This window comes from Gossypium hirsutum, chromosome A01 (assembly GCF_007990345.1).
Source record: "Gossypium hirsutum isolate 1008001.06 chromosome A01, Gossypium_hirsutum_v2.1, whole genome shotgun sequence".
Lineage (NCBI taxonomy): Eukaryota > Viridiplantae > Streptophyta > Magnoliopsida > Malvales > Malvaceae > Gossypium > Gossypium hirsutum.
Genome location: NC_053424.1, coordinates 1,478,979 through 1,622,735, shown reverse-complemented (window position 1 = coordinate 1,622,735; position 143,757 = coordinate 1,478,979). Strand labels below are relative to the sequence as shown.

Genomic DNA, 143,757 nt, shown 5'->3' with positions numbered 1-143,757 from the left:
TGAGAAAATAAACCCAACATTTTCTGCTATAATCATCAATAAAAGTTAGGTAGTACCTGTTTCCACCGAGTGATTCAATGTCGTACGGACCAGATATGTCGGTGTGTACAATTTCCAATGGTCTTCTAGCTCTTCGAGATTTTCCTACTTCAAATTTCTGCCTATGCTGCTTTCCTTTGACACAGGCTTCACACAGTTGATCTGGATGATTAATACTTGGTAATCCATTCACCATATTTGTCTTCGACAACAGCTTCAAGCCAGAAAATCTGAGATGTCCGTACCTTAAGTGCCACAACCATGATTCATTCTTCAGATCCGTCTTCATGCATTTTACTTCTCCAGACTCGATGTCGAGGGTGAAAAGACGATTTCGCGTCATATCAACTCGAACAACTAATTCTCCACTTTTGTTCCTGATGGCGAGTGAGCGGTCTTTCATATGAACTTCATATCCTTTTTCTAGGAGTTGACCAAGACTGATCAGGTTGCTCTTCAAAGCTGGTACGTAGTAAACGTCTGAGATGTACTTCTTCTCTCCATTCCTTTGTGTTATAACAACCTTGCCCTTTCCTTTGATTTCTGCATGTGAGTTGTCTCCAAAAGTTATTTGTCCATGAACTGTTTCATCTAATTCTGTGAACAGCTCCTTTCTTCCACACATGTGGTTGCTTGCACCGTTGTCGAGATACCACACACTTCTCTTGCGATCTTCATTTTCTCCGTAAGTGAGAAAGACACTTGATTCCACTTTTTCGTTGCCTTCTGCTGCGACTGCTACATGGTTTCTTTCATCCACTTTGTGTGTTGATCTGCACTCGTAACTGAAATGTCCATACTTGTTACAGTTGTAGCATTGTACCTGAGATTTATTTTCTTGAAATCTGCCTCGGCCACGACCTCTAGATCCACGTCCACGGTTGGATGTTTGATAATCTTTATTTTCTTGATATCTCCCATATGATTGATTTCCACGTCCTCGTGATCCTCTTCCTCCTCTGTTTCCACCACGGTAGCCTCCACGGTATCCTCTGCGGTTTCCTCTTCCTTGGTTAAAGTTATTACTTGTTTCTCCGTCGTCGACGGACAACTTGCTATGCAAGGCTTGATCAAGATTTTCACTATCTTCATTTAGCTTCATCTTTTGCTCATGGGCTTGCAGAGAACCCACAAGTTCTTCGAGCGACATCTTTGACAAATCTTTTGATTCTTAGATGGCAACGACTACGTACTCGAATTTGCGTGTGAGTGACCGTAGAATTTTCTCCATCACTCTTACCTCGTCAAGAGTTTCTCCATTTCGTTTCATTTCATTTACCACCGATTTTACACGATTGGCATAGTCATCGATATTCTCGGAGCTCTTCATTTTTAACATTTCAAATTCAGCTCTAAGTGACTGAAGGCGTACTTTTTTAGCTTTTTCTACACCTTGAAATGATTTTTGCAAAATCTCCCATGCATTCTTCGCGTTCTTCACATCTGATATTTTCTCGAAGGTTGATTCATCCATACCTTGAAAGATACTATTCAAGGCCTTTTGATCCTTCTTTCGTGCTTCTCATAACGCCTTCTTAGCGTCATTTGATAAAGCTGCTTCTGTAGCGGCATCTCCGGGCTCGATGTATCCTTTTTCAACGATCTCCCAACAATCTTGCGAACCGAGCAAAGCCTTCATTCGAATGCTCCAATTTCCATAATTTGTCTTCGTCAATTGTGGAACTTGTAGCTGAATTACGTCGCCCATATCGACTTGTTAGATGAACACCAAAGGTACTCCGAACTGGACACGAACCGGACTCCGAACCAAGCTCCGAACCGTAGCTCTGATGCCACTTGTTGGAAACGTGATGGGCCGAAAATTTACTTTTTATTACACACTCAATATATTACAATACGAAGATTACAAATATTTTCTCAATGACTAGATAGTCTAGCTGCTGCTAGATTTTAACTCACTCAAGGTTTGCTAACCTTCTCACTCTCACTCACGTTGCTTCTCTTATTTCTTTTTTCTTCTCATTTTTCTTCATTACAACACAAGTTCAAGCCTCTATTTATAGGCTGATAAAGTGACAACAAATGTGGCTATTAATCCACTTAATTTCCAGCCACAAAACATCTCAATAATGGAGCACTTTGTATGGCTAAAATTTCAGCACTTTGCATGGCACAAAATTGCTCCACGTCTCATGCTTCTAGATTATGCTTGGAGTGGGTTTGATTTCTAACAGCTACATCCCTTGAAAAGCTGCACTGAGAACAGCATTAACTACATCTTGAACAAGGTTGTAATGAGATATCTCTTCACAAAATGAGAGAAACAATCAAACAAACAAAGTAGGGGTGTACCTTATAAAAACCCAATATTATTGCTTTGATTGTGATGTAGCTCCTTGCTTAGCTTAATAACATTTGCAGCAATGCACAATAGCACTTAAAATTAAGGCCCAATGGTGCCCCTTATACAAAGAACTGAAAATGAAACAGATAATCCATCGAATACATGGGAATCATTAAAGGTGCAACATATAAGAAAATCTAAGCAAGACATGGAATATCAAGTCTCGACGCTCATACAGATGCTGGTGGCATAATGTTACTCTTTCAAGCCGCCAACCAAGGTGGGCATGGATTGATGTTACCCCATTTCGTCATTCAATTGTAAGTAACCTCGGGGATCAGCTAGAAGCACGCAACTCAATTTTTTCAACATGAATTAAGTAGATGTGGTTTTTTTTGGGGGGGGCGGGGGGACTAAATTACGAGTTGGACCGGTCCAATTCGTCTCTATCACTCGAAAAATTGGTAAGGTAACACTTAGTCCCTAAATTTGATTTTTTTTTAATTTAGTGCTTATTTTTTTTGTAGCATTAGTCATTGACAAATTTACCCAATTTTGATCTTGACAATCTGAAATTGTGTTACATCATCACAAAATACTAAATCATCACATGGACCAAAACATATTATTAAATTCAAGTACTAACGTGGACCAAAAATATTCAAAAACTAAATTGAGAAAAGTCATCAAGTTCAGGAATTAAATAGTGTATTACCCCTATTGATTAATATAAATAAAAGGGTTCAACTAATCCGGTTGGTTTTGTTGAGTCCATTTTGATTTTAAACTTTCCGAATCATTTTGGATTCAAAAGATTTCAAATTTGAATTGTTGTTCGGATCGTTTTACATTCGTCTCAAATTTAGAATTCTCAACACCGTTAAAATTCTTAGTTAAATTTAAGTCTATTACACTGCTCTTCTTTTTTCTTTTTCCTTTTTTTGTCATGTGGTTACAAAATGAGAATTTTAAAAAAATTAGAATGTCAAACCAATAAATTTAACATGAAATTTTTAACAATATTATAGTTTCACTTAAATCTTTAAATTCAAAAAATAAAAAGATTAAATTTTTAAAATTAAAAATATAAAGACCTATTTCCAAATATAAAAGAGTCGTTTTGGGTTGGATCAAGAACCATACTTATTTTTATCCATGCAATTGACTTTAAAGATGTGAAAATTTTTATTCTTTAAATTTTGTTATTAATCCTTATAATTTGTGAAAGTTATAGATTTAATTTCTATACATTAATTTGTTCATCTTTAATTATAGTACTTTTCAAATTTTAAAATTTTAATTCTTTCCAGACGAAATTTGTCAAATTCATTAAATTCTACTGTTTTCAAAATCTGATGCACCGAACATATTATCCTATGTATAATGTCATGTCAATTTGTTATCCAAAAATATTACTCACTAAAAATATAATTAATGGATTAATTTTTATCATTTGCGTACCCTAAAATTTCAAAAAAATATATAGGACTTAGAATTGATCCAATCGGAGAATATTTACCAATTCTACAATCGTAAGTACAGTACAAAATTAACAATTAAATTTAATTAAATGAATTTAACTACTTCAGTTTGAATACAGGAATTGATCAATTCAAAAAGTAGAGAAACTAAAAATGATCAAGTATACGATATTTGCAAAAAGTACAAGATTAATAGCAAATTTTAACCATTTTTAATCTTTGAAAATATTAGAAGGAAGTTGCACCAGCTAGGAATCGAACCCAGCGAGTCTGTATCCTACCACCACACCACCGGTGCTTATTGTCTAATCGGCCGTTAAAATACTTTTAGCTATGTACAAAGATAAACACTATTGCTAACAAAACAAGGTCCGACCGAATTTTAGCCCTTTCTAATCTCTATAATTTTATAGAATTTAGTTATTGTATTTTATTAAATTTGAAATTTTAATCCGTTTATTAATATATATATATTGTTTAAATTACCATTTTAATTGCTTCAATCAGTTTTGTAGTCTAATTTAATCGGTTTTAAACAGTAAGTAAATCAAGTAATCTAGTCCTTTTCTCCATACTAATATCACGACTGATTCTTAGTCCAAACAATCCATTTCAATTTAAACAATATAATTTTAATCAAAACTTGATTTCTTTAACATAATTTTTTTTATAAATACAACTTTTACATACTATTTTTCATCAAAAGTATACCAGAGATTACTAAACTTTCTTAAAAGAAAGCTGGAGCAAACAAAAAAGCCCAGAGAATATTATAGAAGCCTTGGCATCGACAACAATTATCCTATGAACTAAACCAATTATGCCCCAGTTGTAAGCCATACAATTAAACAAAAACAACACCAACAACCTATGCCATTAAAGTCATGAATCCTAGTTAGCTTTCAGATTGGTGTTTCTAAATACATTTTGCGTCAAGATTTGTAGAACAAGACTTACATATATGCAAGTTAAAATTGCTGTAATGCTTTCAACTTTAATCCCTATGGGGCATCAGTTCATGGCCAACCTCAATATAATCTTTCATCAGCTGTGGAAATGCACAAAAGAAACACAACCAAACAAAAATGAATAAGTAAAAAAATAAAATATATAAATCCAAAAGTAAGTAAAAGTAATCGAGGCCCATACATTAGGAGTCATATTATATTTTACCTTTTTACTAAAAATAAAAAGGAACAACTTAATTTTTATATGTTAAATCAAAGAACAAATCAGTCATTTTTTAGCAAGGCTACAAATGCACATAGACCAATTTTTAACGATAGAAATAGATGAAAGTTTTAACAGAAAATCAATTTACTTTTTTATCTAAAGTAGAGGAGCTAATTTGTCATTTTCCAAGTAAAATGAGCAAAATGCAACTCGACTCTTACTAATACTCATCCATAGTAATTTTATTCTCAAAAGTACCTTCCAATCCTTAAAGTCAAATCTGAAAACAAAGTGATTGTAAACAACTTCTTTTGACGCTATTGCTGTAGCAGTAGGAGCATTCTTTGGTGCTAATAGAATAGAAAAAGTTAGATTCTTAAAATAGAATAATAAACAAAAAGCTTTGGAAATGGGACTATAAGTTGAAATTTTAGAAGTATCTTACAGACTAAATGAATGCCTTTTTCGTCCAGTTTAATATCAGCACGACCATCTTTGACTAGAAATGATAATGCAAATATGTTTTCCACTGTTTGTGCAAAAGAGTTCCTGTTTAGTACCAACTGTTCGAGCCTCACGATTCTGTGTTTCCTTAGAATGTCAAACATGGCTGCCATATTGATATCTGTATTTGTCTTCTTCTTTATATCCGTATCATCAACCTGCAATAATTTTGACCAAAAGAAATGAACTATATGAGATGAATGTAAAAACTAAAAAGGTTGTGTTTTTATGTGTTACACTTTGTTGTATGTCGCCATTATGCTTGGAAGCCCTAACTAGGTCAATCACCGTGCACGGAGATCTCACCTTACCAAATGATTCAAGATTATGGACACATGTGCTTAACATGATATACACGTGACCCTTATGTACACACTTGTCCCAAAAGACTTAATGGTTACATATAAACTTTCCCTATGACCTAGTAAAAGAACTAACATTCTCAACACAAGGAAAACCCAAGAGAAAGGGGGAGTTCCTCTTGGAATCCATCAAGAGCTCCATAGTCAGGAACACCTCCAACCCCCATTCATCTATAAGGCTCTTGGTCTCCGGGTGAACCATCGTCAACCATCAAACCATGTTTTTTCAGCTCTTGTTTATTTCTAAAGCATCTATGTATGACACTTATGTATGACTCTGAAAGACTCTTCCAAGTAAATGGAAAAGCTTACAGAAACATAAGATGCCTGTGTTAGACGATGTTCGTAACATTCACAACCGAGCACAACACTCACATCCAAATTCTTTTTAACATAGTTACACAAGAATGTCAGTGCTAAAGTGATTAGCATTAAAGACCAAACTCCACCAATATTTTACATTAAATGCCAACAAAGAATGAAAAACTACATGAACATCTTCCTTCAAATAATGCAAGCTTCTTTAGCAATTATTGTGATGAACAAAGATTATACACCTCAAACAACAATTCATACCTCTGCAGGCTGCTCGTTTTCTACCAGTCTGGCGCGTTTTCGTCTGGCTTTCCTTTGCTTCATTTGTGTATCCATAGGCCCAATCCTGAAATAATGAAAACAATAAATACATACAACTATGAAAAAACTATAAAGTGCAAAATCATAATATCACATTTGCTATACATGGTACGACATCCACGACTGCTCCTCGAAGCATCTGAGTATTCGATCCCAATCTTCTTCCAATCTATCAAGGTTCTGCCGTCCGGTCTACTGCTTTGTTTCGCAAAGTCTCTAACAAGAGAGTCGACAAAATCCGATATCGTAATCCCATCGCCGTTTGTTGCTTTGACAGAGGTAAGCAATGTGTTTGTGATGTCCAAAAGGGCCTCAGCGTCAGCAATTTGTTCTCTAGGTTTCAGAACTGGAAATTTTACAAATCAATGAAAAAACAGAGGAAAACTAAAAAATAAGATTCGGCGAACTAGATATCGTAAAGATAATAGAAAATGCAGAGGACAGTACCGAATTGATGTAAGCTCTCTAAGTCATTAACAATCGACTTGAATTTAGCAGAATCGATACTAGAAAGATCATCTCTTTCATCTGCGAACAAAATTACAACACATTAGAAATATATATTCAGCAAATAAAGAAACTAAGGATCAGAATCAAATTACTTTTTTCCTTTTTTTTCATTTGAACTAAACGCGTAACCGTTTATATATATATATACAAATTTAAAATATATTCAAAAAATTTAACCGCGCTTTTTCTATTTCAAGAGAAAAAAAAGCCTACATCCAAAAAAGAATATGTTCACAAATAAAGTAAAAAAAAAAAACTCCATTGATTTCCCCGTCATTTTCTTGCGATCCAAACAGAAACAAGAGAACTCCTAAACAAAGACAAACAGTAAATGAATATTACCGAAAATAAGATTCTTAACGGCGAGATAACGAGTACGAAGAGTTCTACGATCAGTGACAAGCTGATAGTTGGGATCATTAGCTTCAGAATCACTATCTATTTCATGTTTTACGGTGAGAAGCGTAGTTTTTTCACTTTCTGTCATTGTGGAGAATAATAACAACAACAACGAGTGGCAATCAAAAGAAAAAGAAAGAACAGTTTAGATTGTAAAGAAAGAACCCTAGATTAGAATGATTATGAAATAGGTGAGAGATTGCGTGCGTGAGAAGTTTTAGAGATTTGAAATACAAAGAGCCGCATTTTGAGTTGATTACGTTTTATCAGAGTTTTTTGGCAGGTAATTAATACCTGAATTTTTAAAATGAATAAAAGTGATTTAATTTTGAGTTTTTGGAGGTAATTACTACCTGAATTTTTTTTTTAAATGTGATTTAGTGATGGACGGTTGGGATTTTTTTCTAAAAGTTTAATGTAATAATTATAAATTAAAATACAACTTGAGAATATTGACAAAATCTCAATCTCGTTTATGAAGCTAACTTGTATATCTATTGGATACCTACAATCTTTGACTTTTCAAAAATGAATAGTGGCAGAAAGTTGGCACCGAAAGTAGAAAGTAAGATTAGTTGGCATGGGATAATTGCAATTTTGGTCCCTAATTGTATAGGGACATTGCAAGTTGATCCTTAAACCTCAACTATAAATAGGCCTAACCATTTCTTACTTTTTTCATCCCACACTTGCCATTCTCTACTTAAGGCAATTGTTTTCTCTCCCTATTTGTAAACTTTCACTTGTATTTTTGGAGTGAAATATATTTGGTAGTGCCCGAGGATGTAGGCAAAATTTGCTGAACCTCGTTAAAATTCTAGTGTTCTTTATTTTTGTTCTGCATATTTTGCAAGTGTCATTGTAGTGATTTATTGTGCTATTAAATTACGATAGAGGGATATTCTGGCTAGGAAAGATCTGGTATGTAAGCGATCCTCGTGATCCACCTCTCTTTCCTGGGAATTGAACTTAGTGTGATTTTTCAGTACAATAATTTTACTCTTTCACACGCTTCCGCGCAACAATATCGAATAATTACTAAACTTTACCACAAATTGTTTTTGAAGAAATAAATTTGAATTATATTGTAGTTTTATTTAATGTGTTTGAACTTTACGGGACTTAAATTTGATTCTTACAGTATGTAATTGTGATGCTGGGTCTTCAGTTCCATCATATGTGTATGTAATGTGTGGATTTTATCGGTTCTTCATTTGTTGTATTTTTTATTGATTTGATTCTTAATTTTAATCGAAATAATAAATATTTTACTTATATTGTGCTTGTAAATGTACTATAGAAACTTTTAAAAATACCATTTCATTTATTTTAGGCATAATGATAAATTTAGATACTAATGTTTATATTTTTTTTGTCAATTTGATCCTTACTCCTTTTTTTAAGTTAAAATTGAGTATTAGTTCTTCAAAAAAAATTAATTGTTTTTCTTTAATAGAGATGATGACTAAAATATTATTTTTTTAAGATGTTGGAGAGATAACCCTTGTACCAGTCCACTGTTTTTCATACTAACATTACACTATTTGTCTTATATGGTACGTCAATATATAATTTAAAATTTATAAAAATATTTTTTTTAAAAACAAACAAATTCACACAAATAAAAGGTTCATAATTTTTTTTTTAAAAAATAGTATAAAGTACATGTAGATTATTATGTGGGCTATCATGTTTAAAATTTTAATATTTTACTCTATTTCGTTAATAAAAAATCAATTTAACTTTTTTTTCAAAATACTAATGGTTAATTTTAACTCTTTTTAAAATATTTGAGGGTTAAATTTAGAAAAAAAAATAAAAGTTAAAATGACAAAAGAAATAAACATTAAGGACTGAATTTGATATTATGCCTTTATTTTATTTATTTTTATTTTAATTTTAATGTCGTTTCATGTAATTAATTTATTTATTTATTTATTTTTGTCTTTCTTTCACTTCAAGCTGAATCGAGCTTAAGCCCAATATGAGAAATTACGCCCATGTTTGCTTTGGGAATGCAAATTATTAGGTCCATTTGACCCCAAAACGGGAAGAATAAAAATATAAAAACTTACCAGATTTGGTCAAACCTAGTTTTGGAGCTTGATTCGACGGTCCAAAACAATAGGTTTAAATTTGAAGCTAAAGTTTTATCTCGATTAGTATGGATATTATTATCAATATAGAATGACGCGGATTCAAGTATGCTGAAGCGTATTATCTTCTTATTTATAGATTAGATAGGGACTATGGTTAATTGTAAGCATTATACCAAAGAGAACATATATAAATGAAAAAGTGGAGCATGATGACGATAACTAAAGACCGCGAAAGAGAGACAAAGAGGTAAGGACCAAGTTGTCTTCTTACGCGATATAATTTTCAAAATTAAGTAAATTTATGTCGAGGTATATATAATTTTTATTTACTTAAATTCAAATATGATATCGAATTATTAATCTAATTATCTAAATTTAATTCAATTTGATTAAAAAATAATTTTTAAAAATATGATGCCATCCGATTGGATCACATTTGACTTGGTCATGAAGAATATTTCAACAAGTGGAAAAGTTGTTTAGACTGCTGAGCTTCTAGGAAGCTAAGAAGATTCTACAAGTTGTAAAGGGCTTAAAGTTTCCGACAAAGAAACCAGTTATTACAAGCTTTTAAAGTTGTTATAAATTAAAGCTACAAAAAGGGGTTAATATAAATTTTACTTCCTGAATTTGTTAATTAGATTCATTTTAGTACTTATATTTTTTTCACTTTGATATCTAAACTTAGTAATTAAGTCTATTTCGGGTATTAAACTTGACAAATATAGAAATTTGATGATTTGGCATGATATAAAGTGTTATGTTGTCAAATCTTGATGGATTGAGATCAATGACCAAATTGAATCTAATTACTAAATTTAGATACCAAAATGAATCTAATTATCAGATTTAGGGGTTAAAAGTACTATTAACCCAATCAAAATTTATGCTAATAAAATATTTCTGGGACTGGTCGGAATTCAAATCGTTATGTTCCAAAAGTGGGTCTCTTACAAATAATAGACTTTGAAAAAGAACACAACTGTCATTCTCGTCCAAGGACATACGTTTACTCGAAGCATACCAAATGATTGGACCGTTTTCCAAGCACGTGCATTACACGGTCCAATAATGTGCTGCCAAGTCCCTTAAATTGCCCTATCTTTGACGGATAGCGCTTGGTATTCCCCGTTAACTCGTCTACTCAATCTTATTAAGGTCAAATTCTAGTTTTGGTCCCTCCATTATACTCAACTATGATATTTAATCTTTATTTTTAAATTTATTATAATTTAATCACCCTTCTTTTATAATGTTATAAATTAGTTCAAATAAGTAACACCATTAACTATTTATATTAAAATATCGATGTAGATTTTTTTAAAAGAACATCGATTTTTTGTCATCATTTTAATTAAAACTCTCTTTCTAGTGGTTGAAGGTTAAGAGCTTTAGCATTTTAGCCTCTAAGTTTAAGGTTTGAGCGCTTCAATCAAAATAGTTAAAAGTATTAACTATTTAGATTAACTAAAAATATTCATAAAATTAGTGATCAAATTATGTCAAATTAAAATACAAATACTAGCCAACCAAGTCATCATTGTAATAATAAAACGAACTTGCAAAGATTTCAAGTTTTGATTGACACAAAATTCAAGGATCAGATTCTCTAACAACCCTAAAATTATTTCGATAAAAGAAAAAAAATTGTTAATTAAAATAATTAAATATATTAATTATTTATATTAATTACTAACATTATAAAAATAAATTGATCAAATTATGTCAATTTAAAATAGAGAAGCCATTATTATAATAGTGAAAAGAATTTGCATCGATTTTAATCTTGGTTGACACCAAATCCAGGGATCAAATCCTCATACAACTCTTATCCCTACTCTAATAAAAGAAAAAGGATAGAGACTAAATCTTAAATTCAAACATAATAAAGGACTAAAACCAAAATTTGACCATCTAATATGGTAAAACTGCTATGAAATCCCGTATTTGGTTGGAGTAAAATTGTCTTTTGCACATTTTTATCGAAATGAGTAAATTATTGTATGTATCTCATTTATCTATTTCTATTATTAAAAAAAATAATAGAATAATTAAATAATTATATTTGATAAATTTTAATTTTTAATAATAAAAATGAATAAAAATTTTACGAGATGGTTATGTAATAATTTTTTTTATTAAAAGGTGACGGATACTTTTATTAACAAAATCTCTGCTTTTTTTTTCCATCTCTACAAGGAACAAAAACCGATCCAAAACAACCTCAAAATCAAAGCTCAAGCCACCGTAAAACACCAAAAAAACCCCAAACATGGATCAACAACAACACGAAGAACAACCATCCACATCTCCGACATCATCATCATCATCGTACACCTTGTTCTTGAAAATAATGAGCAAAAGAAGAACATGGGTATTCCTCTTCGTATTAGTTTACGCTATCCTTTTAGATTCTTCATGGAATTTCCTCAAATCCATACTTTCTTGGTACCACCAAAACCAAGCCCGGTATCAATCACCCGGTTGGCCTGCCCTGTATGCTTCCGTCCTTCTCGGTGGGGTTTTTGGGTTGATTTCTATGGCTGCGGCGGTGGCTGTGGCGGTGCCGGCTACTATGGTGACGTGGATAACGGTGGTCGTTTTGCTTGCTTTCTTTGGGAAACCAAAACGGACGTTGGTGGCTGAAGGGAAGAAGATTACTAAAGAGATCGCGGGCTCCGTTTTTAAGACTTTGTTGACGGAAGGGAACGTCGTGGCTGTTGTTTGTGCCGTTTTGGGTTACTATGTACTTGTGAGGAACGACAATGGTGAATGATTTAATTCTTTTTGGGTTAATATATTGTTTGTTATCTAAGTTTGGTTTAGTATTCAATTTAGTACTTGAGCTCTTGCTATCCCAATTTATTACCTGATTTTGACTTCAATATTCACTTTAGTACATAAGTTTTTTGTCCCACTTAAATACCTAAATTTAATTTCAATGTTTCACTTTGGTACTTGAGTTTTCTTTTTATTCCAATTAAGTACTTATGTTTTTTAGAAAAAAGTGTCATGGAGGCCCTTGTACTAGGAGTCAATTTGCATTTTATCCTCTTTACTCAAAAAATAGTCAAAGTAGTCATTATATGTCAGACCAAAGAGTAAAATAATAATTTTTGTTTAAAATTTCATCGATTTCTACTATTAAAATTTGACGTAGTTAGCGAAATAACCATACAGTTAACATGGCATGACACGTGTACCTTATGCTGGTGTATAGAGATCAATTTTTAACCTTAAATGGATAGATTTTTTAATAGAAGGGCCAATTCGCTCTTTAATCTAAAGTACGGAGACTAATATGTCTATTTTTTAAGTAGAGAGCGCAAAATGCAATACGACTCTTAGTACAAGGGCGTCCATGATATTTTTACTACATTCTTTTATTACAATACATGTGTCAAACATTCATTTGGCATGACATGGTTTGGTCTAGGTATCAAATTGAACATTGAAGCCTAACTCATGTGCTAAATTGGGACAAAAATGTTTAAGTACCTAACTGAATGTTAAAGCTAAACTCAAGTACCAAATGATATATTAATCATTTTTATATAAAGAAAAGTAGGATATCTTCATTTATGGAACATGAAATTTGTGTAAAGTAGAAATTTAAATGAAATATGAAATTAAGTTATTTGTCACATCAAGTGTGGCTAAATGGAGCTAAATGATTAAATTGTTAATTGTTTAAAGGAATTGAAAACCTTATTTTGGGAAAGTTACCACTTTGGTCCTTCCTAAGATAATTGTTTGGTTTTCTCCATTTGTAAAATCTTATTTTGGTTTCTCACTTCATTGGTTATTGAATTGAAAGGTCATTTACATTCTTTAGTGTATGAATGCATTAGTGAAATGAAATTAATAAATTTGATATTTAATTTATATATTTTTTAATTTAATATAATTTGATTTTATTATTTCGATTCGTATATTCATGACGTTCAAAATTGTTTCATGAAAAAAAATGAACTATAGAAAAGAAGAGGAAATAGAGCTTTCAATTGTTGTAGGCAGTGCGAATAGAGAAAGCCATATAACATTGATTTTAAAAGTCCAATGACTTAAATAAAAACTTTTGAATAATTTAATGATCAAATTGTAACTTTTTTTAATTAAGCGAATAAAATGAAAATTTACCCATAGTTTAATAACTAATGATATAGTTTACTCGTAATAATATTGTATTAATTAAGAATTCCATCTCTTGGCTCAGCAACATCGGGTGTTCACTCTAATAACTCACATTGTGGGTTCAAATCACAATAGTGGCCTTTGTTTGTGGTATGTGAGTTAGTAGTGATTTGTTGCTACTAAAGCTATGTGAGTCAATTTATAAATATATCAAAAACAATTTCGTATAGACTAGATTACTTTGCTAGCCTAACCACCAACTTAGGCATTAAGTGTCGGATTAGATCTGATGCTTAGTATATTTAAAACACATTGATCAAGTTGTATAACATATGTACCTATTTCAAGAGCAGCTTGAATATAATGTGTTAAAAGAAAAATAGTAAAAGGATAACGAACAACTCGAACTCACATTCTTTTGCATTGATAATAATAATCATGCCAATTGAGTTAAAACTTAATCAACTTAAATTGATCAGTTAACAAACTTTAATTATTGAGCTTAAATAATATATATTTATTTTATAAATTATAAATAATTAAAAATATATTAAATTAAATTATTTTTTATTGTCGGGACAATTTGAAAATTTAAAAATCGATAATCAACCAAAATAACCCTCTAGGCCTAACCCATAACAGAAAAAGGCCAAAAATGAAATTCACTAGGCCCAACCCATAACAGAAAAAGGCCAAAAATGAAATTCACTAAATTGATTGAGTTGATCTAATCGATTTTCTCGATTTTACTTTCTCGCAATAGATACAACGAACCCGTTTAAAATGGTAACGGCCGCATGGTAGCTTTGCCTCCAGCTTCCCTTCGTTAAAATAAATTTCCAAATACACTTATTATTTGGTTAATTAAATCATACCGATTTAAATTGTGATTTTAAATAAATTTTAATTTAATTTTAAATATAAAATTATAATTCGTTCATATTTCCAGTATCAAAGTTAAATTAAAATATATATGAAATTATCTCATTACAAATTTAAATAAGATTCACAAGTATTAAGACTTGAAATTAGAAAAACTCGTATTAAATATGAAAGTCAAATTGCAAGCACTTGTGTTTAATATTGTTTTTTTTAAACACGTAACATTTAAGCTATTCATTAGGGATGATAAATAACCCCGAATCAAATAGGTACCGGCACAACCCAATTTGTTGGGGTTGATTTTTTTTTTTTGAAAATTGAGTTTAACGTGGGTTGAGTCAAGTCAAGTGAAAATAAAAAAAATAGTTAAGTTAGGGTAGGGTCGAGTTTGTGGTAAATCCATCTTGCCTAATCCAATATATTTACAAAAATGCCTCTGTTCCAATATATATTTGTTTATATATATATTAAGTTTTTAAGTCCAAATAAAAAAATCTTATTTCCAAATAAAAAAATTTTATTTACTTCAAAATAAAAAAATAGAAGAATTAAATTAAATTTAGGTCGGAGTCGAATTCCTATTAAATTTCAAGTTTGATTTCAGGATAGATTGTTTTTAAGAATCAATGTTGGGTTGGGTTGAGGTTGGAGTTGGCAAAATTCTGCTATACTATTCATACAATAAATTTATAATTTGATCAATGTGTTTTAGGTCATATCCAAATTACATTTAACACTTAAGCTAACGATTATGCTAATAAAAGACTCGATTAATACAGTACTGATACTCTTAGGACTTGATCACAACATCTTGAAATTCAAGGACCAATTTGGAATCTCAGTGTTAGTTTAAGGACTTTCAGTGAAATTAACCCTTATAATTTAAAAAAAAATTTATTCTGGTAATCCTTGAAATAAAATCACGTACGGATTTCTCGCTCTAAATATTTTATTTCATTCTTTTTTATGGGACGATACTGCGATCTCTCTAAAGCGACTCAAGCAAGCGCAGGTTATATTCCTTTTCCCTCATTTTGAAAAAAACAAACAAAATCTTGATTTTTTTTTGGACTTTGCGTGCTTTTTTTTTATTTTAAGTGTATTTTTTAGTAGATCGAAGCTTGTTTCGCTGTTTTTGATCAATGTGTTGTTTTTTATTTTTCTTTTGATTTTCGGTTTTTGATCGGAATTCTGTGTTTTTCTGTTTGTTTGTCACTATCTCGTTTACTAACTTAGCTTCTCATGCAATTCTTAAAGAGTATTATATCATAATGGATTCTTTTTAAGTCTCTGTTTGGTTGATAGGAAAATTGTAGAATTATATGAAAAAGGAAATGCAAATAAGTATATTACCCGTTGTGAAAATGATTTCTACTTCGATTTTGTTTTATTATTCTGTTTTGCGCGTTCTATTTCGTGCAATGCTTCATCGTATCCATGTTATGTTACTCGTACTCAGATTTGTATATATGTATATGCATCTGATAATAATATGTTCAAAGAATTACAACATTTGATGTTAAAGAACAAGAAATTAGCTTCTTCGTTGTCTTTCTGCTTTTGGTTTAAGTGATTCTATTTTATGCATTAGCGATTTAGCTTATCATAGCTTAGTTTCCTTTTTTTTTTCTTTTTTGGAATGTTTAGTATTTTTTTTCTCCATTTTAGTACCCAAAAAGACTAAAGTAGAAACTTCTTGTTATGCTTTAAGTCTAGCATTATATAAGCAGGGTTTGTGGTTCAAGTTTTTAAGTATCTGTTTTACCTTTGTTCTCCAGAGCAGTTGAATATTTGTTGCACAGCTACATATATAGGAATTAATTAGAGCATCTCCCATACTTAAATGTATACATGAATAGAGTAAGCTTATGGTGCTGTTATGTTTCCCGACGCGACTGTTATTTTTGTAGTTCGATTTGTTTGCTGAGGAAACATATTGTTGTTAGGTACTTCTTTGTGATGATATGGATATCAAAGAAATTGAAAATCCGACGATGGTTTCGGTTGGTTCTGAGAAAACCAGCATGGACAGCAAGGGAAAGAATATAATATGCTATGATAAGAAGTGGGAAGACCAATTGGAGGTGTTTGGTTGCAACTTTTGAAAGCAACATGCTACCTTGCAGTTAGCATTGCTTTTTATTTATATATCATCAAGTTCCCTTTAATTGAATTTACTTCCCCATTTTTTCAGGATGCTTCAGGCAGTGATCATGGAAATACTGTTAGTTTAGCAGGGTCCGAAGATAATTATGAGTTTAACTTGTCATATAATTATGATGATGGGGATTATGATGGCTACACTGATGATGTTTCTGATGATTGCGATAATCATGAATACTTATATGAAGATGATTACTGGATTATGCAATCCCATTTTGATAATGTGGATCTTTCTCCGGGGGTAGAGGCTTCTCTTAACTTGTTGAAAGACTCTTCTTTAATTGAAGATATGCAACAACAACTCAAGGCTGTCGCGGCTTCCTTTAATCTACTTGGAATCAAGAAGGAAGCAATATTAGATGTTAATGATGGACTGAAGTCAGCTTCTACCAGTACTGTAATGGTCCCAAGGGGGTCAGGGTTTGAACAGAAAGAAAGAAATGAAGAACATATAATGCAAAATTTTCGAAGTTTCAAACATTTTGATGTTGTGGATGTTTTCTCAAGCCATCGTTACCGCAACTTGACCTCATCTGGACAGACGGTGAGGTTGCATCTTGTTTCTCTGTCATGCTAAATTGTCACTACTTATATAATTTGATCTTTGCACTTATTGAATAGTATCCAAAGGAGTATGCAAAGCGAATTCAAGAGGAGTGGAAAATTCTGGAGAGTGGCTTACCAGGTGAGTTCTTATGAATGTGTTTGTGATATATGGTGTCTTGTGATACTAACTGATATAGAATCAAGTCTTAACTATCAAAAGTCCAAAACTGTGCAAGTTCCTAAGCTGAACGACATTTTAAACGTTATGCATCTAAAACTTTGTAGGATGGCTTCTTGTTATTCCCTTCCCTTTTGAAAATGCATTCTATGATTATAAAAGTTAGAAAATTACTACTTTTTGCTTCTATCTCCTGGTAATATTTTGTTTAAAATGACTCGTCCGCTTTCTCCGTGCTTCCACAGAAACAATATATGTGAGAGTTTGTGAAGCAAATATGGGTCTTTTAAGAGCTGTCATTATGGGACCTTCTGGTACTCCATACCATGATGGCCTTTTCTTCTTTGATTGTTTCTTCCCTCCAAAATATCCTAATGAGCCACCGGTATGTTCATTTTGCATACATTGTGTTTTTCCCAACAATGCACATATTAGGGTATTACAATGTAAATGCGCATTTTAGCATGTCTAATGTATATCCGGAATTTCTGATCAGATGGTTTATTACTATTCCGGCGGTCTCCGGTTAAATCCAAATTTGTATAGCTGTGGTAAAGTATGCCTAAGCCTTTTGGGCACTTGGCATGGTGAAGAGACTGAGATGTGGGTTCCAGGCCAATGAACCATGCTACAAGTTTTGGTTTCCATACAAGCCCTGATTCTGAATGCTAAACCCTTCTTTAACGAGCCTGGTTTCGAGATTTCGTATGTTGGGGCCGAAGGTGAAAAGAGGTCCAGGAAGTACAATGAGGATGCATTTGCTCTATCCTTGAAGACAATGATTTACACTCTAAGAAGGCCGCCGCTGGTATCATTTCATTTCAGTTCAGTTCAGTTCACTTCATGAAGTTTGTTTATCTGGGATTCTATTGTCATCCCTTTCACGGAGTTTGTATGATGGCGATCAATCTATTTGTTTCGAACAAGCATTTACACTGTTTGTTTATCTGGGATTGCTCTGTTTTTCCATTTTCCAATTAGCACAAGTGACGCAAAATCAGGTTTTCTTTGTATGCACGGTATTAAGTAAATTTTACATACATTCTGCTCTAATTAGAACCATGTTTCCCGAAACAGCATTTCGAGGACTTTGTCGCCGGTCATTTTCGCTCCCATGCACGTGACATTATCATGGCTTGTGAAGCATATAAAGAGGGTGCTGCTATCGGCTCCGTTCTGGTTAAAGATTGCGTAACAGACCCTAATAAAACCGAAAACAGTAGCTCCGAGAGATTTAAAAGAACAATGACGAAGATGATCGATGCAATGGTGAAGGTGTTTGTGGAAAACGGGTCAACCTACGAGCAGTTTCTGAATTCAAGTACCTGATATCATTCGGAGAAGATTAAAGTCATCGTGAAAGGTTAGTGTTAGAACAGATTAGCTTTTCTTCCAATTGCTTTGATGAATACATTTTTTATAATGAACCTTTGGTGCATTTTTTTGCTAGTTCGTGCAGTAATAATGAATCCTTTGTGATTCCTGTAGGTTTATAACTCAGTTGAATTATGAAAAGGTTCTTGTTTTTGGTAAATAGAATTTCATTAATAATGTAGTATTAAGTTGAAATGACATGCATACTTTCGACAAGTTCATGGAGGTTACGGATTTGAGAATAGGGGTGTAATCTGAGTTGAATCTAAATAGCGGTTAGGTCGAGTTTGACTCGAAATTTGAGGCTTGATATTTGACTTGAGCTCAATTGAACATCAATTTCTAAGCTTGAGTTGACTTTAGACTTAATCGGGCTACTTGAGTTTGATTAAGCTCTTTTTTTTTCCCAAGCTCAAGCTCATTTGTACTTTAGTTCTTTTTATATATTAAGGGTAAAAATGTAATTTAATAATATACAAATATTAAAAAGAAAAGTTCGATTAAGCTCGTGAGTTGTTCGAATTGAGTGTTGTAATGCTTGAATTCGACTTGATTGATAGCTCGAGTTACACAAGTTTGACTCGATAATTATTAAATTGAATTTAAAATTTTAAGGTTAAACCGTTTAGATGAGTAAATTAGTTAAAAATGTATTTTTCATTTTGGAATTCTTGCTTTTGTTTGTAATATTTGCTAATAATTGAATCTCTAACTGAGAGATGGTATCGTCATTGGTGTCGGTATCGTTCAGTATTGATTTTATGTATCAGCGTAGCAGCTCCCCCGATAGGGAGAGGAGCATCCTATTAACTGTGCATGTCTATATGTATGGTTTTAAGTTTAAATATGTATCAAGCAGTTTAAATTTTTTTTTGTTTTTGTAAAAAATTTCGTTGTGTTTCGATGTGATTTGGTTTGTTTCATTCAATACCGTCCTATATAGGTATGCACAAACCAACCACTACTTGATTTTGATATTTTAATTCAGTTTTTAAAATGTCTTATACTTTTAAAAAATAAAATATAATTTTTACATTAAGTTATTGGATTAATTAATAATTTTAATATTTAAAATTTATATTAATTAATAATTTATTTCATGTCTATATGAAAAATTATTTAAAAGATCTAATTATGCTCTCAATCCTTGTATTCTTTGAAATTTTAAAGATTAGTCTCTTTAATTTTAATTTTTAAATTTAATCTTTATAGATTTAAAAATCAAAGTTCAATTAATAAAATTATTAACTTAAATTTTATTAAATTTAAATGTGTTATCAAGAACTTTTATTAAATTTGAGTATATGTTATTGTAAAATTCCATTAACGGTGTTATTAAATGGATTTCGATTTTCAAATTAAATAAATAGAGAGACTAGAATTGGAATCAAATTCGAGGAAATAAAAATTGAAGGACTGAAGTTTAGGGAATTTAGTTATATTTAAAGCTTAAAAATATCAATAAAGTTAAAATGATACATTAAATTCCATCAATATCAATATATAAAAGTAATTTAAAAAAAACTTCTCCTTTCCAAACGTGTTATTAGCTTTCATTGGTTTTTCTTTTAGGACATGGCTTTCCCCCATTTTTAATGGGTATGTTTCCTCTTCTTATATTACTAATAAAACATTAATTTCAAATTTGATCCATTTATTTTTAGATTATATAAAAATAGTTTTATGTTTAAATTTATATATATAAATATATATTGCATAGTTTGAGACATTATTCATTATATCCATTTATTCATAATGTGTTCATTTCATTTTGTGTTACTTTTTAATTATTTATCTGTTGCGTTTATGTCATGTATTAATTTATTTAATGTTATGCATAACTAGTTACCATAATTCAATTTAGAGAAAATTCCGTGTGTTTATGACCCATAATAGTTTGATTCTGAATTATTTATATATTTTATCATAGTAATTATATGCAAATAAATTTATTTTATTTCTTATTTCTTATTTATTTTAAAATTATATTATGAAAGAATTGATCCACATATTAAAATTATATCACATCATATTGTTTAATCTCAATTTATCTCATGTTTTACTAACTTACTTTATTTTAATTTCAAAATTATTTTCATAAAATATTAAAAGTACAAAATAATATTTTAATTGACAATGATACAGTATAAGTAAAATAAATTTTTTAATTATTTATTTAAATCCTCTAATGTACTAACAAGTTGCAACCCAAGTCAAGTGAAGGAATTTGCTATTTAATTTTGGAATCAACAAAATTGCTTTCACCACTATCTTTTATATTATCTACTTATAAAAGACAACATTATTTAATTAATTAAGGTTAATTAAAAATTAATGCTAGGTGAAATGACTTTCAACTGACTATATGTCATTTGATGTGGTTAAATTTATACTAAATTTTAATTAAATTAAATTAATCATTTAATTATAATTGGTGAAAAGAAAAAAGTGATCGAAATTGTAAAAAAAAATGGATCCACCCCTTCCATCATTTCAAAGAACCAAAATCCATAAGCGATTGAAATTAACAGTTAATATTTAATTAATCAAATTTCAATTAACTGCGATTATAAAATTTAAAGAGTTAATTCCACTATAAAAATCTTTAAATTGTGATTTTCATTTTAAATTAGTTCTTAAATTTTATAAAATTCTAATTATATCTTCAAACTATCGATTTATATCAATAATATCATTTTAAATGAGACATCAAATTTTATGTGGTAATATTTTGCTTTATTTTTAGTTTTTAATTTTAAAAGTTATGTGATAAAATTTTACTTTTCTTTAAAAATTTTATTTTTAATTATATCACATAAGATTTTACGTATAATTTAATGATCAAATTAACAGCTTAAAAATAGGACCACCTAATTAATATAATGCTAGTTATTTAGAGATATAATTAAAACGCTTTAAAATTTAGAGATTAATGTATGATAAAAATTATAAATTAGCGGTGATTGGTGCAATTAACTCAAATTAAAACACATTACTGTTGTATTAAATACTGTAGAAAATTGGGTTATTAGCTTTGAAATGTTATGTAAAGTTAATTAAAAAATGATTAGCTGTATCAAATCTTATCTACAACAAATTAAATCGGATAGGCTAAGGTTTACTGTTATTTTGTGTAGGAAATGGACCGACTTATTGATTAAATTAAATAATGAGATAATATATGATATGGTTAACGTTATCTTAAGTTACGGTTCAACTTTATTGCATTAAACATGGACAGGACCAGCTTGTGGACTAATATAAAAAAGATAATTTAGATTAAAATATCATATCTATAGTGGACTAAGTACTGCAGTAGAAATTAAGGGTGTAATTGAGTTGAGCCGAACTCGAATGTTGACAAGTTTGAACTTAAATTCGATTTGAAATTTGAAATTTGATACTTGATTTGAGCTTAATCAAACATCTATTTTTGAGATCGAACTTGACTCAATATATAATCGAGTTACTTGAGCTTGATTAAGTGTGTCTGTGGGTGGACGGTACGTTTACCTCCGGTAATGTTAAAAACAGCAGTTGCAGTGCAATTAATTATTGTAGCTATGAAATAAAATATTTCATCGCACCACAACCACAGCCCATCCAAAGGCACACTAAACTTGTTTATCAATATTCGTATTTATGCTCGAGCTTGATCTCAACTTGATAATTAAGCTTAAGGTCAATAATATATTTAGGGTAATAATGTAATTCAACAATATAAAAAATATTTAATATATATATTAAAAATGAAAAGTTCAATCCGACTTGATAATCGTTTGAGCTGAGTATTACTAAGCTTGAATTAAGCTGATAATTACTAAATTGAGTTCGAGTTTTTTGGCTTAATGATAAGAGTATTATGTTATACGCATTAGATCTTGAGTTCGATCCCAAACAACTTCATTTTTCTCTCTAATTATATATAGAATATCATCTTCAAAGTGAATTAATTAGAAAAAGGGTAGAGGTTAGGGTAGATTAATCACTTCAAAATTAATTAAGATTTTAATTTTTTTTGTTAGACTTGGTAATGATTTATAGTGTTGTTTATATTATACAGGGCTGAGTAAGTAATTTGAAGTTATTAATTTTTTTATACAATTAAAGTTGTAAATTTTGATATGTTAATCATTTATTGTTTTAATAAATTCTCTTATTCATATCATTTATCAATATTATTGTGTAAAAAAGGAAGAAAATATGTTATTTAAAGATTTATTCAAGTATTAGGCTACCAATTTTTGACTTGATATATTTCGGTTCAACCTTAGATAAAAATTTGAACTTAATTTGAAAAAAAGTTACTTGAATTCACTCGATTACGTTTTTACTCACTCAAAATGAGTTCAATGACACAGCTTGTCATTGATCATCGTTCGTTGTTTTAGTTTAAGGTCGTGTAAGTTCTAAGCACGTGACATCTAGATTCATTTATTTTTACTCTAATTATAATAAAAATAGGTAAACTACACCTAAAGGTCACTAAACTATTTATAAGTTTATGTTTTGCTCACTCAACTTCAAAAAGTTACAAAATGGACATTGATCGAATAGTTCAATGACTTAAATAAAAACTTTTAAATAGTTCAATGACCATTTTGTAACTTTTTAAAATTGAATAACCAAAACTTAAATTAATCAATAGTTTAGTGACATTGAATGTAGTTTACCTTAAAAAATTAGTATTGATTAAAAGTAAAAAAAAATCATAAATAAATTTACAAGTTACTCGAGTCAAGCATTATACTTAAATTCAATTAGCTCAATCAATTTAATAATGGTTGAACAAAACTCGAGGGTTTTAAAAGGCTAAATAATTTAGACACTCTAAACCATTAAAACCCCTAAAGTTTTTTTTTTCGATTTAAAAATACTTTTCAATTTAAACCATAATTTTAAACAAAATAGAATGATAAGCAATCATATTTAATTTAAATTTAGATTTTAATTTTAAGAAAAAAAATTAATTTTTGTAAAAGTATTTTTAATGAAAAAAGCCCTTTTATCTTTCATTTATTTTTTTTAAATTTTAAAACATCATGTTTAAAGTAAATATTTTTTCTTTTTAAAAATATCTTTGACAACACTGATAAATATTATTAAAATTTTCATAATAATTTTTAACTTCAATAGTAAACTCTTCCTAATTTAAAGAAATATTATGTTATTTAACTTCGGAACTTATAATAAAACGATACTAACGATATCAATTGACTAAAGTTTTCAAAATTGAATTGATGGTTGAATTGACATGTTATCGGTTCATCAATCCAACCGGTTCAATTAAATAATAAAAAATAAAAAATGTTCGATTCAATTAATTTAATTGTACGATTCAATCAATTTTTTTTTGTACATTTTAATCTATTCATACCAATTTATCAATCTAATAATCTTTTTCCAAATTAAAATTTCGATTAATTCATAATTCAATTAGTCTTATTCACCGATCCAATCGAATTGAAACATATTGCAATTGAAATTTTATTCAATTGTGGATAAATGCATGTAATTAATTATTCAGAAAATAGGAAAATAATTGTCACTATCCAACAAAACTATTCAAACGCATCGCGAAGGTTGAGTAATCTAATTTGTTCACGAAAGTTCTAGAAGCAATTTTGGGTTAAACGCCATGTGGCAACCCAGATGATGCGTTGGGCTGTCAAACACTCGGGAGGGCATACTTGTCTTTTTAAATGCTCCAGAAGTTCGTACCCAAACGCGGAAATGTCTTCTAGAAACAAAACCATTAGTTGAATTTTAAGTTTGCTTCTTTGTTTCTAGAAAAATAGTAAATTATTATTTTGCCCACTAAGTCTATTTCTGCTGATTCTAAAAGCTGTGCGGACATAGGGCCATTTGTGTCACGGTACGTTTATTCGTGGTTGTTTAATATAAAAATAATAGTGATAGTAAGATTAACTATTATAATATAAGATAAAAAAATTAAATGTACCATATTGAAAATAAATGTTCTTCCAAAAGGACCTTAAAAGATTCAACGCATACTTTATTGTTGTGTCCTAACACCATACATTTCTGTCATACTTGGGGTTAACCTAGTGAGTGTTAGACCTGATCATGAATCGAGTTGGGTCAGATCGGGTTAGGTAGATATAAAATTTTATGTTTGTTTTCTAAGCTTGGGTTTGGCTAGAAAAAATTGACCTATATTAAAAATGTTAAACTCGAGTCTAATCTGACTTGCATGTATTAATTTTTTTATAAAAATTTTAAAAAATATATAATACATAAAATACACTAAAATATTAAGATAAATATTTTTTAATAAATGGAAAAAAATTAAATATATATTAATATAAACAATATTTTAATCAATATGATAAAAATACTAAATTAATTAAAAAATTTATAAAATTTAACTATTAAAATACTACTACTCCAACTTTGATTTTTTCTTATGGGATTCTTATCTTGAAGAGCTTTCGAGCACCTTGAATTTTGACCTTGATAAATTGGAGGAGCTCTAGTAAATTGCAATTTATGTATGAACATATTGGACTTACATTTTAAGTAATATAAACAATTTTTAATAAAATTTTATTATTAATTGGTTTAACATTCATTTATTAAAATCAATTAATCTAATTAAGATACTATGTATAGCACATTAAATTTGACTCATTCACACGTTGGGTATAATTACCATATGGTTAGTTAAGAAAAATATCGTGGATTACATCAAAATGTGGGTGACTTCAAATATTTTTTAAAACATTATTGTAAGATTGGACCGAAAATTATACATTTAATAATATAATTTGATACATAGTGGCACCATATGTTTTGATATGATGGCAACATCCACATAATCTAACCAAAAATCCTATATTGATTGCATCATGTTTGTTTTGTTTTATTTGTCATTTTGTCACACTTTTTGAATATGAGAAATATTATAAACATCATTATCTTATAAAGTTTTTCTACACATTAGTAATAAAGAATAAGGATAACACGATTTGAACTCATGTCAGATAGATATATGATAAAAGCTTTAACCATCGCTCTATTCAAATCAAACATTAAACTAGTGGAAATCATACGATATTATTAAGGTTAATTCATTCATTTAGAAACCATAATTTATGCCAATTAAGTTATGGAAATTATTGGTGTGATAAGGGTAATTAAATTCGATTGGCATGGACATTTTTATCAATGCAGGATGATGTAGGTTTGAGTGCTTTGAAGCGCATTATCCTTCTATTTATGGGTTAGTAAAGGGTTATGCATAGTTCTAGACATTGTATAAAAAAGAGCAGACATGATCAGAACCTATAATGAGATTGTTTAAAAAAAATATTGGTTTAAATAAGAAAAGCTAACGGATAAAGAGAAAATATATTATTGAGTGGTTTATATATTAAAAAGGTCAAAAAAACTAGAATAATTTATTTATATAAGTCCTTATAGTTCGTAGAAAGAATCTTTATAGTTAGATGTCAATTTTTTATGACATGAAATTGAAATTGACAAAAATTATATGTAAATTATTTGTTTATTTAGATAATCATATATGTAAAAAAAAATTACCCTTTTATTTTATCATAAATCTATGGATGAGATTCAATATGAAATTTATCACTATATGTATCATATTAAAATTATTTTAATTTTTTTTGAAAAATGCAAAATTTAAAATTATTTCAGATTTCATTATATTGAAATAGTTTTAATATTGAGATATTCATATTGAATGTGTTAATTTTTTTGTCAATAATTATAGTCATATTCAATATAATTATGTTTAATAAAAATGATGACATATTAACAATTTTTATGTAAATTTTAAAAAAAAATTATTCATATATATTATTTTTCGTGTCATTTAATATTAAACATTTTGATTATTTTACTATGTTCTTTTATCGTGTAAGTTCATTACAATTCAAATATAGCATGCTCGTAGCCATGAGAGAGAGCCTAGAGTGTGTGTAGATCCTCCCACACTATAAAGTTTAGAGAGGTATATGAGGTTAAATACTACGGGCCACGTGTCCTCTACTAATTGGTAGACTTGTCATTTAGTGGTTCCGTTGTTAGATCAATTATATGACTTGACGTGATTCGGTTGCAGAAAATGTAGATGACAAGTGGCATCCATCTTGCAGGAGTGATTGAGTGACGTGTCCTTAAGTCCAAGCAAAGTGATATCACTAGCGAGGTGATCTTGGGTCCGATGAGATAACTTTTCTAATGAGATAATCCATGATGAAATCTAACGATAGTATCTTTTAACAAAGGTAAGGAAACATACGTCTGAACATATTGGACTTAATTTTTTTAGTAATATAAACAATTTTTTAATACAGATTCAACATTTAATACTTATTTTTTAGAATTTATTAAATTTAATTAACCTAGTTGAGATTGTTTAGTAATATATGACTCACTGAATTTGACTCATTCCCACTTGGAACATAACTAGCAAATGGCTAGTTAAGAAAAGTAGTATAGATATGGTATGATGTGCCAAATATCAAATCAGTGACTTCACATGATTATCAAAGCAATATTGTAAGAATGGACCAAAAACTATACACTTGACAATGTAATTTGGTACATAGTGGCAGCATATGTTTGTTTTAATTGTCATTTTGGTACACTTTTAACCATTAGATATACAATATGTGTATATATTATCTTACAAGTTTGGATTTTATGTAATAATAATAATATATTTTAATTTTATAAACAAAATTGAGAAATTGACATGATTTCTCACAATAGGCCACTTGCTATTGAACTACTGGAAATTATCCAAAAAAGAGTGAATCATGTATGCCACTTGTCTATGAAATGTTCCATGAAATCATGGGATTTGGGAAAAGTCTCCAAGACCTTAGCCATATTATTGCATCAGTTTAATAGACTTAAAAAAAATAAAAGGCGACAATGTGAGTATACATATGAAAGGTTAAATCCTTTATTAATCCTTATACTATGCATAAGTTGCAAATTTAGTCCCTATGCTCTAATCTGGTCGATTTTAGTCTGTGTACTTTTTTAGATTTTGAAATTTCAGTCATGACCTAAAACAATAGCAATTAGATCCATTAGGTCAAATTCTATTATTAGTTCCATACTTTATATAAGTTGTGAATTTAGTTTTTATTCTCCAATTTGATCAATTTTAGTCTTCTATTTTTCTAATTTTGAAATTCGATCTTAATTCAAACTATAACCGTTAAATACATTAACTAAAATGTTTATGCAAATATTATATGAAAATATCATGCTGATATTGTGATAATATGTTTATCACATAAGATTTTGAAAACATCACAATTTAACTTAATGAATTTTACCGCTATAGTTTAGTAAGAACTGAAATTTCAAAATTCGAAAATTACAAAAATTAAAAAAAAGACCAAATTAGAATATAACGATTAAATCCACAACTTCTGCATAGCACAGAGACTAATGGAAAAATTGAACTATATATATATATATTACAAGGTCTAAGACCTAATGTTGATGTGAAGGTCTAATTTTGTTTTTATCCTTAAGAAGTTAACATTAATCCCACATTGGCTAGAAAATGCTCCTATGCTCACACTTACCCTATAAATAAGTATAAATTTCTTCACATTTTTTATTAAAAAGTTATTTAAGTCTACGTTGGCTAGAGAGCACTCCCACATTTAACACTTACCTTATATAAGTGACAATTTCTTCACTATTTTCATTAAAAAGTTCATTTTAATTCCAAATTGGCTATATAATACTTCCATAGCACACTTCTTTCTTAAAAAGTTAATTTTAATCCCATATTGACTAGAGAATACTCCCATAACTCACTTTTTCACTATTTTCATTAGAAATTAATTTTAATCCCTTAAAAAGTTAAACTTAATCCTACATTGGCTAGAGAAAACTCAATGCTCACACTTATCCTATAAATAAGTTTTAATTTCTTCATTATTTTTATTAAAAAAGTTAATTTTATTCTTAAGTTGACTAAAGAACACTCTGATATCTATAAACAAGTGTCAATTACTTACTATAATGCCAATTTCTTTACTATTTTCATAAGCTTTTTAGAGTTTTCTTTTGAAGAAATTCATGAGAGATAGCTTATAGTTAAAAGTTATTTATATATTATTTATATAAATGGTGATGATTCTAATACAATACTAATACTAAGATTTTGCAAATAAATGGTAGTGATTCTGATACAATGCTCTAATATGAATTAATTAAATATTTATATGTGTAAATATTTTATATTTTAAAAAAAATATGAATTAATTAAATATATCTTTTAATTTAAATTCAATAAACCCGTACATCTATATATAAATATTAATTTACACTCTTATTAATTAGAGGTGCATTAATTGTTTTATAATTATAATCAAAATCAAAATCATCTACACTGTTAAATAATTTAAATTTACTTATTAAATAACTTATTAATAGATTCAAATTTTGACAGATTTCCGTAATTCTTAAAGAGTATGATTACCTTATATCCTAGGTAAGTCCGTGCATTGCATGATAAAAAATCTAATAATATTATAAACAACACTTAATTAATATTGCAAACATAATATATGAAAATGACAAATAAAATTTAAAAAAAAAAGTTATATACATTATATCAATTATATCATATTTGAAATATCCAAAGATCTTAAAATTTTCTATTCAATTAAAAAAATTAAGTAGGTATAAGGTCTAATTTGTATATGATGCAATACTAAGAATTAATTAAGTACATTTTGTAATTTTATAATCTTAAAAAGTATCATTTATAGGATGTTAATTAAAAAAAGGTGGTGGCCAAATTCAAATACAACTAACATTTAGAAATTTGATAAAAATAAATTCTCTAAAAAAATTATTAACATAAGTATTTATATTTTTATATTACTAAGAGGGGTTGGATTTTTCTCAATACCAATGGTGCCGTTCAATTGGAATTAGGATGTGCATTTGCTAGGGGAGTTATGCTAGATGAGAATGGTGATTGGATCCCTGGTTATAACTGATTTCTAGGGACATGCTCGGTCTTTGATGTAGAACTTTGGGGCATTTTAGATGATCTAAAACTCGCCCAATGAAGAGGCCATGATAATGTGGTTATTCAATCAGATAGTCTGGAAGTTGTTAAAGCTACACATGAAAGTGCTTCGAAGACTTTAAATTCTACTCTGATTAGAAGAATACACAGCATATTGTCTCAAGAAGGTCAATGGATATTAAGACATATTTCTAGGGAGCATAATCAAAGCGCAGATTACATAATTAAATTGGCTTTCACAAATACGGCGGATCTTCATCTGTTTGAGATCCCTCCAAAAGAATCGTTAGACTTTTTCGTTGCAGACAAGGAAAGAGGATTTTGTATCCCTCAATATTTTTCCATGTAGATTCATTTTAATTCACCAAAAAAATATATAAATAAATTTTCATTGAATTTAATATCACCAATCAAGTTATATCAACTCACTTAATTAATTAACTAAAAAATTAAATATTTTTATAAATAAAATAATGATATTAAATAAATGCAAAAATATATATTTTTCATATTTCAATAATCATTAATTAATACATGTTTAAATCATCAGTCAAATACAACGAATATGCTAACAGTATATTAAATTTATTGCAAGTTGTAAAAAGTATTTTAATTTTTTTCTAACATATATTTTAATGTTAAATACATTAAATAATTAATTATTATAAAAATTAAATTTGCTTTAAAGACCTTGTTAAAATGAATAGTCAACCTTGATACGACACATTATTGTATTAATTTTTATAAAATAATAAAATTTAATGTATTAAATTTATATAAATACATAATTTTTTTCATTTTTGTCTCATTTGATTTAATATAGCTTTTGAAATATTATAATTATTCTTATTTTCATAAATGTTGATGTTTCACCTGCTTTACTTTTTTTATTATCGTTTTTTTAAATTTATTTTTGTAAAATAATATTATAAGTAACATAATTTTAATATAGATACACTAACACATATGTAATATAAGATAATATTAATAATTTCTAGATATTTTATATATGTAGAAGTGTTTACATATTAATTTATTATAATATATATTTTTTAAATTTATGTTTCTTTGGGTAAAAGTGATATAATAGTTTTCTAGATTAGATTTTGACCCGTATACTAAAAAAAAAAAAAAGGACAAACTGGTCATATCCGTTAAGTGAATGAACAAAATAGTGCTTTTGTTAAATTATGTTGTTTAAATCAATTTATCCTTTGTTTTTTTTTAAAATAGACCAATATATAATCTGTAGTTTAGTGATACTTCGATCATATATTTTTATAATAAATATCAAATATATACATGAACTTTGGTTCAATGTGTAATTTGAACATGAACTGGTGTAATTATACACATGAAATTTAAATTTTGGTTCATATGCATACATGAAACTTTGATTTTGATTCAACTGTACACAATTAAAAAAATGAATACAAATATTTATTTTCATTTTGGATAGTTGTTTGTATATGTAACATATCGACGTAAAATAGTACTGATTTGATAAATTTATTAGCGATTTGTGATAATTAAATGAAATAAAAAATTCATATATAAAACCACACGAAACCAAAGTTTATATATAACGTTATATATTAAATCAAAATTTATGAATAATTTAAATATTTATTCCTTTTTTGGGGGGGTACATTCACATTTATGAGCCATTATAGTCACATCGCCCTTATTGCATGGGTCACCCAACCCATATTTGCTCTTTATATGTTCTGATCATATTTGCTCTTTTTGACACAATACTTAAAATTACTTATAGCCTCTTCCCAACTCATAAATAGGAGAATAATGTGTACTCAAACGCACGTCCTCCTGCATTGGTAACAACAACCATACCAATTAAATTAAGATTCAATCGACATTATTTGCTTAAAACTTGTATTCTCTTGATTCTATCAAAAAAATATTTTAATCTAAATTATATCTTATGTTTGTTTTATATTTTATAAATCACATGATATATAATTTTTTATAATTATCAATCATACATAAATATTTTCTAAAAAAATTCAACATAATATTTTATCGAATATTTATACAATTCAAAGTGGTGACTAATTAATTTCTACTGCAATCATTGAGTGATTTTGCACCTCAAGTTTTGAGCTAAGTCTAAATGCACGGTTGCAAATGATAAGATTATTATCCACTTTAAAAGCCTTGAATTCTAATTTCGTCATTTTTTATTGTATATGTTTATAATTTTAGACTTAATACGTACAACAAATCTCGATTTCTGAAAATGATACATTTATTAGATTAAAAGGTCGACACAAATCTTACGATTCATGAAAATTTTAGAATATTAATCAAAATTTTTAATAATGTTATCTATTTGGACTAACTAATGATATCATATATAGATAAATTAAATTATGTTAAATTAAAATACAAGAATTAAATCATAAAATTTGAGTATAGCAAAGGACCACAACTAGAATTATTTCGCTCAAACTCTTGTTTAATGAGGCTACGACACTTAGATCTTAAATATATTTAGGTTCAAGCCTCACCCTACGTAAATCATACCAAATATAGCTCATATCCAAGTTTAATTTAGTTTAAATCCAATCACGTGTTTAAGGACAGATTCACCTTACACATGTGGAATGCATTAATTTTGTAATTATATTTATACCCTCAAAATTTTAAACAAAAAATTCAATTACATAAACTTACATAAACTTTCATGAGTCAATACAATTACGCCAAAAGATTGTGTTCCACCCATTGTGACACACACACACATATATATATATAAATAAATAACACGTAATATAGTTGAATTCCAAATGTGATTAAAGAAATCAAACATTGTTGATGTTATCAAAATTTATTCTAACATGCATTAATTCTGAAATGCCATAATCATGAAAATTTCTTAGTCCAATTTTGACTGATTTATTGGATTTTTACTAAAAGTTGTAACTCTAGAAACGTAAAGAAAGGAAAACGACGACGTTGAAAAGTAATTATATCATCCTTTTCAAACCAATTGGGAGGGGAATCGTAATCAGCCATTTACGAAGTGGGGTAATTGATTTGTAGATTTTCTATAAATAAATTATTATATGATTAAAGGTTTGTTTTTTTATTATGTACTAAAGATCATGAGCTTAGGTAGGGTCGGACTTGTTTAAGGGTGGGATTATTGATAAGATTTTGTAAATTTAGTTTGATTTAAAGGTTTAATTAAGTTGAGTTGAACTCGATGATGGATAAAAATTCGAGACATAATTAAGTTATTTAAATTCGAGTTTATAGTAAAATTGTAATTTACACTCCAATGTTTCATTTACACTCCAGTTTAGTTCATATCGACTATTTTTTTTTAAAGTTACAAGTATAATTACAATTGTGACTACTATAAAATACATAAGAACATCTATAATCAAAATTAACCATGGTTGTTTGATCCAGATTGACCTGTCAAATCAAGAATTAGTTAAGTTATCAATTTTTATTTTTTATGAATTTTTTAATGATTCTTTTAATCAAACCGTAAGAAATTGGTTGAACTAGTCAAAATCGTGGCATGACCAGTTCAACGACCAATCTAATTCTAAAAACCTTAGAATTAACCATTACGAAGCACCATTAAGTTGAGAACCAAAATAATATTCAAATCTGACCGTGCATGATAAATCTAAAAAACGGCTATAGATGATGGAACGTAAAACTTGAATGAGAATAAAATTTAGCAAAATATATAAAAATATTAATATAATAAAATAGGTTGATCCAAGTGGAATTTAAGTGAAAAAGATGGTAAAAATTGAATTGTTATCCAATTCATGAGGAATTCTAGAACTTGTGGAATCTAAGACCAAATTATCAAATATGTGTCAAAGCTAATATTTACAAATCGATGAAAATAAGTAAAATTATTACAACATAAAAAATTATCACATGTTCTTAAATTATATTTAAATAAAAATAAATAAATAAAGATATTTAAAAATTTTCATATGAAATTTAAAAAAATCCTTATATATTAAAATAGTATACGTGTCTTGCTCTATGCCTTGGAATCTTATTTGGGTTTTCTCAAATCTAGTCAAAGTTTAGTAATAAAAAATTGTTATTATTAAAATTAAAATTAAAACTAAAATTTAGATATATATATATATTACAATTTAAGTATCAATTAATTAAATATTTAAATTAATTGAGATTAAAATTAAAAAAATTAAACTCAAAATTTCAATTGTCACATTTTATTGGAACAAAGAAAGTATATTATCTTTTTAATGTATTAAATCATTATTTAATGTTTGGGGAGATTATCATCGACCAAATTAGACTATAATGACTAAATTCACAACTTATACATAGTATAGAGAGTAATAACATAATTTGATCGAAAAAATTAGAAAGAGTACTTAAAAAAAAACAATAATTAGATAAGGTTTGCTGATACGTTGGATCAACGGAAGTAGATGAGAAGGGGAGATAATTCTAGTCTAGAAGTAGAGAAGAAGAAGGTCCTTCCTTTGGGATGTCTGTTGTCTTTTATTATATAGGGTCAGACCTCGTGTTGGGTTGTTTTTATTATAAGAATATAATAAGGTTATAATATGATAAAAAATCATTGTACCCTTAGTATATTTGGAATTTAAACGCCTAATTTATTCAAGAATTTTAGTCACTCTGCTTTTCAAATTTAAAATGCAATTTAATTGTTAACGCCTTCAGACCAAGTAAATGTTTTTTTTTAATTTCAAAATGTTATATCAACAAATTTAATAAAAAGAATCTCTATATCGTGAATATTTGGATTTAAATTGTAAAATCTGAAAAAATAAATAGACTAAATTTTAAATATATGAAAAATAGAGAGCCTTGAAGCTTATTTTAACCATAAACTAAAAACAAAAACAATTTTTTAATTTATTATTTGACTTTAAGACTTTAATTTATATTGTAGTAATAAGTGACATCAACCTATTTAGAAATTTAATGCAGCATAAATTATTATTGTACTGTACTTTATTTTATTTTGGAAGTATTTTCTTGTTTCTCTCTATATAAAGCAGAGCCGGTTACCGCCCTCGTTCCCACACAGCTTAATTACAGTTCACCACATTTTCCTCTCAGATTTTTTTTTTTTAAAAAAGCAAAAAAGAAGAGCTCTCTTGTTAATCAAGCCCACGTAAAAAAGACTTGAGAACCAGCTGGTAAGTTTATAGTCGATCGTTTTTTGAATTTTTTTGGTGATGGATCGTTGTTTAATAGTCGGGTTATGCAAGTTCGTTTGATCAAATTTAGAAAGATTTGTAGTGATTACGAGCGTCGAAATTGTTCTATCTGCTCTGCTAATCTTTGCTTTTGAATTTCTTTCTTTCTTTCTTTTTTTTGTGATGGATCGTTGTTTTATAGTCGAATTATGAAAGTTCGTTTGATAGAACTTCGATAGCTTTGGAGTGATTACGAGCGTCGAAATCGTTCTCTCTTCTCTGCTAACCTTCGCTTTTGAATTTTTTTTTTTTGATGATGGATGGTTGTTTTATAGCTGAATTATGAAGTTCGTTTGATCGAATTTCGATAACTTTGAAGTGGTTACCAGCTTTCGAAGTTGTTCTCTCTTCTCTGCTAATCTTCGATTATTGTTTGTTCTGTTGTAATTTTCGAGTCCTTTTTTGATCTCCAAAACCGAATGAGATTTCTTCTTTGGTTTGTTTGTTTTCATGGCTGAACTGAGTCGTTTTTGAATTTCGTTCTCTGAAAGTAGCAAAAATAGGTAAGATGAAAATTAGAGATGATAACGAAGGTTCAAAATAATTGATAATGTTAAGAATATTTAATTTAATATTTTAAAATTTTATTCACTCAATATATATATAAAATTTCATGCTGAGTGCAGATCATAGAAACTAGAAAGCTGTTAGATCTGTGCGTAGTCCGGCTTTGGATTTTGAAATTCGAGTAAATTTCGGTTTGATTTAAAATTAAATAATTTAAATATATGGAATAAATATTAACATAAAGATATTTTTTAAAATATTTATTTTTTAACAACAAAATGAATTACATAAACAATTTTTTATGCTGCTTTATGTATAAATTTGGTTTATATAAAAACGAAATATTGAGTTTGTTAATTAAGTATTAACTCGTTGATGTTATTGGTAGTGCTAATTTAGAAATTAGAACTACTCTTAACTTACTTAAGCATCTAATATCTTTTGAATTAAGGGTTAGAGAGAGATTTTTTAAACCATTTAATAGATCATACAGGTCTATATGTAACCATGTTTTTTTGCATTGAGATATATATATATATGTATATATACCTCTTGATTGTATTTCACTTGGATATGGTTGGCTGTAGTGATGCTTTTAATGAAATAAATGTTTTTTGTTTTTTGTTTTTTGTTTTTAGATACAATTTCTTAAACCTACATGAAGTCAATATCAGTTGCTGGTCTTATTTGGCCTTCTTTTAATTATTATTATATTTATGTTTATTAGACTTTAATGGTAATTCACTAATTTGGGAATTGTTGAACTTTGAAGTTTCAACCACTGAACAGTGGGGTTTTTTTTTTTTTGCAAATTTCCGAAATATATAGGGATTCAAGTTAACTGAAACATTTCCACATTTAGTACTTTTGAGTTGTAATGAAGATGTTTATGATGTTAACTGCAGATCATGGCCAATGAGCGCTACATCGAAGAGGCCGAAGTTCGAAACTGTTTATTAGAAAGCAAAAATTCCATGGAGAAGTGGGTGAATTCGCCGGAAACAGTCACGGGTTCGGACGATAATCCCTCAGCCGGTTTTGACTGCAACATTTGCCTCGATACTGTGCAAGATCCGGTGGTGACGCTATGCGGTCACCTATATTGTTGGCCTTGTATTTACAAATGGCTTCATTGTCAATCCATCTCCACCGAAAGCCATGACCAAAAACAGCCGCAATGCCCCGTATGTAAGGCCGAAGTTTCGGCTTCGACAATCGTACCACTTTATGGTCGGGGCCGGACGAGTATAGCATCAAGAGGCAAGGCTCCCCAACTTGGAATAGTCATTCCAAAGAGACCTGTTGGTCCTGATTTTGGCACACCAAGATCACCTAATAGTGCCACTAGTCCACAATTTACACATCAAATACATCACCATCACCATGGCTATTCATATCAACCACAAGTGTACGATTATCCGTCTTCGCCGATGCTTAGTCCCGGCGGCACAACGATGAATGTGCCCGATCCAGTGACCCGAATATTCGGTGAAATGGTATACGCAAGGGTATTTGGGGAGTCAATTACGAACTTATATGCGTATCCGAATTCATACAATCTTACTGGGAGTACCCCTAGGATCAGAAGGCACCTAAAGCAAGCGGATAAGGCACTAAATAGAATAAGCTTTTTCCTCTTCTGTTGCTTAATCATATGTCTTCTTTTATTTTGATCTATTCGGTTAACCGACCGTTAATATACCCTTGCATGTATAGATACAAATTCTGCCAGATGTACTAATTAGCTTAGGAGATGTTGCATCTCCTATGCTACGATATAATATTATATATGAAATTATAAGTTTTGATCGATATGATATGAGTTTTCCTCCAAGATTTAAATTTAATAGTCTTAATTCACTGACAACATAAAAATATTTACGTATATAACATGTAACTTGATTCATAACTTGAACTTACCCATAGAATAGTTAATCAATGACCAAGTTTTGATGCGTCAATCTAACTGTATTTGCTTTCAATTTTAACTGCAATCATTACTTATGTTACTCAACTTTAGGTATGAGTGTCAGATATAGTAATGTATTTGATACGTGTATAATTAACTGGTATCTCTATATCTATCTATATGTTATACACAGTATCGAATAAGAATATTTCATAAAAAAAAATAAGAATTCTAGCAACCCGAATCCAATATATATTCGAGCGAAGGTGAAGCCAGAAAAACTATACCATTAAACTATCAAATTAGGAGAGTTGGTGGAAAATGGTGATGGGATTAGGTAGTGGCTGCTGAAGGTTGCATTTTGAATACTGTGAAGGGGTCAATATTAAAGAAGCTTGCAATAAGAGAGGTCATCCTTTTATGTATAAAATATGAGAAATTATAAAATAAAATATTACAATTTGAAATAAGCAAAAAAAAAAAGAAGAATATTCAAACATAGTATATTATATCACATCAGATAAAGAAAGGTATTACTTTCTGGAATGGATCTTATTGCAATCAATTATGATGAATATAAATAGTAACGAGGGTGAAAGTAACAAAATATCAATTATAACTTTGTGTTACAATTACTGTCGTCTTTCTATTTAGATTTGCTTTTAAGGGTTGAGATTTTTGTCTAATTTCGAAACTTCGTCTAAAATTTAAAAGGTTTTGGACAAAAATATTAGATATAAATATAATAACAACTTAAATTGCCTAGTTAAAATCTATTTTCTGAGATCACTCGGCTTTCAAAAATATAGTTAAATTGTCTTTTTTTAGACGGAAATGCTTGTTAGAGTGTTAAAATTTTAATGACAATGACCTTATACATTATATTTCACGCGACTGTCTTATGTACTTCAACCAAATTAAGATATATATATCAAAGTTATCAAAATTTTAAAAAAAAAATTATCTACATTAACAATGAAGTAGACGTGGATTACAGCACTAGTACAAAATCCACTCAATTTTTAATAAAATAAATAAATTTAACTAAATTTTAAAGGTTGATAGTTAACGAGATAAAACAAAGTCTAATATTTAAATATTCGAATAATAACTTACCCAATCAAATTTTAGCTGAAATCTTTTCCCTTTTTTAGGGTAACCCTAGGATGAAATCCAATATAGGAACTTGGGACCATCAGAAGAAGACATTTTGGGTCAATTTTCTTGCACATAAAGTTGGTGTATATTAAAGAGAACTCTTTCTCAATTGAGCTTGAAGTGATCAATTATGGAAACACCCATTTTGGTGATGCATTTGGTGGATGCAGCCACCCCATCATATTCTATCCATTTCACATAATTTGGATTTGTTCTAAAAACCTTATGTCCTAATCAACATGATTGAGTTCTCCATCACACCTAAATTTAAATTTAAATATCTTGGTTGGATTTTGACATGGGTGTTCCTCCATTGACTTAGAAAGCATTCTAATTATATCTAAACACCTTTGTTAACTTAACAATATTAGAGGAGTTGATATACTAGTTGGGACCAGCTTATGTATTATTGGATACCTACAATCTTTGACTTTTCAAAGATGAATAGTGGCAGAAAGTTGGCACCGAAAGGCACCGAAAGTAGAAAGTAAGATTGGTTGGCAAGTTGGGTTAAAAGTTGGCATGGGATAATTGCAATTTTAGTCCCTAATTGTATAGGGACATTGCAAGTTGATCCTTAAACCTCAACTATAAATAGGCCTAACCATCTCTTACTTTCTTCATCCCACACTTGCCATTCTCTACTTAAGGCAATTGTTCTCTCTCCCTATTTGTAAACTTTCACTTGTATTTTTGGAGTGAAATATATTTGGTAGTGCCCGAGGACGTAGGCAAAATTTGCTGAACCTCGTTAAAATTCTAGTGTTCTTTATTTTTGTTCTGCATATTTTGCAAGTGTCATTGTAGTGATTTATTGTGCTATTAAATTACGATAGAGGGATATTCTGGCTAGGAAAGATCTGGTATGTAAGCGATCCTCGTGATCCACCTCTCTTTCCTGGGAATTGAACTTAGTGTGATTTTTCAGTACAATAATTTTACTCTTTCACACGCTTCCGCGCAACAATTGGTACCAAAGCCAGGTTCGTACTTGGGGAATACGACCGTTTACGGTACTATTCACGTATATATCACTATTCACGTATATAGTACTATTTACGTATACGGCACTATTCATGTATACGGTACTGTTCACATATACAGTAGTTGGGATTGAGGAGAAAAATGGCAGCAGCATCGTCATCAGCAAGGACTACTGTGACAAATGCAAAATTTGAAGTAGAGAAATTTGACGGTACCAATAATTTTGGTATGTGGCAGTGTGAGATCCTGGATGTCTTATGTCAGCAAGAGCTGGATATAGCCCTTGAAGAAAAACCTGACAAGATGGATGACAAGGAGTGGGCCAAGATCAATAGACAGGCGTGTGGTACAATCCGCCTATGTTTGGCCAAAGAGCAGAAGTACTCCGTCATGAGGGAGACATCAGCGAAGAAGCTGTGGGATACATTGGAAGAAAAGTTTCTAACGAAAAGTCTTGAAAATAGGCTTTATATGAAAAAGAAACTTTTTCGGTTCACGTATGCACCCGGTATGTCGATGAATGACCATGTGAACTCATTCAATAAAATTTTAGCAGACTTGCTAAATTTGGATGAGAAATTTGAAGATGAAGACAAGGCATTATTGTTGTTGAATTCCCTTCCTGATGAATATGATCATCTTACCACCACATTGCTTCATGGGAAAGATTCAATCACATTTGATGCAGTCTGTAGTGCGTTGTATAGATCTGAGACTCGAAAGAAAGATAAAAGAGATCACAGAGATACAACTGCAGAAGTCTTAACAGTAAGAGGTCGTTCACACAGCAGCAAACCTGGTAGAAGGGGTAAGTCCAAAGGGAGACCCGCCAAAGATGAATGTGCCTTTTGTCGTGAGAAAGGACATTGGAAAAAGAATTGTCCTAAGTTACAAAAGGGCAAGTCTATTTCTAATGCATGTGTAGCGGAGTATGATGAGGAGTCAGACTTTAGCTTGGTTGGCATGGCAATGGCATGTCAAACGGATGAGTGGATATTGGATTCGGGATGTACTTACCATATGTGTCCTAATAAGGACTGGTTTTCTAGTCTTGAAGAACTAGAAGGTGGAGTTGTTTTTATGGGCAATGATAGTGCCTGTAAGACAATGGGTGTAGGTACAATCAAATTGAAGAACCATGACGGCTCAATCCAAGTTCTGACAGATGTTCGCTATGTACCCAGCTTGAAGAAAAATCTCATCTCATTAGGGGCCCTAGAATCTAAAGGGCTCACAATCACTTTGAGAGATGGATTACTAAAGGTAGTAGCTGGGGTATTGACGGTGATGAAAGGCACTAGAAGAAATAACTTGTACTATTTAAATGGAAGTACAGTTATTGGATCAACATCAACAGCTTCTGCGAAAGATGCAGATTCAGAGGCTACTAGGTTATGGCATAGGCGATTGGGACATGCTGGTGAAAAAGCTTTGCAGACTTTGGCGAAGCAAGGCTTGTTGAAAGGTGCAAATTCTTGCAAATTGGAATTCTGTGAACATTGTGTTCTGGCAAGCAGACGAGGGTAAAATTTGGTTCAGCAATTCACAATACGAAAGGAATTCTAGACTATGTTCACAGTGATGTGTGGGGACCTACCAAAGTGGCTTCTTTGGGAGGTATGCACTATTTTGTCACTTTTCTTGATGATTATTCAAGAAAAGTATGGGTGTATCTAATGAAAAGAAAAAATAAAGTTTTGGATGCATTTCTTAAGTGGAAGAAGATGGTGGAGACTCAGACAGGTCGAAAGGTCAAACGACTTTGATCAGATAATGGTACTGAGTACAAAAATGATCCATTTCTACAAGTATGTCAAGATGAGGGCATTGTGCGACACTTCACTGTTCGAGATACACCACAGCAGAATGGGGTGGCAGAACGCATGAATAGGACTATACTGGAGAAAGTTCGATGTATGTTGTCCAATGCTGGATTGGGCAAGGAATTTGGGCTGAGGTAGTTACATATGCGTGCCATCTAATTAACCGATTGCCATCAGCTGCAATAAATGGAAAAACTCCTATGGAGATGTGGACTGGTAAACCTGCTACTGATTATGATTCTTTACATGTTTTTGGTTCCACTGCATATTATCATGTAAAAGAATCTAAGTTAGACCCAAGAGCAAAGAAAGCATTATTCATGGGTATAACTGGTGGTGTAAAAGGATACCGTCTCTGGTGTCCTGATACAAGGAAGATTGTTTTCAGTAGAGATGTAACTTTTGATGAATCAACCATGATGAAAAACGAGGATTCACAAAAGGATGACAAAACCAGTAGTACTTTGCAGCAGGTGGAGTTTGAAAAGGTTAATGATGATCCAGCTAATATTGAAAGAACAAATGATGAAGAAGTTTCGACCCAAGAACTTCTACAGCAACAAGATTCAATTGCATATAGGAGGCCAAGAAGAGAGATTCGTAAGCCTGCTCGCTTTGACGATATGGTGGCCTATGCACTTCCAATTGCAGATGATGATGTTCCTTCCACTTACACAGAAGCAATAAGTAACTCTGATGGTGTAAAGTGGAAGCAAGCTATGAATGAAGAAATGCAGTCTCTTCATAAAAATAGGACTTGGGAGTTGGTGAGACTGCCCAAGGGAAAGAAGGCAATTGGATGCAAATGGGTATATGCAAAGAAGGAAGGATTTCCTGGTAAAAATGAAATTCGATACAAGGCTAGATTGGTAGCAAAGGGTTACGCTCAGAAAGAAGGAATAGACTACAATGAAGTGTTTTCTCCAGTTGTGAAGCATTCGTCTATTCGGATTTTGCTAGCCTTGGTTGCGCAATATGATCTTGAACTAGTTCGGCTTGATGTGAAGACCGCGTTTTTACACGGTGATTTGGAAGAGGAAATCTATATGACTCAGCCAGATGGATTCAAGGTTGCTGGAAAAGAAAATTGGGTTTGCAAACTGACAAAGTCGCTTTATGGATTGAAGCAATCTCCGAGGCAGTGGTACAAGCGATTTGATCAGTTCATGAAAGGGCAAAGGTACACAAGAAGTAAATTTGATCATTGCGTATATTTTCAGAAGCTACAAGAAGGAACTTTCATATACTTGCTCTTATATGTTGATGATATGCTGATAGCATCTAAGAGCAAAGTTGAGATTGAGAGATTGAATACTCAACTCAATCTCGAGTTTGAGATGAAAGATCTAGGTGAAGCTAAGAAGATTCTTGGCATGGAAATATGTAGAGATAGAGCTCATGGCAGAGTTAGCTTGTCTCAGAAGCAGTATTTGAAGAAAGTACTACAGCAGTTTGGCATGAACGAGCAGACCAAACCTGTAAGTACCCCGTTGGCTTCTCATTTCAAGCTTTCTGCACAACTATCTCCTTCGACGAATACGGAACGAGAATACATGTTGCAAGTTCCGTATTCTAATGCAGTGGGTAGCTTGATGTATGCAATGGTGTGTACAAGACCCGACATTTCACAGGCAGTTAGTATAGTGAGCAGGTATATGCATAATCCTGGAAAAGGACATTGGCAAGCTGTGAAATGGATTCTACGGTATATTCAGAAGACCGTGGATGTTGGATTACTATTCAAGCAGGATAATACACTTGGTAAAGGTGTTATTGGGTACGTTGATTCTGACTATGCCGGTGATTTGGACAAGCGAAGATCAACCACCGGTTATGTGTTTACACTTGCTGGAGGACCAATAAGTTGGAAGTCTACACTACAGTCTACAGTTGCATTGTCAACCACAGAAGCCGAGTACATGGCTGTAACAGAGGCTGTAAAGGAGGCTATTTGGTTACAAGGTATAGCTAAAACCTTGGGGTTGGTTCAGGAGCATATTAACGTGTATTGTGATAGTCAAAGTGCTATTCATTTAGCAAAGAATCAAGTCTATCATGCACGTACAAAACATATCGACGTACGATTCCATTTTGTGCGGGAAATTATTGAAGAAGGGAAAATTTGTCTTCAGAAGATCAAGACTGCAGATAATCCCGCAGATATGATGACCAAGGTGGTAACAACAACCAAGTTCGAACATTGTTTGAACTTGATCAATATCCTGCAAGTTTAACAGTTGAAGAAGGCACTATCAAGTATTGTTGTCAAAGGAAGAAAGAATTGCGTGAAGATAAGATTATCCTAATCAAATCTTCAAGGTGGAGATTATTGGATACCTACAATCTTTGACTTTTCAAAGATGAATAGTGGCAGAAAGTTGGCACCGAAAGGCACCGAAAGTAGAAAGTAAGATTGGTTGGCAAGTTGGGTTAAAAGTTGGCATGGGATAATTGCAATTTTAGTCCCTAATTGTATAGGGACATTGCAAGTTGATCCTTAAACCTCAACTATAAATAGGCCTAACCATCTCTTACTTTCTTCATCCCACACTTGCCATTCTCTACTTAAGGCAATTGTTCTCTCTCCCTATTTGTAAACTTTCACTTGTATTTTTGGAGTGAAATATATTTGGTAGTGCCCGAGGACGTAGGCAAAATTTGCTGAACCTCGTTAAAATTCTAGTGTTCTTTATTTTTGTTCTGCATATTTTGCAAGTGTCATTGTAGTGATTTATTGTGCTATTAAATTACGATAGAGGGATATTCTGGCTAGGAAAGATCTGGTATGTAAGCGATCCTCGTGATCCACCTCTCTTTCCTGGGAATTGAACTTAGTGTGATTTTTCAGTACAATAATTTTACTCTTTCACACGCTTCCGCGCAACATGTATAAATCATATGTTAACGCAGGCGCAAAGTTAGAAATTTTTTAAGAGAGGGTCGGAATTAAATTGTATATTTTTATAATAGTAAAAATATAATTTTACCATTTTAATAGTCTATATCTTTATAATTTTTAAAAGATTAAATCAATTTTTTATCATTTTTGGGAAGGTCAAATTACAATTTTACCATAATTAATTTAAAATTTTATAAATTATAAAGAAGTTTAAACGGAAAATTTTCCATTTTAGAGTGCCGAGGCCTTATCAGCCCCCTAGTTTCGCCACTGTGTTAACGTTGGTATGTGTTGATATTATATCATTTAAAAAAAGTCAAGATTTTATAGTTGAAAATTATAATTATTTGTAATTAATTGAGTTAATTTTTGTATGTAAAGTTATTTTATAAAGATATGATTTTTATATAAAGCTAGAGTGAATATTTAGTATATTGATACTGCATTTTTTTAATTCTACAAGATATAAATTTGTCACGTGTCCCATATTTTATATATTCATTTTATTTTATTTTATTTTATTTTACTATACCCTATATACACTTGCCATTAGCTGAAGCAGTGTTCCCATAAAATTATATTGTAAAACAACATAATCCTATAAAAAAGATATGGAATTGAAAGATATATCTATTTTTATCTATTTGAACGACTTTTTTATTAGTCATTTTTACTATTTTTGCTTGGAGAGGTCAATTATAGCAATTAAGGGTTAATTCTCCATTGTTATTGCGGTTAAAAAATGGTTTTCAAAAGTGTTTTTAAAAGAAAAAAGAAAGATGTTTTCGAAAAGTGCGTTGGAAAAGTTTTGTGATAAAATGTAATTTGTGAATTTTTAGTTCTCTGTTGTTGTAAAAATCAGAAGTTAAGGGTGAAAAAGCACTTTGCCTTTTTTTCACTGCAATTTTGACCCTACAATTTTGACCCTACAAGACAAGTATTCTTTATTACTTCTACGGTAAAAAAGTATTTTCAAAATCTCAAACGCAATGAAAAACAAGACCTAAGATTGATATATATGATAGAATTAGCTGGAGATCCATCCAAGTTGTGCTAGAGTTATGGACTTCAATGTGACCTGGATTGATCTTATAATGCAATGTATTTTCACTATCTCCTTCCAACTGTTTATTAATGGTAGTCTCACCAAACAAAATTTATTAAAATTGGGTGACTAAAATGAAAATGGTTGTTAATCAAAGTGCCCAATTTTCATTTTTATTTCAATGCCCAAAATGAAAATTTATGAAAGTTAGATGACTAACTGTGTAGTTTACCCTAAAGTTTATTCATATCATACATTACCAAAAACCCTTGTGAGGTTGAGTTTTGCTTTATATCAGCCAAAGGCCCACTACAAAACTAGGCCCAATGCCCTATTTCAGTCCACCACTAAGAAGATGTCAAATTAATTTAATTTTTTCACACGTTTGATAATTTGTAATAAAATTTGTTTGATAGAATTTTTTATATAAAAAGTGAAAAATAATGAATAAGCAGTAATTTAATTTTTTTAATATTATGTTATCTTTTAAAGATTTTTTACCTTTAAAATTTGAGTTTAATTAAAATTACATGAAACGTTTTACAAAAATAAAGGATAATTTTTTTTAAAAAAAATCATAAGTTAAAATTTAAATTTATTAAATAATTAATTATATTTCTTACTTAATTTTAAATAATGTACTAAACATATTTTATAATTTATTTTTGGTATCCACATTTACTTCATAAAAATATATAAAAATTAAACGAATAAATTGTTGGATGCAATGGTAAGGTATATTGCACTCTCGATGAAAGAATTTAGGTTTGAACATTGGAAAATACATTATTGGGAGGAGCAACTATGAACCTCGAATATGGACTATTAAATGCATATGAAGTATATCAAAAAATATATATTATTCACATTAATGATAAAGTATACATAAATTGTCACGTGGATTATCATTCAATTGTTATTAAAATTTTAACAGTTCAATAAAATTTTCATCCAAAAAAAGTGCTATATTACTAAATTTGTAAAGTTGAAGTCCAAAATGATAAAAAAAATTAGAATTAAAACCAAAGTGACCGAATAAGTAAATGCTAAGAGCTAATTTTTCTTTGTACCAATTAATAATTAAAAGCTTTTATTAAAAGATATTTAATTATAATTTGACTAATTTTTTTAACCTTAAAAAAAGGATAATTTTATTTTTAGTATATAATTCGGATCTAAGTTTTTTGTGCTGAGGTTTTCTTCAAGTCTAAGTGTTTTCGAGCTTGAATTTTTATGAGTTGGAACTTGTTTAGGTTTGAGTTTTTTAGAGTTTAGTTTTTTGACTTTTTGGTTAAATAGTGTATGAACAAGTTTAGGTTTGTGTTTTATTGGGTTGGGTTCTTTGTCTTTAGACTCATTTTGCCACCTTGGGATTAATTTTGGGTCAGGTTGATTTTATTTTTAACATGTTTGATATTTTAGTTCGAATTCAAGTAATTTTAAATATAAGTTATTTTGGGTTCAAGTTGAGTCAAAAGTTCGAGTCATTTCAATTTTGAATTCTTTTAAATTTGGGTTAGTAGAATGGATTAGAATTACAAATTTTTATGATAAAATTAAGTTAAGTTTAGTTTGATTGAATTGAGTCTAACTTCGACTTTAATTTGAGTTCGAGTCAAAATTCACAAGCATAGCCTATATCACTTTTAAAGTAGTTAATTGTATTTATATGGCACCGATTTAATATTTATATCAATTTGCACATATATATATTGAACAATTTTATTATAGGTTCTCCTTAACCCTTAAATAAGAAAATAGTACGCTTTAGCTCGTTCGAATCCACGTCCTCTTCCATTGACAACAATACACAAAGCAATCAAACTAAGACTCAATCAATATCAATTTGTATAATAAGTTAGTATTGATAGGCATCAATTTATATAGATTGATATATATATATATATATATATAAGTTTAGATTTTTTATTTATTTTAATCACCTATTTTGGTTTTTTTTTAAAAAACTAATTCCAAATGTTTTTTATCTAATTTTTTTTTTTTACTTTTTATATTTATAAATAAATTTTGTTCATTAGGTTACCCATTAAATTTACTAATAACACTTTTAAAAATTCATATGATTAAATATTTATATTTGATGCAAAAATCATCATTGATTTTTTTTAAAATTTCAATTATTTTCTATTTTTCTCTTAAAATTAACAAAAATTACTTTAAATAATATATATTTATCTATAGATGGACTGTAAATAATAAAATTAAACTTACCATAATTATTAAATTTAAAAAAAAATCAACATAAAGTTTTTTTACAATGCTGGAAATAAATAAAAATCACGAGGGACTAAAAATAAAATATATAAAAATATTAAAAAAAGGATATGAAGATAATACAATTAAATTGGAAGTGGTGCTAATAATAATAATCTAAAATATCTTTATAAATTAAATAATATAAAAAGTTGACCTAACGCAAAACGAGGAGTCAAATAATAATATTTATTTTAAAAGATAATTAAATTAAATTAAAGAAATCACAAAATCAATTAAAAATTAAACTTACTATTATTAATACCAATTAAATTTAATATAATATTGTACGAAGCCCCCACACATTTTAATTTTTAACATTTAATATTTAAAAAGATTCTTACCTTTTTATTTATTTATTTATTTTGTCCTAGTGCTCTGTAAAAATATCTCTTTTAAAAAAGACAAAAAATAAAGCTCATAAATTAGCTAAAAAATAATTATATGCTCTAACCAAATCCAAAATTTTTAATTCTTTGTTACCCCTTCCAGGCACTTACATTATTTTAAAAAATTATCATTCATTCTACATCTTTTATCTTATTAATTAAGATTAATATATGTTATACGTCAATAACCTGAGACTCGAACCTTAGAAAGGATCCAAACCTCTAACCCATGACCCTACTACGAGAGGACGACAAGGCGAGCCTGATCGCTAGGCAAGTCTATAGACTTAGCTCGCAGGAACCTTGTGCGAGCTCATAGGATAGGATTGTAGGTATAGCTCGCAGAACCAACCCGCGAGATAAGGTTATAGACCCAGCTCTTTGAGACTTAGGGAAGGTCACAGTCTCACTTCACATGTGCCCAAAGAATTTCCAGAAAGTGCCACGTGCTCCACAAGCCATCCAGACATGTGCCCAGTAGGTATAAAGCTCGCCCAGAACGTCAGTCCCAAGAGTAGAAAGGACCGCATGCTCTGTAAGCATGTGCCTAGCAAGCCTGGAGTTTGTAGAGAATGTCAGTACTGGAGACAACAGAGTCAATACAAAATAATGAGAACCTATCATGAGCTGTAACAATACCAATAACAACATGTATAAATACATTAATACTCATATCAATGAGACAAAAGTAAACTATTACTAAATAATATATTTTTCAATATATTTAACCTTTGAAATTTATTAAAATAAACCTAAACTTTCATGTGAATGATTGTACAAAAAAATACAATGATTAAATTAAAACAAATATTAAATTTCGAATTAATCTAATATTTCCAACGAAAAAAAAATTTTGATGCATAATATATATAAATAAGACAAAATATATGTTTGGTGAAGTAGGATATTAGTTAAAAGAAGGTCTAATTTTGATTTTAGTCCTTCTACTATGTTAATTTTGATATTTAATTATTTTACTTTAATTTATTCTAATTTAACTCTCTACTTTTTATAATTTATCATCAAATCTAATTTGATAACACGATTAGTTGTTGCGGTCAAAGTGATAACACAAATTTTCATGAATTTATTATTTAAAAAAACACTATCAATTATCGATTAATATTATTAACACTTCAATAATAATAGTTAGCAATATTATCATTTCAAAGCTACTAATTATATTAAATAAAAATAAATGAACCAAATTATATTAAATAAAAAAATTCCATATAATTAGACGTTAGAAAATATGTGCTTTTAAATTACTTCAGTTCGAATTGAAAAAAAATCAAACTTGATTTAATAATTATAGAGCCAAACTCTAACTATTAATCCAGCAGAAATTGGGCCTAGTAATACTCGACTCAAATAACTTGTGAGCCTTATCGACTTTTCATATTTTTATATTATTAAATTATGTTATTACCTTTAATACATGTTATTAACCATAAATTTAATTATCAAGTTGAACTCGAATAAAAAAATCGATAAATGAGCTTAATTTAATTCAAACTCGAGTAGCTTGATTATATATTGAGTTGAGCTCACGCTTAAAAATAACTATTCAATCGATCTCGAGATTAGAATTTCAAGCTAGGCTCAGCTCGGCTCGATTACACCCCATAATTCAACATTATCATGTCATAGATACTTGAATACCCAAGTTCGAGTTACGCCATATATAATTATCATATGCAGTATTCTGATATCATTACGCGAAGTTATCATGTGTAGATTTTTATCTGATTATTTATCCATACCGCTTGATATTAAATTAATTCTACTTTGTAATTGTTTCAGCATGTATCATATTGTAATTATATTATATTTATACACGTAAACTCTCCTGAAAAAGAAAAGAAAAACATTATCGTGCCGTCGCAAATAAGAAATAGTAAAGATGATTTCATGGGCCGGTGAATGGTCCCCATCTTTCTCCATCATTTCCCATCCCCCATACACTCATTCCCCCATCTCCAAAAAAAAGAAAAAAAAAACACCTTTGAATCTTTTAATTAATTAATTAATTAATTGACTGATTAATGTTAATCATTAAGATTAAGATATTATAAACGTGGTTTATGCTTATAAGCCTTTTTGTTTCTTTCTTAATCACTCTTTGAGCTTTCGGCTCATTAGTTAACTGTACTTCTCTGAGTTTTAATTATTATATAAATTTAGTCGATTAAGTTTTAACAATCTCGATTGGTACGAGAATTGTTAACAACACAGAAAGATACGGGATCGAGCGTGTTGAAGTACATTATTCTTCTATTTATGAGTTGGGGAGAACCTATAAATAGTTTTATATATTGTGTTAAAAAGGAGCCGATATCATCAGACCATATAATAAGATTATTCAAAAATATTATTATATAAATGGATGAAAATGGAAAGTCTTTTTTAATTATTTTACAAAACACAGGATTTTTAAAATAATAAATAAAATTTAAGTTTTGAATATTTTAATTAGGTCCAACAATCAAAATCCTCCTTTTTATTGGTTTAAAGTATTTGACATTTCATAGCTCAATAACAGATTCCTTGGTGAAGCACCTACCTATAAATAAAATATTAATATTAACGTAAAATATCTTCTAATATTTTATATTTATTAGTAAAGTAGGTAGGTTTTAAAAAAAACAATAATGAAGTTTAGGTCTTAAACACTAGTTTGAGTTTCATCATGCACAATTGTGTTCGTGTAGGTTTCTAGTCCCACTTAGTATGTTTGTCACGGGTGAATTTGTTTGGTTCTTGCTAGTTTTCATGCGTTGTGTTTTGTTCTAATTGATTCTACATTATAACTGGTCGAAGATATGTATTTTATATTTAATGAAACTTTTAAAGGGTTATTCAATCAATGAAGTTTTAAAATTGTTGGCAAAAATTGAAATTCTGAGTCTTTGAGTATCTAAATTCAAGTCTCGTTACACACAATTGTCATGAATAAATTTTATCCAATTCTCGACCATTTTTATTATATAATTCTTAAACTCCATGTTACTATTTTATATATTATTGTATTATTGTTATTATTTTATCATACATATAAAAAAAACTACTAAGAAAGGTAAATGGTGGAAAATGTGGTTACTATTACAAGAAAAATAAAAAAAAGACAAAGATGAATTTTAAGGAAACTCCATGTCTTTGAGCATTAAAATAAAGCTCACCATGGATTTTTGGACCAATTGAGAAAAGGAGATCACCAAACTGTCCCCTAATGCCCTAATTGGATTCAATAAACTACATAACCAACATTACATCAACAGACCAAAAAAAAAAGGAAAAAAAAAAGAGAACTAAATATGGTTGTTTATTTGATACTAACTGACACTAAAAACATGCTGTAATAACCAAACCATGAATGCATAATAGCAAATCACTGCCAAAAGAAAGTTTGGAAAATATGTCAATCTTTTCTTTTGCAGGTTTCATGAAAATGGAGAAGAAAATGGAGAATCACACACACACATATGTGTGTATTGAATCATTGGAAAGAAACAAAGTGGAGCAAATGGTTGGTTTTTGGTGAAGAATCTGCTAATATCAGTGGCTGATTTCATCAAAAAAATCTGCAGCCAGTGATTGGAAATGACAATAAAGATGGCATGAAAATTCGACATCGGGAGATTTTCAGACCGAAGCAGTTCAAAGTGGATGGTTTTACGAATCATGATCTTTCCAAAAGAAGGATTTCATGGGACAAGAAGAGGAGGAAGATGGAGAAGTGTCACCGAATTGGTGATGATTTTGATTAGGATAAGGGAGATTTGAAGGTAAAAGTAAGTTGTTTGAGGTGTCTAAATCATCCCAAACTGGACTCCCTGGACCCCAACCTTCTTGTATTACATTGAACCAAGCCTCGGACATGTCTCCCCACACTAGTTCTTGAGAACCTGAACCCGAACCAGACCCTTCAGCTGCCATCTGCACCTCGTCGCTCGCTGTTGCCTCGCTAGACCCTAACCCCGAATCGCTATCGGGGTTATTATCTCCTTGAGATGGTGGTGGCATCGCTTCCATTTCGGTTGACTGCGAATTAGGCTCTTTTGACTCGTCTTGTGGTGGAACTGTTGAGCTTGGGCCTGGGGATGTATCTTTATCTTTGTTGAGGAAAAGTTCAGGGAAGTTGAGCCTTGCATTCTCTCCTCTCAACTTGAACGCCTCGCGGTCATAGGCTAACGCGGCATCTTCGGCTGTGTCGAATGTGCCGAGCCAGAGACGAGTTCGGTTTCGAGGGAGACGAATCTCGGCTACCCATTTGCCCCAATGCCTTTGCCTTACACCTCGGTAAAGCTTGGTTGTATTTATAGGCTGCAATGGTGGCCTATATAATTGTCTACCGTCTTGTCCCAATCGGCTCATCATCATCATCCTCCTTCTCGGACTCAATGTATCACTCCAATATTGAAGAAGTTGCTGTTGTGACGGCTGCGGAAGTTGTGTAGGCGGTACCGGCGATGATTCTCCAGCGAAAAACGGCCGGTAAACAAAACCATGTTGCTGCTGCTGCTGCTGTTGGGGACTAAATGAAATCATTTGTTGCTGACTTTGCGGCAACGGCTGGAACATCGGATGAGGAAAGTAAACAGGATTCTGAGTCCCGTCGAAAGCGAAAGGGAAAACCATTCTTGAAGAAGGCAAAGAAGCATTCGATGAAGAAGAAGAAGAAGAAGGTAAAGAAAGAGTTAATGAAGGCGAACTAGAAGGTAACGAAGATGACTGGTCCGCCATTGAAGCAATTGATCGAAAAGGTTCTTGACGTTGAGTAATCTTCTTATTAGGCCTTTGCGACATGGAAGCTTCACCAAAAACTGGCTTCCATTGTCGCTTCTCGAACCCAAAATCAAGCTCGTTCCCTTGCTCAACCTCCCAATCTTGCACATCACCAACACCCTTGTTGAATTCACCACTGTTTTCAGCAGCAGCCATTGATAAAATAAATACTTTAAACAGCCACTGAAAATCGCTCGCTCGCTCTCTCTGTCGAAAAACACAAAAACTTTCAATAAACCCCAAAAGCTCAAAATCAAATGACCCAGATTCAAATAAGGTCAAGTTTCAAAAAAAGAGAAAGACCCAAAGTTAGAATCTGGAAACTGAATTCAACAGCTAATAATATGGATTTTATTGAAAATAATCGGATTCGAATTCATGATCTTTGACCCCATACCAAAAACAGAGAGAGCGAGCTTTTTTTACTTCGATTATGCAACGAGAAAATCCAAAACGGGTGTTGAAGGTGCTGGTTTTTTTGTTTTTGTTTGATGAAGCAAATCTAGAGGTTTTTGGAGTGGAGTTTTGAGGGAAAGCTATGAAATTAGAAGAAAATTTGTGAAAAAAAAAAACAGGGGAGGGAGCTCTGTTTTTTTTAGAGAAATATAGAAGAAAAGGCGGGGGAGATAGAGGGACCTTATAATAAGAGAGAGAAGTGGGAGAATTTCCTTTTGTTTGGTGGTTTAATTTTTGTTTGGACCCACACGGGGTTGGATCGGTCTTTTCCAGTTTCTTTGCTTCCACACTAATTTTATTCTAACTATTATAAATATTAAATTAATTTATTCGATCAATTATGATGTAAAATCAAAATTATATAAAGAAAAATATACGACTAATTGAAAAAAATGAGTAAAATCTATGTATAACATACATACACGTATTATAAGATTTAATCTTTAGTACTTAAAGACTCAAGATCTCCACATTAGCTAATAAGTTAAAGTCTTGTCGATGCTTTGAATCTAATTATTTTATTCTATATATATTTGATAAGAAATTCGATATTGTTTGAGTAAAATATTAAGTTGAAGTGTTACAAATGAAAAAAAAAATAGTGGAGAGAGTTTACTCTTATTTAATATTCTAGTCAAATGTAATTACGAGATAAATGAAACATTTATCCTCACAAACTACTCGAATTCGATTAAAAATAATTATAAATTTAACTTGAGCTTAATAATATTCCACTTGCATATTTTACAAAATTTATCAAGTTTTTTATTTTTATTAATAAGCTACATTATTGCTTTTAATAGATTATGAATCTTAAAATTAATTATTATGCTGAATTTTATTAAACTCAAGCTAAATTAAGTATTGAGGTCTGAATTTTATGTTATTTTATTTTTAAATTTTTAAACATCTAATTTTTATATAATATTTAATTATAATAATTTCCAAAAGAATATGGTGCGTGCGTGAGAATAACGAGGATACCAAATATAGTTACGCAAAGTGGGTGTTACCGTACACTGTCGTGGCAGGTTATGGTTTAAAAGTAGGTGGTGGACGGTGGGTTTCGATACGACTAATGGCGCGTCACGCCGTCGCATGCGCGCGGCTTATTGACTCACTTATTAATGCCTTGCCTTACCTTGCCTTTCCGTTTTAAACGCCGGGCCTGGGTGTCGAAAGTCAAAGCCAATTCGAACATGTGATAATTAAAATCCCATCAGCATCCAAAGGTGCCTTCCTTAATCCATAAAAATTGTATACTATTTATTATCAATGACTATCGGATCAAGAATAGGCGGTCTAACCAATTCAAACACTAATCCGATTTTAAAAACATTAGTTAAAATAAAGGTATCTATAGGTCAAATCATGTTTAAGTATAGTATTAACACATTTTATGTTTGTTTAAATTTGACTTAATTTTTATTTTAAATGAGGTTAATTTTTTTGCCAAAATTCATTTTCGAATTTAATATTTTTGTTTAAATTTTTTTTAATTTTGGATAAACCTTTAGACTTGAACGATTAACCCGACATTTAAATAAATCTAATTGCGACTTACAACCTTTCATGCGGACTTTAACAAACAAATACGACTTATTGAGGACAAGATTTTTTTTTTAAATTAAGTTTTTTCATTGGAATAAGGTAAGTTATTCATGGAATTAATAAAGCAAAGTTACAAAGAAGAATGAAGATATATATGAACAGTTCATCGGGGAACACCAAAAAGTTACTAAAGCAAAGGCCAAAGGGTGTTTGATGCTACTTGAATTTCTTGGGTGTTTCCAAGTTATTGAACAGACATGGCATTGTGACGGGAGAAGACTGTTGGAGACGACATCGATGTCGGCAGTGGTTGGTGTTGTGAAAGGGAGAAGAGAGAAAAAGGAAATGAGGAGAAAGAAGAGAAGGAAAAAAAAAGAATAAATTTGTTTAAAAGAAAAAAAAATCAGAATTAATTGTATAATTTAACCTAAAATTTTGTCTAAAGTGATGACATTAACGTGTCGCGCCATATTGCCATAATGTAACAAATTGAAAACATTAATGGTCATATAATAATTCTTAAAACTTTAGCAATGTAAATATAATTTTAAGCAATCATAAGTGATTAAACTTGTAATTTACCCCTATAAATATTGATATTTGAAGAAGAAAACAAAAATTAAGATTTTGGATGATTCTAGATCTTATGGAGCATGAGTTTGTCCTAAAGTTACAAGGTTCAAAGACATGCATGGTGATACATATGATTTTATTTTAAGACATAATTATTCGTATTTAATTCCTTATTTTATAATATTTTGTTTTTTTAAATATATCTACTTTAGCCAAAGTGTTTAATAAAAAAATAATGTTTAAGCTAAAGTAGGTAATTATAGTTAACAAGAAATTATATCTTAAAGTTTTAATTTTCTAATTTTAAATGTTATTCTAATTTATCAAAATTATTTTTTTCCAGTGAATTTATCGAAATATTAATAAAGTAACTCATGTTTTAGCTAATACAACTTTATTACACGCAAATCATGCTGTTTGAGATTTTTCTGTTTCATTTCTGATTATTTACGCTCTAATAAGCTACTTTCTATTATTTTTGGAGCCGAGAAAACTAGGTTCGGGTATTGGGGAGAGTGGCTTTAGGTTTTCCTTTTTGCTTTTATTTGGTTTTTGTTTAATTTTTAATAATTAATTTTAAAAATTTTATATTTATGATTTAGGGCTAATCCAATAGGTTGGTCCTACCATGAATTTAATTATTTAGGGTACGGCGGCATTTAGTCAACATGCTTTGACCAATCAAAACCGACCAAATTAGTTTTGGGGGCAAATTTCGTCTTCCATTTCTATTACAAAAGTTTTAGATATTTTCAATTTTTTATTTCATGCATGCACACCATTTTATCAAATCAATTATAATTTATTATAATAAATATTGATTTTTTTATCCGTATGATATATGAGTTAATTATACGTATTAATTAAATTATTTTTTAACTTTAAAAATATATAATGTTTATCAAATAATATTTATTAATAAATTAAAACAGGATAATGTATACTTGGTATTAGATTGATTTTCATTTTATGAGAATTTAATTTTTTTACAGAAAATAAAAAACAAAATAATACACTAAATATTAATTTTCATGTTTTATAGATTATGATTATAAACACTTAGTGCGTGTATTATTTGTACTTTAAAACAAGAAAATTAATATTAATATAATTTTTTATTTTTATTATTCTATTTTTTATTCCAATTAAATTATCGTAAATTATTTTTTAATCAATTTTTTAAAATATAATTTGATCTATCTAAATCATAAATAGTAAAAATTATATTTATATTTTAAAAAAAATGAATGAATGAATGATAATCGTGAGGGTCGTCCCGTTTTGTCGTCAATATAACGGTGTCTTTGAAAGTCGGTGCAAATCGGATAGTGTCGGTGGTCCAACCAATCACGGTTTTCCACGTCATCATTCTGCTTTTATTTTTTTTTCTACACAAAAATATCTTGTTCTATGTATTATTGTTATTATTATTATTATCATTATTTATTACTTGGAGGCCAAGCTTATTCCACAAAGGACATACTCATTTGCCTATTGCAAGCTTTCCTTTAATCACATTCATTATGCCCAAATCATTCATGATTTCCCTTAATCTCGCAATTTTTTTTATTTTTATATGTATAATGAATAAAATAAAGGGTAAACTACTGTCAAAGTAGTTGAATTATTAGTAAGTTTACATTTTGATCACTTAACTTAAAAAAGTTAAAAAATGGTCATTGAACAATTCGAAAGTTTTTATTTAAGTCAATTGGATATTAAGTTTTTTTTTCTTTTTAAAGTTCGACGATTCGATGATTGGTATAATGGATCAGTACCCATCGTTGAGCAGAAGAACATACCTTAGATATTAGTTGACCTGACTGATAATTATAAAGATCAAAGAAGAAAGTTTGCAAATTCGTGAAGTTTTAAAGTTGTTTCGTGAAAAAAACTAAACTATAGAAGAGAAAGAGAATGACAACTTTTGATTGGTGTAGGCGAACAAAGGTCATACAATAATGATTTTAACACTCCAATGATTTAAATGAAAACTTTCAAATAGTTCAATGACCATTTTATAACTTTTTGAAGTTAAGTGATTAAAGCGTAAACTTACTAATAATTTTGTGATTTTAGGTGTAATTTACCCTTTTATTTTTTGGTATTGAACCTATTTTTACTCTCTCTCCCTCTTTATTAAATTACAATTATATCAACAATTCTAATCAAAATCAATTTAAAACATCGAACTGAATAACTAATTCAACTATTAACTAAACTCTAACTAACTAACTATAATCGAAATAAATTTAGAGAAAAATTCACACAAAATTACGAAATTAAAATATAATATCTCAAATTTTACAAAACTTCAATATTGCCATTGAACCAATTCCATGTTTGAATAATTTTGGGTTCCAAACACTTCAAAGTTTGGGTCATTTCGAATTATTTACTAGTTTCATTTCAATTTTAGATCATTTTTTATTCAAGTCATTTGGAATTTGAATCAATTTATATTTGAATTAAATAGGGTCAAGCTGTCGATTAAGTCTAATTAAATCATATTTGAATATAGATTAATCAAATCAAATCTTTTAGGACAATATTTTCAACACTTTTTAAACCACTTTTCTTTGTTTATTGACAACTTGTTTGCAGTATTATTAGAACTGGACCAAATGAATCAGTTGGACTAGTTAGAATAAGAATCGGTCGATATACCTATCCAGACAAAAGAACCGAATCAACTTCTAAACAAATTATTCAGAATAGTTAAAAAAATTGAGTAAAAAATCAGTAAATGAACATGTTTATAAATTTCTTAAAATTTTTAATTTTATTATTTTTAATTAACTAATTAACTAGTATTAGATCAATAATCAAATAAATTAAACTAAAAATTAATAATCTAATCAATTTGACCACAAATATATATTTTAAAACATTTCTGCAACAAAATAAGAATTAAAGGCAAAATAAGAAAATTTCAAAATAGAAAACATAAAATACAAAAATAAGCAACAATTTGTCAAACCGTCCCTAAAGATTCCAAACAAATTCCTCGACACGTGGCGAATCCATTGAGGTTAAACTTTTTTATGAGTTTTTTTTTTCTGTATCTATCTCCAAAATAAGCAATTTTTTTTTTTCAATTGACTCCCCACATCTTTGTCTTTGCTCTTTCGACACAGATTTTTGTGGAAAACAACATAACATGCAGGGAATATAAGATTACAATTAAATGTCAGACAATTCCAAGTGCTGTTTGGACACCAAATTGAAAACATCATGCACAAATGTGTCCCAAAATTATATGGCTTTTTTCTTACATCTTTTCATTCACACCATTCCTTCTTATTTGCTTTGACAAAAGGAGGCAGCAATGCCTCTTTTCATTGATTAATTTTCCATTTTGTTTTGAGATATTGGAAAAATAAATAAATAAAGCAACATTTAGCTTCTGAATTCGGCATCTTTTTTCAATTTGGTCCATGTGATTATATGGTAGTATGAGATTGTGCCATTTAATCTCATAATGCCATATCATCACATGGATCAAAATTGAAAAAAGTTCTCAAACTGAAAAACTAATATGAACAAAAAAAAATTAAAGACTAAATTAAGAAATTAGAATTGTCAAATTCAAGAACTAAATATTATATTATCTAAAAAATGGGTTTAAGGGGAGCTTTTGTGATGATCAACTGATTATTAGCTTGATCAATACTATTGTTGTTCAATAATTTGAAGACTACGAGTTTGAGCACGCTTAAACGTATTATATTCTTTAATTTAATTAAAGTGCCATGCATGCCCACCAAATTGAACCATTACATATGAAATTACGACCGACAACCTTTGTACTTCATAACTGATGAGGTCTTTAAAAATAGAAATTGGTTTATAGTAATTTTTTAGTTGAAGTAAAATATGAAACTGGTCTTATAACAAAGTATTTACAAAATAAGCGATGTAAGATCGATCTATAGTCTATTCCATGTTGTATGAAGGAAACTATTATGGTAGACAAATTGGTTGAGTTTTAATTCGATTGGTATGAGTGTTGTTGTCAATGTAGGAGGACGTGGGTTCAAGTGCACTAAAGCGCATTATCCTTCTATTTATATGTTGGGGTGAAGCTATAAATAGCTTTAAACATTATGTCAAAAATAGCAGATATGTTCCAAACCTTTAACGAGATTATTCAAAGAAAAAAACTATTATCTTAGACAAGGGTGTAGCCAAAAGGTGGTAGGAAGGACTTTGCGCCTTGGCCAAATGGTCAAATTACTCTTTAGGCCCTCCTCAAATGGTCAAATGTAAGATTGATCTATAATCTTTATAACTTTTGATTAAATGAAAATATTATAATTTTAGTTTTTTTTAGCTAATAATTCAATTTAGGCTTTTTTAATATAAAACTGATCATTTTTGTAACCACTCTTGAAGTATCGAAAATCGTAAATTTGACTTCATATTTTTAACGCTTAAGATTAGACTGTTCCCAGTTAAGAGCATAGATATGCCTCGAATAATTCATATTCCTTTCAATCATTTTGAAATTTTATAATGGTCCCTAAAATTTATGATTCTTTTTTACCCAAATAATTTTCTGACTTCGCTTTTGTTTATGATTCACTTGATGCAGTTAGATGTGCATTCAAAAATCATTAAAATTTGTGAAACCTAGAGGCTCGAAGACGAAAATGGCATCACATGCTTTCACCAGTGGTGTCTAGCTAAAAACTTCCACTGAAAACCTACACGAAAGCGGTCAAATTCCCATATAATGAAAAATTCTTAAAGTAGGAAAGATCCAATGGAAGGAATAATATATTTGCTTTTTAAGTTTCACCATGAAATCAAATGTGAGCTTCCTATAGTGGACGAATAATATGGTTAAGGAAATGTGGGGTTGACGCGTAACGTTGACATTTTGACCCCTTAGCATATTGGTATTTTGACTCTTGATAGAAAATCAAAAGTACAAATTGTATACAAATTCTCATAAATCTCTGAAAATTGACATTTAAAAATGACCCGAATTTAAAATGATTTTGATCAAATAATTTAGAAAGATGTGAATTTGAAGTAACTTTAATCAAGTAATTCGAATCAGAAACTATCAAAACATACTGAAATCTGTAAAAATCTCAAACCCTAAATCACTTATACTCAAAACAATCTAAATCTAAAATAATTAAATATAAAAAAACAAAAAAAGTAAAGAGATTCGATGAAAGAAAAGTAGTGGAGCATGTGGTCACAAAGAATTAAATGACAGCTTAGTTCAATGATTTTTTAAAATTATTTTTGTAAATTTTCATGTATTTGACTCTTTGTATCACCTTTGTATCACCATCGTAAACATATGAGATAAGCTTAGAATAGGTCAATCTTTGATAGACCCTAATGGCATGTAAGCACTTTGATTAGTTGAATGGGCAAATTCTATAAGAGGTCCTTGTACTATACGATTTCTTATAGATTTAGTTTCTTTATTATAATTTGATGTTCTTAAGCTTTTATTTCTCAAAATGTGGTCTTGAGATTAAATTTTTTGGTCCATCAAGTAATTTCATGTGGCATTTGTGTGTGTGTGTGCAGTTAGACAAATATATACAATTTCCCCATTTTTGTCTTTTTTAAGTGAGTAAAAAAAATTGTCCTACAGTATAAAAATGCCAATATGCGTCGATTGAGTTTTAACTCGATTGGCATGGGCATGATTGTCAATGCAGGAGAACATGGATTCGAGTGCGTTGAAGCACATTATCCCTCCTATTTATAGGTTGGGAAGGGACTATAGATAGTTTTAGATATTGTGTCAAAAAGAGCAAATACCATCAAAATTTATAATGAGATTGTTCAAAAAAAATGCTAATATGCATATATCACAGATTTTGAAAAAGGTTAAAATATACCATAAATCCCTGTACTCTTCAAAATTTTGAAATTTAATCATTGTACTTCTATTTTTAGGATTTTAGTCTCTCTATTTTCAGATTTCAAAATTCAAGTCTAACTGTTAACACTATTAATTTTTTTATTAAATTTGTTGAGGCGACATTTTAAAAAAACAAAAAAACTCACCTAGTAGCCATGTAACTAAAAAAAATTAATAGTGTTAATAGTTGGATTTAAATTTTAAAATTTAAAAAATAAATGGACTAAATTCCTAAAAATAAAAGTATAGACGCTAAATTCTAAAATTTTAAAGAGTACAAAAAATTATGACATAATTTAACCTTTAAAAAGTAAGCTGCCTTAAATTATTTAATGGAACTAAATGAAAAAAAAAAAAAGAAGCATTGGGGCTGAAAATGTACATTTTGAAAAAAGAAAGAAAAAAATTAAAATTATAACATAGGGATTTAATCTGAAAAAATACAAAATATGAGGACTTTCTATGACATTTGACCCAGATGAATTTTAATTTTGATTTATAAGTTTCCAAGAGTTCTCTCTGAATAAGTAAGCTTTTTAAAGTAAAAAACAGATAATGTTGCACACATAAATATCTTCTTTGTTACATAATATATATATTTAATAATAAATATTTATCGTTTTAAGTGTGATTTGAATTGCTATTGAGATTTTATCTTTCTCTTATAATTTATCAAAAATATAAATATTTTTATTTTTTATAATCCAGCACGAATAAATTTTAAAAAATAAAAAAATAAAGTTGTAATTTTCAAATATTTGTTAACATAATTAGTGGTGAGCACGCGGAGAATTAAAAACATGACCATTGATGTGAAGGACACTCTATACCAATTTATTATTTATAATATATAAATTTATTTATCTATTATTTAAAAATTACATACTTTTGACCATCTTATTTAATCTTGGCTAAGTGTGGCTCTCAATTTCAAAAATATTTATAATATAATTTTGAGAGTTCGTACTTATCCCTTTAATAATATCGTCTTTAGTATTCAGGGGCGGATCGTAACAGTGGTGAAGAGAGGTCTTCCCCATTTTCTTGGAAAATTTAAAAAAATTTTTAATTTTTTATAATTTTAATTAGATTCCCGTAAATTTTTAAATATTTTCATTAATTTATTTAATTCCAAATCCGCTATTGTTAGGTCTTATTATTATACCCAACATTTACCAATGAACTTAAACTCATTTTTAATTAAGTAATTAAGCTTAATCAATAAGTTTCTCATAGCTTAAACTCAACTCCAATTAGGTGTTTGAATTGGTCAAATAAATATAAAAGTTGGAACTTATATTATAATATTGAAAAGAAAGTCAACCCCACAAGTAGGTTGAGAAAGTGTTTGTCTTAGATGGCAACATTATCAAGATCATAATCTTCCATTTTATAATTTTATTTATTTATGGAATAATGATAATTTTATTTGATTATTTATGTCTAATGCCTTTGATTATATATAGATAGAAGGATTATTTCACTGCCAAACACAAGTCAAAATGAATAACATTTATTCTTAAATAAATATTAAAAATTTTAAAAAGAATCATATCAATTTAATCTTAATTCTAACGCCGTAAGAATATTTAGAATTAAATTTATGGGTGTAAATATTGAATGGAGAAAATGTTATTAGGCCAATTAAAAAAGGGACGGTGAGTAAAGACATTTAATTTCGAAAACTTTGGTGATTAAATTAAAAAAATATATATAATTGAGTGACAATTTATGTAGCTTATAATGACTACATCATCTAGCTGTTCTAGACTTAACAGTACAATGGCTGAAAAAATAATTTAGTGATTAAATTAAAAATTTTTATAATTCGATGACCAAAATAAAAACACACGAAGAGTTCAGTACCTAATTAGGAAATTTACCCAATTAAATTTTAAATAATTGTTCTATCTAACATTACTAGGTCTAGGTTGCTGAAAAATATCTTAAGGATGTATATATTTTCTAATATAAAATCATATACTATACTAAGTTAGTGCATATCTGATTTGACTCAGCTTATTAAACAACCTTTTGTTAATAAGGACAAAATCAAAGTGTTTGACTCTCATTTTTTTTTAAATATAGTTTTAAGTGGAAAGTCTATTCGATTTTGTAGAAGATATCACATGTTAAAGTTTAATCTGAATTTCTGATTGAATCTTAGATCGGTTGGTATTAGTATTATTGTTAGTGTAAGAATATATGAGTTTGAGTATGCTGAAATGCGTTTATCTTCCTATTTAAGAATTAAGATTATAATTCAAAAACTTATAATTCAACTTCGATCCCTCTTAAAAGAATTTCTAGATTCACCCTTGGTTATCGAATTAGTTTATATCGTCAAATTTAATCATTTTTAGTTCATATATTTCTCGAATTTTGAAATTTTAGCCATTACTTAACGGTAGTTGTTAAATCTATTAACTAAAATGTCATGACATTTTCATGAGTATTATGCGAAAATAACAAACCGACCTGATAATACAGTTGTGATAATATGTTTGCCTTATAAGACTTTGGAAGCATTATAATTTAACTAACCGAATCTAACGACTACCATTTGGGTCTTGATTGAAATTATAGAATTCGAAGAAGTACACAAATTAAAAATGACCAAATCATATTACATAAAACAAAATTCACAATTTATGGATAGTTCAGGAACATCTGGTAGAATTAACCTATGTTTTTTACACGACTAAAATAGGCCATAGGTCTTTGTACTATTCAAAAATTTAGAATTTAATCCATGTACTTTTATTTTTATGAATTTAGTCTTTCCACTTTTAGATTTTAAAATTTAGGTCTAATTATTAATTTTTTTTGTTAAATTTTTGGTGTGATATGAAATAAAAAAAATACACTTGGTAGTAATGTAATAAAAAAAATGACGTCGTAATGAACTTAAATTTAACAATATTGAAAGTTGGACCTGAATTTTGAAATCTGAAAAGTAAAAGGACTAAACCTCTAGAATAAAGTATAGGGACCAAATTTTAAATTAATGAAGAGTATAAGGAATTATGACATCTTTTAACTTTTTCACATTAATATCTTGATTTGGATCAATGTACATTGGGTTGGTCTCAATCCCATGAAGCCCAAATCTAGTTCCCAATTGGGTTCTAGTTTTGTCCAATTGAGTCCATAAACAACAAAACATTGATGACAATCACATATTGGACCGACCCTCTCATGCCGAATTTATTAGGTGCAATATTTAATAAGCTTACACCAAAATAAATGAAGTCCCAAGATGCTCACAATCATCCATTTATTGTTATATGCATTTGGCTATGAAATTCAGTATTGGACTGACCCTCTTTCATGTGACCCTTTTCTTTACGTACTCTTTTGCCTGATTTGCTTCAATGGATGTCAATGGGGCGGGACGAAATTGTATTTTATTTACTTTAATTTGATTCAATTTTTATATTAATATATTCAAAATTGTCTTAACTTTTGTGCTAATATATTCAAATTCATTTCATCCTAAATAAAATTTAATAGTTTATCCCAAATTTCTATTTTAACCCTAAAAAAATGTTTATTTGATCTTATCTTAAAAAAAATTGTGATTAAAATATATATCTGGGCATTTTTATGTAAACTTGTCTTGACTTAACTAGGGTTGTAATTGAGCTTGATTTAAAATTCATTGTTCGAAACTCAGCTCAGCTCAACCTCAATAGAATATTGTTATCTAAGTTTGAGCTCAACTTGTTTACATGATTTATATATTCAAGTTAAAGCTCAAGCTCGTTCCATACTACAAAGTTTCTCGAGTAAAGTAGTAATTTAATATTAAAATATTAGAAATATATATAAATAAAAAACTCAATCAAACCCCAAAACTACTGAAATTAAGTATTAAGATAAACTTAGCTTATTCAATAACTCGAGTTCAAATGATTTTAAAAAAAAATCGATTCAAACTCAAATAACTTACAAGCGCAAATATCTCATTTACCCTCTAAAAATCCATCCAGATGCAAACCAAAACCCAACAAATTTGAGAATTTTTTTGCCACCCCTAATCAATGCTCTTCTCATCTCGCCCTTTAAATATGTTCATCCACTTTCACTATTTTCCATCACCACTTCATCTATAATACCACATGAAAGAAGCCATGAAAATACCTGCTGTTACCATCGCTGCCATCGCCGTTATTCTCTTCTGCTACATTCCAGTTATAGCGTCCGCAAGGCACGTAAAGGTGCCGCCACACGGAGATCATAACAAAGATTACGAGGAGCACGACTCTCGGCCAAGCACAAGACAAGGGTCAATGTTAGGGTCGAAAATGGTTAGTAATAAACTTGTTGATTCGAACTGGGAAACAAGGTCGATGCCGAAACGAAAACGAGCCGACACGTTGAAGATCTCCGGATCAAGCTTGCCGGATTGCTCGCATGCGTGCATGTCGTGCACGCCGTGCCGACTAGTTATAGTGAGCTTTGTGTGTTCTTCATTGGAAGAGGCAGAAACATGTCCCATGGCTTACAAGTGCATGTGCAACCATAAGTCTTATCCTGTTCCATGAAATTACTTAGATCATCTGTTTTTTTGGGTAAGTTACACCAAGATCAGTAAACTATTAGTAAATTCACGTTTTGATCACTTAATTTCAAAAAGTTACAAAATAGTTGATTAACTATTAGAAGGTCATACAGCATTGATTTTAACAATCCAGTGACTCAAATGAAAACTTTCGAGAGTTCAGCAGCCATTTTGTAACTTTCTGAAATTGAATGACTAAAACGTAAACTTACTAATAGTTAGTAACTTTAGATGTAGTTTACTTTTTTTTTGTATTATAAATTTACGTTTTTTTAGTTGCAATAATTACCTTGTAAAGTAAATTTAGTTGCAACCAATAACGTTTATTTTTATTTTTTTCCTTTTTGTGCGTTGTAAGTTAATTTTCATGATTTTTAATTAATATTAATTAATTAATTATTATTGGATATTAAATCCATTCAACTAAAAATTAGTGGTCTAAATGGTTGGACCACTGATTCTATTATTAAAGCATTAATGAATAATTTTATTAATTCTTGCATTTTTTTTATAGAGTATACTTCTAAAATGAGTATAATAGTCTTTAAATTTTAAAAAAATTAGAAAAATTTTCACTTTTATAACCATTCATTAAATTATGACATTAATTTAAAATACGACATAATATGTTCACTCGACCGTTGAAGCTTAAAACCTTGAACAATGCATTTAACTAACGAAATTAAATTTAATTAAATGTAACTGTTTGAAGTTTTTAAGCTGCAATGCATAAATTAGAAATGTCACGTTATATTTTAAGTTAATCATTTTCCAAAGGTTAAAAAATGATCATTTTACTATTTTTTTTAATATACTAAGATTTTTTTTGCTCATATTAAAAAACATCATAAAGCATTCTTGAACTAATAATCGGGATATATTCAATAATGACTTACACATGATTTATGCAGGGCGTGAGTCGTACCTGAAACATCAAAGTCCTCAAACCTCAGCTTTTGACAACATTACCAAAGCCTTATTACTATTTATATATTATACATTTATGTTGATATTAATTTTTGGGATAAAACATTTAATCTTTGAACTTGACAATTTTTCACAACTTAATCTCTAAAATTTTTTTGATCCATGTTAGTCTCAGAACTTGACAAGTTTTCTCAATTTTGTTTTGTGTGATGATATGACATTATGAAATTGTACCACTTCATCACCTAAAAAAATATAAGAAAAATCTAAATGATGGTGAGAAAAGTTGTCAAGTTCAAAAACCAAATTGAAAAAAATCTCAAAGGTCAGGGCTAAATGTTGCCATATCTCAGATTATATGATATAGTCGGGTCTCATACGATCCATGTAGGCTTGCCACAGGCTGTATATGGTACCTGACCCGAGTGCTATGATGAAGGCAGGTAATCAGGGAACAGAATGGCTTAAAATTGCCACATCAGGACATAGAAAAACAACAAATTCCCAAGCCCATCCCTCAACGACCCAAATTTTTGTTCTCTTTATGCAAAAAAATTCCGCCCAATGAAAATAAAAAACATGCTGTCATTGTTCACCTTCCCTATCTCTTCCTTTCCCTCCTTTTCTTCAACTAGGCCTTTCAAGGTACCAACTTTTATTCCCCAACACATGCAATAACAACAGGTATAGATACCTATTTTTTTTCAAAGTTTTCATCTTTATTGATTTTCCCTTAATGCAATTACATTTTCTTTTCGGGGTTGCAATTAAAAAGTTCCTTTTTTTTTGGTATCTTTGTATTTTGTGTTCTTATTGGATTGATTCATTTGTTACCCATTTCTTCGATCTTTCTTTTTTGTTTAAAAGAATGCGTTTAAGAATAATGTTAAATTTATTGAATTATTTAGAATTAGGATTGAATCGATATAATGAATAAGTATTAAGGATTAAATATATTATCATACCAGTTAGAAACAGATCATATCACGAAATGGCTAAAACAGAAATAATGTAAAAAGTAAGGAAATTAAAATTTTTTATAGTTCAGTAATCGAAATGGAAATACGCTAATAATTGAGTCATTAACGGAATAACGAATCCAAAAATTCCTTTCTTTCCTTTTCTTTTTTTTCCCTAGGTATCTTTGTATTTTGTGTTGTTGATGTGGACGAAGTTTTCCGACATCGTACGAGTTGAAATGGACAGACGGTTCGACTCATGACCATATCACGGTTGACTCACGATTTTTAGTAAGTCGAATTTCTTGATGATTTCTTGTTTTCTTTTTCGGCATTCCTCTTTAAAGTTCAGGAAATTATACGAGTATCTTGATTGCCTTTGTATGTTTGTTTTAAACATAAGTTTGTTCAAGATGTTTAAATATATACCATATGTAGCCAAGCAGAGGGAAAACAATGGTAAACCTTGATGTCTCGTGGAAACCGGTTGAATAGGCTTTTATACCGATAGATCATTGGCATTTCTGAATATTTCTTATCGATCTTTTTGTTGTTGTAGCTAATTATTCTATGGCTGGATCACGATCGTGGATAGGAGGGGTTCTTAATCGGTTAAGCAATAAGCGTAGCGACAAGTTTCTCGACTACCCTTTGACACCTATTCAGGTAATCTCGAATATTCACTCGAAATACTTGGACTGACTTCGATAATATACGTTTGCTACTTATATATAACCATGTACGTGTGTATACATTTAGTTTCTTTAATTTCTCAATAGGAACAAAGACTTCAAAAGCTTCAAAAACGAATACAAATACCTTTTGATGAGACTCGTCCTGATCATCAGGTACTTTATTCAAAAAGCTTACGCTTTAATATCGTATAAGTCGAATAGTTGATCGTATAAAATTTTCGGTGTAACAGGAAGCTCTCAGAGAATTGTGGCACATTGCATTTCCTAATGTTGCTCTAAAAGGATTGGTCTCGGAACAGTGGAAAGAAATGGGATGGCAAGGCCCTAATCCGTCCACTGATTTTCGGTACGATTCTTTCGATTCGATTCTATCCAATTCTTTTTGAATTTGTATATTTGATATCTAAATTTTATGTTATCTAAAAGTGAAAACTTCTCCCCTTAGGGCTTGTGGTTTCATCTCACTGGAAAACTTGCTGTTTTACGGCCGAACATATCCGGTAATCCTTCCGTTTCTCTTCTTTTTTATGTGTTTTAGATTTCCGCAAGAGAATCGGATTATAGACTAATAACAACACAAAATGAAGGCATCTTTTCGTAGGGTTTTACTTAAACAAGACGGAACTCGAGCAACTTGGGAATACCCTTTCGCCGTTGCCGGCATCAATATATCTTTTATGTTGATTCAGATGTTGGATTTATATTCAGGTTCGTCGGAAAATATTATCTATTTTTCGTCGACATGTTCCGTTACATTCCTTAGTCGTTCCGTAATCTATGCTCCTTTTTTGCAGAAAAACCAAGTAATCTCCCCGGATTCAATTTCGTGAAACTATTAGGAGGTAAGGGAACCGTTGATTCCAGTCATTTTCGATCGAGCATTATTGTTCTGTGTATTAATTCAATCTCGTGATTATATATGAAATTGCAGAAGACGAAGAAGCCTTCGATGTACTATATTGTACAGCTTTTGAAATGGTCGATGCGCAGTGGCTCGAGATGCGAGCTTCCTACATGGAATTCAATGTACGCATCCCCATGTTCATGTTTCGATAAATTTTCCCAATTCCCTTTGTTAACCACCGTTATTCAGGTTATATCGAGCCCGTTATCCCCGAAAAAAACATATCTTATTCGGATGGAAAAAGCTCTGAATACATTGCTTTGAATCGTAATTATCATTTTTCTGCAGAAGGTTTTACAAGCAACGAGCTCGCAGCTGGAGAGAGAACTGTGTTCGGATAATGTTCACAGAATACAGGATTTGTCGGCATACAGCTTGTTATACCAGTAGCTCCGGCTTTGGCCGGAGAGGCCAAATTCACCCGAATGACACGGGGATGTTTCAAATCTAACGGCTAGTAATTGACTTGAAAATATATGTTATTCTTATCCTAGGGCTCGTTTTCCGACCGAGATTCGTACCCTATATCGGACACCACCGGAGCTTAAACTGATAAGGCCTTGAAGGCATCCCTTCAACAATCAACCTAGGATAGTAATGGTCTCAAGTTACACAAATAATTTGCCATTTTTACTTGTTTTTTTATATATATTTTTAAAACAAATTCATTGAAGTTGTTATTTATTTGCCAATTCAGATATGGGATTTAAAGTGATTTTTAATAAGAAAAATTAGGTAAATCATAAATTCGTGTAGTGTTCATATAAATTTTTTTGTGTTATGATAAAGTTTAGGATGTTATGTAGATTTTGTTTGCATTCGTACCCTGTTTTAAGGTTTAATTTTGAATTTCATTTCTTTCCTTTACATAAATTGAAAAATTAATCCGGAATTTAGTCCTTATATTTTACGAAAATTAATAAATTAATCCAATCAAGTAACTATTGTTAAAAGTTATATAAGGTAAATTACCGTAATAGTTATCCAACTATTAGTAAATTTTTTTTTTGGTCATCTAATTAGTTTTTTTTTTGTCATTCAACTGTTCAATTTTATTTTTTTTATCATCAGCCGGTAAAGATTGGCTGTTTTTAAATTTGGTATAATAGCAATTTTAACTCTCAACATTTATAAATTATGTCAATTTAGTCTTGATGCTAAAAAAATAACCTTCAATATTTACACATTATGTAAATTGATCTCTTTTTTTGTAGCTTTGCTTTTCTTTTCTTTGTAACATTGAGTGTTAATTTTAAAAGAATGAGAAAATATTAAAATTATTACTTGGATTTTGTTTGTGTTTCCATTTTTTGTATATTTTTAATCAAATTTAGCTAATAATTTGTTTTGGCTTTTTAGATGAAAGTGTCACAAAGAAAAGCAAAAATATATAATAAAAAAAGGGACCAAATTACACATGTAAATGTTGAGGGTTCATTTTTTAGAATTAAGACTAAATTGATATAATGTATAAATATTAAGGATTAAAGTTGCTATAATGTCAATTTTAAAACTTGTGCATTATTAAAATTGAATAATTAAGTATCTATTTTATAACTTTTCATAATTAAACGGCTAAAAAATTACTAATAATTGGATTAAAGTAACTAATTAAAATACATAGTCCCCCACCCCAATGATTCTGAAAAGTCAATTTGGTAACTTAATATTTACAATTAGCTATACAAAATTCAATTCTTTTAAAAGGGATGATTTCATCATATAGGTAAATTATAGTTCAATTTTTAAATTGAGAACTGAACTTTAAAATATTAATATCGTATTAATCTAATTTTTCTATCAGTATGTTAGTTTAAATCTCATACGAAATATAGTTAAGACAAATATATAAAAATTTAAAAAAATTTACAACATGTTTTAAGATCTTTCAAAATCAAATAAAATTAAAAATTAAAAAAACATGTTTAAGATGGATTGTCTTAAAATCAACTTTAGACATTTTTAATTTCAAAAATTTCAAACCAGAAATTATAAAACATGAAAAATGTTCATTACATTGTTAATTCATTGTATTTGGGTAGCCAATTAACCTGACTTGATCAAAAACAATTAAATCATGGGTAGGTGCAACATTGTAATCTATCCTATTCTAATCTTTTAAGTCAAGTAAATATTAATTTTATTATAAGTTTTTATTATATCTGCTCTTTTTTATACAATGTCTAGAATTATTTATAGTTTTTCTCTAACTTTTAAATAGGAGAATAATGCGCTTCAACGTATTCGAACCCACGTCCTCCCGCACCGATAGATGCCAATCGAATTAATTCTCTATATTCTCTTTATACCACCGCAATCATTTAAAGTCAATTGGGTAACTTGATATTTACAATTAGCTATAGATATATTATTTTTGTAAAAAAGAGATAATTTCATCACATGTCATTAAATTATGGTTTAGATTCTAAATTGATTACTAAGCCTTAAAAAATACTCTAATTGTATCTTCAAAATATCAACAACATATCAATTAAGTACTTTCATAAGCTTGACACACCAACTTGAATTTGACGTGGAAAACATGTGAATAAAAAGTTTAAGCATGCGTATACCATCTATTATATAGATAATTTAAGTTCAACGAGTTAAAAAACATACAATGTCATTGGAATTAGTATTATTCTTTTTTTTTCCTTAAATTGTCAGTATCCAAGTTATCCAGTGTGATAAGCAAACATCTTTAAATTTTAATTCATGTGTTTCAAATATGCTCCATATCATATTCGAGCTAACATTTACCACGCAAGATTGATGACTAGGCTGATGAAAAGACTTATTCTGATATATTTTGAAAAATTCAAACTAATTTAGAATCCAAACAATAATTTGAGGATGTATGGTGATTTAACCCTTTTACTCATATAGGCTAATCTTATTTTAGTATGTATGAGTGCTCCCCAAGTGTTTGTTGAAATGCTTTTGGATGGTTTTGGAATGGGAAATGAAACCATCCCTAACATGCAAATTGGTATCAACTTTATATATTGAAAAAAGTAATTTTATATAAATTTTTAAAAAACTCTGTTCTAATCAAAGTCAAATAGAATAAGAATAGTTCTATATAAATTAAACTTGAGTTGTTTGGTACGTACCACAAAAACAGAATAAGTATCGGAAAGTCACACAATCTCTAATAGTTAGTAGAACATAACCACAAATCAACAAAAAAAGAAATCGATATTTGCTATAAAGAAATTGTGGAAAAACTCTTGAGAACATTTTCATTAGCTTTATACTAAGGTTAAAAGAAAACATATAATACAGTCCAGAAAAAAAAGGAAAAAAAAGGTTCAAAAGCTTAAACGAGCCTTACACTAACTCTCAAATCTCGCCCATTTCTTTACAACAAAAGCCCACAAACTTAAAAACATGGCCTAAAAATGGGGTTTTCAAACAAGTGCTCAAAAGCATCCCCATAACTAAAGATTCTAAAAAACCAAAATGTTTCTTTTTTTTCCTCCTTTTTTTTGGCTTTTGATGATAGATGAGTGATGAGTGAACTTTTTCCCATGTTTCTTAGGGATGTAAAGGGCTTTTTTAGCCACGTCGAATACCCAAGAAATAGTTGAAGTCATGGTGTTGAACGCTTAGTTGCTTTAGCCACGAATCGGCAACACTCAAAAGTGACAATAGCCTTTCTTGGTCCCCTCCTCCACAACCGGAGGAGGACAACCACACATCCCCTTGCATCTTGTAAGTTGCTAACCCAAACGGTGGAAGAGAGATGTTGCCCTCTTTTTCCTTTAGATTCTTTCCGGCTAGCTTGATGTCATCCTCGGGATTGATTTCTAAAATCAACCAAGAATAAAGAATATCACTAAACAAGCACATACACACACACACATCTATATGTATATGGAGTGAAAAGTTACCTTGGAAAGAAGAAGATAGTGTATGATAAGTGAGGAAGCATGTGGACAAGTCCTTTATAGTCCTTCCCATTGGAATATGATAAATCGGGTACCTAACAAGCAAAGAATAACCGTAACCCGATGTTAATTACGAGTACATTTCCGACATAGGTGTATTCAAGTTTTTGAAGTTATTCTATGTATTTAGAGGATCTTCAAAGGATCATATCTCCCTAACTAAGAAAACGATGCAAATGAAAAGTCGAAGTCTACTAGGTTCATAAAGGGTTAGGGTTTTGAGATTTGAATCCCGACACATATAACCTTTTTTTTCTAAATGAAGAAATCAAACAACATAGATAAGAAACGTAAAGTTCTGATATATACCAAGAAACTGCCATCCAACTAGCCGGAGAAAGATCGACGCTCCTCAACGACATTAAACCGGGGTATCTTCGAGATAATCCATTGATCTAATAACAAAAAGAAAGTGTCAAATGGAATCTACCAATGCTTTTCGTACACTATAAAGCAATGATCTCAACTTCATTCTATATCAAACATACACGTATTATAATTCGATTCGATTCAAATCAAACTAAATCAAATACTACAATTGGAATCAGTTTTCAAATTTTCAGATACCTTATCCATGAGTGGAACTCGTCCGTAAGGCGTCGATGTCTCGAAATATTGAAAGTAAAGGTACCCCAAACGATTATTCAAATGACAAACACTATCTTGATCGGAACCACCATCCTCCGAGGAGCAACAACCATCCCACCGCCACAATTTATCACTTTCACTGTCATCAGTACTCCATGAATCACTAAAACAATCACCATCACCAGATTCTATCTCTTCCCTGCAACAAACAAAACACCATTTTTGCTCAAACTAACACATCAAAAAGACAAAAAGAAAAAGGAAAAAAGAGACAAATCTGGTTTTTTTTATTACCTTAAATTGCTTGTAAAGATTTGAATTGCAGACAAATAAGGAACATAATATTGAACCAAGGTTTCATTGTCGTTTAAGACAATAGGAACACCAGCACCATAAGCACTCCATTCATCATAACAATCCCATAAATCATTTAATGTGAAATATTCAACTTTTTCTCTTTCCCATGGATGCCATAATCGATTCAAGCTCCCAAATTCACTCTGTAATTAAAAAAAAATAAGCAAATATGTTCGAAAACAAAGAATAAAAACACACTGAATTTAGTTTACCTTAGGGAGGAATTGAGATCTAACAGTGGGAGTTGTGCATTGAAGGAAGCAATCGAGATTGGATTGCTTTGCAACAGAGTCCAAAATCATGGTTTTTTGGACAAGAAAGATAAAGACACGACAAGAAAAAGCGCAGGGAGTTTGGTGGTGTTGTTTTTTTGGTTTTTTTTTTTAAACTTGGTGTTGATGAACAGTAGAAGAAATCAAAGGGAGAAAAAGCAGAGCGAGATTGACGTGATTTTAGGTAATGTGAATTTTGAAGAGAAAATTCCTAATTTTTGACGTTTGGACAGCAAAATTTAAGGGGAAAAAGGGAAAAACTGAAGTGAGAAAACGAAGAATCTTGTTTGTAAGTTGACAACCTTTTTTTAATTCAAACTATTTTTTCGGTCCCTGCTGGATTTTGAAGATTACACTTTTCTCGGGAAAATTTTAAGGAAAAACGAGAAACGAAAACTAAGAGGGGATTCAATTAAACACGTTTTTTAGAAAGAAAACTTCGAGTCTTGCTCTGTTTTGATCGACGATGAAGAAACAAATAGTGGATCTTTACCTTTCAAAACACAGTAATTTCAAGCCCAAGTTAAGAAACGAAAACAATAGAAAGCCCGAGAAAACGAGAGAAAATGAGGGAAAATTTTCTTTTTTCTTATTTTTTATGATCGAAGGCAGGGAAATTTTAAAGATTTCTTGGTTTCAACAAAAACCCATGATTTCAAACGTTTAGGTCTTTCAACGAGAGCAATTTTCTAACTGAAATGAAAAGAAAATTTTCAACTTTCCCGGGAAAATAAACAGAGCACAGAAAAAGAAAAAAGAACTGGGAAGAACAGAGTATCAAATTGGAAGAACAGAAGTTTGATTTCAAAGAAAGAAATAAAAGTAGTAAAGTGAAATAGAAATAAAATGAAAGGCAATGGATTTTTTGAGGTTTTCTTTATTGATTTATTTATTGACACTCATCTGTCTCTCTCACCCTCAGCTGAATCCCAGAATTTGAAAGATTGAACAGTGCACTTTTTGGGTTAATTTTTATTTGTCCCTGTACTACGCATAGTTATGGATTTAGTCCCTTATTTTAATTTCATATTTTTTATATTCATAATTAGGTCATTTTTCTTTATATATTTCAAACTTTGAAAAATTCAGTTCAGGTCAAACGACAGTAATTAAATCCTGTTAACTTCCGCTATTTTTAAAACTTTGAACAACAAGAATATTATTGAAGTAAAAGTACCATGAGGCCCCTATAGTAAGATTCAGCTTAGATTTTATCTTTTTTACTCAAAAAAATAAGGAAATTAGTCTCTATACATAAAATTTAAGAGCAAACTAGTCCTTTCGGATCAAAATTTATTTTATTTCTATTGTTAAAAATTAGCATAATTGACAGAAAAAACAGATAGATACATGTAACATGCCACATGTACCTCATTCCGACGTACAATGTCTAGGCTTTAATAGTAGAAATGAATGAAATCTTTAATAGAATGACCAATTTGTTCTTTAATCTAATGTATAAGAATTAATTTACTCAAGTTTTGAATAAGGAGGGTAAAATACAATTTAGCTCCTAGTACAAAAACTTCATGGTACTTTTATCTATTATTTACAACTTTATGCATAGTAGAGGACTAATAGCATAATTTAACCAAATAAATTTAATTACTATTGTGTGGGTTCGAATTTAATTTTTATATTTCAAAAAACACAATGATTAAAATTTGATAAATTCGAAAAGTATAGAGACTAAAATGAAGAAAGTAAAATATAAAGATTAAATTTATAATTTAGAAATAGAAGAATTTATTGTTCTGTATATTTTAATATTTTTAATTTTTTTTTTGTCTTCACTTTTTTTGGATTTTAGTGAATTAAAAAGTCAGACAAAAATAATTGAAACTTATGCAAGATTCCGAGGACGAATTCGAGTTTTCACATTCAGCCAATATTTTGACAAATTTTTATATTTTTGTAAAAACGGTGGGTTGATTTTTATATTTTAATTTGATTAATTTTAGTTTTTGTATTTTTTAAATTTGTTAATTTTAGTCTTTATACTTTTTAATTTTAAAATTTTAGTCTTGTATTATGCGTATAGTTGTAGATTTAATTCATATTCTCCAGTTAGATCATTCTAAATTTCTTTACTTTTCAAATTTTAAAAATATATTCACACAAATGATAATCGTTAATTTATTAATCGAATTTTTAGTAAATAATACGTGGAAATAATAAGCTAACATTATATTATACATATGATAATATGTTTATCACATCAAATTATGAAAATAAGAAAAGTTAACTTAATGAATTTAATAGTTATCGTTTGTTGAGAACTGAAATTTTAGATTTTGAAAAATATATAAACTAAATTTATAACTTTCGTAAAATATAAGGACTAATAGCCAAAATTTAATATTTAAATATTTTCCTTAAAAATTATTGAAAAATAATAATTTCTGAGTGTACCTTCATTTTGATACATCAAAAATTAAAAGAATATATAAAAAAAATCGAATTAATATTTAATATATTAACAATATATTTTTATTCTATAAACAATTTTGAAAATATTTTAATCATTTTCTAAACATTAAAACGAGCTACTCGATCAGCCAAAGCTTGAAATTTTTTTAAAACCGAACCTAGAACCGACCCATAACTTTATCCTTACTCTGGATAAAGCCAATTTCTACTTTATTAATAAAATAAATATTAATAAAAGACAAACAAACGTGGAACACATGCATGATACCCACGACAAAATACAGAAATATCTGTACAACTGACAAGGACAGCAAACATATGTTACAGTCTCATGCTAATGGTTTTTTAAAATTATTATTTAATGTAAATAAATTTTTAAAAATAAATAAACATAATTTAATCCTTTTCAAACCGACCAAGTCAAAACAATCTAATCCAATTAATTTTTTTTTAAGTATTACCTAGAGTGAATTTAATAATTAATTTTTCGTCTTCGATAGATCCATTAATAGAATAAACATTAGTCATGAGTTACGAGTTTTAAAATTACTCTATATTTAAAATGATGATCGAACTCTCAACTACAAGTTAAAAATAAGAGAGACCCTTATCGATTCAATTAATAAAATTTTTAACCTTTTAATATTTAAAAGAAAATTCTCATTATATTATTTTATTGATTTTGCTCATTATTCTTTTATTTCTTAAAATTTAAAATATTAGTAAGTATATATATATTATGAATTAAAATAATTGGTTGTATAGATTGTTGCATTCAAAGATTCGGTTGACGGATATGGAAAATAATTATTTTTTAGTAAATTATCAAATTATGAAATTGTTTTAGTGGAGGTCCTTAAGCTTACAATATGACAAAATTCAGTTAATCTATATTTTGTTGGGTTTATACATTTGTACGGTTAAAAACTGATGTAATTGACAGAATAATCAAACATTAACACGTGGCATGCCATGTATGCTTCATGTTGAACTTATAATGACCAATTTTGAATAGTAAAAATATATTAATTTTTTAATAGAAGAACCAGCTTATTCTTTAATCTAATGTACATGAATTAATTTATCCATTTTTTGAACAGAGAGAATAAAATACAATCCGACTCTCAATATAAAATCCTTCAATTTCAAAGATAAGATAATTATTGAAATATTTATTTTTTTAAAATAATTAATATTAACAAGATAAGAGAATAAAATGTTTTTTAACAAAATTTAGTACTATAAAGTTTTTGACTGCGTTAGTGTCACTCTTAACCAAGTTCTAATCTAGTTGTAAAATTAACAAAAGCTCGATATTTTTATAAAGCAACAAATATAATATTGTGGGTATCTTTACTTTTTGACATAAAAATACGTGCAAATGATGGGATTTGAACCCAATATCTCAAAATCTTTCTTCTATTGATTTTTTACCATTTCAACCAAAACCGCATTTGATTTTTAGGCAAAAAGACCTCTCTAGTCCTTTTCAATTTCAATATTAAGTAATTGATCTCTCTCAAAAAACCAAAGCAATTTAATCCTTGTTAATTTCAAAAGTGAGCAACTAAGTTCAATTAATCACAATATTGTTGTTTTTTGTCAATTTTATATATTTTATTGGTATAATAACAAATTTAATGCTCAAAGTTTACACATTTTGTTAATTCTAAGTTGATTTAACAAATTTAACCCACAATATTTACACATTATGTCAATTTCATCTTAATTAACAAATTTAGCTCGCAACGCTTACATTCTGACAACATTTATGCAAAATTTATATAAACATCAAGGTCTAAGCTTGTTATTATACTAATCAAAATTATGCAAAATTGATAAAAAAAACCTAATGTCGTGATTAATTGTTCTTAGTTGCTTACTTTCGAAATTGACAAAGACTAAATTGCTCCAATTTTTTTGAAGGGACCAATTTACTTAATATTGAAATTGAAAGAGACTAGATAGATATTTTTACCTAATTTATATATATATTTATAAATTTATGACATTTAGTATCTGAACTTGACACGTTTTCCTAACTTGGTATCTAAACTTTTTTTGGGTCCAATTTAGTACCCAAACTTGACACGTTTTCCTAATCTAGTACTTGAACTTGACTCTTTTTCTTAATTTAGTACCTAATATTTTTTTTGTTCGATTTGGTACTTGCAATTGTCAAACGTTTTACAAATTACTCCAATATACTAACAATGTTATTTTTTTATGAGGTAGCAAAAATAATCAATGAATGACCGACATGTCACAGATGATATGATATTTTTTTTGTATTTTATATGTTCAAATTCTTTTAGTTTTGATTAATTAATTTATTAATTGAAACTAATGAATTTATTTTAATTTTAGTTTTTAAAACTCTTTTTTTCTTATTTAATATTAATTCGCTAAGCATAACTCAATACTTATTTTTTTAACATGAATTTCCTCTAGTATTGACAATATTTTTGTAGCATAAAAAAAACACCATTAGTATTTTGTGTAATTTGTATAACATTTATTAAATTTAGGTACCAAATTGAACTAAAAAAAACTTAGGTACCAAATCAAGAAAAAATGCCAAGTTCACGTACCAAACTAGGCACCAAATAATTTTAGGTACCAAATTAAGAAAAAAGTCAAATTTAAGTATCAAATTAAATAAAAAAAAGTTTATATACCAAATTAAAAAAATTCAAATTCAGATACCAAAGATCATATTGACCCTTATAATAAATATCTATATATAACCACTTGCCCCCCAACTCTTTCGACGGTTCTTCGATTTATTGTCTAACCGTATCAAACGTTGAAAGAAAATGTTTGATAAAATTAGGTTGTATTGATGAATCCATTTAATTTTTGTCAAAATGTATTAGCAAATTGAAGAATGAGTTAATAAATCATTATTTTTTTTTAAATAAACTCTTTTCGATATACAATACTTAAAATAATTCATAATTCGTCCTTAATCCATAAATAAAAAAATAATATATCTCAACATACTCGAACACACATCATTTTATATTAATAACAATATCTATAAAAAAAACTTAATCACGAATAAATCAATAAAATTGACTCAACTAATAAAAAGAACCACAAATTTGAAGCTTATCCACTGGTAAGTTCGAATGGCCACGTCTCAAACAGTCAAAAGTTAGGTAACAATTGTGATATATTAAATTTGATTTAATAATTTTAGATACGAAGAGAAATTGGGTAAATTTTATTTCGTATCACTAAATTATTAATAAATTTATGTTTTGGTTTTTCAATTTTAAAAAGTTATAAAATAATCATTGAACTATTTGAAAGTTTTCATTTAAGTCATTGAGTTATTAAAATTATTGTTGTATGACCCTTTTCGTTCCCACCGCCTATATCAAATCAAAAGCTCTCATTTTACTCCTCTTAACAATTTAATTTTTTTTTATAGAAAAACTTTGAACGTCACAAACCTTTTAACCAAAATCTAAATAATTTTCGTCTTCGATATTCGACACTAACCATCAAATCGACTTGGGTGTCTAAGGTATATTCTTCCATTAATCGATGAGAATTGATACACTGTACCAGTCATCAAATCGACACGTAGAACTTACCAGTCAAACTGTTTAAAATATAAAAGTAGATAAATTGAATTCTAAAATATAAAAGTACAGAAATTAAAATTTAAATTTATGAAAAATATAAAGACTTATGACATATTATATATATGGGAATGCCACAACATTATTATTAAGACTCATTGTTATATTTCAATAATTAGAATTCAAATTCTGTTGATACTGAAAATGTATTACGGTGAAATATTTAAAATAAAATAAAAATTATTATGAAAAGGGTTTTATTATTTTTTTATTCAAATATTTTATTATTTTCCCTTTTAAAGTATGGGTGTGTTTGGATACATTCATTGGCCCCTTTGCCATTAAAAGTCAAAACACTTAATCTTCTAGTAGAACTCCATGCAGTGGTGGAACCAGGGATTTACAGGATGTCGGCCTTTAAAATAAAAATTTATTATTTTAGTTTTTATAATTTATAAAATTTTAAATTAGTAATAATGAAATTATATTTTGACATTTTAAAAAGAACAAAAATTTAATTTAATATTTTAAAATTATAAAAATATAAATTAATAACATGATGAAATTATATTTTTACTATTATAAAAATATACAATTTAATTTCAACCCCTCGAAAAAAAATTTCCAGCTTCTTGATTAACTCCATGGTTTTTTATTTTATTGCAATAAGAACACCATGATTAATTAATTAGTAAATATGGAAAGTTTTCAATAAATCTCCTTTTTTTTTTTAGTACAATGATTATCTAATAAGGCATAGAAAGGTATTATGGTGAAATATCTAAAATAAAATTAATATTATTATGGAAAAGGTTTTAATATTTTCCTTTTTTTATTGAAATATTTTATTATTTGTCTCTTATTAATGTAGGGGTGGGGGTTATTTTTTTATTATTTTTCTTTTTTTATTCAAATATTTTATTATTTTCACTTTTTAAAGTTACGGGTGGGTTTTAATGTATACATTCATTGGCCCCTATTCATTAAAAGTCAAACACTAGTAGGGACTCCATGATTAATTAATTAGTAATTATGCAAAGCTTTCAACAAATTTCCTTTTTTAGTAATTTAAAATAATATATATTTATTAATATTTATATCAAAAAGCAACAAATAATTAACCTTACTTTTAAATTCATCCACGCAACGGTATATGAAAAATATTTTAAAATATATAAATAAAAATACAATTCTTTTTAATGCATCAACATGCTCAATTTATGATTCCAGCAAGTAAATTGAAATATTATTTTCTTCAATTATTAATAATTTAACAAAAGCAATAACATTTTTTTTCAAGTTACAAGTATAATAAATGCAAGTACAAAATACACTTAAGAATATTTATAATTAGGATCAAAATAATTATAGAGTATGATCAAGTCGATAAATTAAACTGAACCTCAATTAAAATAAATACGGATAAGACCTACATATGGTAGGATTTAAACAAAAATAAAAATAAAATAAATCGAAATGATAGGACTTGAATAAAAATACATATCGCATATTAAGTATCCAAGTTCGAATCTCATCATATGTATTTGTTCTGTGTAGGTGTACCGCCTCAAAATTTTTGAGTGTTTCGTATGGGATTGTTCCAATAATTTTGTTTGTATATCTGATGAGAAATTTATTTTTATTTTTAGATTATTGAGAGGTTATTAGAATGCTTAAAATTGGCCTTACATTGTATTTATACCACACCTCTTTGTTAGCCTTGGACTATTTGACCAATACCTGTATTTTATATATTATAAATCAATAAAAAGGGAGAAAAAGAACCCCAAAACGGCAGCACCTTGACTGGCCATTGTAGGGAAAGAGAAAAAAAAGCTTGTTCATCATTTTCTACCTTTTAAAAAATTTGATATTTTTTCGAACCTTCAAAAAATAATCATTTGTAAGCACTTATGTTAGAGTTGTGTGACTCGAATCATGCTGCACAAGTAGAAACCGTATAAAGCTATACTCTTTCTATTTGACATTAATTAGAATAAGATTTTTCAACCTTTAAATAGATGTAGTCGATACTCCTCTTGTATTATTCAGTTTTCAACATTAGTGAATTTCTCTTCCTCTTTTTTGCTTTGCGATCGTTCTATATTGCAATTATCGACGTCAGTTTTAACAACTTATGTAACACCCCTTACCCGAGACCGTCTCCAGAATCGAGTACGAGATGTCATCCAATTTAACTTACCGATTCGGAGCATAAAAATTTGCTTTTAAAATTAAATTCACTGTTCATAACAACACTGTCCACCTGCGCAACTGTCACTAATTTAATTATAAATTGAGTTACGAAACTCAAAATTTAAATCCGTAAATTTTCCGTGAAACTAGACTCATATTCCTACTTACCATAAAATTTTCAGAATTTTTGACTTAGCACATTAGTACAGTTTATTCATTAAAGTATCCCCTGTTTCACAGCTCGACAGATCTGACCTCTTGGTGCTAAAAATCAAATATCTAATTGTACAGAATTCATATAAGGTTACCATTAATTTATTTTGAAAATAGACTCACTAAGGAATCTAAACATATAAATTATGACCTATAATTATTTCTGTACAATTTATAATGATTTTCTAAAGTTAGAACAGGGGACTTCAAAAACCATTCTGACCCTGTCTCACTAAAATTTAAATATCTCAAAATATAAAATTCCTTTGCCTACACCTTTTCTTTCATGTAAAAATAGACTTGATAAGCTTTAATTCTATATATCATTCACCCTCTAATTCCATTTCTACTATTTATGGTGATTTTTCACATTCACGTCACTGCTGCTGTCAAAGAAACTGCTTCTTTGAATTAGTTACCATTTAAACATACATAACTCCAAAACATATTCTTTAATAACTACTTCAATAGCTAACATTAGCCATATCATTTGGACATGCTCAAAATGATTAAGACTCTATACATGCCATAGTTTAAACATTTTGAAAAGCACATAATACCGAGATGGTTATGATAGTGTGATACGAGCTCCGACGGTCCACTATTCGATCAAGTTCAAATCACTATAAAACAAAGGAAAGAAAGAGATGTGTAAGCTATAAATAGCTTAGTAAGTTACATGTAAACAATAATTACTCAATTAATAATTAACACTTTTAACATATAACTAATCAAAACATTTCTTAGCAATTTCAATCACTTACACATACACAATCTTACCAATTCACTTGCATATACATTTTCACACTTAACATTTCATATTCACTTTAATTCATTATTAATCCCGTTGAACACTTGGAATATACACGGATACGTAGAGATTTAGCACATAAGTGCCACACTGATATGTAGCCGAAGCTACCACTGGATGTAGCCAAAGCTACCACTGAAATGTAGCCGAAGCTACCACTGATCAATAACACTGGAAATGTCCATGGGTCTGCTCACACAAGCTGTCAGGTGTCTGCAACACATGCTAGATCACCCAGCACCCGGGACTCACTGTAACACTGTAACACTGGTCTCTAGTGACATGTCACTTGTATCCAATTCTATTCCTAAGTTCAACCGGGAATTTACACTTAACACTTTATTTTCAACACTTTATCACTTGAATAATTCATGAACAACTTTCCTTCCACATTCAATATTAATTCACATATCAAATATAATTCACAATTTATACAAATATAACTATTATTTACATATAACTTACCTCGGATGCAAAACGACTATTTTTGTAATTTAGTCGATAACTTTCTCTTTTCCCCGATCACTTGCACTATTTCTTCTTTCTTGATCTATATTAACACAATTTAATACATTTTATCAATATTCCATTCAAATACAATTCATACACAACATTTTGACACATTTACATTTTTCCCATAACTTTTCAAAAATTCCACTTTTGTCCCTAAGCTCGTAAAAATAAAATTCTCTAAATTCTTAAATTTCAAACTTCACTAAATCATATTTCATGCTCATAACGGCCTCAATTTCACAAAATCACAACTTTATGCACACTTTACCATCTTTCACAATTTAGCCCTTTTTCAACATTTTTCATTGAAATTCATCTAGTAAAACTTGTAATTAACACTTCAAACATTCATTATCTAACATCACTAATCAATTTACAATTATATCATGAATGGGTCAATTTTTAAACTTTAATTTCATTTAAATTAAATAGTAGAAACATGAAATTCAAGCTTCAATAAGCATAAAAATACGAAAATAATTAAAAACGGGGCAAGAAATCACTTACAATTGAGCTTAGGAAAATCAAAACCCTTAACTATGGTAACCTGAAACTTTCGGCAGCAAGCTTCTGATTTTTTTGAAGAAGATGGACACTTATTTTCTTTTTATTTTGTCTTTTACCCAATTTGGACAAAAATGCCCTTGACCCATTACTTAGATATTTTTCTAGAAATACCCTTTTGTGTCCATAACACTAATTTATGGTCTAATTGCCACATAAACACTTCCAATTTCATGCAATAATTCAATTAAGTCATTTAATCACTAATTAGACACACTTTGCATTTTTCTCAATTTAGTCCTAAAAATTCAATTAAGCACTAAAGCATTAAAATTTCCTATCCATATTTTCACACAACATTTCAATCAATCAGTAACTAATAAAAATTTATAAAATTAAACTATTTCACTTCGGATTTGTGGTTACGAAACCACTATTCCGATTAGGCCCTATTTCGGGCTATCACAACTTATACTTAAGATTTGAGCCCTCATGAGAGGAAATTTGAGTTAGAGTGAGAAAGTGAAAACTAATGTAAGTTTTCATGGTTTCTCATAATTTTGGCACTCCATTTCACTTTTATGAGCATTATTATGTTAGTTGAGCTATTAATATGGCTATTAGGCGTTACTTTAATATTTTGACATTTGGAGAAAACTGATTGCATGTATTTGAAGAGAAAGAGGTTTCCAGATGTGGTTTTTGGCAAGGGAAAGGAAAAGGTGATAGATTGAAGGCTTTGGATAAGCCTCCATCCATTTTTGTTGCTTTTGGGAAAAGTAAGTTATCATGGAACTTACATGTTTTCATGTTGTTGTTGTGTGCTAGTTATTTAATTTATTAAACCTGTTATTTGAATGTAGAAATATAGTATACATCGATATAGTTGACATGATAGGCAAGGTAGCATGAAGACATAGTTGTATGTTTAAAAAGAAATATTAATTGGTTGTTATAATGAGTAAGTTGAAATGGGATATTATATGTGTACAATGGTATGATTGGCTTCATATTTTGAATGTATGTTAGATTCATGATGCTATGTGTTCAAGAATAGGGCAAGCAAATGAGCTTTGTAAAATGGAAACCACGAGTATCTATGAAGGTTATAGTTATGCACAATAGGACTTCATTGTAAATGCTCACTTGGTTCTTGTGCCCATGTAAACTTGATAGAAAACTTAGAATATAGTTGGCATGCCAATTAAGGTCATATGCACATTTATGTACGTGTTATTATAGAGTTGGAGCTATATCATGTCCTTCGATGGTTTAGCATTTGTTGCGAATCATCGGAAGTACACCATCTTTTCGAAGAATATCTTGGTGTGGTGTAGTGATGTACATGATGCCTTTGGGCTTTGCACTTTTATGTCATAGTGTGGTGTAATTCTATGCTCTCACAAGCATTCTTGTGGTGGTGGATTTCCGTGTAGCCAAGTCCATCTTACTAATGTTACATTGGGCAAAAAGTTTTATACATATATGTATTTAAATGATGCGAATGAATAGGAAATGTTTGAGATGTGAACTTGAGTAACAGATTAATGATTATTTATGCCTACTACCTTATATGTATAACGAAAGTTGACATTGTTGACATGTTTATAAGCTTTCATGCTTAATTTGCCTTATGTGTTGGTTCTGATTATTGTTAGCATTGTTTATATTTCTTATGGCATTTGGTATGTTCATCTCCAACAAAATAAGTATAGTGAATTCCATTTAAATTTACTAAGCATTAATTGCTTACGCACCGTTGTTTTTGTGTGTAGATTGTTGATTTGGAAACTCTTGAAGCCTAGCTCAATTCAAGACATTACACTATCATCAAGACCAGCAAGAGTATGAAAGAGACATATTTTTAGTTGTGTCATATACTAGTGTGTCTACTTAGTAAATATGTTAATTTCATATTACTTGGTCCTTAAATTGAATGTTGTTTAAATTTGAGCTTGAAAGCTTCACTTGTTATTTTATCATCTTATTCTTCTTTTGGTAAATCGATGATATGCATGGTTACTTACCTTTGGAGATTGTAAATTACAAATTTAAAGTGTTTTATAATGACTTTTGTACATATTTAAGTGACTTTTAAGCATGTGTTATATGTATCATGAATAAAGGAACTTACGAAAACATTTTGAAGTGTTTTGGGCATACTCAATAAGTCAAGTCGCAATCGCAAAATCACAACGTCGTGACCTCGTCACTTGACGTCGTGACATTGCATATCCCACATTGTGACTTTGCTAGTTAGTAAGCCACATTGCATGTCGCGCCACTGTATGACTCTGCACTAATTCAAGTCATTTTGACTTTTTGGGACTCGTTTTGAGTCCTAAACACCTATTCAACTTCATATCAATTCTAAATGTTTTTAAATTGATTCTAAAAATTTCAAATTGTCTAAATCATATCTTAATTATTTTAAAAAATGATTTAAACCCTAAATCCTTAATTAAAATTAAGATTTCTTACTGGTACTTACTTCAGTGGCATTTCCCATCCCTACCGATCATTTGAAAATGGAAAAAAGTGTTAAAATAAGTCTCTAGTCCCATCATGTATAGGTTTTGAACAATTTTTCGTCCATTTATGCTTCATACTAATTTAATTCTACTTCGTAAACTCTTGAACTTGCATTTGCTATTGTATGTTTGTGATTGTATGATAATTTGTACTTGTAAAATCTATAAAAAAAATTTATTTTTACATAAAAGTCTAATATGTAATTTCATAAAAATCTAATGGAAAAAATATTAAATCTACTTTTTTTTTGGAGAGCCAAGCCCACTAACTACTTTTTTTCCTTCGTTCGTAATTGAAATAATATCTAAAATATAACAAGATTTAAATCATAATCAATTTGAAACTAATTGAATTGTAATTTAGGTAAGATTAAGGTCGAACTTGAATGATTAAAATCTAAAGAAATAGTATTTGTGTCGTTATAATTAAGTAAAAGTTGGAGAACCAATAAGTGATTGGGTGCCACATTACACTCCAAAGAGGAGAACATAAGTTCAAGTCTTGAAAATAACATTATTCGGAGGGTTAGCCACGAACCCCAAACATAAATAATAAAACGGAAATGTATAATAACAAAAGAAGTCTAAGATGATGTTTAAACCAAACATCTCATTTATCCCATAAATGTTTCAAGCGCTAACATCTTCTTTAACTCAATTTTTTTTTTTTATTTTCAGAATTATAAGTAAATATTAATGATGGATTCTGATATTAAGTTTTAAAAGTATTGTTAATTTTAAATTTTTTAAAGAGATTTCATTAAAATTTTCAAAATTTTTGGGACTTAATATGAATTATAATATTTTTAATTCAAATAATTTAGCATTATTAATTTTATATTTTTAGTAAGTCTAAATTGAAAACAATGTAAATAAATGCTAATAGATTCATAAAAATCTACATCACTTTACCCGCAATAATTAATAGTACTATTAATTTGAACATACTAATAAAATAAAATTGTGTCAAACTAAAATAGATTAGCTAAACCTAAAAGGACTAAAACAAGAATTAGACCCTTCAAAAACGAAAGAAATGGGCCAAACTGCCCATCCATGTTTGGGTTCGATCTATTCAAATCAAGAAATAACACTAAAACCAAAATGGGTTTTTGTTATTAATTCAAAGCAAATCGACGAAAATTAGCTAAAATAAGTAAGTAAGTTTAGTCGATTTTTTGGATTTATTTTATTAGCATAATGATATTATTTTTTGCCCTCCAACTTAAAGAAAAAAAATTATTTTAGTTTTTTATTTAATTTTTCGTTTCTTTTAGTTCTTAAATTTGTATTTTTTTAGTCAAATCACCTCGATATGGATGAAAAAATTATCATTTGTTAACTTCGATGACGTGGCATACATATAGATTGCTATGTGGGTGGCATGTTATCATCTAATTAAATTTTTAAAAAAATTAATTAAATGCTAACACGTTATCCATGTGTATGCCACATTAGCAAAGTTATAAATCATTAATTTTTCATCCATTTTGAGGTGATTTCACAGAAAATGCAAGTTTAAAGGTTAAAAAAAGCAAAAAAAAAAATGAAAAGCTAAAATAAATTTTTTAGCACTTAAATTAGACAATAATTTTTTCATCCATATTTGTAATATATTATAGGCATAAAGATAAATTTAGCTTTTAACTTTTACATCTTTTATCTCACTCTTTTTTTTTTTGGAGTTAAATTTGACTCTTAACATTTTTAAAGATAGTTAAATTTGACCATCAATCTATAAAAAAAGAGTTGAATTGTTGGCTTTTAACAAAAATATTGACTAAAACATTAATTTTTTTTAAATGACAACCAACGTGAAAATTCACGTGTATTTCTTCTTAATATTTTTAAATTTTGAATTTTTTATTTTCATAAAATTTAAATTATTTATTATTGTGATATATAATACAAATGATATCTTGTCAACATAAAGTACATGCGGACCACTGCGCGATTTTCCATACCAACATCGTTAAAAAAATTATTGTTTTAGTCAACATTTTCATTAAAATAGTTATTTGATTTTTTTTTTGAAAAGTTAACTCTTAGATTTAGCTAAAAAAAAAGGATAAGGCTTAAATTGACAAAGTATATATAAAATCAAATCAAAATTTTATATATAAAATCGCACAAAACCAAAACTTGTAAATGATAATACACTTTAGATCAAAACTCATGTATGATTTTGATATTTATTTTATTATATAATTTATAACACATAAAAATTAAATTTATAATAATATATAATATTATAATATAAACACTAAAAACATGTTCAGATGATTATATGTAAAAATTCAATAAATGACAAAATAAAAAATATTAAACATTAAATTAAAAATAATATATATATTTTAAATTGAAAAATAATATGGACGGTTCCAAAATAGACTTGAGTTGGCAATTTAAAATATAGATGAGTTTATGTAAAATTTTAAGGTCATATTTCAATCCAAGCGAAGCTTGCACAAACTTAGAGCATGTTAATATTATACTTAAGTCTAACTCGAATTCAACCTCCCCAATCCATGAAGAATTCTAGATTGGATGCACCACTAATCAAAATTGATGTCAACTAAATACTCAAATATAATTGTGATGGTTAAAGTACGTGAGAGCTCCCTACATTATTGGGTTTGGATCAGATTAGTCCCTTTATTATTAAATGGATTAATATAGACAATATACTATTAAAACAAATTAAATAAGTCCAAATTGTAATAGAGTTAAGATTTACTATATAAAAAATGTCTCAAAATTTATTTTTTAAATTGCATTTAATTTTAAACAAAATATTTCATTTAAACAATAAATGATATCTTTTAAATATTAAATATTAGCTCTATTATAATGTGGCTTAATTTGATTTTTTTAAATAATACATGAACTAAATTGATTCATTTAATATTAAAAGGACTAATTTGATCATATCCCTATAGTAGAGGCACCTCTCATATTCATTGAGCTAAGTGTGATGACAATTTTTATTTTTCAGGATTGAATTACAATAATATCATCATTTTTTATCATAATTTACAAACTGGATCACCAATTTGCAAATTTGCAATCTCAAACTCAATAAAATTCAATAACTATTTTAAGCCGTTAAAATCTCGAAAGTTTTAAGCAGCAAAGCAACATGTGTGTTGATCCATTTCATCATCTTCCTCGCAACAAAGCTTTCTCGGCGGTATCCATCTCTTCAAGAATCCTCGCCTTTCTCTTAGCCGGAATTGGCGCCGTCGGCCCAAAGCTAATATAATGTCCCGAGACAGCATTCAATGCCGAATAAATCTCACGAAACGAAGCTCGACCCAACAAAGCTTTCTCCCTCCTGTACTTAGCCACCCAACTGTTCGACGTGTCTCTAAGCTCCGCCACCGCGGTGGCGACGTTAGGGTCGTTTTTGTCCATGCTGATGGTGTTCCTCACTTTGTTGATGACATCGGAGGTCTCTTTTACGTACTCCTCGTCCTCGGCTGCGAATGCCTGTGGTGGTGTCAGAAGCGATGAAAGAGATAGTGTTGCGGTGGTGACGGCGGAAAGAGACAAGAAGTGGCGACGTGAAGGATGGTGTTGGTTTTGGTGCGGCAGAGGAGAGGGTGGTGGGGCGCCGGAGGTGGGGAGGAGGGGTTGGAGCTTGGGGGTAGGGGTTAGTAGCGATGGGGAAGCCATGGTTTTTGGGGGAGAAAGGGAAATTTGAGTATTTGGTGCATGTAAAGGAGAAGTGGGTTAGTGCCACGTGGGCTTATCACCTTATCTAAAAATGAGTTTCAATGGTTGAAATGGTTCAATGATATCTCATATAGATTTTACCAATGTCCAAGGTGGCAAATAGATTTTGAGTCTTTAATTTCATGCAAGTGTTCCTAGTCTTAACCACAAGGATACTTTTTCCATTTTCGTCCATCCACTATGCTCACAAAAGTTGAAGTCTTGATTCAACTTTAATTTTGTTTACTTAATAATTATTGATTTTGATTAATAATATTGATATGGTAATTATGAGATTTTTAAAATTTAATTCTTATAGTCAATTGAATATTAATTTAGTTGGCATCAAATTTATTGCCAGTGCAAGAGGGTATGGGTTCGAGTGCGTTAAAGCGCATTTTTATCATATTTAAAAGTTGGGAGGGGTTATGAGTAGTTTTAAACATTATATAAAAAAAATAAAGACCAAGAAACTATTGATTGTGCTGAATTCGAGCTTAATAATACTCAGCTCGAACAACTCACTAGTCTTATCAACCTTTTTTTGACTTTTTAATATATATTTTAAATATCTTATATTATTAAGTTACATTATTACCCTTAATATATATTATCAATCTTAAACTTAATTATCAAGTCAAGCTCGAGCTAAAAAATTGATGTTATTCTGAATTTCAAATCGAGCTTGAGCTTAAGCTTAACAATATTCAAACTCGGTTCAGTTCAGTTACACCCTGGTTTGAACTCATGCTTTTACCAAACTAATATCTTTCTTTATTGAGCACACCAATAACTATCATAGTAATTTTTACAAACAATTTATGATCAAACAATCATAACTCAAAAAGAAAAAGAAAATTTTCATATGATAAAAGATTCAAATTTAGATTAATTGGATATCACTTTATTAGTTGAGAGTGAATATATTAAATTATCTTTTCAAAAGTCCCCCATCAATACAAATTCCTGCGTTAGCATAAATGGACATTGGATTCTAAGATTGCAATAAAATAAACATAAAACTTGTTTGTTGTTGTTATATTCTACTTAACGGTTTTAACCATAAGCTGTGCTTCTAAACCTCTTAACAGTGTAAAGATCAAGGATTTTAAGTAATGTCCGGTCATTAGTGCACCTTGGTGTCTTAAATTGGCTGAGTGCTGCCCCATTCCCTATGAAATAATCCAAAATCTTCTTAAAAGTACCTCTTTCGACGATACAAAGCTCCAATGGTCCGATCGAGTTGGTCCGTCTTGACACGACGTAGCCGGGGTCGACAAATGAGGCATCCATTTCCCGGCAACACTCGCAGAGGACCCGTTCCTCAACTTTGCCTTTGATCTCCCAATAGATCACGTAGTGGCCCGGTTGATGCGTTAGTTTAGCATGGCTCGTGAAATCGACTAGCTCGGCTCGGTGTTTGCTCAGCAATTGGGAACCTTTTTCGACCACTAATTGAAGGTCTTTCTCGGTGTTTTTGTCAATGTTAACGACTAGTAATAGCTTTCTCCTACATATGAATTTCAGTTTTGGGGTTTCGTTGTGAAATCCGCTCACTTCTACCACGTCTCCGAGTCTATATCTGTAAAGCCCTGCCAATTATTAATACATAGTAAACACGATTATGGTTCGTCAAAAAAAATGAGTTTATATGAAATAATAAAAACTCAAATCGTCATATAAAATTTTTAATTATTTCACTCCAAATGAAAAAATATATATTTAAACAAATTTATTATATGTTCTGATTATATCTACTTTTTTTTAAATAATGCATAGAACTATTTATAGTTTCTCTCTAACTCATGAATAAGAGGACAATGCGCTTCAACATACTTAAACACACATCTTCCTGTATTAACAACAATGCTCATATTCATTGAACTAAGACTCAATCGACAAAAATATATATTTTTTAAATCAAGGCAAAATGGAGTGGATAAATTTTTTTCTTAAAAGAAACTTAATTGTAAACAAATAGACATTAAAAATTAAAATAATCAATAATATGAAATATGACGAGATAAAATGAGAATCATGGATATACCCAACATACATATGGGGGTCATTGGTTGAAATTTAATGTTTATATCGAAGCATGACTTTCAATTTTCGATTTAACGGTTTCAATTTATTAAATAAGATTATCTAACTATTTTGAAAATTTTAAAATCATACATAATAATTAAGAAAAAAATCATAAAAAATTGAAGAAATTGAACTAACATTTAAGAAAATGCCCATTTTTGTTTAAAATGTTGAAAAAAAATTCGGTTTTCATTTCTCAATCTTACAAAAATAATTAAAAATTTATGGAATTACTAAAAAACACATCTAAAATTAGTCTAGACAAATTGATGTCCAAATAAAAATTATATCTTTTTATTAATTTATATATTTTACACATGGCATGCCAAGTAATGCCAAACTTGTAACAGAAAACTAGTTCAGATACTAATTAGGGTACCGATAGAGACAAAGGGAGGAAGGCAAGCAAAGGCTTGACCCTTTTAAAATGAGAAATTCTCTTTTTAAGTTCTAAAATTTATAAAATCTTAAATCAATATACGATAAAATTATAGTTTGTTTTTTTAAAATGTTAAAATTTCAATTTAGCCTTTTTAAAAACAATAAAATATAAGTCAATTCAATGGTGAAATTACTTTTTAGCTTTCATAAAGATATATATTTTAATTCCGATCCTTCTAAAAAGGTTTCTAGCTTCAGCCCTAAGTATCAACTGAATGCTTTTGAGTAAGTTGAGGGGGCAAAATATATATTAACCCTTAAAAAATATTCTGAAAAAGAAAAAAAAAAAAGGAACTTACCAGTAAAAGTAGGGAGAACAATCTCGTATTCTTGTCCAACCTTGACTTGGGAAAGTGGAACCGGGTCATCTTCAATGAAATCAACACTACCAGAACCCGAATATTGATCTTGTCTGTAAAGAGGAATAAACTCGAAATACGAAAATGTGGGCATTACAGCAAAAGTGACCTTTTCGGGTTCCAAAGATGGATCCAAATTCACCCCGATCCAACTCTCCGTCGACCCGTATTCGGCACTCACCAATGGCAACGAACCACAATAATGCCTTAGTTTCTTCGAGTAATGTTGCATGGATCCGGTCATTATAGAGTAAACGTATTTAGCATTGGGCCAAAGTTTAGGTACCAAACCGAACCAATCCGAGCCTTGTAAACCCTCGCAAATAGCTTCAATCCTCGAGGCTAAAATTGGGTTCGGTTCGATTATGTCCAACACGGCTTTCCGCATCTTCGGCCACGTTATTTTCGAGCTAACATTGCCTTCTTTGATGTCTTTGCATATATCTTCCCACTGTTCTTCGAACGAGGAGAAGGCTTGGACGATACTGTAAGCGAAAGTCGAGGTAATGCACTCAACCTCTTTGTGAAAGAAGAGGCCGAGTAAGAGGTGACAATACGTTGTTTGTTTGTAGTCCCCATTCGAGATCACCTCGTGGGGACTACAAGTGAACAGCTTTGTTTTCTCTTGTTTGATTCTGAATTCTTCACTGGCAAAATAGTGTGTCGTTGCCGTTCCAGCCATTAGTCCTCCTCTTGTTTTGAACCTTTTGCTACTGTATATGAACTCTAAGATCCTTCCTTTGCTTCGTGTTGGGTACACCCTATAAAACACATAACGAATGTTATCGACTAATGAATTATTATAATAATATCGATTTGTCCCCAAGTAGTGATTTAAATGAAAGAGGTAAAGGGAGGACCTTGATCTATATGCTGCTGCTAATCGGAAGATCTGCAAAGTTGTCTTCGAGCTATGACGGGTAAATGGTATGAACTTTTGTCGACCTTCGGTGGTACCGGAGCTGCAAACGAGAAACGTAAGTAAATTTATTTAAATTAAACGACGAAAATAGTAATTATATTTTATTTAAATTTAATACGAAAAAATCATCTGCAAAATATGGAGGAGTAAATTTTGAAATATACTCATTTTTTGGGTAATAAAAGAAGGTTCCATAGGACAGAAAGTACATTTATGATAAGTGAAATAAAGTCTTTGTACCAAACTCTCTTAGCATCATTATAGTAAGGCAACTTTGATTAATACTTTTAGTGAAGACTAAAAAAATCCCAAAACTCATATAGATTAATTCGAATCTAAACTTGCTTCAATTTGATTTAATCATAAAAAATTAACAACTTAAACCAGTTCAATTTAAACTTAAATGTAATCATACGCAAAACTTATTCGAACAATAACCAATTTAAGCTCAAAATTACTTGAATATGAAGTGACTAGAACACAAAGATGAAACTATACAAACCAAAAACGATATAAACCTGAAACAGACCAAACTTGACTAAATGAAAACATAAGCACAAGAACCACAAATTTATATAATTTCACTAAAAGGAAGATGCCATGAAATCTCTACCATTCTTTTGAACACAAAACTAATACGATGTTTTAAGAAACTGAATTTGTTTCAAGATTATCTTAAGATATAACATGGACATAAAAAAAAGAGATAGAGGTACCTTTACAAAAAAGAGATAGAGGTACCTTTACAATACACTTTAAGACAAGGGTCATGAATGTAAGCCATGTTTTGTCCCAAAGCTGAACAATGTCCTTACCTTAGAGACAGTGTGGTAATAGGATGTTGGGTAAGAATAGGAGAAGTGTCCCCATCTGCAATTCGTTGAATAAAAGGCTCTAAATCTTCATGGGAAACTAAAGGTACCAAAGAAGTGTAAAGCGATTCCATTTCACATGCATCCATCTCTCGAATATCCAAATCCTTGTCCCCGAACCATTTCTTTAAGTACTCGACGCCGCGGTTCAACTCGAGGATCTGGCGAAGGGTTTCTCTTTGAACCATGGCGACGTTGGTCGATATGGTGTCGAACCAGCGGATAATGTCGTGATCATTGGAGCAACCATTGCCATTGCCATTGCCATTGCCATTGCTAGCTTCAGCTTCCATAAAGGGACAGAAAAGAAACGAAACAAAACGAAAAGAAAGGTAGCAAGTAAAATGAAAATGTTGGGTGCTATGGCAACTTGAAGAAATAAAAAAAAAAATCTTTATAAAAAAAAATCTTTGGCATGGTGGTTATCATATTATTAGGTAAATTACACCCAATGTCACTAAATTATTAGTAACTTTATGTTTTAGTCACTTAATTTTAAAAAGTTATAAAATGATCACTGAATTATTTAAAAGTTTTCATTTAAGTCAATAAACTATTAAAAGGTTTTTATTTATGTTATTGAGTTGTTAAGTTTTTTTTTTTGTTTTTTTTTTGTTTTAAGTTCAATTAGTGAGGTACAAGTGATGATTCAACAATCGGTATTATGAATCTGTATTTATTAGTGAGTAGAAGATATATCTTAGATCAAAACTGATCTGAAGATCAATATTATAGATTTGGTTTGCAGATTTCATTCAAAATTATTTAATGAAAAAAATAATTTGTACAAGAGGAATAAAAACTTTTGATTGATGCAAACAGTACAAATAAGAAGAAGTCATATAACAATGATTTTAACAGCTCAATAACTTAAACGAAAGTCATTTTTATAATTTTTGAAATTAAATAATTAAAATATAAACATATTGATAATTTATAATTTAGTGATAATACATAGTTTAACTTTATTTTTATTGAAGCACCATGGTTGAAGTGTTCGATGGGTTCTCGACCGCAATTGATGGGGGTGTTGTCATTTTCGGGAGAGAGATTAGATTCTTTGGGGTACACCTAGGAATTTAGATTCTTTGGGGTACACCTAGGAATTTAGAAGGGGACCATAGACCATAGACTATATACTATACAGTCAACCCGCTCCGACAAATTGGCACCATGCATGCCCATCTTAAATATTTTTTTTCTCATATTTTAACTTAATTCCGACTCCACGACTCATCGACGAGTTAGTTAAGGTGAAGATTTTGAGTTTATAAATTTTCAAATTCAAGTCTCATTATTTGTAAGTATAACGTATGGATCTCTCATTCATCATATGCATATATTATGTGTAAGTTTTGTCCGAATTGATTTAATTCTTCATCCTTTATACATTATACTAGTTATATTTGCACTACTAAAACTTTCAAAAAATATCCAACTCGATTTAAATTTAGAAACTTTTAAAAATTAACAACTCAAACTTCACTTCAATTCGAAACTTACTCGAACTTAAAACAATTAAAACCCAAAACGATTTAATCTTAAAATAACTTAAATATGAAATAATTTGAATAAATAAAATTAAAAGTGACAGTAACCTAAATTTATCTAAATTTATAATGACTCAATTCGAAAAATCCTATCCTTACCAACCAAAATGTTGTTTATTTTATAATCAAAATTACTTTTAAAAAATATTCTTGATATTTTCCCAATTCGACTTGGACGGTCTCAAATTCATTACTAAAATTAGTATGGAATATATATATTTATATCGACACATATTATACAATGAAAAGAAAGTTTCATGATAGGACTGTATGTGACAGAATAATATTTGAAATTTGTTGAAACATAAATATTTTTTTATTATAAAACTCAAGCTAGTTATAAACAATAAAAAAATAAAAATAAAAAATGCATATATAATTTTAAATTTCCTTATCAAATATTAAACTATTTATTTCTATGAGAGTTCATAGAATAAGTTTTTTTTTAATAATAATACACTAATTAATTACATATGTTTATGGATTGGATTGAGTTAGATTCAAATCATGTTTGTGCTTGACATCAATATCATGCATAGTTATCCAAGCCCAAGTCGATCTAGAATACGAGTCTCAAATGTTGTTCAAGTCTAATTATATTTGTAAATGACTAACGCAAACTCGTTTAAGTCTACTCATATTATCTTTTACTTTTGGATAAACTATATTAATAGTCACTCGATTATAGTTCTGTTCTTTTTTTTTTACCACCCAATTATGAAAAATTATAAAATAATTTTTTAACTATTTAATTTTTTATTTTTAAATGAATTTTATTTTCCGAAATTAATTTTTATATATATATTTTTTAATTTCGAGCCAAACTTTGAATTTAAAATGAATTTTTTGTTGATGGAACAAATCAAATGTTGTTTGCTTTTGATGATTCCTGTCTATCCGTTATAAGGTTGGAGTCTCATGGAGGTAAAATTACTTTAGGAAACAAAATCGACAAAATACAATGTCAATTTTCAATATTCATGGATTTGATATTTTTTTTAATAATTGTGTTGTTTGTTGTCATACTTAAGAAAATAATTTTGATTTGTAAAATTAATATATTAAATGATAGGGACAAATTAATATTTAGTTCTTAAATTTGGTATTTTTTTCACTTTGGTCTTTCAATTTTTTTGGTTCACATCAGTCTCGAAATTTAACTGCTTTTCTCAATTTAATTTTTAAACTTAGATTCCTTTAAAATATAATGACATGACATTATAAGATTGTGATATGCTATTACCTAAAAGAATTTTTTTTTAAAAATAGAATTTTTATTTTTGTATTTTTTAAATTTTATATAATTAAGAAAAATATTCAATTTCGGCAGTACATAATAAAATTTCACTTTGACCCTAAAAAAATTATAAAATTTTTATTTACTTCTTTAAAATGTAATAAAGATACAAACTATTAAAATGATTAAATTGCATTTTAACTCTCTTAAAAATATACAATTAAAATTCGCCCTCAAAATAAATCACTTCACCCTTGTTTAAAATGTCACATCAACACACTTTAATGAAATCAAAGTTTAGGGATTAAATTAGAAATATTTTCTCGGTTCACATTTGTCTCGAAACTTAGCAGTTTTTCACAAATTGACTCTTAAATTTAGATTCTGTTAAAGTACGATTACATAAGACTATGAGATTGTGTTATATTATCACTTGAAATTTTTTAATTTTTTAAACATATATATTTTAATATTATTTAGATTTTGTATAATTTTAAAAAGGGATGATGTTGTATGCTGTCATACTTGAATTAAATTCAAATATAGAGACCAAATTAAGAAAAATTACAAAATTTATATATTAAATCTTGTTTTATCCCTAAATAAAATATAAAATTTAATTTGTACATTATATTAAATTATTTTACATATATTTATCGTATATTGTTTGTATTGTATGGTATTTATGATTAAACAACCATATCATTGGGGTTTGTCTTTATATCCTATCTACCAAAGGATGGTTCATTGATAAGTGGCTGAGGTGAGTGAACGGTGGCACCCAAGGTGCAGTCTCTATCTTACAGGTTCACCATAATGGTTTCTACAGCTGTTTGTGTCTTTGGCTCAATCTTCAAGGTTGTAGGTCCATCACCTTTGATGCACGGGGCAAAATAGGGTTTTTATAAACATAATACTAAAAAATTAATTAATTACAAAAATTGAATGAAACAGATTAATTACGAAAATAAAGTGTTATCTTTTGTGTTTTTCAATGTCGTTTGACATATTAATAGTATCAAACTGAAATGTGATAAACTAAAACGTTCAAGGATCTGATATAAAACTTCTCCCTTCTAGATTGTTGTTGTAAAAAAATAACTTAAGGATGCACACATCAAATACTTATTAAGGGATAATTCCATTATAAACCCTTTCTTATTTTTTATTTTCTTTTTAAAGTACTATCATTTTTTTAAAATAAACCATTCATTGCTTATTATTTTCATTTTAAAGTCACGTAGTAAATAATATTTTTATCGATAAATGTTGAAGTTATTTGATTGTTTTTAAACCCTCTCAATTATAATTGTTTGAATCTGGCCCCTCTATTATAAGGGCTAAATCAAATTAGTCCTCTCAATTATTAAATTAATTTAATCCTCAAACAAGTTCAATATTTACAGATAAAAACATCATTTACTGCATGGTTTTAAAAGGAAAATAATAAGTAGGGTTTATTTTAAAAAACGGAAGTACCTTAAAAAGAAAATAATAAACAAGAAAAGGTTTACGAAACAATTATCCCCCAAAATATATTTGGTATCGCTATACTATTAGGCATCACCCTTAAGTTTTTCTTTACAACATCCAATCTAAAAGAGAAAAGTTTTATATCAAGTCCCTGAACGTTTTGCTTCATTATACTTCAATCTGGTGCCGCCAACTAATCAGGCAATACCGAAAAACACTATAGAAAACACTCTATTTTTGTAATTAATTAATTTTTTAGTATTATTGTTATAACAAAACCCGACATAATATAATTACTAAATTATGATAGATTTGATGCAAGTAAAAATAGAATTATATAACAAATATATTTATTAAAAATTAATATAAAAAAATGAATCTTTTGTTGAAATGGTAAAGTGAAGATATTGAAAACTATAATGTTTTAGATTCATTTCATATTATACGTATGCATTTTTTTATTTTTTATCTAAAAAAGATATAAAATATTAAAAAGATCCTCAAAATAATATACTTCGGATGCACGTGATACATTCATGAGACAACTAGTACATTACCAATAAACTTCCATCGAGATACTATTACTTAAATCTTTGGAAATATAGAGACGCTATTGTCAGGTGAATTATTTATATTGATAGGACAATCATCTTTTATCATCCACATACTTTATAATATCATATCACTCATCTTTGTAAGTTCTTAGACAGGCTAATGACAAAGACCAATGAACCAACCAAAGGCTGGTATGTTGCATCGATATATAAATTCATCCCACCCCTGTGAGAAGCAAAGGCAGTCCATACTTTTCCAATTTCCCCCTTCAGTCTCTTTACCACTCCAATAGGAACACCTAATCCCCAAACTCGACGACTCTCCACCCACATGAGTGAACTAGCCTTGCATCCACCCCGTCACCAAACGCTTGTTTTTAGCCATACGACACAAGAAAGATACACAAATAAAATATAAGCATAAATTATTAACGTTAAATCAATTAACTAATTATTTTATGTATATTTTATTATATATTATTAATATGTTAACAATATTATACATAAATCGATCAATGCGGTTAAATTTTGGTAACGAATAATAACTAACAAAAATATAATACTTGAGACTTTAATTGATTTAATAGGAAAAATCAAATTAACCGAATGGTTCTAATAACTTATATAGGGTTGGGCATTCAATCTAGTCAAGTTGAACCGAGTCAAAAAATTTCGAGTTAGTTGAGTTGGCGGATCCTATTTTTACAATCGAACTCAATTTGAATTTTTTTCAAATCGAATTGAATCAAGTCAAAAAATTTCGAGCCAAGTTAACGAATCATATTATTTATACTCAATGTTGCATTTACATAGATCAATTATTTAACTAGTAGACAAAGTACAATATTATTTAACTATATAAATGGTTTTACCTTTTAACTTAATAGGTAAACATTTATCAAAATGAAGTAGTTTTACTTTTTAATTTAATGATTTTGACTTTTAACTTTAGAAAAGGTAATCATTTATCAAAACAACGTAATTTTACCTTTTCTTATTTAAATTTTTAGATAATTTAAATTGTATAATTCATATATGAGTTAAATTGAAAATTTTAATTTTTTATTTGAGTTAATCCGAATAATTCGATCAACTCAAATAATTTAAATTATTTAATCCAAATTTTAAATATTTTATTAAATTTTTTTAATTGAATCGAATTTTATCTCCTCTAAACTCATATATGTAGATTTTAAGGGGCTTAAGATATCCTCCGTCTAGAATCCTCGAGTTCCTCCGTCTAGAATCCTCGCGTGAGACTTTAATCAATCATTCTAGACGAAATGGGGTATGAAATAATTATGTCAAGTCACTTTCATTGGGACCATGTTATATATTTAGGTTTTTTCTTTTAAAAAATAATTATTTATTATACATTAAATATAACAAATAAATGTTAAAGTTAAAAACCCAAATTTAAAAATCTTTTATTATTTTTATAAGTTTAGATAGATTTAAAGGGTTAAAAAGAATATTTTAATTTCTGATCTGACCCAAATTCAAAAATTTCTTACCTAACGTTTGATTTTTTATGGGTTGAACTTAGCAAGTTCAAAAAGTACTCCAATTTATAGACAAATCTAATTTCGTGGTACTCTTTTTTTTAAAGCTTACAAGTATAGTACAATCAAAATACAAGTATAGATATAAATATATGCTCGAGCAACCGACAAAGTAAAAAATCAAACTATTATAGTACAAACAAAGTAAGGACTAAAATAATCCAAATTAAAATCGACTAACTGGATTAAAACTCGTACATGATGACAACATATGATCAGACTTGAATACGTCATTTATAATTTACATGTGATAAGCGTTGAACTTAAGCATTCAAGGCCCAAAACTTTTACCTTTGCCAACTATACTAGAACTTCATTGATAATTAAAGGATACAATTTTGAACAAATATATTATAGTATGGCCTCACATAACTATTTTTATTCAATCATTTTTCTTATTTGTAATCCTTTTCCCTTTTTGTGTGTGTATGATGAACATCTTATTTAATACATTTTACCATCCATGAAGAAAGAGGTGAAGTTAGAAAATTTGAGGGACCAAAATTAAATTGTATATTTTAGAGAGAGTTAAAATATAATTTTACCATTTCAATAGTTTATCTCTTTATAATTTTTAAATTAATAAATTAAATTTATTACTTTTAAAAAGTTAAAGTATAATTTTACCATATATTAATTTAAAATTTTATAAAATTTAAAAGGTTAAAAACGAAAACGAAAATTTTCATTTTAGAGAATTGAGACACTCGCTAACTCTCTTGGTATCGCTTCTAAATGAAGGCTAACTCTTTCTAAATTCATATTTATCTTTTTTTTTAATAATATTATTTCTAAAATTTAAACTGTTATTCCCTTAAATATTAATGATTTCTCATTTTAATATCCAACAAAACAACCAAAAGAAAGAAAAGGCAAGAAGAAGAAATAAATAATAATAAATAAGGCAAAAATGATATTTTTGTCCCAGTTTTGATTATAAAACGACATTATTGATCTTGACTTTTCAATAGCCATGTGGAAAACAGGGATTAAAGTGACATAATTATGTTTACTTGTTTTCTTTTTTGTAGATTTAGTGAGAGGATTTGGACATCAATGAAAAGTAACCATTTTGTCTCTGTCGGGAAAAAAAAAATTATAAGTGGTGCTCAAAATTCGACTTCTTTTCCATGTTTTTTCCCTGAATTTAAACAGATATTATTGAATTTAAAACTTTATTACAAAATCTAAAATGGATCTTAATGAATAGAAAGTTGACATAACTGGCAACAAAGGAAATTCAAGAGGAGATGATTGGGATTATCAGCGTTATCGTAGAAATGTGGAGAGCTATTACGGTGGTAGAGGTTGGAATCTTAAGTTGTAGCCTATTAATTAATATTAGTTTAAGTTCGGATTATCGTTTATTAAAAATTGATGATGATTCACACCGTAAGAGATGTGGAGAGTCACTAAATTAGAAGGATATTTAAGTTGAGTGTTGGCTATATGGAAATAAATTATCATACGTCTTCTTTTGTTATTGTTGTCTAGCTTTGGTGATAAAATGGGGTATTTATAGAGGGATGTTGGCGGGTTCCAACACAAAACACTATTTCACAAGTGTAACTGATAAGATGTTGAACATAAACTTAGGGACACTGTTGGAGTCAATGTGAGATGACTGGACAGACCGTTGTCAAGCCCGGGAATGTGATATTGTGTGAAACTTTGATGAAAAAATAAATTGCGAGGAATGCAAATATTACAAGCCATATGAAATTTTTGTGAGGAGAATTTGTAATTTTCTCCTTGCAAAAGTTACATTTTATTGAAATCATAATATAGTGGTTCATATGTCGGGCCGAGTCAAATTTGGGCCAGGATCAAATATGATGTTAATATACTTTATATTTGCTCATGCTAAACCTAACTCAAAATATGGAGCTAAAATTTTGACCAAACTCCCTCATATTTGTAAATAGCTAACCCAAGCTCATTTTAAACCCGTTCATATAATTTTTATTTGAATTTTTAAAAAAATTATATTAATTTTAATGTAATATTTAATATTTTTTTCATTTATTAAAATTTTATATTGCCATCTTAACAATTTTTAAAATATTTACATTATACTATTACATATTACTATAGATTTAGTTTTTATTTGTTATAAAGTATATAATATATAAAAATAACAAAATATATCATATTATAAATATAGAAAATGGGTCGAGTTAGGTTTAGGCTTTAAATGTTCAAGCCCAACCCATGTTTTAAGCGGACATAAATTTTTTTGTTCAAACTTATTTTTCAGACCTAATATTTTTACCCCTATTGCTCTAAATTTCAAACGAGCCTTCGAGTTTAGGTGGATAACTCGATTCATGAACAGGTCTGCATGCATAATGAGCTCGTCATTTAACGTGATGGGATCACTTTTTGAAGACAAAAAATCTACCATATATCTAAAAACCAGATGTGCTCATGGGCTAGGCCACTTGGCCCATCCCGAAGGCTCGCCTGAAAAGTGGGAGGATTTGGACAGAAATATAGGCCCGAAAAATGGGTCCGCCTCATGTAAGACATTTTTACTAGAGCCGGACCCAATCTAGATTTACTAAATGACAAAAAAATATTTTTTTTGTTATTTTAATGACATTTTCTTCTTGTTTTCTCCCTATTTTGCTACCACTTCATTATTACATTGCTACTATTTTGTTGTTATTGTTTGAATATTGTATAACACTTGTTTTATTGTTAATTTTGTTATTATTTTAGAGATATTTTCTTGTTAAGTTGCATCTATCTTAGTATTATTTAAGTATACATATTTTTAAAATTTTATTTTTAATTTGTTCGAAAATATTTATTTTAATATTTTTAGTATTTTTTATGTATTATATATATTTAAAAAATTATGTAAAAAATAATATAATATAAAAAAATTAATATGGGAGGGCCAGATTGGGCTCGGGTTTTAGCATTTTTATTTGAGCTGGGCTTATACAATTTTTAGGCCAATTTTTTAGGTTGCCCCCAACTCTAGCAAACGAGCCTAAATTTTTGCTTGGTCCTGGGTCGGCCCAGTCTATGATCACCTCTACTGAAAACCACCATATTTTTTTAAAATAATAATTTAATTTACTATATTTTTATAATAAAATACTAATTGGGCCTAAATATGACGTGAATAAGCTAACCAAGCCCATTATCAACTCTTATTTAAACCTCAGCCGCGGCCCGCCAATTTCTCCCTCGTTATATATTTTTCCTTCCATATTTTCTCTTCAAACAAACAGTCTCCATTTCCAAAAATAATCCAAATCCAATAAATTCCTCTCTCATTTTCACATCATTTTCAGTGTTAGTAATTTCATCTTCGTGATTCCATGAATCGTTTCGATTCTAGCCCTTTCGATGAGGATGAGGTGAATCCTTTCTCGGTAAGTTCGTTCTGTACTCACGTTTTTTTTACGTATCCGTACCTGATTTTTCCATAAACGGAAAATACCTTTGATGTGGATTTGAATTCTTGAATTTCTGTTTCCTTTTTTTTTTTTGGCAATGTTTTCGTTGATTCGGGTCATTGATCGGCTTAATTATTAGATCTGTTTCATTGCCGATACCAGTGACGTGCGTTCCATAATGTAGCTTTAGTAAAAATGTTGATTTTGAATTATTATTATTATTATTGCATTTCTTGACAAATGAGAAGCTATGAATTGAAAGAAACTGAATATTAGATACCAATATTGTCATCTTATGAGATGTATCTTTTTAAACATAGACAAGATCATTTGAATTTAGGACTGGTTTTTTTTTCTTACGATTGTCACTTTTTTTTAGATATATAGCTTTTAAAACTTTGACAAGTTAATATGAATTTAAAAAATAAGAACAAGAAGATAAATGATTATCATGGTATATGGCTTCTTCTTTTGTTTTTCCCCTGGTGAATACTGTGTAGTGTGTACTTGTTCCCATTAGCTTATACCTTGCTTTCATTGTGAAATATTTATATCTGCTAATGTTTCTTGCACTGTAATTATTTGACTGTGTCTATTGTGACTTGCTTACTTTTTTTATCCATGTATGCAGTTTTGCATACAAGTTTCTTTCGGTAAAATTCTCTTTCCTGTCCATTTCAATTTTGATATTGAGCAAATTGGTCCCTCTTAAAAAAATCAGAGCAATTTTATCTCTATCAATTTAGAAAGTAAGCAACTAAGGATAATTAATCACTAAGTTAATAATTTCTTGTTAATTTTACATCATTTTGCTTGATATAATAATAAATTTAGCCATTGATGTTTACATGTTTTTCAAATTGGTCTTGATTTAAAAAAAAATCCAACAAATTTGGCCTCCACATTTAAACAAATGGTGTGGGCTAATTTGTTAAATCAAGACCAAATTAATAGAATGAGTAAACTTTGAGGGTTAAATTTGTTATTATACCAATTAAAATGTCATACAATTGACAGAAGACATTAATGTAATAATTAATTGTCCCTAGTTGGTTAATTTTAAAATTGACGGGGATTAAATTGCTCCGATTTTTTAGAGGGACCAATTTGCTCAATATCAAAATTATGGGGGCTTAAAAAGTCATTTCATCATTTTTTTCTGCTTGCATAATATAGTGACTCTTGCAAGTGCTAGCTATCTTGATTGATTTGCTTTTATTTTTTTATTTTTTTATTATTTAAATTAGAATCAAGGTACTGCTTCATCAAGGCTTTCACCACTTCCTCCTGAACCATATGACCGTGGTGCAACGATAGATATTCCTCGTGATTCTGTCAAGGTAATCTTAAAACTTTCTAGGTATTCAATTGTCTACGATGCATGGTTCTAAACATTAAGTAATAGACTCCTTTCTGTCATTTTTGTCTCATCAATCGTAGAGTTTAAAAGAAAAGGAGAAGGAACTTCAAGCAAGAGAGGCTGAACTGAGAAGGCGAGAACAGGTGATTTGTTGTTGCTTGTTTGTACTTGAGCAAGGTACTTCCAGTTCATTGTTTGAGGTTTTCGGTGTCAATGTTGATATGTTCCTCCTTTCATATTGCAGTTTCAATTTTATATATTTGCAAAACAATCAAATTACTGGCACCTTGGCATTAAAAATCAAAATCATGTTTTTCAGTATCAAATTTTACTCGATACTTTAGTTTATTCCTAATGCTTGTAGAATATATTTGGTTCTGAACTATTTTCCTTTTTAATTTTGAATAAATTCTATAGCAATTCTTAAATGTGAATTTAGAAATCAATCTATGTAAGTTTCATTTATCATTGTAGTAAAAAATACATTTTAAACTAGATTAAAAATTTTGACCCAAATCAAAAAGTTAATTTTTTTTGCTCTTGCTTTCGGTTGAAACTACTTCCATATCTTTATTAAAGAAGTTCAACATATCATATTTAAAATAGATATTTTATTGTCTGTAAAAAAAATAAACATTTTATTTTTTTTTAAAAACACTTTTTTAATAACAATAATAAATCGTCAAAAATTTCAAATGCTTCTTTTTAGATGCATTTAAACTTTGATGATAAATTGGTGCGTAGAGTGATTTCACAATTCCATCTAAAATAAAATTTCCTCATACTGAGTGTTATCTTTAATATTATGCAGGAATTGAAAAGAAAGGAAGATGCAATCGCACGATGTAGGTTTTTATTTTGTTTATTATAGATGACTTAACGAGCTTCAGATACCAATCTGATTTTGCAATATATTCCTTTGTCTTCTCCTTGGCAGCTGGAATAATCATAGAGGACAAAAATTGGCCACCATTTTATCCTATTATTCATCATAACATTGCAAAAGAAATACCAATCAACCTTCAAAATGTGCAGTATGTTGCTTTCTCAACATTGTTAGGTGAGTTAAGATCAAGGCCATTTTACTTATTTTTTAAGTGTGTCCCTGTTTGGATTGTGCTATTAGTTCAGTTTCTCTTTCTCAGCTCTATTTATTTCTCTCATATCTTGAAAATGTCTGAAAGCTATATTGTTATGGTGCTCTACTTTTGAGTTATAAGTGGGTAAAAAGACCTCTTCAGTTACTATCAATTTCAAAATTGTGTAAATTGACCATTTAAAAAAAATTAATTTAATTTAATTCTGTCAATTTTGAAAGTGAATAACTAAGGATAATTAATTATAACATTAATATTTTTCATCAATTGTACATAATTTTGATTGGTATAATAATAAATTTAGCCCTAAAAGTTTACACATTTTTATCAATTTAGTTATAATTTAATAAATTTATCGTGCAACATCCATATAAATGTATAAATGTTAAGGTTGAATTTATTATTGTACCAATTAAAATTATGTACAATTAAAAAAAATATTAACATCGTGATTAGTTATTCTTACTTACTCACTTTCGAAATTAATAAAAATTAAATTACTTCAATTTTTAAAAAAATACTAATTTATTTGATTTAAAAATTGAGAGACACCGTAAAGGAACTTTTACCTTATGTGTCTCTAAATTTATTTGTATGTTGACAGGTTTGGTTGCATGTCTTGCATGGAACATAATAGCCGTCACTGCCGCCTGGATCAAATGTGAAGGTGGATTTCAAAAGTTATTAATTTTAGTACTTTAAAATTACTGTTCATTTGGCGTACTTACTCATATTAGGAATGTATATTCATTCCAGGTCCAGCAATTTGGTTTCTTGCCATCATTTATTTGTTATGTGGGGTTCCTGGTGCCTATTATTTGTGGTATCGCCCTCTTTATCGTGCCATGAGGTACTACTTTTTGGTTATTCTATATTTATTTTACATTCAAGCTGTCTATTTACGCTAAAAGTTAAAGCAAGGCCAGATCTCTCTAGTGTTCATAGATTCCAAACTTAAAATTTTTTAAATATTTAATCTCTTTACTTTTTTAATTTAAAATTATTAATTCTTTTTAAATTTATTATTATAATATTTTGAAATTAAAATATGTCATAAATCTATGTATTCTTTACAAATTTGAAATTTTATTTTTATACTTTTATTTTTAGAAATTTTTTTGTTAATTTTATTGGTGTGACATTTTGAAATTAAAAAGAAACAATCACCTTGTAGTTATTTTACTAAAAAAATAATATTATTGTAATGAATCTAAATTTAACAATAAATTTTATAATGTTAACAATGAAACTTCAATTTTAAAATATGAAAAATTAATAGACTAATTTTCAAATTTAAGAAGAGTACATAAACTTCTAATATATTATAACTCAAAAAAACACTATAATTATGTATCAAACGAATAAAATAACATTGTGAGCTGAATTTTAACTGTTGTTATTTAGTTATTTTCCTGTTCCCACACAGTATCTCAACCATGCATCACCGAAATTCAGCTTCAACAACGTAGCTGAGTTTGAACTGTTCTTATATAGTTATATTCCTGTTCCTTTACAGGACTGATAGTGCATTGAAGTTCGGATGGTTTTTCATATTTTACATTGTAAGCTTACTGCTTTCTCACTGTAATTTTCTTTTTCTTTTAGTAATCAAAGATATATCGGAAAGCTCCTCATTAATTTCTAACTCTTCTTATCTACCTTGTAGTTGCATATCTTCTTTTGCATCTTTGCTACAATTGCTCCTCCATTTCTTTTCAAGGGAAAGTCTATTGCGTAAGTCTATTTGATTTTATCATTCAAGTACTACAATTTTAGTATTGATAAATGTATCATGGAGGCTTTTGTAATAAGAATTTTTATTTTTTTATTCAAAAAGTGAGTAAAGCAATCATTATACATTACATCAAAGAGTAAATTGATCATTCTGTTAAAAATTTCATTCATTTCTATTGTTAAAATTTGATCTTTACATATCGACACGAGATATTTGTGGCACTCATGGTGTAATTGTCTGATTACTCTATCAACCATGACAATTTTTAATTGTAAAAATAAATAAAAAAATTTAACTTAAAGATTTTAATTTAATATACAGAAATTAATTTGTTTCTTTTTTTTATAAAGAGAATAAATTATAATCTAAATCTTAATACAAGACTCGAACGTACTCTTACCTTGTATTTGATTGTTTGTAGTAATATTTTACTGATGTCTTTATGGCGTAATTCTTTATACAGAGGTATTTTGCCTGCAATAGATCTTTTCGGCATTGATGCTGCGGTAGGGGTAAGTTTCTTGCCATTACAATGCTATAATTTACTTCACGGGAACCTGATTTTACTATGTATCCTCCTATAGAATTATACTAAAACAATGTCAAATTCTGCTATTAATCACTATATTATGCTTACAGTATGGATTTAGTCCTTATACTTTAGTTTGGTCAATTTTAATGTTTGTATCTTTTAAGTGGGTCAATATTTTTTGATACAATGCCTACTATCCATATATTGCTCCCTCCAAACCCTTATATTGGAGAGAAAAACACGTTGAAGTGTGCTTAAATCCACGTTTTTGTTGTTGTAATATAACTAAGGTTCGATTAATTGAACCCGTTAACTTTAATTTCTATACTTTTTCAAAATTTCAAATTTCATTATTGACCCAAATTGTAACTATTAAACCCAATGAAGTCAAATTCTGATATTAGTCTTGTACTATAAGTAAGTTATTGATTTAGTCTTAGTTCTTCAATTTGATTGTTTTTAATCTCTACACTTTTTGAATTTTGAAATTTAAATTATAACTCAAACCATTAAATTCAATTTTTTAAATATATTACTGAATTAGGAAGCTGATATGATGTTATGCATATAATAAAATTAATGTTGTATAAAATTTTTGAAATAACATAATTTAATTAATGGTATAATTGTTACAATTTGAGTTTGGACTAAAATTCTAATTTTAAAAAGAATAGAAACTAAGAATCACCAAATATACAATGACTAAAACCAAAACTTATGCATAATATAATAACTAATACTAGAATTTGACCTTTGCATGTTTATCCTTCACTAATCATCACAACTCTGTAAAATGCTTGACATGTTCATGCTTTCGACTTGCAGATATTCTACTTTATCGGCTGTGCATTCTTTTTCGTCGAATCATTGCTCAGTCTGTGGGTTATTCAGGTTCAGTAGCCCCCCACCCCCCTCTTCTTTCGTCATCTTTTCCTTTAAAACTACTCCTCTTCTTCGCTTATTCACTCGGTTTTCTCTTTCAAATCCCGCAGCAAGTTTACATGTATTTCCGAGGTAGCGGTAAAGCTGCTGAATTAAAGCGCGAGGCTGTAACGAATTCCATGATGGCAGCACTATGATTCCGATTACAGGTCGACTCAAATCTTTTTCCCCTACCTTTCGTTCATTCTTTTTTTCGTTTCTTGCCTATATTCATTTTCATTGATATGTTCTTTGAACATAATATTTTCTCAATGCATTAATATTGCTTTTTGTCCATATTTAATGTCTATATATATATATGAATCATATATATGCTTGATCTCTGCTTCTCTCCATAGGATTTGTAGAATTGTAGTGTTATATTACACAAATTTTAGAAAAAAAAATTTGAGAGTTAGGAGTTATTTGATAAGTGGTTGAAAAAATTAAATCAATTAAAAATTAATATTTTTAATGATTTATTTTTTAAAATATGTTTGATAATCTAAAAATAATAATTTGATAGAATTTTTTCTATAAAGTAGTTTGAAAAATGATAAGTAGACTTAATGTAAAATTTTTTCAAAATTTTTATTTTATTTTATTTTAATATTATATTATCTTATAAAAACTTAACAATTAAAATTTAATTTTTTTAAATAAAGTGAAATATTTAAAATTAAGAATAAAATATAGAATATAATTTTTTATAATTTAAAATCTATATTTATCAAATAAAGTAATTATATTTCATAATTAATTTTGAATAAAATTTTAATTTTATCACGTAAATTTAGTACTTAAATTTTTAATATTTATTTTTCGAATTTATCAAACAACTTAATTTTTTTTGGATTGTAAAATTGAATAAAAATTAGTAAGTTGCAAGATGATTTGTATGATGAAAGAAATAATATATTTGATAATTGAATTTTAAGGTCTAAATGTATGTGAAAAAGAAATTAGTTTACTATATATCAAATATGTCACATTTAAGTGAACTAAATTCAGTTCAAACGAAATTTATTCAAGGCCCAAATTACTATGACAGTTGGAACCAATTCTATCAATTCGTATGTATCGTTTAAATTTTAAATTAGTATCTAATGAGTTATGTTTGATTTTATTTTGTTTTGATCACTTTGAGGTGTATCGTTTCATTTCAGCTAAAGTTAACTTATAATATGTATATTAGCTCATATAGACTCATCTAATATTTAATATTTTAAAATATTTTTTAATTTTTTTATCTTAATTATTTTTGTGTTTATAATTACATCAAACTTTCTATAATTATGATAAACAATAAATAGCTAATGAAACATGTGGGAGCGTTCCTTTTTTCTTCTTCTTCTTCTTTCTTTTCTCAAGTACTCTTCCAAAAATGTGTGAACATGTGAATAAAAATTTGTGCTACCATTAAAAATATATACATATATTCTAGAAATATCCATTATGCATTAATACATTATTAATTCAACACCCTTGCATTACATCACTAAATTAATAAATTAATAACATCCCTTGAATAATCTAACACAAATAGAGCTATCAGGGTGGTTGAATGTTGATAGTTGAGATATGTGAGATTCACATTTTAAATTATGGGCATTTGGCATTTAGCTTTACCTCTTCATTTATTTTTCTTGGTCCAAGATTTGTAAATACTTATCAATTTGTCAATTTTTTTTAATTTCAATGATCTAAGTATAAGACATTAATTCTCTCTATATATGCATGTATTATCAATTATCCAATAACCATTACAAAATTATAGTCAACAATTGTTTCCTATTGTGTTTTTACATTACACAATGTTGATGTCATGGTTATGGAAAATTCATCTATTTTCAGATTTATTTAAAGGATATTCTAGAAAAATATTTGAGTTTTCTTTTTAATAAATATGATTATATTGTATAATTTGAATAGAATTTATATACATCAACGAGTGATAATTAAAGTCAGGTTTTAAATTTGAATCTTGTGAATGAAAAAACTAGCATTGAGAGAGCTTTACTCTTATTTAGTGATTTGATTCAACTCCACCTTAGATTTAATTAAGATCCAATGTGACTATCTAGTGCCAAAAAAATCTAGATCCAAAATGATGATATATATTGATTTGACGCAACTATTTCATATAATTTTTTTTTAAAAATATATTACTATTACAAAGTTAAATATTTGCTTATAAATCAAATTTTCAATGGATAAATTATACTCAATGTCACTAAACTATTAGTAAATTTACGTTTTGATCACTCAACTTCAAAAGGTTGCAAAATGGTCACTAAACTATTTGAAATTTTCGTTTAATTTGCCTAACTATTTGAAAGTTTTTAGTTAATTCGTTGAGCTATTAAGGGTTTTTTTTTAATTTGGCTAGCGAGTTTCAAGCGATAATTTAACGATTGGTATGGTGGATCAATACCCATTGACTAGTAGAAGAACATATTTTAAATCTAAGTCGATCTGATGGTCAATGTCCCATACAACAACAACTCTAATAGTACAATGACTTAAATAAAAACTTCTGAACAATTCAGTGACCAAAATGTAAAAATACTGATAGTTTAATAAGCTTAAGTGTAGTTTACCCAATTTTAATTTTCAGCTTTTTAAAATAAAATAAAATAAAATATCTTGATTTTGTCCTACATGAACCGAACTTATAAAAAATTCCAAAAAGTATAGTTGAATGCATATATTATCCAACTTGACCTATTATGTTTGCATGTAGACATATTCAACTTAACGTGGCCTCAATTAAATTTGTCAATGTCAAGAAATCAAACTTGTATTTGTCTGGTTACATAAGCCTAATTAATTTCGAATAGAAAACTTTAGACAAGTTTTACAATTTGGCTGGCGATTTTCCTTTTGTCTGTCGACTTTTGCTTATCCTATTCTTAGAAAAAAAAAATTATAGGACTAAATTGAAAATATAAAAAAATTACAACATCCGCGGCGTAATTAAACCTTCTCTAAAAAGTGAAACGGTGGAATCAACTACTTATTAGTTATATAGATATCCTGTCTTTTCCTATTCTGTCAACATTTAGGGACCATATCCAGCTACTGCTTTACACGTGTCAGAAACCCACATGGCCTATTTTTCTCACTTAAACTTCGAACAACTCTTTGAACTTGTGTTAATGTAATACAAAGCTAGATGAATTATTCAATAGTTAATGACGAAAAAATAGTGTTATAAAAGCTTTACTTTATTTAAAGATTCAATTTTATTCGAATTTGGATTCAATCATAACTAATCAAAGTTTGGATTTCTCTGCAATTTAAAATTATTTCTCTCTACAACTTAATTCAAATTCGGATTTAATCACAATTCATTAAAATTTGAATTTCCTTTATGATCCGTAAATTAATAATGAAATTATAAATATAATTTACTCAACATATTTTTTTAATTTAAAAACTCATTCTTAATATTGAGGTACTGAGTTTTATTCTATTATACAGGTTTTTGATTGTTTATGCTTTGTATTGATCTGAGTTTTTTTTATAGTTACCTCAAATATGTATTTATATTTTTAGATTATATTTTTAATATATAATTTTTATTTTTATTAATTTTATTTATTTGTTGATTGATCGATAGTTTAACTATTCAAATCAATTGAATCGGGAATAAACATTAAAACATTGATAAAACTTCTTTTTGAACACTAATCTCATTAAAAGTTCTTATCATAATTACCTTTTTGATATAATGTCTAAAATTTTAAGGAGAATAATATACTTCAGCACATTTAAAGCCACGTCCTCCTACATTAGTAAAAATACCAATATCAATCGAGCTAATATTCAGTCGGCTTGGTAAAACTTTTTTAACTAATCTCTTTCCTTATTTAATCAATTAACCTTAAAACATAGTGATTAAACAATGTTATTTATTATTCACATACTTTCAGCTTGAGTTTTTCCAACTCAAAATGACTTTTTTAGGTTGAAATCAAAGTATTCACCGTATACAACAATGATTAATTCTCTCGTTACTGATATTTTTTAAAGAGATAAACAATTAATCATCAATTTTCTCGCTACTAATGCTTTCCAAAGATACCAGAGGAGCAACCATGGTTGAATCCAATATAATTATTAGATATAGAAAAGTATCTAAAAAATTTTTTTCACCCATATACCAAAGTTGCTCGACTTTTAACCCTCTAACATAAATATATATACAACTGAGCCCTTTCTTTCAATCTTTATCTTTAAAAACCCAAACTCCAAGAAGTCCTGAAGAGTGTTGTTTTTTTTTCTTTTTCTTTTTCTAAGTTCCAACTGTTATTCAAAGCACACGGAGTTTTTCATTCAGTGCAAAAAAAAAAGCCATGGTGTTCTTTTGTTTCCTCGTTGATCAGACAAAGAAAGTGAGCACTACTAAGCCGGCGGCGGGGATTTGTTCACGGTGTGGCGGAGGAGCACGTGTCGCCGATATGAAAACCTCCACCAGATTTTGTTACGTCCCGTTTTACAAGAAATCTTGGAGAGCCATTATTTGTACATTTTGTGGAGCGCTCCTTCGATCTTATCGTTAATTTCATATAAGTCCCTTAATCTCACTGTATCCCCTCCCTTTTTGCTCCTTTTTTTTTTTGGTTCATCTTCTTCTTTGGGGAAAAAAATCTAACAGTTTAAGCTTTAGTTGGAGATGTTCATAAATGTCTATGAACACTTTTTTTAACTTATTTATTTCAATGAATTATTTCCTCCTTTAGCTTATCTAATGTATTCCTTTTTTGGTGATCTTTAAAGATCAGCTTTAAAAAAATGGTGGATATGATAAGTTAATTTCTTTATTATCTCTGATGTCGGTTTTACAGTTCATGAAAATTAATATTCTCGAGATCTCATAGTTATTCTTTCTATTAAAATTATTTTCTGGGTTTGAATGTATATCTCCGAAAATATAATGTGCCTTAATATTGCAATAAACATGGGTTACGATGAGTTAAATGATAATGAAGGATGGGTTTGTTATAAATTTGTGAATTATAATACGAAGATTAATTAATACTTAAAATCTAGGTTAAATTCTGTTATATAAGTTCATGATGAGTTATGTATAAGTGGTGGATTTTATTTTTGTATTTTAATTTGATTATTTTTAATTAATGTATTTTTTAAATTTTGTAATTTTAATCTTGATCAAATAATAGCTATTAAATTCGTTAAGTTTACTATTTTCAAAATATGATACTTCAAATGTATTATCACATATGTCATGTCGTTATTTTTATGTAAAAAAAACCCTAGTTAATGGATTTAACATCTCTTGTTTGTGCCAAGGCTGGAAATGAACATGAATTAAATATATAATTTTATATTTTTATGCATAGTAAAAGACTAATAATAGAATTTTACCAATTCATATATATATATATATTCAAATAAACTACACGAGTTAGGTGAGATGGTAAGGATCTCACTTATCTTAATAGTGGTCGAGGATTCAATCTTCGTCCTGGGTATGAAGCAGCTTTGAAACTCGTGGCTAACATCTAACCATTAATAAGCTTATAGAATATATAGAATTAGTTACTGAGCTCGCTTTGGTAGATAAAACTATCAGCATGGTGCATTATTTGCAACAATAATGATGTTAAACGGTTTTAGCTATGATGAGTTAATTTTACATTAATTTTAGCAACTACCATCTATGCTATTAGTAGGTAACATTTGTTGTTGTGTTGGATTTGCAATTTCGTCATATTTCAATTCATATACTATATATATATTTATGTGATTGACCAAATAAAATATAAAAAAAAAACATTAAATTGCTATTAATAGTGAATTATGTGTAAATTACGAATTTAGTTTATATTTTTTTAAATTTAATTTTTTTGTCTTTATATTTTTCAAGTTTTAAAATTTTAATATTGATTCAAACGAACCGTCGTTCAATTCATTAACTAAAACAACATAATTTTTGTGGATCATCATGTAGAAATAGCAAACCGACATGATATTACATATGTAACAACATGTTTGTCACAAAAAAATATATAGAAAAAACATAATTTAATTTGACGAATTTAACTCCTATCATTTGATCAATACTAAAATTTTGAAAAAGTATAAAGACTAAATAAATTAGAGTGAAATGATTAAATTTATAATTTACACATAAACAGGGACTAATAGCAATTTTGACCATTTTTAACCTAACCCTTTTCATCTCAAAATTTTATTTTTTCCTAGCTGTTGAAGCAGTAAATATAGCAATTAAAGCTGTAGAAAATTAAATATGGTGCAGGAGAAAAGCAACAGAAATAATTAAATATGTATATATAAGAAAAAATCAAAAATAATAAAATCTATATGGTACGAAATGGAAATAAATACGCTAAATTTAAGTGAGGAGGAAAAAAAGTACATCCATGTATGTTGAAATATACAGCTAATGACAGTGCCACAATGTGTAATTTACAGCTTTCACATCATTTATTGGGATGGCTTTGGGCAACCTCTCCCCATTTATTTGGCTTGCATGTCCTAGGTGAATCCTTAACCATTTAAGTATATTTTTATCATTTATTTAATTTATGATTTCACCATTTTTTAAAGGGTTAAAGGGAAATTTTACCATATATTAATTTAAATTTTCATTTTAAGAAGGGATTAAATTGAATGTTTTTCCTTTTGGGTATTGGCTGCCTTTCCCTCAAATTCGCCTTTGCTTAAGGGCCCCTTTAGATGAACGGTGTGTTTACATGAGATTAGTGTAAAAACAGTGTTGATAGTAAAATTGAATACTGTAGTGTGAGACAAAAAAAAAGAAATTTAAACACACCACACTGGAGGTAACACACATCCAAAGGGGTCCTAAGTCGATACTTGGCATAAATCATTGACATTTGCAAAGTAATATTGATGCGAAAGGGCCGCTTACTTAGCCTTAGCTTCGGTGGAGATGAAAACATGTTGCTAACTCAAATCAATATGTGAGAAAACCTAGAAAAAATAAGAAAAAAGATAGTCATCATGAAAACACCAAAGACCACAGCCATCAAAATAAACCTCAAGCCAAAATCTATTTTTTTAAAAATAAATCATCTCATTTTCATCCATGATTAATGATAGACTTATCCATAAATTAAATTATTCACTTAAAATACGATGGGTTATATAAAATAAAGACCAAAAAATAAACTTCAAGCTTATTTTTTATTCGAGTTAAATCTTGAGTCAAATTTTAGCCCGAAGCCCAGCCCATTCACAACTTACATTTCAAGAGTGTTGCGGCTCATACTGTCAAGTGTTTGATTTCAACCTTTTATTAGTGTTTGTATTTTAACCTTTATTATTTTCATAATAAATAAATGAAGATGTGTGCTTAGTTTTTTTCTTTGTAATCAATGTATAAATTGCCTGCTTTAAAAACAGGCTGGACGCAAGCAAAGAAAATATCTATAGACACTTTGTCTAGGTTCGATTTGACCTACGGATAAATCTAATCAATGGACGGGACAACAAGGGCAAAAGTGGGTGGTGGTCGACTTTCCGACATGTTGGGCCACCAAAGCATCATCGATGCAATGAAAAACAATTTTTGATGAACCCGCATCATGGATCCATGTGCGAGATAACAAAATTCGAAAAAGGAAGGCATGAAAAATACCTTCAATCAATTTGAGTAGACGAAATAGAGCCTGATAGGAAGTTCTCGATGCAAAGGTTGAATTGCAATTACAACTTTTCACTCCAACCTCTATAGTATCCACCCGATGGATATAAACGTGATTACAGTTTGATCCAGGATTTTTAAATATGCTTGGAATTTAGTGCTTAAACTAATAACGAACCTTATAGATCAAAGATTAAGTCTCAAAAAGACCATTGAATCAATTATCAAGCAATCTCAAGTATGCATCTCTCCAACCCCATTTTCAAGATCAAACCTACATGACCCTCGAATCATAGTTGGTTTGAAGAAAACAATCGAAAGATTCATTCATAAATTATATAACTAAATTTTATAAATAAAGTTCTTCCAATTTTACATTTCTTATTTTCAACTCAAAATTTTTGGTATATATGCACAAACAGAATTACGGTTACAATCAATGTTTCTGTGTGACATTAAACTATTTTAATGTATAAATAAATAGACTAATAATCAAAATATATTTCGACTTAAATTAAAATGATATCTAAACAAAACCTACACCTAATAAAAATTAAATCATAATAAAATATAAATTAAAAATTCGTACATAATATTTATACATAACGAAACTCGACTTTAAATATTCTGGATAACTAACTCAAATTCTTATATATATATATATATATATATGCAAATTCATGCCAAGGCACACTATGGTTAGTGCAGTCAAGTATTTTTCTTGGCCTCACTTGAATAAACAAAGAAAAACTGTTAAGAAATCAAATCAGTATGACCTGTACTTTAGACTGTTCGGGTTACTTATAGGTCGAATCAATTTAGATCATATTAATTTAAATTTTAAATTTTTTGGTCTAATTTTGAGTTTTTATTCTTTTGAATTTAGGGTCGGTTTTTTTATTTAGCTCATTTCGATTCAACTTATTTCAAGTTGGAATTATTTTTAATTTAAGTTATTCTAGTTGTTAGTTGGGTTTTTAGGTCACTTTGATTTCGAGGTTATTTAGAATTTAGATCTAGAATTTGTGAAATTTTAGGTTCAACTCATTTTGACTCGGATAACTTTTAGGTTTATGTTAAATAGATTCGAATTATTAACTTTTTTATGATTAAATCAAATCGGATCAAATTCATATTAATTCGATTGAATTTAGGGTTCGAGTTAGCATTGACAAATCTAAATCTAGTGTTGAAGAAAAAAAATGGATTTCTAGATTTCTCGATTTAATGTATTTTGGTACGTTATCCATATTATTATAATTTGTGTGATAGAGTTTGATGTAATGAGTTGAGTGACATCAATCCGGTATTTTAATTATTTAAGTGTTTAAATTCTTAAAAAATTATCCACCCAATATGGCTAAATTTAGATTTTTTTTAAAGAGGGATCGGAATTAAATTATAAAATTTTGAAAGATCAAAATATAATTCTTCGAGGTTGTATTAATTTATGATTTCATCATTTTTATAAAGGACCAGACAAATTTTTTTCATTTTTGGAAAGTCAAAGTACAATTTTACCATTTATAAATTTATAACTATTATTAATAATTAATTAAAAATTATTAAACCTTTTCAATTTTTTTTAAAATAATTAACTTAAATATCATTATTTCTCGTAAAAAATTTATATATAAAATATTTTGACCCTCATCATGGATATCATGCATTTTGATAGTTACAATATGATATAATTTATATAAAATTTAACATTTAATCTCATTTTCTTTTCATTTTACATTAATGTAATGTTTATATCATAAAATATTTAAAGAAATTAATCAAACTTAATTTCAAATATTTCTTATATTTATAATTTATTTAATATTAAAACAATTTAAAAAAATATTAAATAACAAAAAATTGTTCAAAACCAAAAGAGGATAAAAACATGGCCCGCACTCAACGGTGTTATGCAAGAAAACAGCGATTTTTGGGACCGACAGACGTCTTTTTAAGTTCTTAACAATCCCCAGTTGCAAATAGCCGCGTTATCTGGTAATTAGTTCGAAAGTTGTTGAAAATTGAAACTCACGCGCAATAGAAAAGCGTACAAGTGCAGTCTATGAGAATAATCTTTACTTTAATTAACTAAAGCATTAAATCCATGTTTTTTTGCCATCAATTAAAGAAAAAGTATCAAATCAAAGCTAAAGTAATGGAATTAGGATTATTTGCATCTAAGTCTTTAAACTATCGCTTAAATTTTAAATTGGTCTCTAAATTTCAAATTATTTCAAATAGTTAGTTCAACCGTCAATTTAAGCGTTAAATGTTTGTTCACATGTTAATCAATTTGTAAACACATGTACTTACCACACAAGAATTTAAGAACTTATTTTTTTTAGCATGTTAAATCTAAACTTTTTTTTTATCAATTACGAATGTGTTTTATAGTTTATCATGTATTTTATATGTACATCACATCAATTTTGAGTCAGCATTTAATATCCAAACTAACAGCTACATTGATAGAATGATCTAATTGATACAAATGATACTTTGAGACTCAATTATAATGTTTTGACATTTGAGACAAAATTAGAATCTAGACTGTAATTTGAGAGTATCCACTGGAATTAATCCTTTAAAATATTAATTTATATTTCTCATTAGCGTTAGGATACGATTTGGCACCCGAGTTTAACTTTGATATCCAATTTGATACTTGAGGTTTTTTGTTTTAAAATGGTACACGAGTTTGACTTCTATTTTCAATTTGGTACCTATATCAAACGAAATCATATAGCGTAATGAATATTTGACACGCATGCTTTAGTAAAAAAATAGTTCCTTCATTGGGACAAAAAAAAATTTAAGTGAACATTGAAGTCAAACTCAAGTGCTTAATTGGGATAAGAAAAAACTCAATTTTCAAATTAAAAAAGAAGAAGCTCAAGTACCAAATTAAAAAATAAGTCCAAACTCAGATACTAAATTAGAAAAAAAACCACTTAAGTGACGCGTTGAACATTGAAAATTAAACTCGAGTGCTTATTTGGGACAAGAAAAAAGAATCAAGTATCAAATAGAAAAAAACTCAGTACTAATTTAAACATTGAAACCAATATTGAACTCGGACAACAATTTTATGTACTAAATTGAACATTAAAACCAAACTCAAATATGATATAAGATATTAACCCTTCACCTTATATCAATCAAATTTCATTATCCGTTGAAGTAAAAAAATTGAATTCTTCTGTTCCTCATTGAATGCATTTCATTTTTCGTTTTCTGTACATTTTTGTATCAAATTAAAGCTTTCACTACCTCTCACGACGTGTATTTTAAGTATCTGATAGCTTACATTCTAAGTGTATTATTTTCAAAATTTTCATTATCAAATTTCTGGGTTTAATTGGTAATCAGATCTAGTGCCAAAAACCAAATCCGTCTGTTTAAACTTTTTTCTTGATTTAAAATTTTTTTTGGAGATGTCGGTTACTATTCCATGCTGTATTTGCTTGTAAATTAGCTTCTTTGACCAAACTTTTACTTGAATTTCGATTATGGAATTTGGGGTTTTTGCTTAAAACCCATTTTTTTATAGTGAATTTAGGGTTCTTTAGCTAACATTTTGATTACCCCAAAATGAAAAAACTATATAAGAAACTAGTTTTTATGAGAAACCCGTTGTTAAGGCATTCAAACAGAGTGTTCAATGATAGCAAATGGATAATCCCATTTCTTGCCAGCTTACTTGTGTCAATTACATTGATTTTCTCTGCCAGTTTTGGGGTTTTCAAAGCTCCTTATGATAGAGATCATCATCAGTCACCGTTTGACATTATTTCCTTTGCTAAAACAGAGGTTTCTAATGGGTACTTTGTAGAATCTAGTTTAAACAAAGTATTGAACACCAATAGTTCTTCTTTTGAACCACCTAGGCTAGCTTATCTTATTTCAGGGACTAAAGGGGATAGTCATAGAATAATGAGGACTTTACAGGTTATTTATCATCCTAGGAATCAATATGTTTTGCATTTAGACCTCGAGGCTCCGCCGAGGGAATGGCTGGAGTTGGCGAATGCGGTGAAGAACGATCCGACATTCGCTGTTGTTGAAAATGTACGTGTAATGGCACAGTCGAATTTGGTTACTTATAAAGGTCCGACGATGATCGCTTCGACCCTTCAAGCGGTCGCGATTTTGTTGAAGGAGAGCTTGGATTGGGATTGGTTTATCAATTTGAGTGCCTCGGATTATCCGCTTGTGACTCAAGATGGTTTGTATCATTTTCAGTATCAATGCTATGTTTGATCTTATGGTTATCTATAGGTTTAATGTAAATGCGTGTTGCTATGCTTGTAGATGAATATTGGTACTAATTTGGTTTGAGAACTTTGCCTTCATGTATATGTATATGTACAGTTTAGAGCAGTTTGAATATCAATAAGGTTGATTATGCATCCTTGTTTCCGGATTCTATAGGAGAAGTTATAACACGACATCTATACCTTCATGTATATGTATATGTATATGTATATGTATATGTATATGTATATGTATATGTATATGTATTGTTTAGAGCAGTTTGAATATCAATAAGGTTGATTATGCATGCTTGTTTCCGGATTCTATGGGAGAAGTTATAACATGGCATTGATAGTTCGGAGTAAGATTTTAAGTAGTGTGGAAATTTGTAGCTTATGCTCTAATGAATATTATTCCAAGGGTGTTCAATCGATTGTCTAATAAATTTTGGATTTCAATGGAACTTTTTGATCCATCCCTCGATATGTTTCTAATAGCAAAGAAGAAAAAGGGGTTTTATCGTTTCCTTCAATGTTCACTCTTTGTTAATAACACTACCGGTTGTATCTAGTATGCAAATTCTGATTGGAGATAAAATATTCATTTGTCCAATGTGGCTTCTGTAGTTCTGCTGAATCATCGTAATCAAATGATATATATACATATATTAATTCTGTATGCATCATAGGCTATGTCTTCGGATATTAAGTTTCATTGGTATATTCCCTTTTCGATATTATGATATGCATGTCTTGTTGATTTGTGGATTGGTTTTCGAAATTTAGAGGTCTGTTAAAATGGGTTCATTTTTTTGTCCTGTTTGCTTAAGGATAGCCGGTATGTGTTTCGGTTTTGCAGATCTGTTGCATGTTTTCTCCAATTTGTCAAGAAATCTCAATTTCATTGAACATATTCAGATTACTGGTTGGAAATTGTAAGATGAATACCTAGTGTACTCGCTACTCATTAATTTCTTCTATGCCATAGTGTCCCTAGTTTCCATGTTTAATTATGTGGTTTCACAGGAACCAGAGGGCAAGACCGATTATTGTTGATCCCGGCCTTTACTTGTCCAAAAAATCTGATATTGCTTGGACCACACAACGTCGATCACTGCCCACATCTTTCAAGTTGTTTACAGGTTGGTTATTTTTTCTACTTTGTAAGCACACGAGGCGTCTAATCATGGGTAAATCACTTGCTTGCCACTTTTTGTTTTCTTAAGGGTCATAATATAATTATAGGTAAAAGTACAATAGAGACCTTTGTACTAAGAGTCAGATTGTATTTTACCCTCTCTACTAAAAAATGGTCAAAATATTCCCTATACGTTACATCAAAGAGCAAATTGGTCCTTTGTTAAAACTTCATTCATTTGTATTGTTAAAAATGGATATAGTTGATGGAATAACCAGATAGTAACACATGGCATGCCACGTGTACCTCATGTTGACGTATAAGGATCGGTTTTAACAGTGAAAATAGATGAAATTTTTAATAGAATAACCTGTTTGCACTTTGATTTAATGTAAAAGTTAGTTGAGGGGGCAAAATGCAATCCACATGGGTTTATATTCATTGGTGTTATCTCGAAATCCTGAACGTAATGCATTTATGTTGATTGGTTGTTTCCATGTTCGTTTTTCATTTTTCCATTCAGGTTCCGCATGGGTAGCACTTACACGAACCTTTGCCGAGTATTGTATATGGGGATGGGATAACTTCCCACGAACCATCCTTATGTATTACACGAACTTCATTTCCTCCCCGGAAGGCTATTTCCACACTGTTATTTGCAACACCAATGAATTTCGCAGCACTGCAATAAGCCACGATCTCCACTACATAGCTTGGGACACCCCTCCGAAGCAACATCCAATCTCATTGTCGATGAAAGACTTCGACAAAATGGTAAAAAGCAATGCACCCTTTGCTCGGAAGTTCCATAAGAACGATCCAGTCTTGGATAAAATCGATAAAGAGCTTCTGGGTCGCACAGGCCGTTTTGCACCCGGAGCATGGTGTATTGGTAGTTCAGAAGGTGGAGCTGACCCGTGTTCTGTACAAGGCGATGATTCCGTGTTTAGGCCAGGCCCCGGTGCTGAGAGACTGCAACGGCTCGTAAACACACTACTATCGGAAGAATTCCGGAAAAAGCAGTGTTCATGATAGTGGTTTAGAGTTAGATCAGATAAACTCCGAAGTGTAAATGACTATATATACATACATATACATCATACTTCATAGATCACATAATTTCTGTAAGGCTGGTGGGATTTTGTTTGGTAACATACAAAAATGAATGATCAAATGTTATAACGTGGTTATATGTAATTTTATTAACCAAATTACATTAAGAAGAATTTTATATTTGATTTTTTTGTCGTTATAAGAAATTTATTAAATTACAGTTTTGATCCTTCTACTATGCTAATATTTGGAATTTGGTTTTTATTTTGCAATTTGACAATTTAATATTTTACTTTTACAGAGGCATTAATTAATTCAAATAGTTAATATTTGAACTATTTCGATTAAAATGTTATAGTGAATTTTGTTTAAAACATATTTTTAATACTTGGGGCAAATTCAGAATTTTTTTCGAGAGATTGGAATTGAATTATATAAACTTTTAAGTGGTTAAAATCTAACATACTCTCAAACTCTTTTTTTTTTTTTTAAAGTTCACTCTTATAGAGTAGATTGTTCTTGGGTCGATTTGCTTACCCAAGCTCAAAGTTTGCCCAAAATTTGAGAGGGTTTAAGTAAAAATGTTAGGCTTAAAAATTATAATTAAGTAAAACATTATGCCTATTTAAAATATGGGCCAAACTTGAGCTTAAATGTTTAAGGCCCGAGTTGAACCTAATCTGGCTCATTTTTTAATTTTGTAATATTTATATATTATTTAATTTATAATACAAAAAAATTAAATTTATAAATATTAAAAAATATTATGATAACTATATATAAAATTATAATAAGTACAAAATATATAAAATTATTAAATATTAAATTAAAAATAATATAAATATATTTTTTATTTTTTAAAAAGAATAAATAGTACTTGACTTACTGTTTATAAATGTAAATCCATATTTTGAATTGAGCCGAACTTGAATAAATATAAAATATGTTAATATTATTGTTAAGTCCGGCTGACTCTAAAGTCGGATTAGATCGAAATCCATCTATTAGGTTTATTTACCAGCTTGAGCCTTTTTTTTCCACCCGGGATTTCACTAAAACGATTCGTTTTAAGGAAATTAGATTTTGGGGCATTCACTTTCTTTTCACCCGGATGATCTCTTTTCTACACAATTCAGGTACTATATGTTTATGCTTAATTAATCAATTTTTCAAGCATTTCAGTGCAAGTTCGCCGGCGACAAAATCAACGGCGGAGGAAAGTGTGGTGACGGCAACGGTGAACAATGGATCAAGGTAGAGAAGTGTTCACAGTAGATCTCCTCGAGAGACATGCGACGAAAGGCCGCGGCGTGATTACGTGTATGGCAGCTGGAAATGATGTAATTGTGATAGGAACAAGTAAAGGTTGGATTATTAGACATGATTTCGGTGTTGGAGATTCTAATGGTATAGCCTCCTCCTTTTGCTTTATTTTGCTTCTTTTTATCGATCAATGCTCAATAATTTGAATTTAATTATACAAACTTTTAGTTCTCAGCTAAGTACAGTGCCTACTTTTGAAATTCTAAGCTAGTTTTAATTGAAGTTGAACTGATTGAACTTAGCTTGAGGTATCAAATTGAATCATGGCGGATGAGAGGTTAAGAACTGATTTCTTGGCTATGTAGTGCCTATTTTTTGAAACTCTAGGCTAGTTTTAACTGAATTAGCTTAAAGTTAATTGAACTTGAACTGATTGAACTTAGCTTAAGGTATCAAATTGAGTCATGGCGAATGAGAGGTTAAGAACTGATTTGCTGGTTATGCCGTGCCTAAAATTTGAAATTCTAGGCTAGTTCTAATGAACTTAGCTTAAGGTATCAAATTGATTCATGGCGAGTGAGAAGTTAAGAACTGATTTGTTGGTGCATGTATATGATGGATGCATGTTGTAAATTTTCTTCTACCATTTGGAATTTTAGATATTGATCTCTCTGCTGGTCGACCTGGGGAACAATCGATCCATAGAGTTTTTGTTGATCCTGGCGGTAGTCATTGTGTTGCCACTGTGGTGGGCAGTGGAGGTGCTGATACATTCTACACTCATGCAAAGTGGACCAAACCTCGTGTATTAAGCAGACTGAAAGGTCTAGTTGTCAATGCTGTTGCCTGGAATAGGCAACAGATAACTGAAGGTAATTTTGTTTTTTGGCCATTGCTTAGTTTTTTAAAAGCAAACTTTGGGCATATGATGTGGTTATGCTATTGTGTTTTTAACTTCTTTTTTGATGCAGCTTCTACAAGGGAAGTCATTCTTGGTACAGAGAATGGTCAACTGTATGAAATTTCTGTAGATGAGAAGGACAAGAGGGAAAAGTATATAAAGCCTTTATTTGAATTAGCAGAGCTTCCAGAAGCTATCATGGGTTTGCAGGTACACTTTTTGCGTCATTCTTCTAGGAATTACTTTAGATTACCTCTTGGTTTTTCATTTTAAGAACCTTTGTTCTGATATAGATGTTCTACTTGAACATTACCTTATGAAAGCAACAAGAGACTCATCTTTCTTCAGCTAAAAGATTTAGAAAAATAGTAAAAAAGTCTCTTTGGATGGTCAAAGTTCTAATGATCTGTTTATTTGTCTGTGTAACTGTGCATCATAAATCTTCTGTTGGCTTGGGTAGCAGTATTATTTCCTGCTAGACAATTTATGATGAACTCATTGGAATATGTTGCTGCTTAAGATTGGTTCTCATCTCTCGATAATTTTGAAGGGATTATTTGTTCGTGGAACAGTCAGGGAAGTTGACATTTGTACTCTTTTTTTTTCTTCTTAAACTGACGTTGGTGCTTTGTACAGATGGAGACAGCTATCATGAGCAACGGATCTAGATATTATGTGATGGCTGTTACTCCCACAAGACTTTATTCTTTTACTGGAATTGGAACACTAGAAGTAAGCTGAGCTCTAATTCCTATTTCTCCTGTTTAAAGTTTTGAAAGTGATTGTCTACAAAGGAACATGTTAATATCTTCCCTGTGGTTGCCATTATTCTGCTGCTGCTTCTATTTATAGATGGATATCCCTTTTGTCCTCTCTATTTGTTTATTAATCGGTTGAACAAGACTCTATTCATCCCAAGATATACCATTTCTTTTACCTACCTAGTATGCTATCAGAGAGCTAGTTTTTATCTGCAATTATATTTCTCCTAAACAGTTATTTAGATAATTTCTCATTTAAATGCCTAAAAATGTTCATAACTTCTTTTATTTTCCTGAACTTTTTCTTACTTTGAGGTTCTCTTGCGGTTTTGCATAGCCTTCTGTCTAGCTTAGTGCAATATATCATGGAAATATTTTATTTATTTATTTAATCAATTTTTGTGTTGCTAGACTGTTTTTGCCAGCTACTTGAATCGTGCTGTGCATTTCATGGAACTTCCTGGTGAAATACCAAACAGGCAAGTTTCTTTTTCATGATGATATTTTTTTATTATTTCATCTCCTCAGAAGATAGAACAGAATCTTGTGTTTACAGTACTTTATTGAAAAGCATGTTAAGCTTATTCTTTGTGGTTAACACAATAATTTCTTTTTTTATTGGTTTAGAATTACTACCTGCCCTTTTTAAAATGTGTGTGTGTGTGTTAAAGTTATGGTGCTTTCTGAATATGAAGTTTTACTGCTGCCATTTTATCCTTTTAGTGATCTGCATTTCTTTATCAAGCAAAGAAGAGCCATTCATTTTGCATGGCTGTCTGGAGCCGGCATCTATCATGGCAGCCTAAATTTTGGAGCACAACATAGGTAAAGATTTAAATACTCAACTTTCTCTTCTTTTTTCAACCATCTATTTACACTTGTATTTATTAATTTTCTATTCCTGCCTTCTCCAAAATTAAGTTCATATTTGGTACTTCGGTTGCTGCTAGCTTTTGAGTATATTGTAGGATGCATTTCATTTTATTTCACCTAATCATATAATGCATTTGAACTTGTTATATCCAATGATTTTTTTAATGTACGTGTTCATTGTGGATGTTTTGATTTAGTTCTCCAAATGGTGATCAGAACTTTGTGGAGAACAAGGCTCTTCTGGACTATGCAAAGTTGTCTAATGGCACGGAAGTAGTCAAACCCAGTTCCATGGCAGTGTCTGAATTTCACTTTTTGCTTCTTATTGGGAATAAGGTTAAGGTGTGTTGTTATAAGCACTTGTTTCGTATTTTTTCTGCTGATGTTGTCTGGCATTGTTCTGGATTCAGTTACATCTATCCCTGTAGTAGATTTTCTAATGAGTATGAGACATTCTAAAGGCCCCCTTTAAGTTATGTTTTGAAGGATCTTGGGATCAGATTTGTAATTTGTTAGTATTTATTTAGGATTGTTTAATTTGCTTCTTTCCCTGTTCCTTTAGCTTTTACAATCGTGTGACCTTTGTTCCTAAATGCTGCATAGGTTGTAAACAGAATAAGTGAGCAAATTATAGAGGAACTTCAGTTTGATCAGGTGTCAGACTCTAGTTCAAGAGGAATTATTGGACTATGTAGCGATGCAACTGCAGGGTTGTTCTATGCATACGATCAGAACTCTATCTTTCAGGTTTGTATCTCCCAATTAACTTCATCTTCTGTTTTGGAACAAACTATACCAGGCTAATTTTCTGTCTTCTGGATTGAAAACATCTTCTAGGTTTCTGTCAATGATGAAGGACGAGATATGTGGAAGGTCTATCTAGATATGAAAGAGTATGCTGCAGCTTTAGCTAATTCTCGTGATCCACTCCAGAGAGACCAAGTATATTTAGTTCAGGTCCTGTCTAGCTTACATCTTGTCTGTCAAGTAATGGCTCTTTTGGTTAGGCATGTAGTTTTGTAACGCAAAGCTTAAATGACCTGCTATTCCTAGGTTGAAGATTTCTGTGTAGTGTTATCATTGTAATTGTCTATGATGGGGGTACTTTTTATGCAGGCTGAAGCTGCATTCAGCTCCAGGGACTTCCTCAGGGCAGCATCTTTTTATGCAAAAGTGAATTCCCTCTTTCTTCATATTGTTTTATTTATGTATCTTATTTATCACCTTAGATGATTAGTTCTCCGTTAATCTTGTACATCCTCATATAGCAAATGTGTTCATATTGCTCTGTTTTTCATGTGAAGGAAATTTTTATAACTTATATGTGTGCTTTGCAGATTAACTATATATTATCATTTGAGGAGATCACTTTGAAGTTTATCAGTGTCAACGAACAGGCAAGTGATGGATCTTTAATTTGATTTTTATCTATTTTAATTTTGCCCCTTATTCAAGTAGTGTGCTATTCTTTGAATAGCCTGAGGCTTATGCCTTTTTAGAACCCAGTCTTAGATTTTATGCCAGTAATACTTATTCTCTTTTTTCTCTTAGCCTTTTTTTGGCAAGTTGCTTTAAGTTTTTTATGAGATCTTTAGCACTGTGCTAGAAAAATTCATGACTAATTCGAGAACAGAATTCTAACAATTGAAAATATCAGATCTTACCCTATGAATGAATCTCATTTCAAAGATTGAAATTATTTGGTAGCCATGATAAATTGGATCACCCCATTTCCTCATTCTGTTCCTTCTTTTTCAGAAGAAACCAATTTAGAATCTACCTTTATTTCTTTAGTTCTTGAACTGATTATGTTTTCTGTATCTGTGAGGGCACTGTAGAAATTTAATCAAGTTAATTTTACATTTGATTATACAATATTATGTTTGCTGCAACCTGAGGCAGGAATTTTTATCAGCGCAGAAGTATAAATTTGCTGAGCTGAGTGATTTTATTCTTTAATATGATAACACTTTTGATTGCTTAATTGACAATTATCTTGAATCTGCATGCCCATGCACGAAACAGAACCCAACTAAAGAATCCATAGGTTCAAGTTTTTCAGTATGAATATGATATGCAAGGCAACATTCTCCATTATACTTGCCATGTGTTTGTGTTTGACATTCATTGACAAACTAATATGTGCTCTGCTTGCAGGATGCTTTGAGAACTTTCTTGTTACGGAAGCTTGACAATCTTTCAAAGGATGACAAATGCCAAATAACAATGATTTCCACATGGGCCACAGAACTGTACCTGGACAAGGTTTCAATTTTTTCCATGCATTACTAGTAGATACATAACTAATTATCATCATAGTTTCTTTCTTTGCCTCCTTTGATATGCTTGTGGTTTTATAAAACTGAAATGTGTGGTTGGCAACAGGTTAGAAGTCTAGATGCCAGGTTGTAACATGACACTTCTTCTTTTTTTTTTTTTTTTTTGGTTGTTCAACATAACATGATACTTCTTACTGCGTCAGATGTGACTTTGAATTATTTTCTTAAACATTCCTAGAATGATAATAGATAAAGGCTACATGAGATAAGTGCCCAACATAAATGTTTTATCTTTGTCATTTTCAGTCCATTTTCTGCATTTTATCAATTTGTTCCATCTTTAGGTCATTTACCATCCTCATATTCTTCTATTTATATCTAAAGCTAACAAAAAACAGTATTAGCCAATTATCTTTTGGTCTTGAACGTGGTTAGCAATGGGCATAAAAACTTGAAGCAAGTTTGAAAATGCGTCTACTTTTGGGAAATGAATATTGTTCATTACTTTCCTTGTGGAGTGCATTGTTATAGATGACTAAATTCTCACTAGAAGCAAGAAAATCATGAATCACTAGTCATCTCTAATGCTTGGTTTTGCATTTCAACATTTTAGATAAATCGGCTTCTTTTAGAAGATGACACAGCTTTGGTGAATCGTAATTCTGAATATCAATCAATCATTAAAGAATTCCGTGCTTTCCTTAGTGACTGCAAAGATGTTTTGGATGAGGTGACTACAATGAGACTTCTAGAGAGGTAAGAATCTGTAACTAATCTTTCATGGTTTCATAATATTATGTTTTACATTTGTTCCATCTTAATGGATATAGATTTAATTGTCTAAAGTGTTACCATAGGAAGATAAAATATCTGTCACATTAGCTTAAGGTCAAAACTTTGATGTAGAGTTTTATCTTTTGGGCTTCCATTCAACAATTAAGGTCTATCTTGTGTGAAAATATGACACTAAAAATAATTCTTTTAGTCTGAACATGAAACAGTATTGAATCTTTCAAAGCACAACTGAAGTAAGTTTAATTCCCATATTTGGCCAGCAATAACATTGGATTACTTCTCGGGTGCTCTCCACTTAAAAGGCATTTTCATATCATAAAGTCCATAAAGCAGGAGAACTTAAAAAATTTTTGTTCTACTTAAGTGGAATTGCAATCCTTAGAATTAAGGTGTTTGCAAGGATTTATTGTGCCAAATGAACAAAAGAAAAGGAACAAATTCTCAGGACTTGAGGTTTTTCTTGGACTCTGGTTGTTAGAACTGAAATGTTCAATGATTTTGTTTGGGCTAAAGGCCCTGTCTTTTGCTTCAATATTGTCTCAGTAATGTCTGTTTTACTTGCTGCAGTCTCTTAGTTCTTTTATCAGCTAACCCTTTTAGTATTGAAGCATTACCAACAATAATAATTTCCTTTTGCAGCTATGGAAGAGTTGAAGAACTAGTATATTTCGCTAGTCTGAAGGAACAACATGAAATTGTTATTCATTACTATATTCAGGTTTTAGGTCATTCTTTTCTTATTGTCATCGGAACTTTCTGCTGGTTTTCCTCATTCATTTGATCTACAATTTCTCTTTCCTTATGCTGCCATTTATTTATTTAATTTTTTAAGGGCATGGGGGAGGGGAAGCTTAATGCTTTTGGGTTTGCTTGTCCAAGCCTTAAGTTTATTATAGGGTGTATTATTCTGATATGGAAAATTTTTATTTACTCTTCATCATTCTGATGGATAATTGACTCACTTCCTTCATTCTTTTTTCTTTTCTATTTGTGGCTTATTAAGTAATAGAAGAAAGGATTTAACATATTAGTCATTCATTGATTAAGATTAAAAGGAATTAACCTTTTTTGACTTTTTATAATTAATATTTAGTTAAATTTTGTTTACCTTGTTCTATTCTTTATTTGAACCTTATAGCTGTTCTTTGTTTTTTTTTTTTTTTCCTTTTCCTTTAGCAAGGAGAAGCAAAGAAAGCATTGGAAGTGCTTCGGAAACCTGCTGTTCCAATAGATCTTCAGGTAAAAATCAAGTTCCCAATGTCCTTTCCATCACATTCTGCTGGTTGGTTAGCAGGTCCTTGTATTATTTTCTTCATTTTTTATGTGACTGAGTTCCTCATTCAGTTTTATCCTGTACAGTTAGTTTTTCTTTTCTCTTTGTAATAACATACGACCTCTCATTTCTCTTTCATTCTTATTGAAAACATGGTATTGGACACTGCAGTACAAGTTTGCCCCAGATCTTATTACTCTTGATGCTTATGAGACTGTGGAGTTTTGGATGGCCTCAAAGAACCTGAATCCAAGGAAACTTATTCCTGCAATGATGCGTTATTCAAGTGAACCTCATGCAAAGTAATGCTCTCCCTATATTTGCTTATTTAGTCATTCATGTCTTTTATTGATCTTGAATGATTTCTCATAGCAACTTTGTGCAACATGCAGGAACGAAACTCATGAAGTAATTAAATACTTGGAATTCTGTGTTCATAATTTGCATAGTGAGGATCCAGGAATCCACAACTTGTTGCTCTCTTTGTATGCTAAGCAGGTGAAGTTGGTTGGTTTAGAATTTAAATGCTTTACTCCTTTAAATTTACAATGGAGTGTACATAAGATGGCATATTAGTAAATAAAAAATCTTCTTGGACCCTCATCTAACTACTTGAGCTTTAGTTTTTAAGTGGTTGTGGAAAGATCAAACATACAATGATTTCAAAGTATGTCTAATCTGCTCCATTTTGTACATCTAAATGCTTTTTTACAATCATGGATATTCTAGGTTGAGAATATGCGTTTGCCTTGTCGACTTTATTATAGTGTGGTTTTCTTTTATATTTTATGTAGGAAGATGATAGTTCCCTTTTACGTTTCCTACAATGCAAATATGGAAAAGGGCAAGAGAATGGGCCGGATTTCTTTTATGATCCTAAGTATGCACTGCGCCTCTGCCTCAAAGAAAAAAGAATGCGTGCCTGTGTTCATATATATAGCATGATGTCAATGCATGAGGAAGCTGTTGCTCTTGCTCTGCAGGTAATATTTCTGTCAATGCATCTGAGAGCCTCTTGATAACTATTTTTTCTCATACCATTTATATTGGAACTTGTGTTATTAATTCGAGAGTTTGATTTAGAAATATATAGCACATACTAATAAATTCATTTGGGAATTAGGGACATTGGCTCCTATTAATACTTAAATACATGTTAGGCATCTCACTCTCTCTCCACCTTATACTTACTCATGTCTTTAGACTTTTGGGGGTATGGATTTATTTTTATTACTATAAAAATGGAGAATTATAAAGCATTCTATGGGAACTTTTTGGTGGGAAAAGTTCTTTTTGGTGTTATTTAGGTAAATAAGGTAATTGTCTACCTGTGTTTAGGAAAATTTTTAGTTGAATGTAAAAGTCTTTAAATCCGTGATACCTAGAAGCTGCTTCACGATGTTAGAAATGGCTTTTCTGATGCAAAGATCACCTGCAAACCTGAGCTCAGATTTCTCTATTGTAGGATTCTAAGTAACCTGTTTGTTGAGCATGATTTGCTGTCAATTTTAAAGGAGTGGAGCGTGTAATATAAAGGATAATAATAAGTGGACTATTCAATATGGCCATCTTTGCATACATTTTGGGATTTTCTCGAGGCATGTTGCATGGGACGGACATCGGATACCCACGTTTAACTATCATCGTATAATTTGCCTTAAAATAAATATTTTCAACTTAAACATGTCATTTGACTGTACAATGTATAATGGAAGCATCTTTGATCAAACATAGTTTATCCGGATTTTACAGCACATTAGTATTTATTCTATTTTTGGTTCTCTAGATTGATCCCGAGCTAGCAATGGCTGAAGCTGACAAGGTTGAAGACGATGAAGACTTGAGGAAGAAGCTTTGGTTAATGGTTGCCAAGCATGTCATTGAGCAGGAAAAGGGTACTAAAAGAGAGAATATAAGAAAGGCAATAGCCTTTCTCAAGGAAACAGATGGCCTATTAAAGATTGAGGACATATTGCCATTCTTCCCTGACTTTGCCTTAATTGATGACTTCAAGGTAGGATTTCGGCTTGTGATTTTTCTTTATTTCTTTGTAGAGACGATACTATCATTTAGAAATACCTCTTTCTCTCACCTCACAGCAGGTTAGGTAGGAACAACATAAACACCCAGGGTTTAATACCATGTTAAGCATCCAACCTAAGACCGATTGGTTAATGTGAAGGGGCTCAATTTGAAATAACACCACAGGAAACCCAAGATTTAGCAGATTTGGGTTAATGCCATTTAACAAATTTTATTTAATGCACGTATGTAGGAGGCAATTTGCTCCTCACTGGACGATTACAACAAGCAAATCGAGCAACTGAAGCAGGAGATGAATGATGCAACACATGGTGCAGACAACATTAGAAATGATATTAGTGCATTAGCTCAAAGATATGTTGTGATTGATCGCGATGAGGATTGTGGGGTAATTGATCATCGTAATGTTTATTTATTTATTCCAATATCTTAAACGGATTATGCAGCTAAACCTTTCATGCTTGATTCAGTCTGCTATGGCACTCTGCATACTTTTATGAAAACTCTAAAAGAGTGTGCACATATAGAGGGCTGCTTGCTTTTACCTTATCATCTAGTTCTAGCACGGATTTTTGGGTGCCAGTGAATATTAATTTTATTGACAATATCTTAGCTAATGTTTTAATTTATTTTAATGTTGGCAATGTTATAAATTATCAGAAAACTCCTATTCCTCAACCTATGAATTGAATAGCCCATGATTAGTCAACTTCATCTGAATTATCAGGTCTGTAGGCGTAAAATTTTGGCCATTGGCGGGGATTACAGAATGGCTAGCGGGTATACAGCTGTAGGATCAATGGCTCCTTTCTATGTCTTTCCATGTGGACATGCTTTCCACTCCCACTGCCTGATTGCTCACGTGACCCGTTGCACCAATGAATCTCAAGTAAGTTGTTTGCCTATCATTCTTTCAGTTCTCATATGCTAATGTTCTGCATCTTGGCTGAAAGGTCACAATTTCTGGATAGTTTCTTTCTTCTTGGCCTTGGCAAACTTTTTACGACATTTATGGTGGCAGCCCTTTAAGAGTAAAACATCTGTGGCAGGCGGAATATATTCTGGATTTGCAGAAGCAACTAACTTTACTTGGTAGCGAAGTTCGAAGGGAATCAAATGGCGGTTTGACAAACGAAGCCATTACTAGCGTCAGCCCTGCCGATAAGGTACATGACTTCCGTCCTGTTTAAAGTTCCAAATTGTCATATTAGTAGACAAAACTCAGTAGTCTAATTTGAGATCTCTGTTTGGTTCGTGGGCAGCTCCGATCACAATTAGATGATGCAGTGGCCAGTGAATGCCCATTTTGTGGCGAGTTAATGATTCGTGAAATCTCTTTGCCTTTCATCATGCCGGAGGAAGCCCAGCAGGTTGCTTCATGGGAGATAAAACCGCAAAACCTCGGAAACCAAAGAAGCTTTTCTTTGCCTGTATGATTGGATTATGTATGTCCAACGATACATTCCTGTCCATCTGCAACGAGCCCACGCTACGGCTATTCGTAGAGTTTTGTGAGTCTTCTCTCTCTATTTTCTTTTACCTTCCTGCATCGGTTGAGTTTCGATGAATGGTTGCTTATTCATGCAATTTATCCATATTTCTGGGTTTCATCGTTTGCATTTCTTCCCATGGCCCTTTTTTTTCTGCGAATGTAATCAGCCAATGTTGGTTACTTTGATATGGACCATGAAATTTGAGTGTTTCGTGCTATTTTCTTATGTTATAATATTATATATTTATATATTTATAAATAAATTGACACATAATATTCAGATTTCATTTGATAAATTAAACATGAAATTATATAAATTCATAATTAATGTTAAACTTAATTTATTAATAAAATCATAAAAAAAATTTAAACCTAATAATATTAATAATTATTTTTTTCTCAAATCACTTTTAAAATCTGAATTAAACATAATATGAATAGAATATTTCAATATTAACACGTTGTCATGAGAAAGTAAAGCAAATTAATATCTACATTTATAAATGTAATTAAATTATATGATAATTGGTTTGTACATCCTCGGTGGTAAATATTAAAACTTTATAATATTTTTTTATATTATTAGTTTTTACTTAAAATCATTAATGAGTTGAAAAAGATAATGTAATTATAAAAATATCAATATTAATTTATCATAAATGTAATAATATTATTAATAATTTGTAAAGGTTATGTATATATTGCATATAATAAAATTCGATGCCCAATGATCTACATAGATATTACACATAAAAAGTGGATAAGTGTATTTTCAGTAAGAAATTTTAAAATGAAATTAAAATAAATTGTTTTAATTCTTAAAAATTTATATTTATCTTACTTTATTAAAATAAAACTATCAATATCTATTTTTTTTTCATGTAATGTAAGTATTAGGATTTTAAAATTTTTCTAAGAGGAGAGTTGGAATGGAAAACAAAATTTAAGGTTATTAAGATTAACTATTTTGGGTGTTAGACATTTATTTTTCTTGATTGAAAAATACTTATCTTTAAATTTTTTATTATATTTTTTTTAATTAAAAGAATAAATATCTAATTTTTAAATTAATTAATCTTAATAATCTTAATCTTTTTCTTCCTGTTCCAATTTTTTTCTAAAAAAAACTGAATTTGCAATGATCAAATATATCATTTTAATTATCATAGTTCTCATTTTTTTTAAAATTCACTTTATTTTAAAGAAATAATTAACCCCCCCCCCAAAAAAAATCCATTTGAATAATATATTTGATCTATTTCATGTGGGATAATAATTAAATTTACTAGTTAAAAAATTAAATTTACTTTTTATTTAAAACTTAAAAGATTATATTCGATTTAAATTGTAATTTCCGAATTTTTTTAAAAAAAAAGTAGAAATTGATGAACCATGCAAATCGATTAACTTAAGCTGCCCTCTCTGATTGCGGTAGATTTAACCTACACTGACTGAATCTTGAAAACAAACACACTATAAACTTATTTAAATGACAATTAGATAATCATATTTACAGAAATTGATCTTAAAAAAATTAATTACAGTGCTTTTTTCCCCAATTCGATTTCATAATTTCCACTGATTCTCAAAACCCTAGAACTCGAAATTTCTCCTTTTTTTATTTACATCTCTCCCAGACACCCGTCAGTCCAAATTTCCGTTTTTTTAGGGTTGCGAAATCGAAAAAAAAAAGCCGAAGAACAAGTCAAAATCCTCATCCTTGACCCCAACAATTAAGATACATGACTCGACGGATCGACTCATCGGCTTGGCCGTCACGGTTCCCGACCACGCCGGTTAGATCAGAACCGGAAATCGGCCGGAGATTCGAAGATTCTCCGTCGAAGGGCCTCCTTTGGCCCCTTTGGAGAAACTTGATGCCTGATTTCCAGTTTTGACCTTGGTTTTCACCGTGACCTTGTACCATCGCCATGCTCGTCGCCATCCAAACCCGGTTCAGGTAACTCATTGGATCGGTGTTTTTTTTCCCTTTAATAAGCTTTTTATATGCTGTTTCTAAAAAAGAAGAAATGGATGAAGGAAGGCAGCTATGAAACGGGGTCTTTATTTATAGAAGACTAAAGGAAAAGTGGTTTTATAAAACCGGATAGCGGTTTTTATTTTTTATTTTTTAAAAAGTGGTTTTTATCATTGCTAATGTCCAAACGAGATTTTATCACGATAAAAATAAAATAAACTCCTTCACGCGGTTCACAACCTGATTATCTCTCGCCTTATCTTAATTAAACGGGGTCTTTATTTATAGAAGACTAAAGGAAAAGTGGTTTTATAAAACCGGATAGCGGTTTTTATTTTTTATTTTTTAAAAAGTGGTTTTTATCATTGCTAATGTCCAAACGAGATTTTATCACGATAAAAATAAAATAAACTCCTTCACGCGGTTCACAACCTGATTATCTCTCGCCTTATCTTAATTAAACGGGGTAATAACACCAAACACCCTCAAGCTATGGATTTTAAATTAGTTCCTAAACTTCAAAAAACGTTCTAATTATATACCAAATTATCGAGTTTATATCAATTAGGTTCTTTTGTTATTAAAACCGTTAATTGAACTATTAAATAACACATTTAATCTTATATGATATAATTTCAAATGTCAAGTTTAAAGTAAAACGTCGGTGCATAAGTTTTAACAGTAAAAGCTAAAATTAAAGTAAAACTAAAATAAATAAAAAAAGGTGTGTGAACGATAAAACTTCTGCAATAGCTTTGAGAACTTCAAAACCAAGATTTTCAGTACATCTATTTTGACTACATTCATTTTTTTAAATTTTCATTTTAAATTATGGCACATAAGATCTGACGTGTCACTTAAAGATTAAATTAATTATTTTACTAGTGGAATGATCTAATTGATATAACTTTGATAGTTTGAGGATCAAATTAGAAAGAAAGTCATAGTTTGAGAATGTCTTGGGAAATTAATTCTAATTAAATAGGCAAAAGTACTTCTCAAGTCCTTTTATTATAAGGGCATGATCAAATTAGTCCCTGTAGTAATAAATCATCAATTTAATCACTATGCTATTAAAAAAAATAAAATAGGACTAAATTGTAATAGAGTTAAAATTGAAGGTTAAAATGGCATAAAAATTATTATTTTTCATTTACAGTTTAACCCTACATAAAAGATTTCATAATATTAACTATGTTAATAATAAATCACATTTTTTAAACAATGAGTGTGAGCTCTGTTCAAATTTGGACTTATTTGATTATTTTAATAAGTATAAAGGTTAAATTGATCCATTTAATAATAGAGTAATTAATTTGATTCAATCCTTATAATAGAGGGACTTACCAAGTATATTCATCTATTTAAACATGAATGGCTTAATTTCTTTGGTTAAAATACGGTTTAAGTCCCTGCATTTTTCGTACCTTTGGAAGTTAATCATTTACTTTTATTTCAATGAATTTAGTTTCTCAACTATTCAGATTTAAAATTGCAAGCCCAAATGTTAATCTCATTAAATTTTTTTGTTAAATTTATGTTCATTACAATGTCATTTTTTTAGTTATTAGAGAAGTATTTTTGTTCCAAAGTGTTAAGCTAATAAATTTTAAAAAGAATTTTAATGATGTTAACAATTAAACTTGAATTTAGAATTTAAAAATAGAAATTTTTATTTTTTAGAAATAAAAATATAGAGATTAAATTTCATATATACAACGAATATAAAGACTTATAACATATTTTAACTTTTAAAATATTAATAGTATATATGTACTGAAAGTATCTTAATTTTTTTATTTTTTAAAATATTTTTATAAATTAATTAAGGTACAATCTCAAATTTACTTTTTAATGTTTAATTCTTTTATTACTTTGGTTTTTTTTTTTTAAGATCATTTTGGACCTCAACATTCAAAAGTTAGTCAATTTATTTTTCTTTACTTTTGAAAATTTAACAATAAGAATGTGATAGTTCATGTGGTAATCAGTGTATACTTCATAAAAATTAATAAAAATTTCAAAAAAAAAAAATTTATCAACATCAACAATATAAACACATATAAATTGTCACATTAACAAAATTAAAATTTTAACAATTTAATCAACTTTTTCATCTAAAAAATGTAATTTAATGTCAATTGAGTATTAGATTGATTGGCATGAGTATTGGTGTTAATGCAAGAAGATCCACATTCAAGTGCGTTAAAGTGCATTATCCTCCTATTTATGAGTTAAGGAGAGACTATGCGTAATTCTAGGCATCGTGTTAAAAATGTCAGATATGACCAGAATCTATAATGAGATTATTAAAAATATATAATTTAACAAAAATTTAAATATTAAAAGTTTTTTAACACGATACCTAAAATTATCTATAACCCCTTCTCGACCCATAAATAGGAGAATAATGCGCTTTAGCACACTCAAATTTACGTCTTCGTATATTGATAACAATGCACATGTCAATCAAGCTAATATTCAATCGATAAATTTAAATATTAAAATTTTTAAAAAAATAATCATTAATTAATGAAAGTTTCCACCTTCTTGGAAAGTAGGTTTTAATTATTGTAGTTTATTTATTTTATCACGAGATATCGGGAGACAATGATAAGGTCCCAAAAAAAAATAAAAAAATAAATAAAAAATAAAAAGAAAGAAACAGATGGCGTGCTTATCTGAATCCCAAACATTGATAGCCGATAATACTCAGCCAATAAGCCAATCTTGTAATTTTCCACTTTCCTATTTAATGCGGGTCCCACTTAACATTAATTTTTATTTTTTTCCCTATTTTGTCTTGGGGGGTATTGTTGTCCTTTTATTACAAGACTGTGGACTAAAATCAACACGTGTTGCTCTCTCCTCGTGACATGGTAAGGGTGTCACGTGATCTTCCTGTCCCCCACTCTCCCCCCACTCAATTATTGTACCCCTCTCTATCTTTTTTTTTTTTTTTTGGTTTTCTTTAAATATAATTAAATGAAAGATTTTTAAATAAATATTTTATTAAAAGCTGTAAGTGTTTAGGTGTGCAATTATATATAATTAAGTTAAAAGGACATGCGATTAGTTTTTTATTTTCCCAGATACCCAATCTATTATCTTATTAATCTTAATCAGATTTTAATCAATTCATTTTTCCTATCACTTTCTTTTGCCAAAATATTTCATTGAAATTTTTGGTCATGGTGGGTCCCTAAAAAAGGGTATTTTAGTAGGATAATGATATTCTTTTTATATAATTGAGAGAATAGTATCGAGAAATTATCTTATGCATCATCCCATCACATCATTTATAGTCTAATTTTAATTATTTAATGATATTTTAGTATTTTTTTATATTATTAATATATAATTTTAATAATTTTTATTTTAAATTTAAAATCCTAAACTCAGAATCATTAATTTCAATCCATAAACCTTAAATTATATTCGAGGTTTAAGATTAGAGTTTGGAGTTTAAAGTTTAGGGTTATGGATATGAAATTTAAGTAAAAAAAATTAAAATTATGTATACATGAAAAAAATTATTAAAATATTATTAAATAATTAAAAATAAACTATAGATGATGTGATTGAAATAAAAATCAAAGCAAAAGCCCAGTCCTTATGAATGTAATTTTCATACAAACATTATATAAATTATAAGCAACCAATTAAGATAATACATGAATAAAAAAGGTGAAATGTTCCTTTCATGATCCAATTTTTCTCAAGCCTTTTAAGTCCACCATATGTAACTTTTATTTTAATTGTCTTGAAATTGCCATTTGTGGCCCATGGCTCCCACCAATCTCCATTCTTTACTTATTAACCTCAACATTTCAACATCATTCATGTTAGGTCCACATCTTCACAACTTGCAATTTTCATCATTTTTATTTTATTTTATGTAAGTTCAATTAGTTGAACACTCTTTCATAGCTATGCCTATGGTGAGTGGAACTAGTTTTTTTATCTGTTTTATTGTTTAAAGTATTATTATTTTTAAAAAATAAATAAATTTGAATAATCTCATTTTAGATTCTGATTATTTATGTTTTTTATTATTATATATAATGTCTAAAACTACCAGTAACTCCTTCTCAACCTATAAATAGGAGGATAATACGCTTCAGCGTACTCGAACTCACGTCCTCCTATGACAACAATGCCCATACAACAATTTAGACCCAAACAAAATAATAACAACTTTAATTCTTTGATTTATCTTTCAAACCACATTTCAAATGTATTTTTTATTTATAATTATAAGTCGAGTAAAATTAACATTTAGTTTATTGCCTATTTGAAATATTATATTTATAACAACTTAATAAAACACATTATTAAATAAATTTTTACATTCGGTAAATCAAACAACAAAAATTTTACATTTTTATCAAAAAAAATTGAATAAAGGTATATAACATACCCGATAATTAACTTTGACGGCGACTTCTCTTCTAAAAAAATCATATGTTGCAATAGGGGAAGTGTTTCGAAATCAAGTTAGAGATTGGTTACTTGGTTTTGCAATGATAGTTGATAAATCGAGAGTTTTTCAAACCGAGACAAGGCAATCTATAAGGGGGTTTCTATTGCATAGAAGGAAATGTTTAGACAAGTTGAAGTGAAACTATTAGCAATAGTTACATAGTGGATAATAGCATTTCAAAGATACGACTCATGCACTCTTTACTTGTGAAGGGCTAGCAAGTTAGACCTCGACATGTTCCAAGAAAATAAAACAACGTTGCGGATTGCTTGGAGAAGATAACTACTAAAATTTTAATAATTAATATATAGCAAGGAGACAAAATTATGGGCTTCAAATCTA

At 29.4% G+C, this 143,757-nt stretch overlaps 12 protein-coding genes and 1 pseudogene across 12 annotated transcripts; 8 read left to right on the top strand and 5 right to left on the bottom strand.

Annotated features, from left to right (window-relative positions):
- Window positions 1-4,472: 4,472 nt before the first annotated feature.
- On the bottom strand, window positions 4,473-7,669 carry LOC107942191 (non-structural maintenance of chromosomes element 4 homolog A). Its single transcript, XM_016875826.2, has 7 exons — window positions 7,353-7,669; window positions 6,948-7,028; window positions 6,606-6,846; window positions 6,441-6,525; window positions 5,444-5,660; window positions 5,257-5,348; window positions 4,473-4,873 (listed from the first exon to the last, which is right to left on the bottom strand). The coding sequence occupies exons 1-7, from the start codon at window positions 7,495-7,497 to the stop codon at window positions 4,820-4,822; spliced, it is 915 nt and encodes a 304-aa protein (XP_016731315.1). The 5' UTR covers window positions 7,498-7,669; the 3' UTR covers window positions 4,473-4,819.
- Window positions 7,670-11,668: 3,999 nt separating this feature from the next.
- Window positions 11,669-12,425, top strand: LOC107942190 (uncharacterized). Its single transcript, XM_016875825.2, has one exon. The coding sequence runs from the start codon at window positions 11,781-11,783 to the stop codon at window positions 12,282-12,284; it is 504 nt and encodes a 167-aa protein (XP_016731314.2). The 5' UTR covers window positions 11,669-11,780; the 3' UTR covers window positions 12,285-12,425.
- A 3,062-nt stretch (window positions 12,426-15,487) lies between these two features.
- Window positions 15,488-18,983, top strand: LOC107942186 (putative ubiquitin-conjugating enzyme E2 38; annotated as a pseudogene).
- A 15,819-nt stretch (window positions 18,984-34,802) lies between these two features.
- Window positions 34,803-37,412, top strand: LOC107928942 (E3 ubiquitin-protein ligase RMA1H1). Its single transcript, XM_016860255.2, has 2 exons — window positions 34,803-35,033; window positions 36,506-37,412. The coding sequence occupies exon 2, from the start codon at window positions 36,509-36,511 to the stop codon at window positions 37,271-37,273; it is 765 nt and encodes a 254-aa protein (XP_016715744.2). The 5' UTR covers window positions 34,803-35,033; window positions 36,506-36,508; the 3' UTR covers window positions 37,274-37,412.
- Window positions 37,413-51,162: 13,750 nt separating this feature from the next.
- On the bottom strand, window positions 51,163-53,502 carry LOC107928797 (ethylene-responsive transcription factor ERF053). Its single transcript, XM_016860067.2, has 2 exons — window positions 53,264-53,502; window positions 51,163-53,073 (listed from the first exon to the last, which is right to left on the bottom strand). The coding sequence occupies exon 2, from the start codon at window positions 53,020-53,022 to the stop codon at window positions 51,754-51,756; it is 1,269 nt and encodes a 422-aa protein (XP_016715556.2). The 5' UTR covers window positions 53,023-53,073; window positions 53,264-53,502; the 3' UTR covers window positions 51,163-51,753.
- Window positions 53,503-67,380: 13,878 nt separating this feature from the next.
- On the top strand, window positions 67,381-70,186 carry LOC121232081 (ELMO domain-containing protein A). The gene is made up of 10 exons (XM_041117507.1): window positions 67,381-67,514; window positions 67,969-68,080; window positions 68,349-68,455; window positions 68,569-68,637; window positions 68,715-68,830; window positions 68,930-68,984; window positions 69,072-69,192; window positions 69,279-69,326; window positions 69,416-69,510; window positions 69,677-70,186. The coding sequence occupies exons 3-10, from the start codon at window positions 68,360-68,362 to the stop codon at window positions 69,776-69,778; spliced, it is 702 nt and encodes a 233-aa protein (XP_040973441.1). The 5' UTR covers window positions 67,381-67,514; window positions 67,969-68,080; window positions 68,349-68,359; the 3' UTR covers window positions 69,779-70,186.
- Window positions 70,187-72,604: 2,418 nt separating this feature from the next.
- LOC107928935 (uncharacterized) lies at window positions 72,605-75,462 on the bottom strand. The gene is made up of 6 exons (XM_041117504.1): window positions 74,496-75,462; window positions 74,221-74,426; window positions 73,906-74,125; window positions 73,648-73,733; window positions 73,282-73,373; window positions 72,605-73,197 (listed from the first exon to the last, which is right to left on the bottom strand). Exons 1-6 carry the CDS (start codon window positions 74,583-74,585, stop codon window positions 72,947-72,949), a joined length of 945 nt encoding a protein of 314 aa, XP_040973438.1. The 5' UTR covers window positions 74,586-75,462; the 3' UTR covers window positions 72,605-72,946.
- Window positions 75,463-90,303: 14,841 nt separating this feature from the next.
- On the bottom strand, window positions 90,304-91,244 carry LOC121232078 (photosystem II repair protein PSB27-H1, chloroplastic). Its single transcript, XM_041117500.1, has one exon. The coding sequence runs from the start codon at window positions 91,016-91,018 to the stop codon at window positions 90,503-90,505; it is 516 nt and encodes a 171-aa protein (XP_040973434.1). The 5' UTR covers window positions 91,019-91,244; the 3' UTR covers window positions 90,304-90,502.
- A 784-nt stretch (window positions 91,245-92,028) lies between these two features.
- On the bottom strand, window positions 92,029-96,172 carry LOC107928807 (indole-3-acetic acid-amido synthetase GH3.10). Its single transcript, XM_016860084.2, has 4 exons — window positions 95,683-96,172; window positions 94,806-94,907; window positions 93,886-94,706; window positions 92,029-92,649 (listed from the first exon to the last, which is right to left on the bottom strand). Exons 1-4 carry the CDS (start codon window positions 96,030-96,032, stop codon window positions 92,114-92,116), a joined length of 1,809 nt encoding a protein of 602 aa, XP_016715573.2. The 5' UTR covers window positions 96,033-96,172; the 3' UTR covers window positions 92,029-92,113.
- A 9,172-nt stretch (window positions 96,173-105,344) lies between these two features.
- On the top strand, window positions 105,345-111,467 carry LOC107928850 (secretory carrier-associated membrane protein 1). The gene is made up of 12 exons (XM_016860124.2): window positions 105,345-105,501; window positions 106,773-106,865; window positions 106,966-107,028; window positions 107,697-107,730; window positions 107,823-107,945; window positions 108,587-108,649; window positions 108,739-108,832; window positions 109,499-109,544; window positions 109,649-109,716; window positions 110,181-110,229; window positions 111,075-111,140; window positions 111,242-111,467. Exons 1-12 carry the CDS (start codon window positions 105,448-105,450, stop codon window positions 111,326-111,328), a joined length of 840 nt encoding a protein of 279 aa, XP_016715613.2. The 5' UTR covers window positions 105,345-105,447; the 3' UTR covers window positions 111,329-111,467.
- A 3,938-nt stretch (window positions 111,468-115,405) lies between these two features.
- On the top strand, window positions 115,406-115,841 carry LOC107928851 (uncharacterized). The gene has a single exon (XM_016860125.2). It carries the CDS (start codon window positions 115,529-115,531, stop codon window positions 115,733-115,735), a length of 207 nt encoding a protein of 68 aa, XP_016715614.2. The 5' UTR covers window positions 115,406-115,528; the 3' UTR covers window positions 115,736-115,841.
- Window positions 115,842-121,954: 6,113 nt separating this feature from the next.
- LOC107928937 (beta-glucuronosyltransferase GlcAT14A) lies at window positions 121,955-125,457 on the top strand. Its single transcript, XM_016860245.2, has 4 exons — window positions 121,955-123,055; window positions 123,943-124,018; window positions 124,110-124,225; window positions 124,745-125,457. The coding sequence occupies exons 1-4, from the start codon at window positions 122,422-122,424 to the stop codon at window positions 125,251-125,253; spliced, it is 1,335 nt and encodes a 444-aa protein (XP_016715734.2). The 5' UTR covers window positions 121,955-122,421; the 3' UTR covers window positions 125,254-125,457.
- Window positions 125,458-126,318: 861 nt separating this feature from the next.
- LOC107928911 (vacuolar sorting protein 18) lies at window positions 126,319-137,172 on the top strand. Its single transcript, XM_016860202.2, has 23 exons — window positions 126,319-126,681; window positions 127,197-127,409; window positions 127,509-127,648; window positions 128,075-128,170; window positions 128,611-128,678; window positions 128,923-129,024; window positions 129,270-129,414; window positions 129,676-129,819; window positions 129,910-130,029; window positions 130,189-130,245; window positions 130,410-130,469; window positions 131,230-131,337; window positions 131,965-132,107; window positions 132,786-132,864; window positions 133,323-133,385; window positions 133,591-133,721; window positions 133,812-133,917; window positions 134,214-134,402; window positions 135,206-135,433; window positions 135,695-135,850; window positions 136,190-136,351; window positions 136,512-136,628; window positions 136,725-137,172. Exons 1-23 carry the CDS (start codon window positions 126,519-126,521, stop codon window positions 136,896-136,898), a joined length of 2,964 nt encoding a protein of 987 aa, XP_016715691.2. The 5' UTR covers window positions 126,319-126,518; the 3' UTR covers window positions 136,899-137,172.
- Window positions 137,173-143,757: the final 6,585 nt, after the last annotated feature.

Excerpts from the sequence above, each read along its gene's own strand:
- LOC107928937 (XM_016860245.2), top strand. The coding sequence starts at position 122,422 with ATGAAAAAACTATATAAGAAACTAGTTTTTATGAGAAACCCGTTGTTA. Across the intron at positions 123,056-123,942 it reads TCCGCTTGTGACTCAAGATG|ATCTGTTGCATGTTTTCTCC; the intron begins GTTTGTATCATT and ends TCGGTTTTGCAG. Across the intron at positions 124,019-124,109 it reads CAGATTACTGGTTGGAAATT|GAACCAGAGGGCAAGACCGA; the intron begins GTAAGATGAATA and ends GTGGTTTCACAG.
- LOC107928935 (XM_041117504.1), bottom strand. The coding sequence starts at position 74,585 with ATGATTTTGGACTCTGTTGCAAAGCAATCCAATCTCGATTGCTTCCTT. Across the intron at positions 74,427-74,495 it reads GATCTCAATTCCTCCCTAAG|AGTGAATTTGGGAGCTTGAA; the intron begins GTAAACTAAATT and ends TTTTAATTACAG. Across the intron at positions 74,126-74,220 it reads ATCTTTACAAGCAATTTAAG|GGAAGAGATAGAATCTGGTG; the intron begins GTAATAAAAAAA and ends TGTTTGTTGCAG.
- LOC107928797 (XM_016860067.2), bottom strand. The coding sequence starts at position 53,022 with ATGGCTGCTGCTGAAAACAGTGGTGAATTCAACAAGGGTGTTGGTGAT.
- LOC121232078 (XM_041117500.1), bottom strand. The coding sequence starts at position 91,018 with ATGGCTTCCCCATCGCTACTAACCCCTACCCCCAAGCTCCAACCCCTC.
- LOC107928850 (XM_016860124.2), top strand. The coding sequence starts at position 105,448 with ATGAATCGTTTCGATTCTAGCCCTTTCGATGAGGATGAGGTGAATCCT. Across the intron at positions 106,866-106,965 it reads TTCCTCGTGATTCTGTCAAG|AGTTTAAAAGAAAAGGAGAA; the intron begins GTAATCTTAAAA and ends CATCAATCGTAG. Across the intron at positions 108,650-108,738 it reads CGCCTGGATCAAATGTGAAG|GTCCAGCAATTTGGTTTCTT; the intron begins GTGGATTTCAAA and ends TATTCATTCCAG.
- LOC121232081 (XM_041117507.1), top strand. The coding sequence starts at position 68,360 with ATGGCTGGATCACGATCGTGGATAGGAGGGGTTCTTAATCGGTTAAGC. Across the intron at positions 68,456-68,568 it reads ACCCTTTGACACCTATTCAG|GAACAAAGACTTCAAAAGCT; the intron begins GTAATCTCGAAT and ends ATTTCTCAATAG. Across the intron at positions 69,511-69,676 it reads CTTCCTACATGGAATTCAAT|AAGGTTTTACAAGCAACGAG; the intron begins GTACGCATCCCC and ends ATTTTTCTGCAG.
- LOC107928911 (XM_016860202.2), top strand. The coding sequence starts at position 126,519 with ATGGATCAAGGTAGAGAAGTGTTCACAGTAGATCTCCTCGAGAGACAT. Across the intron at positions 129,025-129,269 it reads AATTTTGGAGCACAACATAG|TTCTCCAAATGGTGATCAGA; the intron begins GTAAAGATTTAA and ends GTTTTGATTTAG. Across the intron at positions 133,386-133,590 it reads CTGTTCCAATAGATCTTCAG|TACAAGTTTGCCCCAGATCT; the intron begins GTAAAAATCAAG and ends TGGACACTGCAG.
- LOC107928807 (XM_016860084.2), bottom strand. The coding sequence starts at position 96,032 with ATGGAAGCTGAAGCTAGCAATGGCAATGGCAATGGCAATGGCAATGGT. Across the intron at positions 94,707-94,805 it reads GCAGCAGCATATAGATCAAG|GGTGTACCCAACACGAAGCA; the intron begins GTCCTCCCTTTA and ends TGTGTTTTATAG. Across the intron at positions 92,650-93,885 it reads TGTTCTCCCTACTTTTACTG|GGCTTTACAGATATAGACTC; the intron begins GTAAGTTCCTTT and ends AATAATTGGCAG.
- LOC107942190 (XM_016875825.2), top strand. The coding sequence starts at position 11,781 with ATGGATCAACAACAACACGAAGAACAACCATCCACATCTCCGACATCA.
- LOC107942191 (XM_016875826.2), bottom strand. The coding sequence starts at position 7,497 with ATGACAGAAAGTGAAAAAACTACGCTTCTCACCGTAAAACATGAAATA. Across the intron at positions 6,526-6,605 it reads AGTCGTGGATGTCGTACCAT|GATTGGGCCTATGGATACAC; the intron begins GTATAGCAAATG and ends TCATTATTTCAG. Across the intron at positions 5,349-5,443 it reads AAAAGGCATTCATTTAGTCT|CACCAAAGAATGCTCCTACT; the intron begins GTAAGATACTTC and ends CTATTCTATTAG.
- LOC107928851 (XM_016860125.2), top strand. The coding sequence starts at position 115,529 with ATGGTGTTCTTTTGTTTCCTCGTTGATCAGACAAAGAAAGTGAGCACT.
- LOC107928942 (XM_016860255.2), top strand. The coding sequence starts at position 36,509 with ATGGCCAATGAGCGCTACATCGAAGAGGCCGAAGTTCGAAACTGTTTA.